The sequence below is a fragment of the Danio rerio genome, chromosome 19 (assembly GCF_049306965.1).
Source record: "Danio rerio strain Tuebingen ecotype United States chromosome 19, GRCz12tu, whole genome shotgun sequence".
Classification (NCBI taxonomy): domain Eukaryota; kingdom Metazoa; phylum Chordata; class Actinopteri; order Cypriniformes; family Danionidae; genus Danio; species Danio rerio.
The window spans coordinates 18,354,129-18,498,307 of NC_133194.1; the positions used below are offsets into that span (position 1 = coordinate 18,354,129).

At 36.1% G+C, this 144,179-nt stretch overlaps 3 protein-coding genes and 2 long non-coding RNA genes across 11 annotated transcripts; 2 read left to right on the forward strand and 3 right to left on the reverse strand.

The window, feature by feature from the left end:
• Positions 1–16,297: 16,297 nt before the first annotated feature.
• stmn1a (stathmin 1a) lies at positions 16,298–18,887 on the reverse strand. Of its 2 annotated transcripts, none has more exon segments than NM_001040375.1 (5): positions 16,298–16,777; positions 16,864–17,055; positions 17,206–17,378; positions 17,479–17,527; positions 18,855–18,887. In NM_001040375.1, coding segments are annotated over 4 exon segments (447 nt in total). In that variant the 5' UTR covers positions 17,495–17,527; positions 18,855–18,887; the 3' UTR covers positions 16,298–16,711.
• A 449-nt stretch (positions 18,888–19,336) lies between these two features.
• LOC110438143 (uncharacterized) lies at positions 19,337–66,879 on the reverse strand. 4 transcript variants are annotated; one of them, XR_012394989.1, is made up of 4 exons: positions 66,777–66,879; positions 46,469–46,625; positions 46,124–46,388; positions 19,337–19,385 (listed from the first exon to the last, which is right to left on the reverse strand). It is a non-coding gene; the product is annotated as an uncharacterized lncRNA (long non-coding RNA). The 4 variants fall into 4 exon arrangements; XR_012394988.1 differs by lacking the exon at positions 19,337–19,385 and adding an exon at positions 29,199–29,685; XR_012394987.1 differs by lacking the exons at positions 19,337–19,385; positions 46,124–46,388 and adding an exon at positions 28,786–29,685.
• LOC137488495 (uncharacterized) lies at positions 34,476–38,068 on the forward strand. Of its 2 annotated transcripts, none has more exons than XR_011007549.2 (5): positions 34,476–34,617; positions 35,168–35,356; positions 35,617–35,774; positions 36,288–36,383; positions 37,121–38,068. It is a non-coding gene; the product is annotated as an uncharacterized lncRNA (long non-coding RNA). The 2 variants fall into 2 exon arrangements; XR_012394985.1 differs by lacking the exon at positions 34,476–34,617 and adding an exon at positions 34,920–34,980.
• A 1,348-nt stretch (positions 66,880–68,227) lies between the features above and the next one.
• maneal (mannosidase endo-alpha like) lies at positions 68,228–85,564 on the forward strand. 2 transcript variants are annotated; one of them, XM_073930969.1, is made up of 4 exons: positions 68,228–69,342; positions 69,459–69,575; positions 79,885–79,961; positions 82,997–85,564. In XM_073930969.1, the coding sequence occupies exons 1-3, from the start codon at positions 68,838–68,840 to the stop codon at positions 79,935–79,937; spliced, it is 675 nt and encodes a 224-aa protein (XP_073787070.1). In that variant the 5' UTR covers positions 68,228–68,837; the 3' UTR covers positions 79,938–79,961; positions 82,997–85,564. The 2 variants fall into 2 exon arrangements, with proteins under 2 accessions (XP_073787070.1, NP_001038579.1); NM_001045114.1 differs by having other exon boundaries at positions 68,838–69,342; positions 69,459–69,568; positions 82,997–83,633.
• Positions 85,565–101,165: 15,601 nt separating this feature from the next.
• Positions 101,166–113,494, reverse strand: sf3a3 (splicing factor 3a, subunit 3). The gene is given in 17 exon segments (NM_001004289.1): positions 101,166–101,846; positions 102,001–102,056; positions 104,086–104,176; positions 108,591–108,701; positions 108,907–109,071; positions 109,283–109,352; positions 109,528–109,635; positions 109,766–109,833; positions 109,966–110,034; positions 110,854–110,992; positions 111,322–111,404; positions 111,499–111,590; positions 111,792–111,864; positions 111,944–112,049; positions 112,147–112,199; positions 112,538–112,585; positions 113,271–113,494. Coding segments are annotated over 17 exon segments (1,506 nt in total). The 5' UTR covers positions 113,367–113,494; the 3' UTR covers positions 101,166–101,768.
• Between the last annotated feature and the right edge of the window lie 30,685 nt (positions 113,495–144,179).

A 144,179-nucleotide genomic window follows, 5' to 3' on the forward strand; every position in this document is an offset into this window, starting at 1 on the left:
TGGAAAGTTTTTTTCGAGCGAACGCTGCGGGGCGGTGTGGCACCGCTCCTCTCCTCCTCTTCACGCTCGCCGGCTGATGGCTCGCCTCCATGTGGAGGGTTTTCCCGCTGCATCCAGTTTGTCCGCTTAGCTTACAGCGTTACATCGGTGGAGCGGAGGCCCGGAGGAGGAGGAGCTGGCCGCAGGAACGACCGGGATCGGGTCCAGGGAAGAGCGGTTCCAGAAATCAGGTAAGATGAAAAACAGATTCCAAAAAATAAGGGCGAGAACGTGGCGAGAAGACGAGGGCTTTTGCTTTTTTTTTTCTAGACCAATTTTGCAAACCGTCGCTTTGGTTTAGGAAAGGAGGAGGAAGAGGAGGGTTGGCCGCCTGGTCGATCGTTCAGTCGTTCAGCCAGTCAGTCCGACAAACAGTCGCTCCACAGCGGCCTCTGGCAGCTTTTCACACAAGAACAGCGCAGGCGCTTGAGACGCAAAAAAGCGCGAACAGCGACCTCTCGCAGATCCGTGAAAACAAAAACTGCTCGAATACGAAAACTAACATTTTATGTGTATTACTAATAAATTACTACTTATAAATGTAATATTAGGCTTTATCTATATATGTAATTATTCTTACCTTATAAGGAGCTAAGCCCCCTAAAATAAAAATCCGAAAATCGCCCCTGCCTTTACCTTGTTTCATGATATCAGGTTGCTGCCATTTATTGTGATGTGTCTGTTCACCAAAGTGAAAGATTTTCAATAAAACATTTCCCTGGTCTGATTAACCTGGTGTGAGTTTCCACAAAATTTATCTAGCCTTCAGACACTGGTCTTTACATTCCAGATCTTTTAACACTTTTTTTCAAAGCTGCATTTGTATATTGTTCAAAGCTCCAATTGATCTACACTTTACTTACAAATAGCTTATTTAATACTATTGATATTCTAAAATCTGTATAATAACCAAATTAAAAGATCTGTGACATTATTACACTTGAACCTCATATAGAAATAAAAAAAGCATCAGTGAATCAAATGTGTGGTGAGCTGAATGATTGTAGGCCCAGACTAAATTTTCCAATGTGTTTAATAAATGTCACTAAACAGTCACACTTCTCTGTATGTGCTGTTTTTCTGCTCTGACAGTGAAGTTTGTTGTAGACCACAGGTGTTCACATTGTCTCCAGACATCCTCTCATTTGCTGTGGCAGATTTACAGAAGCAGAACAGGGAGTACACTATACAAAGTGCATTTCTGCTGTCATTGTCCTCTGCAGGGCATTTACAGCTTGAGTCCATACCATAACCACTCATTTCGATGCCCACAGTGTCCCATGCTTTATGGTATTCTTCCAGAATTCACAACCAAACTAAATTGTTTGTTTTCGACACAGTCCCTTAGAGTTTATTTTCCATGTCCCCTAGAGGTAAGCAGTTAAGTTTAACAATTTTTGAATCTATTCTTAGCATAAATCATTGACTTAGACCATTAGCATGCAGTACTAAGACAAGAGACAATGAAAAGATGTTTTGTTTTGTTTTTTTTAAGATAATTTGTCTAAGAATTATATTGTCATTCCAGGGTAATATTCGTGGAATTTTGTCGACATACATAACCTGAAAAATGTCTTGTCACCAATCCAACTTTTAGGAACAATAAATAATAGCTTGACCTCTAGTTGATCATTTGGTATCTGAAGTGACTTATATGAAAGGCATCTAGATTATGCTTGTTTTACTAAAATAAAATAGGATCATGCCTTGATTTTTAATTATTTACTTAGGATAGTAAGTTCTAACTTTGCTAAGACAAAAGTCTTGTCATTTAACAGAAATAAAGTGCAGTACAAAATATAAAGTTACGATGCAGTGGAAAAAGAATTAATATTTTGTATGACCCCATGAGCTTGGAGGACTGCATCTGTACATCTCTGCAATGACTTAAATAACTTACAAATAAAGTCATCTGAAATTGTTCTTGCAAGACTCCCAGACTCCCAAGTTTCATTAGATTCATCTTCAATGCCTTCATCGTTTATCTTACCCCAAACACACTCAATAATGTTCATGTCTAGTGACTGGGCTGGTAAATCCGGGAGCACCTTGACCTTTTTTGATTTCAGGAACTTTGATGGAACATTGGAGGCTAAAGTATGAGAAGAAGCGCTATCCTGCGGAAGAATTTGCCCTCTCTTGTGGTTTATAATATATAGGGTAGCACAAATGTCTTGATTGATACCTCAGACTGTTGATGTTGCCATCTACTCTGCAGATATCTTGCACGCCCCATACTTAATGTAACCCCAAACCATAATTTTCCCTCCACCAACTTGACTGATTTCTATGACAATATTGGTTTCATGCAGGTTCCAAGAAGTCTTCTACAAATTTGTGATGATTGGAATGCAGTTCAAAAGACGATTCATTGAAAAAATCGACCTTCTGCCACTTTTCCAAATAATAAGTAGAAGACAAGTTATTATTTGTTGCACTTACAACTGGGATTGACGACAAGACTTTTGTCAGATAGTGTACTATCCCTGCACTATGCAGGGCACAATGATATTACCCAATGCATGAAAACTGACTGCTTGCACAGGAAGACCTTGAAACCATGGAGACATGAGAGTCACGCTGCCTATCATGATCCATCAGATAACACAACAGATTTAGTATGATTTGATGTATGCATATTTTGATGATCCATTCATAATAATCATTGCAAATAAAGAGGCATTTATTTTCATTCAGTATATCTATGCAGTAAGCAAAGTTGGGTAATACAACGAAAATGTTGCAACACTATGAACAATATAGCATTGTATAGGCTATATATTATTCTGTGTAACTGTACTCTGTGAGTGATGAAGCATACCATTAAAGTTGTCGGTCAGAGTTTTTCATTTCCTCTGCTCTGATGCTGAGAATTTTGCAACAAACTATTTAATGAAGCAATAAGCCTAACTATTGATAATTTGCATCATATACATATATTTTATATAAGAGAGAGTTGAGTTGGATTGATTGAAAGTCATCCCATATTTATACATAAAACAATATTAGAATCCCAAGTGTACAAGCCAAAATGTAGAAACAAGACAATAGCAATGAACCAATATGGAATCCAAATGTAATGCTGATAATTTAGTAGTAATAATTAAACTCTTTACTACATTGACTGGACTGCATCATTTTTATAGGGACTCTGGGGGTCCATCCAGGATTGAGAGGGTTTGCTTATATGCTTACATTTTTTATATTTACTTGCAGGCACAATAGGATTCAGTTATTTATACAGGCAGTACTGGAAACATTCTAGTAAGTCATTGTACTATGAGCAGGCAATAAGAATCAACTTGGCAGTAATGGTTGTCAGTCCCAAACACTGACTGAGTAAATGTACCATGTAATTTATTCAGAAAAAGGTCTGCTGGAGCCTGGTGCAGCTTGTCCTTCTTCATTTGTGATATTTGAAGCATTTGGGTCACACATAACCACAAAATTGATGGGGGAGCAATGAGCAACTTTCTAAAACTTTATATGCTCTACATGAATGAATAAATGAATGAATGGATTAATTATAACTGGTTTGAAGTACAAAACTCTCAGATTTATGCTATGAATTTTCAAATCCTTTTTTTAAATGGTGAAAGAATAAACTTGTTTATTTCTTTTACTACTTTGCAGCAGAGTAATAAGTTGATGTGACATGTTAGGGAAAATATAGAACAGTGGTTCTTAAACTGTTTAGATCAAGTACCACGTTTAAAATATGTGTAGGGTACCAGCCTAATTACCAACATTTTACCAGCGCAAACCCATTTCCAAATATGTTGTTGTTTATTTGTTATTGTTTTATTTTTTTGTTTAATTTCCCTTTTTCTATAATTATTGATAAACATTCTAATTATGTTGTAAAATATCTTTTGACAACCATAATTCTGGTTGTCAAATATGTGTAAGAACTTGTACTTTATCATTTAAACAGTTGATATACCACACTTTGAGAATCACTGATATGTACTTATATCCATGCAGTCACTGTTGAGGCTAACTGTTTAGAAACTTTATAGCTGGATGTTTACATTAACTACAGAAAATCTAGGTGTTGTTTGCTTGTGCAATAATTATTCTCATGGAAATAAGGTTAATCTATATTACCACCTGGGGATGACTCTAGAGCAGCACCACTTCAGATCCAAGACATGTGAATAGATGATGCCAACCATCCGAGGACTTTGAGGACGACACATACACTTACTACACAAATACACTTTATTCAACATGTATTCCTTTTGTGTTGCTTTTAAAACTATTATTGTGATAAGTGCTTTACGAATAAACTTGAAGTAAATTGAACACCCACTGTTTTACAAGTTTTTTTTTGGTCATTTTAATAACTTCTTTCATTTTAACCACCTACCATAAAAACTGCTAAACCTAAAAGGAACATCAGTAGTCATTTATGAGACTTGAATAAGTCATAACACTCTGTGATGAAATAAGTATATAATACTTATTAATGTTTACAACATCAAGCACAATAAAACACTGCAAGAAAAAAATCCAAATAAATCCAAATAAAAATTATATATATATATATATATATATATATATATATATATATATATATATATATATATATATATATATATATATATATATATATATTTAAAGTCAGAATTATTAGCCAACCTGAATTAGCCCCCCCACCCACCCACTCCCACACATTTCTATACATTTATAAACATAAACAGCTTAAAATGACATTGAAAGGCTTAACTAGGTTAATTAGTGTAATTAGGCAAATTGTATAATGATGGTTTGTTCTGTAGACTATCGAAAAAAAATATAGCTTAAAGGGGCTAATAATTTTGACCTTAAAATAGTTTTAAAAAAATTAAAAACTGATTTTATTCTAGCTGAAATAAAACAAATAAATATTTTTATTTTATTATATTTTGCTTTTAGATTGTCAAAGCAGCTCAACATAGAAGTTCTAGTAAGTTGAATCTGTGTCAGTCTAGTTTTTAGAGTTGAAGTCCAGTTTAGTTCATTTCAGTGTGGTTCAATTTTCACTGCTGAAAGTTCAAACACTAAAGAGCAAATCAATTAATGCCCAGCTCAACAAGTCCCAAACTAAACAAGCCAGTGGAGAGAAACAAATCTCACCAATTGACAAAAGTAAAGAAAAATAAACCATGACAGAAACCAGCGGGTATTCATGCTGGCCCACAGGATCAATGCAGAGTCTCGTCTGTCACTGGGGTCTTTCAGGAATCAGTCTCATGCTCTCAACTCCTTGATGACCCCCACAGCATCTGCTCTGGATACAGCCTGGTCCAGGATTATAGAAACCTCGGGATAAGAAAAAACAGACTAACATAAGCATAGATGCCACTCAAAGTATGATGTCTTTTAGAAAGTGCTCCAGTTTCCCTAATTAATGCAGAGTAACAATCCTTTAGAGGATTTGGATTTGAAAGACATCCATGTTTTAAGTGTATGCTAATGCAAAGATATGGTCTTTAATATAGTTGTAAACTGACAGCGTGTGTCTGCCTCCAAAACATTGCTAAGAAGGCTGTTCCAGACTTTAGGCGCCAGATATGAGAAAGACCTACCGCCTACAGTTGATTTTGATATCCTGGAAATAATCAATTGTCCAGAATAATTGAGCACAGTGGATTGGAGGGGCTGTAATAAAACAGGAGCTACATTAAATACTGGAGTTTTGTAGGTAATCAATAAAATTTCAATAATAATAATATATTTAACAGGGAGCCAATGCAATCAGTTGACCACTTGTTTTTGACCTAAAGTTGAATTTTTTTTATGCTAAAAATACCTGCATAATTTAAAAAAAAGGTTTTAAGAAAGGTTTTCAACCAAAGGACAACCGTTGTATCCTATACGTTTTGCATACATTAAGTTTGATCTGTTTCCTTAGAAAGTCAGGAAACTAAATGTTGTGAGTGTAGTGAGTGGTATAGAAAAAAAAATTTCTGCCATGTTTGAAATGAGTAACCCCTACTCTAAATAATGTAAGTAAATGTAAGGGGAAAACAAAGGTGTTTGTTCAAACAAGTCTCTGTGATCCTATCATCATCCCTGGCCAGATTTCTTAGTAACACTTTATTTTGATGGTCCATATGAAAATTAAACCATCTGCTTAATATCCGTTGATACTGCTCCTTCAACAGACATTTTCCTGACTATAAGAATCTTTGCAAGTACATGTCAACTTACACAAACCCTAACCCCAACCCCAAGATAGCAGTCTAATTATAATCTAATGAGAATTAGTTGCAATTTGACTTAAATTCAACAAATGGTCCATCAAAATAAAGTGTGACAGATAAACATCTCTACTCACCAGTCAAGATTTTATATCTACGAAACAGGACAGCAGAACTTCAAACTAATTTTGTGGGTGCATAATGAGTGCGGTAACTGCATGTAAAAGGAAACCTTTTTTTATTTATTTCTTTTAAATGCAAAACAATTTGTTAGTAGTTGACCTTCTTTAATTAAATGTTTTGCAATTTGCCATCTTTTACTTTGTTTATTTTTTATCACAATGCACATAGTTGCTTTCAAACTAAATATTTGTGTTACAACTAACAATTACTGTAGTTGTTGCTTTTTTAAATATTGCATAAAAATATTCTGTGCATGCTTTAAGCATCATGATAATTTTGTGGCCCTTAATGTACAAAAATGTATAATGAATAAAAGGAATTTATATACCAGTATACAAATCAGAATTAAATCTGATTTGAATTTAGTACTAGTACTGCCAACTATCTGTAAGAAAAAGATATAAGTAAATAAATGTATTTCACTGAGTAAAAAATACAATTGTGCTTTAAATTTTGTGTTATAAAAAGAATTACAACAATCCATGTGTAACGTCACTGACCACATTGTCATTTTTTAAATGTTTCACAGGGCATATGGATGGCAGAGGCAAAAGCATTTCTAAAGGATCTGGAGTGAAAACCTCGGTCTGTTTCATGCCTGTGGACTGATGTTGTGATTTGGAGTCTATATTGAAATTGCCCCATGTCAGATATGCATGAGAAATTTCAAAGTCCAGGGGCAAAGTGTGCAGAGCAGAGATGTATCATGTTGTAAATGACTGAGACAGAACATATCCGCCCACTGAGGCTGAATAGAAAGTGCCATGAAATTCAATATCCAAACAATCATGCACTCATGCTGTGGCCGTAAGAGACTGTTGAACTCACCTCCGGGAGCAGAGAAAGTGATTCCAATGCTGATGAACATTAGAGCAGAGGTTAGTTCTCCAGCTGCAGCCAACAAACATGAGCTTTCACCATCTGGCCTAACGGTTTTTGGTTCAGTAACCCTGTCTTCATAACCCTTTATGCACAATGCATTTTAATTCATTGGATGAAACTTTTACTGTAATTTCTGAGATAAAAATTTACTTTTTTTCTGAAGCATTTCAAATGTTTATTAGTCAGTTTCTAATAAAGATGTTTTTACTTATATAATGTGTGAATGTGAACCAAACATGTGATTTGTGGAGATACTTATTTATTTTTTATTCATTTTTTTTTTTTTTTGCAATGCAGAATTATAAGATTTTTGAAGATTTTTTGAACCTATATGTATTTAAGATCAACATCACTGGTTGTTGCATGTAGGGAAAAAACTATAACATGGATTTTAACATGGATTTATCATTCAGTCCACAAAATGATGTTTAACACACTACACTTGTGAAATCGTTTTTCATACTATAAAAAGTCATTCAAAGCAGTTTTTACTAAAACCTTTGGGGAACCAATTAAAAAAAAACTTTTGGTTGTTCCTGGCACATTTATTTTTAAACAATTTACCACAAGTGTATATGGCTCTTTCGGTGGTGGAAATGAGTAGGAGTACTAAAAAATAATCATCCTCAAGTAAAATTTCCTTGCCCAAAAATGAGCAAGCAGAGTTAAAGTATCTGTTTTAAATATTACCCAATAGACAAGTAAAAAGTAGCTCTTTTAAAAGTACTTAAAAGAAGTGAGTAGTGAGTATTACACTGTGAAAGGTTGATGCGTATTATGTGTAATTTGTGCATCTCTGTGTTTGTGTGCAAACACAACATTCTGTTGTGCATTTAGTTATAGCTTAGGGCCATTTCAGTCATCATCTGCCATCTTCTCATCAGTGACATGCAGTCTAAACAGTCTCTGGGTCATAGGGTGTAAAGTATCTTCTTGAAAAGTTTGGTGCATGTTTTAAGGTAGTTCATTATGATGCAATTTACTTTCTGTGTGCAAATTGATAAGACAGAAATCGCAGGAGTGATTTTTCTAATCCCCATAGACAGGAAAAAATAAATAAGTGACTGCAGGTTGAAGGAAAGTAGTGGAGTAAAAGTACTGATACTGCACTAAAAAATGTACTCAAGGGAAAGTAAAAGTACACATTTTAAAACTGCTTTAGTACAGTAATTTGAGTATTTGTAATTTGTTACTTTACACCACTAGGCTCTTTAGGTTGTTCATAAAAATGAACACACCTAGTTCACAGCAACCCATTTCTCTTTATGTCTCTTTTAGTGAAAACAACAGCATCACACTGACAAACACACCTCTTGCACATGAGATGATGATGATGATTAACCACTATAAACTAAAGTTGCATCTGATAACAGTAATTAAACAATACAAACAAGACACTCATTGGTATCTAACCAACAAATGCATATGTTAAACACAAGCTATTTATTTATTAACTATGAATTTAGCAAACAAAACAACAGAAAACAAACAAACTGCAAAGTTAAAGAATACAGAACAAAAGCACAAAGACAAGAATGACCATAATTACGTACCATAAAATATTGTGTTGGATATATGTGCATTATTTGTACTTTACTGTATACTGAAAAGTGATTCACTAAGAACTAGTATTCTGAACATAGCCTGGTTGTTTCTTTAGTTGACTTTCAGATCTCCGTTGTCTGCACACAGAAGACAGACCTGAATCATATGAGAATAACAGTAAATCACTCTTAGAATAGCTGCAATTCTGAGATTGCAAGTAAACATGCCGTCACCTCTGCTTGCTTTTTTTCCTTCTTCTTTCATCAGGGTCTGCACACACAAAGAGCTTGAGAGACAGAAGCTGAGAGAATGCAATACACACAGAATTCTGGGAAAATCAATTTCAGAGTTTGACATGGAAAGGACACATCCTGCAAAGCTGCTGTCTACACTCAAGCAGACTAAAGTCAGGCCTGTTTAAATATCAGTTCAAGCTTTTAGAAATTCTGAATTCTAGTAAAATTGGTCTATTTTAATCAGAACATGTCTGAATATTTAGGAAAGCAATCTGCAAAATAATACAATAATATCTCATTTGAAATAAGTTTTATGCTAATTAACATTCTATTGGTTTAAACTTGAGATGCTTTATCCACTGACCGAAACTGCATTTACACAACATTCAGTGACCCTTTAAAGGTCTCTAGTCCTTCAATATAAGCACCATTTCACTTTTTTTCAACCAACACTAGAGCAAGTAGAATTGCATTCAGCTGTCTAACTGATATGTAATCCATCAGTATATAATTAATGCTAGAGGATGTGACACCACCTTGCATGGCAGAGACAAATGGCAGAATCTGGGTGGAACGACTAAAAATAGCCAGGAGAAGAATTCATTAGTGCTAATCAAATCTCCTGTTTCCTTCAACGAATTTGTCCCAAGATTTTATATAGTCTAACAAATCAAATCAAATCACTTTTATTGTCACATCATCAGCAGCACGTGTGCTATATGATGAGTGAAAAGCTTAGGTGCCGGCTCCAGACAGAACAAAATACAGACAGTGCAAATAAAATGACAGTGCAAAATACAGACAGTGCAACATACTGTACACAGTACACATACAATGACAGTGCAAAATACAACAGCATACTCCCAAAAAATACAGGACCATGTAAAATTGACGGTGAATATAACAGGTGTTATATTTTTATTTATCTGTTTTTTTATGTGATAGTAGTAGTAGTAGTTTTATATTCATATTATAGCTTAACACTCAAACATGGGAATAATGAGTAACTGAAAAATACTATTGAATCAAAAAAATATATGATTGAATCAACTTTTTCTTTAAGATGAAAGCAATTATAAATGACATGAACCAACCTGGTGATCATTTTCTCTATAGCGTAAGTGAAAATATTTTAGAAACTTGCTTTATTTGAAGTAAAAAAAAAAAAAAAGAAAAATCAGGTTTTCACATGCTTATTGATGAATAAATCATCGTGTATAAAAAAACTAGCCAGTATTTGCATTATGCACTATTATGTATTTATGTAGATTTTATATGTCATTCATTCATTCGACAGTGCTAACAACTGAGCCACCATGCCACCCTTATCTATGTCATAAAAAATGTAACGACTAAATAAAAAGTCAAAATGTTATTAATAAAAATGATAAACTTTATTTTGTAAAGCGCCCTTAAAAGCAGCTTTTAAAACAAGACATTTAGCAAAAAATAATATAAAAAACATTGTATTGAACATCAGCAAAGAAATGTTAAAATACCCATATATTCAGAGAAACAGCCAATAAATTAGATTGTGTGGAGCTTAGTGTACGATTTGGATCTATGCATTTAATAATGATGATAAATTATATGGTAAAAAAAAACATGTACGGCAGCATGTCAAAATTTTACACAATGATTTCTTAAATCTTATTTTATGAAGGCTTTTATGGTTGTGATGACTATATTCTGAAAGCGTTAGCAAACATTAACAGCATGACTATGGAAGTATTTCTACAAAATGCAAACAATGGTGTGTTGCAGTTTTAAAGCACCTGGCAGAGCTCTCGCAGTAAATTTCTGGTTGAGTCCCACACTGAGACAGTGTGGGCTAAGAGTGGAGGAGCTGAACACAGTAGTTCGCAAGGGCTTACAAGGTCAACAGTGCTATACACACACATGCGCGCATCCACTTTCTATTCACAATCACACAGTCTCTTTCATAGAAGCTGCCGCCTACTTCTGTGGGCTTATTTAAAGTTTAGTATAATCCAAACAAAATGTATCAATGCTAGAGAACTATATAGACTGGCATTGTAAGTGTAGGTGGTTGCACAATGACCCAAATCAAACTTTTCTATGTTTTTTTTATTTATACACTGCACTTTACCCTGGGTTATCTTCAATTTGAAACCCAGTTTTTAACCCTGGGTAAGGCAAGAGTGTAATTTCAGAAGAGGATTAGAACCACTTTTTAATCTGCAATATAAAAAGCCTGCTCTTGAGCATTAACCCCCTGCAAGAAAGAACTGAGCCTATAATTAAAAAAAGATCACATACTAATTTATTTATGTTGACTATTCAAATATACAAAAAAAAATTATCCCATAACAATATACAGTGTGTAAAACCCCAAAAATTCTATATGTGTAATTCATTAAAATAAGCTGCCAATGTGGGGGGACAAGTGGATTAGATAGATCATAGATTAGATCTGCACAGTTTTGCTACCACCCTAATCAAACACAGCTGATGCAGCTAATCAAGGTGTTCAAGACTCTTTTAAACACTTGATTATTTGGATTAGCTGTGTTTGAATAAGGTTGGAGCAAAACTGTACAGAGCTGTGGGCCCTCCAGGAATTGAGTTTGAAACCTATGGATACGATTCATCTGGGTATTAAGTGATAAAACCCTTTATGTCATTCAGATCTCTTAATGTAGTATTATTAATTTGGGTATTAATAATAATAATTATTATTAATGTAGCATATTGTCACCTTAGAATTATAAAGTTCTGTTTCACATTTTTTTTTTTTTTTTTTGTCAAAATAGGGTTTTTACATATTCTTATTAAATGACAACTTTTAACTATTACAACCAATAATTAGATTATGGGATTTTTTTTTAAAGTTGTTTACAGTTTAGGACTCCTTATTTAAAAAACAAATGCTACACACATTTTAAAGCTTGAAAGCTCAATATCTCAAAATCATTAAGAAAGCAGATAGAACCTTATAATTCCAAGGTGATGATATTATTTGTTTTTTCACATGTAAAGTTGAAGTGAGAATTATTATAGTTAATAGTTAATAATTATTATTATTAAATATTTCCTAAATGATGTTTCACAGAGCAAGGAATTTTTCACAGTATGTCTGATATCTTTTTCTTCAGGAGAAAGTCTTAGTTGTTTTATTTCAGCTAGAATAAAAGCAGTTTTAAATCACCATTTTAAGGACAATAGTATTATCGCCTTAAAGCTATATTTTTTTCAATAGTCTACAGAATTAACCATTTTTATATAATAACTTGCCTAATTTCCCTAGCCTGCCTAGTTAAACGTATTAACCTAGTTAAGCCTCTAAATATCACTTTAAGCTGTATAGAAGTGTCTTGAAAAACATCTAGTCAAATATTATTTAATGTCATCATGGTAAAGATAAAATAAATCAGTTATTAGCAATAAGTTATTAAAATTATTGTGTTGAGAAATGTGTTGAAAAAAATCTCTCCGTTAAACAGAAATTGGGGAAAAAATAAGGGGGAGCTAATAATTGTGACTTCAACTGTATGTATGTATGTGTGTGCATATGCTTTCATTTGCTTGTTTGTTTGTTTTTTCAGCTCAGTCCCTTTATTAATCTGGAGTCGCCATAGCGGAATGAAACATTAACTTATCCGGTATATATTTTACACAGCTGCAACCCATCACAGGAAAACATCCAAACACATTTATTTACACACACTATGGACCATTTAGTTTACCCAAATCACCTACAGCAAGTCTTTGGACTTGTGGGGGAAACCGGAGCACCCGGAGGAAACCCACAGGAAAAAGGGGAGAACATGCAAACTCCATACAGAAACCATACAGAAAAACAGGCCAACTGACCAAGCCGAGGCTCGAACAAGTGACCTTTTTGCTGTGAGGCGAACATGCTACACTGTACCACTGTGCAGCCCTTGTTTTTTTATGTTTGTTGAAAAAAAAATGTTAATAAATAGAGCAGTTTAAATTATAGAGAGACCTTGGGGATTGTGGTAAAGCACAATAATTTGGTTTTTGTAATGACAAGTCAAAGTCACAACAAGTTGTAATATATTGTGGTATGACACATTTAATATATAAAGATATTTGATAATAAAAAATTTGATTTTTTATTGTTTATTTTGGTTTAATCTTTCATAAACTTCAACCAATCATGAAGCCATGTTGAAGCCATCTTCAACAATACACCTGTAACAAAACATAAAGTGGGGATGAAGGGATTTGGGAAGACATACAGTAGTAACATTGACTAATATTTAAATGATCAAATGCTGAAAATATACTAATACAATATATGAAAATAAGCATAAATACTAGGGATGCCACAATACTTGGTATAATATTGAACTGTTCGGTGCAACCTCCATGGTTCAATAAACATGGATAGTAGTTTGTCGATTTTGCATTAAAATGTAAAAACTGTATTTTGCGTTTGCCCCATTTCTTTAATTACTCTCTGAACTGCTATGTGCCTGTCAAAATTCATGTCCATGCACCGAAACACAGCTCTTTGGGAGTAAATGTCTGTCAGTGAGCAAGGAGACGATTTCACATGAAAATGAACTTAAGCCACATGTCAGCGCGTGGGATTCATGCAGGAGATCTGAGAAGTGTTATGACGTGCAAGTTAAGGCTTGCTTATCAACAGCAAGAATCAAATTTGACCAATAGTTATGCCTTGCAACATAAACATGATAAATTTTCATCTGTACTGCATCCCAATCATGCCAAAAAAACTAAAATAATGAATCACTCTTGACTGAATAGCTATATAGCTCAGTAATGATAAACCTTTGTTTATTTAATTTACACAGTGACGATTACATACAGAATGCAGTGTTATTTGATTATATTTTTCAATTTATGTACCAGAAAACTACTGTTAAGTACATGAAAACCTAAAAATAACGGCTTATTTTACTTTAGTATTATGTTTGCTATATTGCATTCATGTTGTATAGTACTTTGCTTGCATTTTTGTTTGACAGTTTGTTTTTTACTGAACATCTCATATACCGAACCATGTAAAAAAAATAACCTAAAACCAAACAGAAGTGTGAAAAGTGTTTTGTTGCAGCCCTAATAAATACCACACTTGTAGGGTTAGTGTGACCTGGACCATGCACTAGGCTCGTTTTCACGCTGCATGTCATTTTTTTGACACGTGACAAAATATGACACAAATATGCTAGAACTTAATGCAGGAAGAGAAAATGTGTGTTGTGGACAGTGGTTGCACTTCAGGCCCCAGGCCCTGCAGCACCTCTTCTCAATGACGCAGACCATGTGGAATAGTCATGATCTAACTTGTGCCATGATCACAGAGAACAAAGATGCACCCTTATAATGTATTATTAGTATTAATATTATGGGTATTTTTCATAATCTTCCAACCACCTCATTATTTTGTTTTATCATTTTTAACCTTAACTTCTATACTAGTTCAACACCCATACTAAATATCACTGACCACAAACTTCATTTATCACAAGTCTGTTCTTGTCATTAAATGTAATTAATGTCAACTTTAGTTGTTATTTCTTCATCATCATCATCATCTCCATTTGAGACATATAACAGCAACTTGACTTCTTTTTAAAGACTTGACAGTAGAATGTATAAGAATTGACCTTTACACATTGAAATCTGAAGGGATGTCAGCTTTTGGGAGGACCTCTGAAAGGTCTTCTGTCAGAGTAAACGGCAAAAAGGTAAATAGGCTGGAAAAAAGCCCAAACAAGACTAAAGTGACAGTCTGCTTTGATTATAACCTTTGGTTCAATTGCTCCAGGGTCTGTTCAAGACATTATTATGACTGCCTCCAAGCCAGAAGTGATAGCAGCTTTGACCTTAATCACCCAGCAACAGTATGGCCTTTGACCTCTGTGTTACGACACAGAATAAGAGAAATGTCATAAAATGTATTGGATGTTTTTTCTAATACTACCACACAGCAGTTTGATGCAAGAAATGGGAATTTATTTTAAAGATCATTTAAAAGGCTCAACAAGGCTCTAAATCGTGAAAATGTGCTGATAAACTCAACAGCCAAATGAACAGATCAGGAACTGTAGCGTTTTAGGCATTCTGCTGATATATTGGAATAGCTTGAGCAAAGCTCCCTCTAGTGGGTCAATCAGTTTGATTCATTTAATTTACAAGTCAAATTACGGTTGCACCATTTAATTTTTTTTTCTAAAATAACCTCAACATCAAAAAACATTAGCTATTTTCATATTTCCTTGAAGGTAGTACACATTTATGGTATAATAGATGTCCTTTGGGTCCATTTTAACCCACCAGCTATAAAACCATTTACACTCCAAACACCTAATGTCACATGCATGCAGACTTCACCCAAACACAGACAAAAATAAGAACCTGCTGCTTTACCTTTTATAAATAGCATCTTGTTAAAACTTTTTACACTTAAGCATTTACTTATAGAATATAAATATACTTTACTTTAATCAATGTTTAATATTCAAAACGTTTTTCCATGCAAAATAAAAGTTGTGGATTAAAATTATATTAAAAATGTCAAATTAAAGCTTTATTTTAGAGGTTTAGATATTTTTTGTATATAATTAACTTTCATTGTATCAAACCCTTTAGAGTTCCTGCCCCTACCATTATAGAACAGTTATTTAAAAACAAATCTTGGGAGGGTTACAACTGGTTAACCTACTTATTTTTCCTATGGAAATCCAAAGGTTAGATAATTTTTCGAAGGTTTATTATTTATCAAAACCTTTGCTTTCAACAAAAGAAACTTAAATGTTTGAAAATACTTGGGAGAACCCTCTTCAGTAGAACTATCCATTTTAAGTTCCAAAGTTAAATGCACATGTGAGGGAAGAGAAGGGAAAAAAAAGAAAAATCCCTACACTAGAGGGAGACACAATCCCAGCCATGCCTACTCGTGTCGATGGATACTTAATTTTAAAGAAATTAAAATAAAAACTCATCTACATCCTTGGAATAATACAAATTGCCAAAACGTTCTTTAAAAAAAATATATATATATATTTTTTAATGGTCTAAACTTGCTAATATTAACATGTGTGTGTGTGTGTGTGTGTGTATATATATATATATATATATATATATATATATATATATATATATATATATATATATATATATATATATATATATATATATATATATAAATAAAATATTGAAAGTGTATTGCCTTTTTTGTATAATTCAGAAATGAGTGAGTTTTGTAAGCGCTCATTTTACATTATTTTTTATTTTTGTACAGTAAAGTCGACAAGGTAATCTTTTCTTTTCTCAGTCTTGTACAAAGAACAGTCAAGTGCTTTCAAAGTACATAACCAAGCTCTTAACCTTAAAGCAAAAAGCTCAAGAAATGCAGACAGTAACAGGCATGTTAAGCACACAAGTCCCCACCAAGTCCAGAAGTTATGAATGTATCTGAAAAAGAGAATGCTAGTCCAAATAGCACAGATGTAGAAAAAAAATAATAAATCAAAGTTGTAAAACTAATGCTATATACACAAAACAAAAGCTGCATTGGTTTTTTGTTTTTTTTGACAAAAAAAAAAAAAGGCCCATGATGAAACCTTTTTAACGGAGAAAGACAAAAATATATCTTTGGAAAAAGGTGTACACAAAACAAAAGCTTCAGATTTCTTCACCATTGTGCTCTTTGGTTTCTTTGTTCTTTCGAACCTCTTCTATCTTCTTGTCCTAAAATTGAAGCAGAAAATGTTGTTTTAGAATTACATGTCATTTAAATGCAAAAACCAGCTTCAAAAATGCACAACTGCCTTCACCTTTTCTTTGAACTTCTCATTCATAGCTGCCATAATTGCTGTACGGTTTTCTTTGTTGGCCTCCATTTTCTGGTTCAGTTTCTCTTCTGCCATCTTGCTGAAGTTGTTGTTTTCTTCTAGAGCTTTCTGAAGCACCTCCTTTTCATGCTCACGCTTTTCTGCTAGGTGCTTCAGAACCTCTGCTTCATGAGACTGTGGGAAAAAAATGCTTTTATCTATGAGCATTAAAGCTACAAATGGAATGGCCAAAAAAACATTCCATTAATGGACTAAAAAAAAAAAATCACTAATTATTAACGTGTTAACGTATGCAGTACAAAAAAAATGAAAAGTGTATTGCACCTTGCGTCTCTCTTCTGCTGCTTCAAGTTTTTTCTGGATCTCCACCAAGGAAAGGTCCTTCTTCTTTGGAGGGGAGAGAAGGAACTCATTCTTGACATCTGAAGCAGGACTCCCAAGGATGACCTCAAATGCTTGTCCTGAAGCACGCTTGTCCAGCTCTTTAACCTGAATGTCTGAAAATAAGCTTTGCAATTAACTGGACATCTCCTTGCTCGTCCATTACAAGCAGATTAACATCCAGTCTATAATCATGAAAACATAAGAGGTTCTTACCACTTGTAGCAGCCATTGTTACAGAGAAATAAAAGCGGTCCAAGTATGCCTGAAAAAAAAAAACAAATCAGTCATTACTACATGCAATGTTGTTCATGTCTTGTTTACTGCTGCATCATACACAAAGCTGATCAACAACAAACATTTTAGACAGATGTACATGTATTCGTATAAAGGCTAATGGTAATTGCAGACTAGTTTCACATTTAAAAACATTTTATAACTTTTAAACAAAGAAAACAATGTCAAGTGTCTTAAAGAAACCACAGGATAATATAATCCACAATGTTATTAAAAGTCTTGTGCTAAAATGCAACTGTATCTATTATTATTTATTTATTTTACAAAAAAGAAATATAAGCATGGGAAAGACTTCCAACAAAATACTTCAGATACTATGTTTTGATATTTGCACTAAAAAACTAAATATTTAAACGCAATTCTGTTTTACGTTTGAACAACAAATTTAAAAAGAAATACTTTGTGAATTTTGGCGCGCGGTGGTTCGCAGCTTTATTTTCGCGGGGTAAACGAAAAAAAAAACTGGCGCGTATTCTACAAGCTCGCGCACACAGACACACACAAACACCTCCCTCCCCTGAAAACACCACCTGCACGGTAAAAACGGCAGACGTGGAAAAATAAGTTTATTTTTCCCGCTACACGAAGTATGCAATTGTAAACAGCCCCGATGTAGAATGAGCGACGATATTGAAATGCAAATCACGTATTTGTATATACGCATTACCACAAAAGCGCTTTCATTGCAGACAGAAAGGGAACAGATCCAAACAAAGACGGACAAGCAGCACCGCGTGCACAGCTCCGCCTTGTTTCATACTACAGCTCCATGTGCCACCACACACACACACACAAACATTATGCAACCAGAACTGTGCCATAACGTGCAAGTTAACGGGACTTCAATGCAGGATGCACAAACACGACGCACAGGGAACATTGTACTATTAACACAACGCAAAAAGTACATATTTAAACAACGCTTTAAAACATATTTAGATGTACTGGTTAACTTAGCTACAACTTCTATTTAAAAAAAGACTGTTTACAATATTTATCCTGCTTTAGCATTCCTCACGACGGTTAATTTGAAAGTTGCGACGAAGTTAACAATGTTAAAAGGCAAAATAACTTTTAAAAGACGTAGTGTCAGGAAAAACGTGATGCCTAGAATGAATAAAGACGCGCTGTTTAAGCTAACTTTATGCCATACAAACATTCCTCCTTTATCCTGTAACTTGCGTAGATTCTACCCCATAAAACTACATAACTGAACTTTAATAGTTATGCGATTAGTGCACAGATTAAAGCGTCCAATTTTAAGCACTACATAAAAACTAGACATGTACACTCACCCTTCAGAGAGATCCAGGCTTGGTAACAAAGCTCGCCTCGCGCCGTTTTCTCACCTCAATGCAAGTCAAGTTCGCGCATAAAAAGATCAAACTAATGTCGTCACCACATGTGACCACACGCCCATTGGCTGCGCTCACTGGCTTCCGGATATTGTAGTTCTGTGTCAACCAAAGGGTTCCAAGGGTATATAACAACGAAGCGGAAGAACAATTATTTACTGTCATTCTTTCAAATTATGATTTTCAGTAGGCGACATCAAAAAACCATTTCTTCCTAAACAAAATAGTATGTTCTTGATAAATCGTTTGGTCAGATTGATATAGCCTACACTGTTCTTGTTTTATTGAGGCTTTTACGTAACAAATAATGCAATGAATACATTATTAAATTAGACTATAAAGTTCCACGTTTTCTCTGTTGTCAGTTGAGGACGTAATACAGATGAATGCAAGCATGGTAGGCTTCATGAGATTTTTTTTACCTGCATCGGTGGGTGCTGATGCTGCACACACAAAGTACAATGCCAGAACCTGTAAAAATGTATATTGTGGAATGAGTTTGGCAGTATAGTAACTAAAAACTTAAAATAAAAAATGCTTGATTTTTAACTTTAAGATTTTAAAAAAATGCATTCAATGTTTGGTAAGCAAGTCTCTAACATCTACTAAAAGACTAATAAATAAATGATATAAAAAATTATTAAATAAATCATATAAATATTTGCATATTGGCCTACTTAAAATGACTGAAATTAATAAAAAACCTAATTTAAATATATTTGCGACGCAGTTGCGCATTAGGTAGTGCTGTCGTCTCACAGCAAGAAAGTTGCTGGTTCGAGCCTCTACGAGAGGGGTCTGGATGCAGACCTGATGCAGTGCAATCTGAGCTGCATCCAATGCTTTTTAATACACTCACCTAACCCCACTCCTAACCGTACCCGTCACAGTGACGTCACTCACTCCATCGAGTGCATTGTGTCTGACATTGCATCGCTGAGTGATACAATCTCAGCTTGCATCATAAAGGCTGCATCCAGACACTATTGGCCTCGGCTAGGTCAGTTGGCATTTCTGTGTGGAGTTCGCATGTGTCCCTGCTGTCACGTGGGTTTCCTCTAGGTGCGCCGGTTTCCCCCACAGTCCAAAGACATGTGGTACAGGTGAATTGGGTTGGCTAACTTGTTCGTTGTGTATGAATGTGAATGAGTGTATATGGTTGTTACCCAGAGATGGGTTGCAGCTGGAAAGGCATCCTCTGAATAGAAACATATGCTGGATAAGTTGCCGGTTCATTCTGCTGTGGTGACCCCGGATTAATAAAGGGATTAAGCCGAAAAGAAAATGAATGAATAAAATATATTTACTTAAGAAAATAATTTGACCCAATAGACTAAAAATTCTGAAGATTTTTGCATGTGCATTTCTGCATGTGGGCCTAGTGATAGCTTAATTTGAAATTACTCTTTGAATTGAGAATGCTATTTTTATTTCTTCATTTCACACCTTTTAGCTATGTTTTGTTAAAGTTCAGTGGGCATAGAGGATACCAAAAAAATGTACTTGTTGCTGAACTATTTAAAGTATTTTTCTAATGCAGTGAACATTATTTTAGATAATAGGTGATGACCAATAACAATGAATACATTTAAAATGCAAACTCGTATATGTTAATTCAACACAGTTCAATTAAACACTAATGAGCATTTATACAGTCTGTCACAGTCCTGTAGTTAAATATTATTTCAAAGGCATTTACATCTTTCTGGAAACAACTCCATAGTCAAATTGTAAGTGAAATATAATAAGCAGTTATGCCACAAAAAAGCAAAGTCTCTCATTTGAATTGTCTTTTGCAACATTAGTACAGTACAGTGTCCATGTGTGCATCCACGTGTTTTATTTTGCAACAATCCTTCTGCATGGAACACCTTTCAATTTCCCTTTTTTTTTTTTTTTTTTAATGTTGAACTTCAAAAATGACACTGCCTGCAGCGGTGTATTGGGATCAAATCACCAAACCTTACTTACAGTGATATGCAAAAAAAAAGAAAAAAAACAATTAACAGCATTTGCCCAGAAACAATGAAACGGAACATTTTGCCTTACTTATATGTATTTGTCCTTCTAAGAATATCCAGAAACCTCCCATTCTCAGTCAAAATCGGAAAATGATTGATTTGGTCACTCCAACTGAATGACTGACACGGACTCTGTCTCATTATATATCCATTGCTGACTTAAATTTGATTTCCTAAATTTTGTTCTAAAATGAGAATTTTTTTTCAGCCTCTTATGTTCATAATCAATTTTTTATTCACTTTAAAGGCAATGAAAAGAGCTTATTTGTCACTATAAAAGTAAAATTACAGAGCTTACACTCAAGAGTTCCAGAAAAATGCTAATTTTAAAAGAAAATCTCAAATAGCTTTTAGAGGTTTTTGCATCTAAACTCTTAATTTATATTTACTGGGACTTGGACTATCAAGCTATTTTGAGAACCATCACCACAATGTTATGTTGTTTAGATATGTTTGAAGAAGACTGAGATATAAAAAAATAAAAATAAAACATTGGCTATATTCTGTCACATCTGTGTCTTTTAGAAAGAAACCTTAAAATAGCTCCTGGTTATTCTTGAGCGCTTCACACTCTCTGACAGTTGTTATAAAACTTGGGAGAGAAGGATAAAAGCAGAACTGCATTGTAAAACAAATGTGAGGATAAATTTAGCCTATCCTGTTCCCGGGCACAGCATGCCAAAGCAAAGTTGAGTATTGTGTTACAGTATATCTATCTATGCAGCCAAAATTTAACGTAAAATCCCTTGATTTTGTTTCTGCTTTAGTTTTCATATCCAGCTGCAACCCACACAACAGGAACTAGGCTGGTTATTGATGGTGTAGCTCCAGACACTGTGGCAACAATGGAGACTAAGTAGAAGCTCACGGATACAGAGACGTACTGAAGCAGGAGTCAGGAGGGAGGACTTAGGGAAATAAAGAAACATACAGCAGAGTATCAGTAATAAACTGGCAAAACTAAAGTAAGCACATGTGAAACAGTGGTGGGATAACAGAAAATCAAGAACTTGCAAAAAACACACATGAAAAAATTACTATAAGAATTTATTGTAAATACTGTAGTGTTTTTAAACCATAGTTTATTAAAGTGTACTATACTGTGATAAACTGTAATAAATACATTAGTTTTCTCTACACTAAACTGGTGTATTACAGTAATTATTGTCTGGTTTCTGCATTGCATATCCTGTCTGTGTTGTCTGTTTAATGTTTCTATTTTTTCCATTTAATGTTTAAATTTTTTATGTTTAGTTTATTTTGTTTACTGGCTTCTTTTAGAAGTGTTATTTAGTTTCTTTATATTGATTTTGTTGATTTTTTCTAGTCATATCAGTAATTTAAGCAAGTCTTTTGCTAAATTTTGCATTTGGGTCCTCCTTCTAGATCTCACACCTGAACTTAGCAGAATGAGCATCGTCATACTTCCACTCACTAATGGTCAGGAGAGACTTGCCCATCAGGAGGTACTGACAGCACATTAGCAGTGGAGATGGGATGTTTGGACCTTTGCGCAGTCTTTCTGGACCATTGAAAGGGACTCGGCTATACGGATCAGGAGTAAAAGGACCTTTTCAATGACTGTTTAGATGACCCCCTCCCAAAGTGGGAGACTTTTAGGATCCAAATGTGGAATGCCAACTCGGTCTGAGTTAACAAGCAGAAACCTGTCCTTCCCTATTTCAAGTCAAGACCAAGTCCAATACTGAAGCCACTGGCTAAAAAGCAGGCTGTTCAGCAAGCAGCATCCAAGTCTGACCCCATGATCTGTGTCAGCTGCATTCAGATGAGATTCCCCTGAGCCAGTTAAGCCTGCTTCATTCACGTCCAAGATGATCAAGCCAGCTATTACCCACTCATTTTTAGCCAGATATGTCTTAGCCAATTCCACTTACTCCTGAATTTCCGGAATCAGCCACCATAAACCCTAAACTGTTACTACTGAGACAACTAAGTCTTTTGCCGCATAGTCTATTACCACTGTTCCTGTGTTCCAGTGTGCAAAGTATGTTCCTGTGTCTGAGTCGGAGGTGATTCCTGTCTCTTTGTCTGAATCAGCCCTAATGACTACAAATGTGGGTTTGTTTTAGAAACTTTAATCAATGTTTTGGTAAATTGCAACACAGAATATGTTTTAATTCTAGGGGAGCATTTCAATTGTACAAAGAGTTCTTTTGACCAAAATCATTTAGAACCCAATCACAAAGAAGGCTTATACAGCTGATACACTTTTATGATTTAACTTATTTACTGAGGAATTTGAATTTATATCAAAGGCAGTATACTTGGGTTCACACTTGATAATTTGCTATGCCTAGACAGGTTAGATTTTTTAGATACAGAAATCAACTTAATTTCTTTAAGAAGTGCTTTATTTGTCCTGTTGGATTCTTTGATCAAAGCTTAGTATAATGTTCTGTGACTATGGGCCAAAAAAAATGTACAGAAAGAGCTTCCAGTGTAGAATGCTGACAAATTGTGCCAAACTAAATGGACCTGTAGGTGTGGAATGATGCTCAGATTGGCTTTGGTATTCAAAAAGTTCTTAACTGGTAATATGGGGCTATATGTCATGATAAGGAAAAATTATATTCATGTAGACTATAAGATTATGCATTTATATATTTTTATACATTTAAAGATTTTCTTCTGTATCTACTGGGTTACAACAGAGGAGGGTTGCTGAAGAGTATCAAAGGGTTGGTTCAGTTACTGTAGCATTTCTGTTGCCCTGAATCAGGCTGACCATTTTTTTATGTTGCCCTAGACACTGCTACATGGTCCATGTAATCATCTGAGAAATGCTGATCTGATGTGAATCAATGTGGAAGTACGGATGGTGCTGAGCGGCCCCATACCAACTAAAAACAAGCCCTGTCTGAGTGGAACAAAACTAGTCAGGCAAGTAAAATGCTGGAGGGATCTATTCTAACCTCATAGACATGCACTGGCATGCACATGCACAGGTAAACCAAGTTCATTAATATCAAACTTACATGTAACCATGACCAGAAATATGCTTGAATTATAATCTAATAAACTATTGTCCATAATTTGTGTAATATATTACTTTAAATTGACATTTTGTGCTCAAAATAATTGCCCAGCCTCCAAGTGTGCAAGTCGGAAAACTCAATAGATGCTTCTGTTGTAGCTTACTGATGATCCCTTACTGGCTTCTTTTTTTTTTTTTTTTTTTCATTTTTGGCACACTTTGTTATTTCAGATCATCAAGCAAATTTGAATATAAGCCAAATAGAACATAAGTAAACGCATCATGTAGTTTTGATATAAAGGTTTTTATTAATAAAGTACAAAAAAAAAAAATTATACATATTACATGGTTTACGCTACATTCATTCTTCCATGGCGGGGCGCCACGCCAAAATTCATCTTGCCACGGCTACATTACAGCTTCTCATTCAAAACATTTATTTTTTTTAATAGGGGGTAATAATCGTACCAAAATGTATTAAAGGGTAAGTGTTTTTTAACAATGTGAACGTTTTTGTAACCATAGCAGTGCTGTGGGTCATTTGTTTAACCCTTTGACGTGGTGACGTGCTGACTGACAGGCTGACAGGTGCGTGACGCATGAGGCCAGCAAGCACGACGTATAGGCGTTTTACTTTACTTTAGGACGCATTAATGCTACTCTGTTGGTCTATTGTAAACATTCATAAATATTCCTAGCAAATTCCTAGCAAAAAGTGGTCGGCGTGACCCACGGCGCAAGCAACACGCGCAGCTGAGCATTTATACTTCTGCGCACTGTTTCTGTTGTTCTGCACTAATGCTTTTTGTCAGTGGGGTGTTAATGTTCTTCTGTCTCGAGTTTCTTTGCTGGTGTTTTGTTTTTTCTAAACGCTTCCTGAATGCAGGGCTGGACTGGGGCAAAAAATCAGCCCTGGCATTTTGGGCCAGAGCGGCCCACTAAATTCAATCAAAATGCTATCTCTCTATGCACGTCCAATATTTTCATCAACTCATATTCTATAAAACACAATAGCCATATATATGAAATAAATAAATAAATAAATACAAACTTTAATCTCAATTTAATTTCTGTATACTGTTCATAAAGATATTTGTTGAGTTCTAAAAAAAACACAATTCATTCATTTATTTTTCTTCGCATAAGTCCCTTATTTATCAGGGGTTGCCCCAGTAGAATGAACTGCCAACTATTCCAGCATGTTTTATGCAGCAGATGCCTTTCCAGCCACAACCCAATATTGGAAATCACCCATACACACTCATTCACACACACTCATACACTACAGCCAATTTAGCTTATTCAATACACTATTCACTCAGCCTATATTCAATAATAAACATATTAAAAACTGCCTGCTAATGCATGGGTAAATCTTCAAAGGGAACAGTGTACTTTATAACCTTATTTACCTCATCCTGTTTGCTGTTTCACTATCTAAACAATGAAAACATAATATAAGTCAAATTTGTTTCATTTTGATATTATGATTAACAGACACCAAACAGCCTCGTGTAGCTGCATATTTATATGAACATCATCTTCACTCTGCAAATTTATAACAAAACAGGGCTTAAATATAACTGTCTCCTTTCATTTCTATTGAAAAGAACGAACTTTACCCTGTCTCTTTTGCAGAATATCAGTTTTAATAACCAATAATGACCATTATAACAGTATAACATACATTAAATTTAAATGATAAAGGTAAGCAATCAGTCAATGTGCAGAATCAGTGTATGTGGTTACATAAATTAATATATTAGCTTATCTTTGCACTCAGCCTAAATGAAACGCCGATGTATTCCTGCGATTTCTCTGCGCCTCCCTTGGTTTCTTCTCCCTGACTCTCGACTATTTTGACAAATACACAAAGACGACCCACGCTCACACAGAGTCCAAAATAGGAGTTTGTGATTGCGTCATTGCAAGGTGTAGTGAGAGGGGTCTGGATGCAGACCTGGTGCAGTGCAATCTGGACTGCATCCAATGCTTTTTAATGGGATCACCTAACCCCACCCCTAACCCTACCCCTCACAGTGAAGCCACTCGCTCCATTTGAGTGGATTGTGTATGACATTGCATCGCTGAGTGATGCAATCTCAGCTTGCATCATAAAGGCTGCATCCAGATACTATTGGGTGTAGTTACATTTTTTTAAGAGGTGCATGTCAGCAACAGCCATGGCGTAGGGCTATGCATCAATGCGTAGGCTGCACCGTAGCATACGCATGCACTTGACGCAGACGTATAAATCGGCATATACTCGTTACATAAACGCACTAAATCGCACCCAGTAGCGTTTGTTTGAGAGGGCTCAAGAAGATCTGCGCGCTCTTGAAGTGGCTTATATTTGAGGGGGCGTTCAAGAAGTTTTTTGCCCGAGCAGAGGAGATCAGCGCGCAAGGACAGAGATTCACCTGCTCGTAGGCTATTACATAAATGCGATCCCGACTTCTAATACTGCACTCACAACATTTTTCATTGAAAAAATAACGCCACAGGTAGTTGGTAGATCTGTGTAAAAAAAAAAAAAGGCCTGCCGCCACAGCAGGAAAAAAATCCTAGAGGAAACACTGTATTAGCACATCGTTATTTATGTTCTAATACCATAAAGTGTTACCTTCAACTGTATCTCTTGATCTGGGTTTTGGCTTTGATAAGATCTGCTAGCTAGATGCTCCACTCCAGGGAATATGGTTTGCATATCTACTTTTGACCCGACAAGGGTGTTTGTGAAGCTTTTATTGTCTTGAATTTATAGTTGTTTGTTCTGAGTTGAGTATTTAAGGCATAGGTGCTAAAATTTCATTGGGACCTTGTAGCGAAGAGACCACTTTGCAGTGTTTCTCTTAGATTTTTGCATCAAGACTTACAGTATAAGCTGCAGCGTACTTCGTCCATCTCTAACTCTTAAATTTATCTTTGAGTTATTAATGTTGTACGTTTCTGAGTTGGCTTTTTTATTTTTTTAATCTGTAATTGGCATAATACACTTTCATCTGGAATTATGTTTTGACTCTTCTAAATTCTCCTGAAATTAGAAACTACGTAGCAGGAGACATGGAAGCACGAAGGCCTTTTAATTGTTTAATTACTGATTTTAGATAGTTGAATGGAAATGACTAAATTACCAATACTTTTAGTACTAGTGAGCAGGAGCCAACTAGACTAATTAGGTATTAGTTAACCCTGCAACCCCAGTTCAGAATGTTGAGATAGTGTCCAAGAGAATACACGCAAATCCCAGGGTGTAGAACTCTAAGCAGCGTTTGGTCCCTAATAAACATATAATTGAAGAGTATGAGATCTGATGTAAATCAAAAACTCTAAATTAATTTGAAATGATGAAACTGATTTGTTCTTACAATTAGAATGTCACATAACCAGCGATCGCTCTCCAGAGCAGGGAGCTATAGAGAGCAAGACCCGCTGGCAACGGGGCTTGCGACCCATTCTCCACAGCCAGCTCACAAGATGGCCGCTCCCAGTCAGCCAGCTCATAAGATGGCTTCCAGTCCCAAGTCTGTTCCTGCTCCTGATTACACACCCTTCTTAAGCCACTCATTGACCCATCCTGTTTGCCGAGTGTTGTTTGCTTTATAGTGACATTACAACGTGTTTCTCCCTGTCTTGTTTCTCCGTGTTAGATCCTAGCCTTGTTTACCTTTGTTCTCCTGTTTAGCCGCCTGCCTTTAGACCTATTGCCTGTATATACGACTACGATTCTGGACTGCCTGAACATACCCGTTTGCACCTGTTTGATCATTGCTTGCCTGACGCTGAATAAACCTGCATTTTGGATCTTACCTCCAGTTGTCTCTGTCACTCCACCCAGTCGTTACATAGAAATATAGTCGAAATTTGACAGCCAATTAAACTGGAGTCAGATTAAATTCGGAGCTAAAAAAACAAACCTAAATAAATTCAAATAAATAACAGAATTTATTTCAGGAGCACTAGGAAAAGCTTACACACATTTAAACTTTAGCCATGCTCTTAGTTTTGTCATTGGGGTTATTTATGGAGCCTTACAACATTATTACTCCTATTGACTGTTTACAGGATCACATGGTTGACTATTCTTTCTCTTCTGGGGTGTTGTACTCAAGGGACATTAGTGAAGTTAAAGTTAGTAAATGGAGAATGCTGTAAATCATACAGTAACTAGCATAATGAGTTTGAACTTGCATATACTGGTAAAATAGAGTGTATTGTGAAGAAATTACATGTAATAATGCAGCTTAGACAACATGCTTCTTCACCACCCCAAACCAGAAGTTCATCTTATGTTTGTATATATGTATTATTCATATTTGTTTGTCTAGAACTACAATTGGTGCTGGAAAAGCTTTGTCATTAGAGGAATAAATTAAAATTTAGCATGTTCAAACAGAAAATGAAAATAAATTTTACATTATATCTGTTTTTACCCTATTTTGACTTGATAAATGCAGCCTTGGTGAACAAGTCTGCACCACTTATGTTGCCAAAAAGTTGTGCAGGAGGTGGTCACCTCAATGGGATGTTTGTGTGTGTGTGTGTGTGTGTGTGTGTTTGTGTGTGTGTGTGTGTGTGTGTGTGTGTGTGTGTGTGTGTGTGTGTGTGTGTGTGTGTGTGTGTGTGTGTGTGTGCGTGCTTGCATGCGTGTGTGCGTGTGTTTATCCAAATCAGGACAAAAGATGAAGTCACTACTCATCATTAAAAGTAGCAGACTAAAACAAAGCAAAACATACTGTGTAGTGAAATCAAATTAAATTCTTCTAATTCAATATAATTTTTACTCTGTCCCATCAACTTGATCAAGAATGGTTTTATCTGTGATTGGCTCCCAGAGTTAGGGGCCCTGAATTACCCAAATCGGCCTCAGATTGAAGTTTGGTGGAGCAGACACAAGACAAAGGCACAAGATCGGCGAGGTGGAGTCATGGGATTAAACAGATCCCTCTCTGTCCCAGTCAGGTGGTCCTACCCACTCTGGGGATGCAGTGGGGAGATCTGGGTCAACGTGTTGGGGATTGTTCCTTTTTCCTATTTTTCCAAAGTCCGAGTGTCGGTTTTCTTTTGCTCCGAGCAAACTCTAGCACCAATCTATTAACACATCAGACACAGTTTTGAATAATTTGATATATTCAACTAACCCAACCAAGCCTTTGCATTCAGAAAATTAGAGCCTGACTTTATTCAGTTGTTGATGATTCCGTGTGCAGATGTATTTGGAAAAATAAAATCCCCTTGCCAGTGTGTAGAGGGAAGCCCCATACAATTAAATTTTCAATTCATCTTTATTATTATAGCGCTTTTACAATGAGGATTGTGTCAACACAGCTTTACATATAATAAATTGAAACTGCCAGTCCAGTTTTCAGAGTTTAAGTTCAGTTTAGTTCAGTTCAGTGAGGTTTAATTTTCACTGCGGAGAGTCCAAACCATGCAAGCCAGTGGCGAGAAACAAATTTCACCAATTGGTGAAAGTAAAGGAAAAAAAACTAGAGAAACCAGGCTCAGTTTTGCATGACCATTTCTCCAATAGCCAAACTTCTTGTGCAGAGCTGCAGTCTTGGTGTCGGAGGCTGGAGAAAGCTGGAAGTCCATCGTGGAGAAGCTACTGGCTGGTCAACAGGCTGGTCCTTCAGGTTCAATGTGAAGACTCATCTGTCACTGGGGTCTTACAGGACTCATTCTCATGCTCTCCACTCCTCCATGACCACCACAGCTGCTCAAGATACGGCCTGGTCCAGGATTATGGAAACCTCTGGAATAATAAAAAAGGACTAACATAAGCGCAGACGCTGTTCAAATTATAATTACATAATTATAAGTTACATTCAGAATAGATTTTAAAGTATTATTACTGGTCTATAAATCACTAAATGGCCTAGGACCTAAATACATCACAGATATGCTCACTGAATACAAACCTAACAGATCACTCAGATCATTAGGATCAAATAAACCAGAAGTTCCAAGAGTTCAGTCAAAGCAGGGTGAATCGGCTTTTAGCCACTATGCCCCTCGCTGCTGGAATCAGCTTCCAGAAATGATCAGATGTGCTCCAACATTAGGCACATTCAAATCAAGACTGAAAACACATCTGTTTAGCTGTGCCTTTACTGAATGAGCACTGTGCTGCGTCCGACAGATTGCACTATCATGTTTTACTCTTCTTCTTCATTCTTTTATATCACATTTTACCTGTTTTTATGTTTTGTTTTGTTTTGTTTTTACGCATTTTTATTATTTGTTTTTATTTTTATTTTACTTGTTTCTTTTATTCTTGTTTATGTAAAGCACTTTGAATTGCCATTGTGTATGAAATGTGCTATATAAATAAACTTGCCTTGCCTTGCCTATAATGTCTTTTGGGAAGTGTTCCCAGCTCCGCTTGCCCTAAATATTGCAGACTAACAATCCTTTAGAAGATTTGGATTTCAAAAGCAAGTGTGCTAATACACTTAATACACTATATCTATTAAACATAAATTGATTTGTTTTTAATGTTGTTGCATTTTATGTGCCAAACTGGATTGGTATAAATGGGATTTTGTTTTCAGTTCAATGCAGAGTCGGCGCCAGAACATAACTAACAGATGGGCACACAAAATCCAACTAGGGGGAACACAATCGGCAATCCTAATTTGCAAAAACGAGGCATAAAAAAACAATACAGTGCAAGTGCTGTACAACAACTGGTAGAGATTAGCTCATACTGTCAGCTCATTTCCCATAAATTGAACAAGAAATATCCAACAAAATTTTACCAACAAAACAGGTTGACTTTTATTGGTTGTAATAATGTAAGATTAGTCAAGAGTCACATTTAAGCGTGCATAATAAATGCATAACTAACCTTTTAAAAAACTCAAGGCAGCAATTACAACCATTAAACCTCCTCAAAACTACATCCTTCCATTAGGTCGTGCATTTTCAAGAAAGGACTCTCTAAGGCTTGTTGTACTAACTGGGCCTTCCGTTTGTGAAGCATTGAGCATCTGTGGTCACTAAAAACATTGCACAGAGAAGAGAAAGAATTCTCATATATATTTGAAAATTCCACCTTGGCTCCCTTATTCTCAATGTCTGAGTTTAATCCAGCAGCAGGTTTTTGTAAGATGTCAGATGGAATAGACAGTGTTGGCTAAGAAGTCAGAGTGATAGGAGTAGGCCTACATTCTGAATCTGAAGGCTGCCTTGCAGAAGCAGAACTGACGATTCTGCTTCTGCCATTTTCCAAAATCTATATTTTGCCATTTTCCAAAATCTATAAGATATATATATTTTATAGTTCATTTATAAAGAACATGTTGCTAGCATCAAGGCTTTACTTCATGTACACAAGCTAACAATGCATCCAATCAGTGAAATTGGTCTCTTTTCTTAAAAAAATAAACACACAGCGACTTTAGATTAAAATTTTTATTACATTAAAAATCATGGAGCATTTAATGCTTATTTCAATTATTCTTAATATATTTTAAATAAATAAAAATGTTAATAAAAACTGTGTTGAATGGGTTTTTGATGTCAAAGTGTTCAATTAGGAATTTTGCAGTGCCCTGAAAGCTAAGGTACATTGTTTAAGTTTTCCTAAAGCAAGAAACTAAAGGTCCTATATGCAGGCAACGCTCCAGATAAGTGTGTTCCCTCTGGAAGAAAGGGACACCATTCAAAGTTGATCTGTTTCTATAGTAACAAGTTACATAGCAACCTTTATTATGTCAACTTTCATAAGAGAATAATTTCACAGTTATGAAGAACATTGTGTAATGTTAACCTGTAATATCTGAGATGTGATTTGGGTGAAATGGGATTTTCTGTAACATTGTATCAACAGCTAGATGACATCCGAGCAAGATGACATCTGCATCACTGAACTTTCTAGTAACAGAAAATCCAATTTACAGATTAGACAGAAATTACAAACAAACAATAAGTAAATTATAAATGTATAATTCTGTATAAGTCTGAGTGTCTAGTATAGAAATAAACAGGGGGAGTTTCTTGATTAGTTGTTTTAGTGTTTTATTTTTTATTTTCAATACACACACCTTTACTACAAAAGAGAGTGTAAGCAATGCTTCAATGGGTGATTGTATCATTTATCCAATTAATCTATGGTTAATTATCAAATTACTGTTAACTCTGCAATTAAAGATGGTTTGTTCCACAATCATATTATATGCACAGACAAACAGGTCTTCAGCATTTGTGAGAAAGACGGAAGTCTTCATCTCGAGTAAATAGGGGAAATAACCATTAACTTCATAACATTGTAAGGATTTCATAGTTAAGACGCCCAAATACTTAGACATACAAACTGACCAATCAACAATTGACCACATAGCAAAGTCCACACAACAGTCCCTGATCTAATCAGTATCTGCCTTTGAAATCTGTATGGACCTTCTTGGGAACTTACATGAACACAGGAAGAACACACAAACTCCACAAGGAGATGCCACCCGAAAAAATATGGATAAGGCATTTACCCTCAGTTTGAATTGTTGTGGCACTTCTGCTGCTGTTTATGAAACTTAATGTAAGCAATTGTGCTTTATCTTGCCGTATTATGAAAGCTTTATGCAGCAAGACTGGCTTACAATAAGCCATAAGTGGGTCTGCTACATTTTCTAGTGATCTGCTGAGACTTTTCAGTGTTCACTTTGTTTATTTTGAATCGATACATACAAATATGTTCAACTGATGCACCTCTGATATTTGGCAAATTGCTCAATTAATTTAGACCTTTTAATGCCCATACAGGCCATAGTAGTTTGGTGTATGTTTGCTTGACTTATTTGACAGGATTTTTTGCAGATAAGTTTCATCAATTTACAAATAATAGTCAGTGAGTCATTTCATTTTTTATTCTATTCCATTTGAAAGGCCAAGTGCATAAACAAAAGCGAAAAACAGTGGCTTCGAAAATTATTTCGACATTTATTTTGAGGTTTGAAGTGATAAATGCAAAGAATATTAATAATGACAACAACAACTGAACCCTTTAAAAAATGAAATAGATTTTATTGTAAAAAAAAAAAGGGGGGGGGGTGTATATGCTTTGGTACAGCTAAGAAAAAAAGTAAACATGATAAAAAAAATTTATGTCTGTGGTTAAAAGATGACATTGATGACTTTTATAGGATCGAAATACATTGTAGTGCATCATTACTAAACACTGGGTAGAAAAGTTTACCTGAAAATATCAGTAAGTATGGCTTAGATGTATCTACTCCACACTGTAAAAACGCCAACTTTCAAAAAGTCCTCTGAACAAAGATTAATAAGTTAACTGAATTTAAATATTTTCATTTGAAATGCTGACAAATAATAGTTAGTTTGTTCAACAAATATGGTGCTTCAATGTGAAAAACTTAAAATATTTCGTTGAACTAATACAAAATTCTTAGTTTTGCGTTGATGCGTGCCCTTCTTGTTGGCGCATGCGCCTTATAAGCTTCTGGCGCATGCGCAATTTACTTCCATAGCTCACTGCAGGGGGTACCTGTCACGTGCGCGCGACAAAACGAACCATCTTTCTTTCTGCGGAGCTACGTGTCAATCGTTTTCATAATCGATTGTATATAATTGTATACATGTTTTTGTGCGATGTGCTACCCATCTGACTGCCCGATCTATTTTACCAGTGTATTAATGATGTGAGAGACCGTGATAGAGCGGTTAAGAGTAGTGGTGGGCAAAGCGAGGCTTCGTGAAACACTGAAACAGTCGAAACAAATGTGTCGAAGCTTCGAAACGTTTCGAAACCTCACTCTACAGTGACATTTAGTGGTCATTTTTTTTATATATATTGCACTGAAACAGCTTCAGCAAAGAACGATTGAACAAATTGAGGGATTAAACCCCACTTTGTGATAGTGGAATTCTTCAAGTAACATAGTACAGTGGTTAAGGTGTCAGACATCCATGCAGGAGTAGTAGGTTTCGAAGCCAGTCAGTAGCAGTTGTTTTAAAATGCTTTAATACCAGTTGGTAATGCTTTGCTCTTGTATCGTTTTGTTTCAACATTGGTCTGATATCCGAATAAACAATTTGTGAATAAATATGTCTTGTTTTTGTCTTAAAACAGGGTTGTTGCTAGATCAAAAACGGTGGCCTGAAGTTATCAAGAATTATTTATATTATTCATTAAATTTCCCATTTATTGTATTTTATTAATGTCTACCCAAACCCTAAACCCAACCATACTGTAAAAATATTTATTATTGTTTTACAGTGTTACAAAAATGATGCTAAATTGATGGCGTAACTGTAGCTGTATCCAATTTAGGCTACACAAAACAGAAACATGATTAAAATACATAAAACCATGATTTCGAAGTCGGGATTCGAACCCAAAACATCATGCTAAGCATAGAATCAATAAGCAAACCCACAGTGCTCTAAGCCATTTGAGACAGAGATAATTTGGAGACCTTGGCAGTCAAATTAGGATTCACCAGGTCTCGAAACGTTTCTAAGCTGATCGATGCTTTGAATCGCTTTAGTCACGTGACTAGGTGTTTCGAAACACTTTAGTCACGTGACTTGGGTGCTTCGGATCATGCTTCGGTGCAGTGATTCGAAACACTTGCGCTTCGGGATCTCGACACTGTGTCAAAACATCAGTTTCACGTCAGCCATCCCTAGTTAAGAGCAGGCCAACAACGTTTCTGCTAAATCATAGGTATGTATGTCTTTTTTTGTTGTCATCTAACGTTATATTATTTGATATGTTGGCTTTGATGTGCGCGTGTATCCTAATACGGAACTATTTGTTATAATTTAGCCGTGAGTTACTTGTTTCGTGCACTTGGTTTTGGCTATTTACATCAATAAAAGTTTAGAGTGAATGTATTTGAAACAAATAGCGATTTCAATCGAGTCATTTGCTTTAATAACTCACGATTAATACAATGAGTATCATATAACATACCAGATCAGGTATCCAAGTCAAATATAACATTATGTCCTGTTTATCTAGATTGCTGTCAGCATTGCGCACATCATAACCTTTTTTCCCTTCGAACCAGAGCCAGTGGAACAAACGGTGACGTGTTTAACTGTGTAATTTGTGTGAAAATCGTGTGATTTTCATGTAATTCATTGCTTGATTTGTTAGCTCGACTAAATGTCTATCATATTCAGACCAACTTGCTTTAACAGTCAGCTAGCTTTTATTTACATAAAAAATATAAAGGGCTAAATATATATTTTTCTTTCTTTTTGCTCAAAAGGACTGAAATATTGACAATGACATAATTCAATGCAAGATTTCCTTGAGGAGGTGAGACTTGTTATCATCAGTGAAATTTGACGGTCATTCACCAGCAGATGCAAGAAACCTTTTCTCTTTGCCCAAAAGAAGTTGTTGAGATTTAGCCAGGAAGAAATTAGAGAGAGATAACCTGGACTTTAAGGAAGAGGTAAGTCACTATATTGCAATTGCTTTGGTTTCATTCAAGGTAGTAATGATAATGCTAAAAATAACAAACAACATTATTATTATAGGTAATTCAAAATACATCTGTATTCAGCATTTGAACATTTAAATATTTACATTTACATATATATATATATATATATATATATATATATATATATATATATATATATATATATATATATATATATATATATATTATGTGTAAAAATTAATATGTATGTTTTTTTTTGTATATTGTAGATCTGCACAGAGTTTTCTCAGATCTGTAATGTAGATCTCCTGAGACAGTTAATCGAGTGACTTGATAAATATACAGCACCTCTCCTGAAACTCTACAGAAAAGAAGGGATTCAATGGGTCCAGAGATGGATACAACTTTAAACAAGATGGATGAGCAGGTACTCATTAAGATTTTTTTTTTTCTTATACACCCGTCTGATGTTTTTAACATGTGCAACATATTTTGTCCTGTCAAGAATTTCATGCTCAGGTAATACAGTCTAATAAAACGTAATTGCAACAATTTAATTGTCCAGCCCTTTTGCATTAATTTTAATTGTGTCAAGTTGTGTTTTGATTGTGAGATGGAAGTAAGATAAATAACAGATGTTTCACTTGTTTTGAGTGACCATTTCAAATGAATACATTCAAAGAGGAAAATAGAAAATAATAGCTGTAGTTTTTAACTCAAAGTAATTGTCACATGAAACTAAACATTTTTCTAAATTTGCCAACACAACCATTATCAAATTCCATTGTATGGAAACCACAAAATTCTTTTTTAAAAATAAAGCCATGTGTTTTTTCAACAGCATGAATAAAATACTATGCTCATTTAAATGTACTAAGTACATTTTTACTTACAAAACAATAAGATTGTAAAACACCCTTTGTAAATGACTTTCCTTTAGGTCACTGATATTGTCACCGATCGAGAAAGAGCAGCTCTTGAGGGATTGCCAATTTTTCTTCGTAAAAATTCTGCTTGCTTTCTCAAGATATGTCTGGTAAGTTACCCATTTTCATACCCTATTTTACATTTATTAGTCTGCTTGGTAACACTTTTAATAGCTGCACGCTATAAATAATTTATTTAGTATTAGCGAATAGTTAATTTATTTTCTGTTAAGCATAACTCTACATGAAGTGCTCAATGATTGTATTTTTTTTTAACTTTAATGATTCATTTGTATTACTAATTTAAGTATTGCATTATTTACAAACCAGTTATTTAAGAATAGTTGGTGTTTTTAAGATCATTCAGAATGCTTAAGTACATGATTAATAAACTATTCAAATTAACATTTAAATATCCTAATATTAAGGTATGTAATAATAGTTACTTTGTATGTTAGTATATGCTTTATGAGCTTAACTTCATCCAGTTGTGACCTAATCTAAAGTGAGGACTATTTATGCTTTATAAATCCCTTATGAATGACAATTAAAGGCTCAGTTATATTCTAAACAGGACAATAAACAACTTTCACAATTGAAACTGTATCAAATAAAAGTAAATCTTTGCAATTTTATGTAAAATAAAAGTTTAAAAAATTGCTAAATATTAAAAAGTTGTCAATATATTGTTCAATTATTATATATTATAGACTATTCAAAGTGTTACTGTTTGTATGTACGAAAGTATTACATGTTTTTATTTTCTTTGCATAATAGTAATAACATTAATAAGTAGTAATTAATATTACACATCAATTAATTTTCCCATTACTTAATCTCCTATAAGGACACGGACCCTGAAGACCACAGCACCAGAGATTAAAGGATTGGAATCTTCACTGTGGTGGAAGATGATAATGGCACTTCTGCATCCCTGCAATATGTGATGAACCTCGCTAAAATCTTGGAGGAGGCCATAGTACTTCAGGATATCACACATCTGCCTGCAGCCTTCGCTTACTTGTTCAGCCTCTTGTATAGACTGAATATGGAACACCCAAAAGAACTCAAACATACTTTTTAAGTGATTCAGCATGTTTTATGGAGGTTGGTGGCACATGATCTGCGAGAGTTCAGTTCATTCATTCATTCATTTTCTTTTCGGCTTAGTCCCTTTATTAATCTGGGGTCGCCACAGCGCAATGAACTTGTTTTACGCAGCGTATGCCCTTCCGGCTGCAACCCATCTCTGGAAAACATCCATACACACTTATTCACACATACACTACGGACAATTTTAGCCTACCCAATTCACCTGTGCCACACGTCTTTGGACTGTGGGGGAAACCGGAGAACCCAAAGGAAACCCACGTGAACGCAGGGAGAACATTCAAACTCCACACAGTAACGGCAACTGACCCGTGACCACTTCCTAATGTGCCACTGTTTCAATGTTTTGAGGTCTGTTTTTGGACTTTATGTACTTTGTTGACAAAAGTGCAGTACACTTTAAAGACTGTATGAATGGAGTGGCTTTTAGGGTTTACTCTGATTAGATGATTGTATATTCACCTGGTTTGAGTGTTTAGACACACTAATAGCTTGGTTTTAGTAAGGTTGCCAGTTATTTTATGTTGAGGCAGTGTACAATCTTTTCAAATCTGGAAACATTCAGTACTAGTTGTGTACAAACTAGCCCAATGCTGAACACGGCTAATGTCAAATGCTGATTTTGTATGCAAATGTTTTGGATTGTGATTTGAACACAGTTAAAAATAAAAAAAAGTGAATTGACTATTCTTGTGTATTTAATTTGAATCCTAAAAATTAATAGTAAATGCATAATGAATCAGTTTGTTTTATTTTGTTCAGTAAACTAAAAAAATCTTGTTGGGTAAACATAATCATTTTTGTTCAGTAAACAAAAGATCTTGTTGAATAAACGTGAAAATTTTTGTTCAGCAAACAAAAGATCTTGTTGAGTAAACATGATAATATTTGTTCAGCAAACAAAAATATCTTGTTGGGTGAACATGACATTTTTTGTTCAGCAAACAAAAATATCCTGTTGGTTGAACATGATGTTTTTTGTTCAGCAAACAAAAATGTCTTGTTGGGTTAACATGATATTTTTTGTTCAGCAAACAAAAATGTCTTGTTGAATGAACATGATATTTTTTGTTCAGCAAACAAAAATATCCTGTTGGTTGAACATGATATTTTTTGTTCAGCAAACAAAAATATCTTGTTGGGTGAACATGATACTTTTTGTTCAGAGAACTAAAGAATTCAACAAAATATTTTGAGTTCACTGGTCTTCAAACCCTGTTTGTTGAGTTAACTCAAAAAGCTATGTGTGATAGGTTGCCTAATTATTTTAAGTTTACTCAACTTTTTTTTTTTACAGTGCACTGATGATAATGTCTAAATAGGAAGAATGAGAAAAACAAACCATGCAATTTACATTTCAAAACTATGTTGGCACTTTTTCTACTACATCATTTAAAAGAACTCCTTTTGATTTTGGAGAAATTCACTAGCAAGAATACAAATAAACAACATGGTGTAATTGCATTTGTAATATAATCAATATAAACATGTCAAATATTGAATCTCCCAAATGTTTAAATAAATGCACTCATTCTGACTAGTATTGTACTATGCATAAATCTCATTGTTAAAACTCCTTCTTCCATTATAATGTTTCATATCAATTTCGCTCATTCCAGTGAGCACACATTTGTTCTTTAAGCCAGCCGGCTGAGGTCATGTCTGTGGTATTTGATGCCGTTGTCTCTATATTGGCACGTCTAATGTGTTGTTAATAGCTGTGAACAGACGTCCTGTCTCGAGCTGCTTACTGGTAGAGGTGACATTGAAGACTGTGTTTTAGACGTGATGCATATTGTGTTAGCAACAGCAGTGAAATGCCAGTTCCACCAACATAGACCAATTTCACACTATAAATAAATACATATTCCTTAAAATTCTTTCAACATCTATGTTAGAGTTAACTTGCCTCTTTCACATGTCTAATAGCTGATTATTACACTTCATAGCTGCAATATTTTATATGAAAAGAAACGGTGTATCTGAAAACATGTAAAGTTATTAATGCAACAGGACAGTGCAGCAGTAAATGTATGCAACAGCAAAAGTGCACAGATCTTACACAGAAGATTTTTTTAAAGTGATTGTTCATAAGTTAACATTTGAAAAAATCTATTTTGTCTTGCCTCCAATTTCTTTAAAGAGTACTAATACTGGTCAGGGAGTTTAATTAATAAAAATGTACATGATCCTTGCAATAAGCTGACTCTTAAGAGAATAAAGGCAATAATAATGTAGGGATGTAACAATATTGTAAATACCGTCATAGTAATTTTTTTCAATATTACCGTAGGCGCATGACTCAATAAAACTATATTTCTGAGAAAAGTTTGCTTAGGCGAATGAAGCGAACGGGAGGTAACTACAATTCCCATCAGCCTAGGCGTGGCCATCATCCTTTGCGGTCTGTTGTCACTACAGGTCCAGTAATGCGGAAATGGAGTGTGTTGCTAGTAGCGGGGAAGAAAAAGAGCTGGAAATGATCGAACCTAAAGCGGGTTTTAAATGGATGTGTGGAAGCATTTCGGTTTCTTTCTAAAAAGATACGAAAAAGGAGAAAAGGTGACAGACAAAGAAAAAAACAATATGCAGGCACTGCCAGACTGTGGTGAAATATATGTCGGGGAATACGACTAAAAACAGTCATGGGGACTGCAGAACACAGCACACTTGTTAGATTGATGCAGACATTGACTTGTACCGCAAAGAGACCTCTATCTCACTCATGGCTTGTCCTCTCAAGTGGTGGAAAGACAATGCACAATGTTACTCACTGCTGTTAACCTTGGCTAAATCATATCTCTCTGTCCCAGAAACCTCAGTCCAAAATGAGAAGGGTTCTTTTTCTGTTGCAGGGGATATGCCCAGAGATCCCAGCTTTTACCAGATTATAGTTACATGATAATTTTTCATAAAAAACCCATCTCTATCTAAGTGAGTGAGTGATTAAATGTTGAATGTGATGAGTTTTCAACAATACTAAATTGAAACTTTATTTTTTTATATAGTTTAATAGTTTTTTGTTATTAAAATTGAAAAATTGAAGTTCCTGTTTCGAAACTTACAGATAGATGGCTAATTTGTATGTCATTGATATGTTCAGTGCTAAGGTAAATAAACACTTTTGGCACTTTTTTCGAGTCTTTTCATTAGTTCTGTTTTTCCTGTAAATTATTCAATAAATACCGTACCGTGCCATTCATACCGAGGTATTATCGTACCGTGAAATTCTGATACTGTTACATCCCTATAATAATGTTTTATAAATTTTGAAGCATAACATTATGTGCTGTGTGTATATGTGTATCTTATTCATTGTTACTAAAATTCAATTTAACATTTACAAAAGTCTGACATCATTATTGTAAATGAACACATATATGTGTGCCAGAGGTGTGGACTCGAGTCATGTGACTTGGACTCGAGTCAGACTCGAGTCATGAATTTGATGACTTCAGACTCGACTTGACAAAATAGGAAAAGACTTGCAACTCGACTTGGACTTGAACATAAATGACTTGGACTTTCACTTGGACTTGCGCCTATTGACTTGTAAAGACTTGCTACTTTCTATAAAAAGCCCAAAGATAAAAAGTATGTTGACACGGAGCGCTCTATCTCTGCGTGTGTGAGACAGAGAGCATGCACGCATACTTTCGACCACTATCGCTTTGTGGCGCACTTCAGTGTTTTTGCACCAGCGGGAAATTTGAAGATGCCATTTTCATTCTGACTCGGAGAGTGAAATAAACACATCCGCGATCTGCTTCTTTTGTTTTATTCAGCGGATTTACAACATCTGTCAAAGGTAAGAGACTTTACTACTCGCAATGTGTTTCTGTTGTGCAAAAGCATTGTTTTACTGTTGTGTATAAGTAAATGAACTTCAGTTTTTTTTAAACCAAATTTACCCTCTCGTGATTTATTTCACATAATTATGAACGAACATGGCTGTAATTTATGTTTTTGCACTTGGTCGTTTGTGTCAATGGGTCAATTATGTTTTATTTTTGTGTTTTGCCCATCCTCTGACAGTATTTTCTAACTATTTAATTAGTAGTAACATTAATTACATGCCATATAATAACTAGATATATATTATTTATTTTTAAAGCTCTTAAAACTGTGAAAAAAGTGTTTTGTTATTTTTTGGTGACATTTTGCAATAAGTTTTTTTTAGTTAATCTATGTACTAACATGAACTAATAATGAACTATACTTATAAACCTTTATTAATTATAGTTTAACATTTACTATTGCATTATTACAATTTTAAGGTATGCTTGTTAACATTAATGTTAATGCACTGTGATTTAACAAGAGTAACCAATAATTTTATTTCCATTAATTAATGAATACTGTAATGAACTGTAACTGTACTGCACTGCATTGTTTGTTCACATTAGTACATACATAAACTTAATTAATTAATACAACCTTATTGTAAAGTGTTACCTTTTTCATATTTTGGATTGATACTATTAATTTTATTTAGTATTTAAAACCTTAAAAGTATTTGTATTATTGTTGATGTTATGCCTCTTAGCAATATTTTAGTCCGCTATATGGTTTTTAATAAAATTTGTATTGTGAGATTGTAATGTAATGCATCTATATTGTTGAATTTCTGTTTGTTTGTTTTTCTGTATTTCCCCCTCTATATTTAAGGCTTATCTACTATTTTTAAAGTACTTAAAACCAACCATCTAATAAAAAATACAATTAACAATCACATTTTGTTTCATGAGTGTCTTTGTTCCTGTTTTGTAGGACTCTTATTTTAACAGATTTCATTTGGAAACACTTGACTGATCATTCAATTAAAGTTTTACCTTTATTATTCCATCACTCAATGAGATCATTTAATTGTGAGTTGAATTACTCCATTTGTAATTGTTTTTAAATAAACTAAAAACGAAGACTTGTTTTATTCAGTTTGTTGAATGTGAACTTCTCTACTTTACATATTAAAAGATATTTAAAACCACTATGAATGTATTTAAACTAATATTTAAATTTATATACCTGTTTCATTGTGGGTATTTCTATTTTAATTTATTTAGCACTTTGCTATTTATTTATATTTATTTAGCCACATTGGCTATTCAAACATGAAAACAAGTTTTAGATAATTCGTGGCTCTAATAAATTGTTAAACATTACAATATCCCTGCAGAAAAATCCAGCTTAAACCAGCCTATAGGCTAAGCTGGTTTTAGCTGGTTGACCAGGCTGGTTTTAGAGGGGTTTTGGTAATTTCCAGGCTGGTTTCCAGCCATTTCCAGCCTGGTCTTAGCTGGTCAGGCTGGAAACTGACCAGCAAAATCCAGCTAAAACCAGCTTGACCAGCCTGGTTTAAGCTGGACATAGCTGGTTTTGGCTGGGCTCCCAGCCTGGCTAGGCTGGTCAAGCTGGTTTTAGCTGGTCATCTCCCAGCCTGACCAGCTAAGACCAGGCTGGATATGGCTGGAAACCAGCCTGGAAATGGCCAAAACCCCTCTAAAACCAGCCTGGTCGACCAGCTAAAACCAGCCAACCAGCCTAGGCTGGTTCAAGCTGTTTTTTTCAGTAGGAATTTTTGACAAAATAGTCTAAAATGATAGTTTGCAAGTGCCTAAGTGGGATTCGAACCCCGTTCTTTATGAAAAGAAAAAAAAATCTGATTGGCTCTGACATTACTTTCACCAGTGGGCAGGTACTTCAATCTGATTGGCTGGTCTCTCGCACGCGTATTCAGTCTCACTGCATTTGCTTGACTTTTGTCCACACTGGTGCCTCAAACCTTTCCTGCTTTTGCTCTCCAGAGATCCTCCTGGTAAATTGATTATTCCAGAATGTTGATATGGTTTATATATTGCTATACTATTTAGTAACAATACATGAAAAACTATGAGGTTAAGGTAAATGCTATAATAAATACTAGTGTTTTTGAGAGTTAGGTATACTGCCTATGTTTTAGCCTAGTATTATTTACAAGTTGTTAATGAATGCTTCAGCATACTGTAGTATTAAGAATAGTGAACTGATAAAATAAAATACAGAGTGTAGTTTTTCTACAGTAAAGTGTGGTGAATCGTAGTATAATATACCGTATATTGTAAAAAAACTACAGCACTGGGTAATTTGTTTATATTACACTTGTGTTACCATAGCAACTATAATATGACCCCAACAGATTTATTGAAGTACTTTACTATAGTATTGTTCAAAACACTGTCCATGTCAATAGATCAGGGGCCCTGTGGAACAGCTTTTCCTCAAAATGAAGAGAATGACATGGAAAATGTCCTCCACAATCTCATCAATAATGTGGAAGACAGCAGAGACGTGTTCACTTTATTTTAGTTGCCATGATAAAATGGGATTGATAGTGAGATTTATTTAAAGAGTGAATAGTACAGTAGGCTATAATACCTAATCAAGTTTTTCCTTATTTTTATTACAGTTACATTTCTGCTTGCGTTAGTTATATTTTTGTTTAAAAAATTATGTTTATGTTTTTTTATTTGATTAGTATGGTGCACCTTTTGGATGTTTAATAAATGTTTGTAAAACAAAATGCATTCTTTACATCCAATATCTATTCTCTGTGTTCTTAAGTGTTTGTAACTGGAAATATCTCATCATATAAAATACAGCCAAAATGTTATGGTTTATTAGATAAAAAATGTAATATGTAAGTCTATTTTAGTATTTTGGTTATTGTTAATAAATAGTGCCTCAATATAAATCATATCAAAAAGCACGAAAGGAAGAGGAAACACAAGACACAAATTCTGTATATAATCTCTGAGAGCACGCAGGAAAATGTGTGTGTGAGCAGTGCATATTTGAGAGCGAGAAAACTTGCGCGTGAGCAGCGTATATTTGAGAGCTCGCAAGCAGTTTTGTCCACAGAGGAAATCGGTGCAGGAGCATCACACAAGGTAGAGAGCAAAGTTCTTCATTGTTATGTGAAGAAAACAACGTTATTGTTTTTATGAAGTAGCCTACTTGAGAATATGTGCCACAATTTTACATTGCTGCTAGACAGATTTGCATCTCCATCTCTTCAGCACACACAAGATTCAATTGACAAAATACCAAGTTCACTCAATTTTACTTTGCAGCATACAGGAGTTGTTGGTCTACTGCTGCCTCATTGAGGTTGTTTATGTAGTTTTAGTTAATCACAAGTTGATCACCGAAGACATGACATAGCACAACTAAACTTAATGAACTAGACAGCAGTAGACCTGCAATGTGTGATGTGAGGCAAAATGGACTCTATTGTGGTGGAACTCGTTCTTGTGTAATTTGCTGTGGAGACGAGACGCAGCACTGTTTAGCACTTTTCAGAAAATTACATTTGTATTTTTATATATCTGAGCAATGTTCTTTAATAAAAAAAAGGTTTGTTTTATAAATACAGATCTTACAACCATACATAATCTGTTTACATTTTGTTTTTCTGTTAAAAAGACTCGAAAATCAAACTGTAGGACTTTGGACTTGACTTGAGACTTGTTGCCTTTGACATGGGACTTGACTCGGGACTTGCCTGTCTTGACTCGGGACTTGACTCGGGACTTGAGGGCAATGAATTGAGACTTACTTGTGACTTGCCAAACAATGACTTGGTCCCACCTCTGATGTGTGCCTGCCTGGTCATGTGTAAAAAAAAAGAATGCTTTATGATTTGTCTATACCACAAATTTAATGTAAATTGTTGTATGTACTGAGGCCAATCAGACCAGTGTCCAGGGACCCTGACTAGTTCTGAACTTCAAGAGTGAGCAATCCAGTAAATACACGAAAAAAAAAAGATTTCTGCAAAACTGTTGCAAGCAATTTATATAGGTTAAAAGTAAACAAATTTAAATGAATATTGTTCAACTTATTTTGTTGGTAACACTTTATTTTGATGGGTTATTTGAGTATTAACTGTGCTTAATATCTGTCAATACTGCTCCTTTAATCTTTGAATCTTTTTTCAGAGTAGATATCATGAATAAAGTGTACAAAAATGTAAAAAAGTATATTAATAAATCTATAATAGTATAATATTATGTAATAGAATAATAATAAATTATTTAAAATAATTATATTTAGCTTAAAGCTTAAGTTTATTTTTGTAATTTGTATTGCTGTATTTTCATTGGTGTGGTTTCTTAACTTGAACTTATGTTGTTTAAGTTATTCTGCAAGAAAATATTTATATATTTTAGCTTCATCATAGTTAACATAATTATTTGTAATTAATTAGTAACAATACTGGCGGTTTCTAAGCCACTTTCTTGTGTTTCTTGTCACTTAGGGCCCTGATAGATGTACAAACAGGAGAGCAGCCCCTATGAGCAAAATCAGGCCAAAATAATTTAACGACAGTAACACTGCTCCATAATTAGTAGATGTGGACATTTTTTTTTCAGTTTAATATGCTCTGTTCAGTTTGAAAACTGTATATTGAATATTGTCTTAATTGAAAGTAATGCCATCACAGCCTATTTATCTTTCATGCTGTAAAGTTGATTTACATCAATCTACAGCATAAAGTGCTAAAAAAAATTAAACAATTTCAATGCTACCTACAAATTTTGATCAAATATATAAACACATTGCTATTTTGTGTATGTGTGCATATTACATATTCTGTTCAATTATGCTCTTAGCAGCATGTGCATGACCAGGATATTGCTATGTTTCAAATCATTTCTTACATAATTAGGCCAGGTGAACGAGGTAATCTGAAACATCTCACCTCACCTCGTCTCATCAACAACAAACAAAAGCAATGAGTCTGAATCCTCTATTAATGTCAACAGGCACAGAGTCATAGTCTGTGCCGAAAATGAATTGTTATTCTGCAGCACAGACATCTTATCAGCCGAGTACTTCCTTCTAATAGTACAGGTGTTGACTGGAGGATGAGAAAATTAGTTATTAGGATCACTGTTTCTTCTCTAAACTCTCTGAAGGGATTGGTGTTTCCTGTGATGCGGGAGACTGAGCTCCTTCAGGACCATCTTCAGAAAAAGAACAATGTGCCAGGTTAATGTGCAGAAGACCAAATTTGTCTGTAAGCATAAAAGTAAAAGAGTCTGACCTGTGAGGGAGAGTTCAGCTAGTGTGAGGGGCAGGTCAGATGGATTGACACCAGCTGGAGAGCCCAAAATGTTAGGAAGAGCATTACGTCGACCTGACCGGCCTGAGGATGCAAAGTCTAACGCCGACTCCACCTCCGTCATCTCACCACAGCCATTCTTTTCAATCGAAAACAAAATCAAGAGCAGCTTTCAACAAACTGAATCAATTATTCATTCATTTATTCATTCATTTAAGTCATTTATTTTCTTTTTAGCTTAGTCCCTTTAATAATCAATGGTCGATTTAAATTCACATTTATAATTCTTATTATTCAGGCATATACTAATAGCTATTTTGTATGTTAATAAATTCTTTATCAACTCAACTTCATTCAGTTTTGTCACCTTATCTAAAGTGAGGACTATTTATGCTTCAGAAATCCTTTATTAATTAAAGGCTTAGTTATATTCCAAACAGGAAAAAGAAAATATGACTTTCTTCATTTTTATTTGTTTAAAGAGACACAAATGAAACTGTATCAAATAAAAAAAATAAATCTTTGCAACCATCTAAAATAGAATTACTGTACTGTTTAGGCATTGTATATTATATTCATTCATTTATTCATTTTCTTTTCGGCTTAGTCCATTTATTAATCCAGGATCACCACAGCGGAATGAACCACCAACTTATCCAGCAGGTTGCTACGCAGCGGATGCCCTTCCAGCCGCAACCCATCTTTGGGAAACATCCACACACACTCATACACTACAGACAATTTAGCCTACCCAATTCACCTATACCGCATGTCTTTGAAATGTGGGGGAAACCGGAGCACTCGGAGGAAACCCAAGCAAACGAAGGGAGAATATGCAAACTCCACACAGAAATGCCAACTGACCCAGCTGAGTCTCGAACCAGCGACCTTCTTGCTGTGAGGCGAAAACATCCTATTATATTGTTTTATCCAATTTGATGTTATATTTTTAATATAATGATGTTATATTATTCGGCAATGTTTAAACTTCACAGGAATTTTATTTTTTATTTTTTAGATAGGATTGCAAAGATAATGTTCATCAGATACTGAGCCTTTAATTGTCATTAATAGAGGATTTATAAAGCATAAATAGTCCTATCTTTAGATTAGGTCACAAAACTAGATGAAGTTAGTTTATAAAGTATTTTATATATATATATATATATATATATATATATATATATATATATATATATATATATATATATATATATATATATATATATATATATATAACATACATTAGTATATGCCTAAATAATAATATATATAAACGTTGATTTCAATAGTTTATATATCATTTAGAACTCATTCTGAATGATCTTAAAAACCTCCAACTACTCTTAAATAGAATTGGTTTGTAAATAATGCAATACTCAATTTAGTAATGAAAAATCAACCAGTCACAAAGTATGAAAAAACAATTATTAAGCACATTATAAATGTGGTTGTATGTCAAGAATACAGTATTTATAGCTGCAGTTATAAACTACTTACTAATGTTTATTAATGTAGAGTTAATGCTTAACAAATAATGAATTCACTAGATGCTAATGCTTATTAAATGTTTCATAGTGTGTAATTATAAAGTGTTACCGTTTTTTTTTTTTTTTTTCAATCTATTTCTGTGGAGAATTTTGTAAAACATCTGTGGTCTGAGTATCATAACTAAAAACTTAATATATGAAATAAAAAAATACCTTTTGACTTTTGATTTAATATTTATTTTAATGCAAATCCAGATTCACTTATTTGGTAAACAAAGCAAGTCTCTTGTGTTCTATATCTAGTAAAATATCACTTTACAAACTATTGTAAATAACTCATAGATGTTTTCATATTAGTCAATAATGTTACTGAAATTAACTGAAAAAAAAACTGAAGAAGTTTACAAGGTAAAATGTGCTTAATTAATGTATTTTCCTACTTGTTAATGATTTTCTTTTTACTTTACTTTTTACTTTACTTTCTTTATTGTCCACAAGTGGAATTTTATCTTTGGCTTCACCACACAACCACTTCAGCGTTCATGTGACACACATCACAGAAAAAAACAAGCAACTCAAATACATTTATTGTTTTCACATATATCACATAAAAAAAAATCTATTTAAAACCCTATACATACTTAGAACCCAGTGTTTAAAATTCTAATGGCACTCGGCACAAAGGACATTTGATACATATTTTTCTTTACTTGAGGTTGCCTAAAATGTCTTTTTGATGGCAAGAGCTGAAATTTTATATTTAAGGGATAGCACAATATTAAATAATGACTTGTGCTTTCCGTTTAATACTCATTGATTGAATTTAATTTGGTTGTCTTTGTGCTTTATCAACAATTGCACTTTCCTTAATTGGCAACAGTCCATACTATGCTGTCATGTAAAAACTCACAACACTTCTAACCAAGTACTTGCATACCATATCCAAAACATCTTGACTCACACCAAATTGGTGTAACCTCCTAATGAGATACAATCTCTGCATTGCTTTTTTAATGCTCTCTGCATTTGCAGTAAATGTTAATCTACTATCAATAAGTGTTCCTAAATTTTTAAAACATCAAACTGTCTCTATTTCATGTCCCTCAAGGACCAGAGGTTTTAACCCTTGACTAAGGACTAGTTTATTTCTGCTAATTATTATCTCCTTGGTTTTTATTAAAATTGATTTCCACCGAACTCCTTTTACACCAATTTTGAAGCTAATTTATATAAATATAGTACAAGGTATCTCCTTCTGTTCCTATAGTCAACCGGCCTACAAGTGCCATATCATCTGCATATTTAAATAACTTAAAACCTTAATCCTGGATCTTAAGTTCATTTGTGTAAAGAGAAAAAAATAAGGATTACAAAATGCTTCCTTGTGTAACTCCTGTATTTACAATTAGACACCATTTTGTTAACAACTACTCTTTGAGGACGATTTAAAAGGAAATCTTTAATCCACCAAATAAGATCACCATTCACTCCTAAATCAAGTAATCTTTGCAGGAGAATATCTGTCCGAACTGAATTAAAAGCTAAGCTAAAATCTATAAATAAAATCCAAACATAATTTGTTGTCTGTTGGATATGTTCAGCAGTAAAATCTCACAAACTTATTACAGCATCGTCGGTGCCCCTCTTTCTTAAACTGAAGGGGGTCCAAATTGTTGACCACTTTGTTCCAGATGTGCTTTGATAATACTCTCATTTTTTTTCTTGTTCTGAATTTAGTTTTGCATTAATTACAAAACTTTTATTTAAGAATAGTTGGTGTTTTTAAATTCTCTTAATATATTGTTTTTCAGCAAATTACCTCAATTGTAAAAAAAGATGGGAGGCACAAGATGAAGAGGCAATCCAAAGGTACGTAGCAGGAGAGCTTCGTAAGTAATGCTTATATAGGGTGAGGGTAGGTGTAGTGATTGTGTTTTTGTTCAACCCAGGCTCATTCTGAAAACGTACCCCATATACATTTCTGTAGAGCGCCAAATACGTCCCAGGAGCTAATTTTTTGCAGTTTTTGTTTTCACAAATCCACCAGAGACAGCTGTTAGCTGACTGATTGACTTACTGAATGACTGACTGAGCGATCGACTGACCTACCCTCCTCCTTTCTTGAACACAACAGACAGTTTTAAATAGCAATCCAGAAAAAGAAAAGTCCTCGCCTGATTTTTACCACGTTTTCAGATTTTACTACATTCTCACCCTGTTATTTACTTGTTTATTAATTATTTAATTTATTTTATTATTATTATTATTATTATTTTTAGCTGCTTTATGGAACCATTCTTCGCCAGACACAAACCTCAACATCTGGTCAACTCCTCTCTGAATCTCAAGTCCGCCGACATACATGGCGAGCCAACTAGACAGACTGGTAACAGTGGGAAAGGCATCTATATGGAGGTGAGTGGTCAGCTGGTAAGCGCAAAAAGGAACTGTGTCATACCGCCATGTAGCGTTTGCTTTAAAAAATTTGGGAAATATTTAAATAAAAAGAATGTAGCGTTTGTTTTAAAAACTAAATGCAGCCATACGTACTTCTGGCTTCACAATTTGCCATCTCCAGAAATGTATATAGGGGTACGTTTTCAGAATGAGCCTATGTTGAGTTGGTTGGTTAAATGATTGGTCATTGAAGGTTGCTGTCTCTCTATATTTCTGCTAGAAAAATATATCCAGTGGTGTGAAAAAAAGTGTTTGAACCTTACTGATTTATTTTTTTGCATGTTCATCACACTTTAATGTTTTAGATGATCAAACAAATTTCAATATTAGTCAAGTAAACATTTCATGCAGTTTTTAATATTAAGGGTAAACAAAATACAACACACATACTTTAATACATACAGACAGAAATCACTGTGCTGTTGTTTCTATGGTAAAATAAACTTTTCTATGGAAAAACAAACTTTGCTAAACAAACATGCAACTTTTTAATATATATTTTTTGCAATAAATTAAAATTATTATTATTTTTTTAAATGGTGTTTTTTAGATTGCTTGCTTGTTCTGTTTGGAGCTTCATGCTTTAGTTGCACAATGTCACGGTTGCAGGTTTGTGCGCTTCTCCGGAGTGTATGTTTGATCACGTGGGTTTGTTTTGTTTTGGTTGTCCATGTGGATTTGTTAGGATCACGTGTTATGACGACACCCAGTTGGTCTGATTAGTTCGCCAGCTGAAGCTCATCATGGTGCCTATATCTGTGCAACGCTTTTGTGTGTCTGTGTCAGTTCGTTACCATCACTTATGTTTGTGCTGTCTGTGCTCAGGCCCTGAGGAGTTTGTCTGGATCTGGTTTCCCCGTTCTGTTCCTGTCCTGTGTTCTACGTTCATCTTGCCTGGCACTAATTGTTTTATTGTCAGATTATAATAAACATTGACACTTGCATTTGGATCCTCTCTGACTCTCATTCAAAACGTTACAGAACGAACTGACCTGTTCATGGATCCAGCGAGTGTTTCCCAGATCTCCGAGTTCGTCTCTCATAGCAACGCTCGGATTGATCGACAGGATGAGGCCCTGGCCACCACGGCTCAGGCGATCCAGGCCCTGGTTGGCCAAGTTTCATTGCTCACATCCCAGGTCCAACAACTGGTTACCCGTGCTGCACAGGCTGATACGGCACCAGCCCCCGAGACTGCACCGACCCCGGAAGTGTTACCAGCGCCTGCGGTCCTTGGTCGCTCTGTTGAGCCGCGTCTTCCACCTCCGACCAGCTACTCTGGAGAGCCTCTCTTGTGCCGATCCTTCTTGTCTAAGTGTTCCCTTTACATCTCACTGCAGCCGTCATTATTTTCCTCCGAGCAATCAAAGGTGGCGTTCGTCATCACCCTCCTTTCGGGCAAGGCGGCTCAGTGGGGAACAACAGCTTGGGAACAAAAGTTACCATGCTGCTCTACGTTTGACCTGTTCTCAAAAGAACTTAAGAAGGTCTTTGATCGAGCCGCTTCCGGGAGAGAGGCCGCCCGAGTCCTCGCTGAACTCCGCCAGGGGAATCGGAGCGTGGCGGAGTACTCGATTGAGTTCCGAACACTAGCCGCTGAATGCGGCTGGAACGCGGAGGCACAATGGGACATGTTTCTGCACGGATTGTCTGATCGTCTGCAAGATGCGATCTATTCCTTAGATCTTCCAAAGACTCTGGACGAGTTGGTGGATTTGGCCATCCGTGTGGACACCAGACTGTTTCGGCGTGAGACTCGCCTGCAGCAGAGCAGGTATTCGGATTCCGTCCCTGACTTTCCGGCATTGGCTGCGACACCGGAAGTGGTAAGCGCTGACCCGGAACCCATGCAGTTAGGGAGATCCCGCTTGTCCGTGCAAGAAAAGCGCCGACGGAGAACGAAGGGACTCTGCCTCTACTGCGGAGGGGCGGGTCATCGGGTGGCTTCCTGTACCGTAAAAGACAACACCCATCAGTAGGTAAGAGGTTACTGATGGGTGAAATTAATTTGGACAAATCCTCTACGACTGTCACTTTACTGCCCGTCACTGTATCATGGGGTTCCGGAAGTCATGACACCCATGCCCTCGTCGATTCCGGGGCGGAGGGAAATTTCATTGACTCCAGTTTCGCTTTCAGTTCTAAACTTCCGGTTATAGCTCTGTCACAACCCATTGCAGTACGCGCCCTTAGTGGGCTTTCCCTTCCCACCATCACTCACTCCACCAAACCCATAAAACTTAACACGTCTGGAAATCATGTTGAACACATTTCATTTTTTTTAACAGACTGTTCCAACTCACCGGTGGTTTTAGGACATCCATGGTTAATTCTTCATAAACCTCACATTAACTGGGGTCTTAATGAGTGAGAAATGTCATGAGTCTTGTCTTTCGTCTGCTCGTTCTGCTGTTTCTTGTTCTGTGTTTCAGGAGGAGCGCATGGACCTGTCAAACGTGCCCAGTGAGTACCTCGACCTGAAGAGAGTGTTTAGTAAGTCTCGAGCTGCTTCTCTGCCTCCTCATCGTCCCTATGACTGTGCAATAGACTTATTGCCAGGTACCTCTCCGCCTAAAGGCAAGTTATACTCTCTTTCTATTCCTGAGAGGGAGGCCATGGAGAAATATATTTCTGATTCTCTAGCGGCCAAGATCATACGGCCCTCTTCTTCACCGGCGGGGGCGGGGTTCTTTTTCGTGAAAAAGAAGGATGGGTCTCTTAGACCTTGCATAGACTATCGAGGGCTGAACAGCATCACGGTGAAGAATACGTATCCTTTGCCGCTGATGTCTTCAGCGTTCGAGCGTCTGCAAGGGGCTTCGTTTTTCACGAAATTAGATCTCCGCAACGCATATCATTTGGTTCGCATGAAGCAGGGTCATGAGTGGAAAACTGCGTTTTTAACCCCCAGGGGGCATTTTGAATATTGTGTTCTTCATTTTGGGCTTTCTAATGCTCCTGCAGTTTTCCAAGCACTCGTAAATGACGTGTTGCGAGACATGATAGATCAGTTTATTTATGTCTACCTGGATGACATTCTGATTTTTTCTCGTTCTCTCCAGGAACATGTGCAGCACGTCAGGCGAGTGCTTCAGCGGCTGCTAGAAAATGGGCTTTTTGTCAAGGCGGAGAAATGCGTGTTCCATGCACAGTCTGTTCCCTTTCTAGGACACATTGTGTCAGTCGAGGGGGTGCGCATGGACCCAGAGAAAGTTCAGGCTGTGGTGAATTGGCCAATCCCCGAGTCTCGTAAGGCCCTGCAGAGATTTCTGGGCTTCGCTAATTTTTACCGGCGTTTTATTCGCAATTTCAGCCAGCTCGCCGCCCCTCTGACGTCCTTAACCTCCGCCAAGACGCCCTTCAGGTGGTCGAGTGCAGCACAGGTTGCATTCACTAATCTAAAGAGCCGCTTTGTTTCAGCTCCCATTCTGGTGACACCTGATCCCTCCCGGCAGTTTGTGGTGGAGGTTGACGCGTCAGAGGTGGGGGTGGGCGCGATCCTGTCCCAGCGCGCAGCCTCGGATGACAGAATTCATCCGTGCGCGTTTTTCTCACACCGATTATCTCCCGCAGAACGAAATTACGACATTGGTAATAGGGAGTTGTTGGCTGTCAAACTCGCTTTGGAGGAGTGGCGTCATTGGTTGGAGGGTTCGGGGGTTCCCTTTATCGTTTGGACCGATCATAAGAACCTCGAATACATCAGGTCCGCCAAACGACTTAACTCCAGGCAGGCTCGGTGGGCATTATTTTTCGGACGTTTTGACTTTACCATCTCATATTGACCGGGTTCTAAAAACATAAAACCCGACGCGTTATCCCGTCTTTTTGATTCTTCCGAGCGCAATACGCCTCTTGAGCCCATCGTTCCCCAGAGGATTTGTATTTCTGCAGTAACATGGGAGATCGAGAGCAGGGTCCGCACAGCCCTGGATGGGGTAACGCCCCCGGTTGGATGCCCACCCAGTCGTTTGTTTGTGCCTGAGGAGATTCGGTCTGACGTCATTCGGTGGGGACATTCCTCCAAAGTGGCTTGTCATCCTGGGGTGAGTCGTACCTTATTTTTGGTTAAACAGCGATTTTGGTGGCCAGCTATGGCACGGGACATACGCGAGTTTGTTTTGGCCTGTTCCGTTTGTGCTGTTTCTAAGACTTCTAATCGCCCCCCTGCTGGACTCCTTCAGCCGCTGTCAGTGCCTTCGAGACCCTGGTCGCACATTTCGCTAGATTTCGTCACTGGTCTCCCGCCATCTGGTGGCAATACGGCTGTTTTGACCGTTGTGGACCGGTTCTCGAAGGCTACTCATTTCATTCCTCTGCCTAAATTACCCTCAGCCAGAGAGACAGCGGAGGCTGTCATTAATCACGTCTTTCGCATTCATGGCCTCCCGACGGACGTGGTTTCTGACAGGGGACCCCAGTTTGTCTCTAAATTTTGGAGAGAATTCTGTCATTTATTTGGAGCCACTGTAAGTCTTTCTTCTGGTTTACATCCTCAGAATAATGGACAAACAGAGAGGGCCAATCAAGATCTCGAGCGCATGTTACGTTGTTTGGTTTCCCAAAATCCCTCCTCTTGGAGTCAGCAGCTCCCATGGGTGGAGTACGCACACAATTCATTACCAGTGTCGGCTACGGGCCTCTCTCCGTTTCAGTGTAGTTTAGGATACCAGCCACCAGCTTTTCCCAGTCTGGAATCCGAAATCGCGGTCCCCTCTGCCCACGCCTTTGTCCAGAGGTGCCGACGCACTTGGAGCAGAGCCAGACAGACCCTCCTCCAAGTGGGTGCGCGCACCAAGGCTAAAGCCGATCGCCACCGGTCGAAGCCTCCCGTTTACGTCGTCGGTCAAAAAGTGTGGCTTTCAACTAAGAATATTCCTTTGCGTTCCGTATGTAATAAACTTGCACCTAAATTTATTGGCCCATTCACTGTCATCAAGATCATTAGTCCGGTGGCAGTCCGCCTCAAACTTCCTCCAGCGTACAGGAGAATACATCCCGTGTTTCATGTTTCCAAATTAAAGCCCGTTTTTCATACGGCCATTAACCCGCCCTCACCGGTTCCCCCCCCCGCCGCGTCTCGTAGATGGGGAGACCGTTTATTCGGTTAAGCGCATTCTGGACTCGAGACGGAGGGGACGAGGATTTCAGTACTTGGTGGACTGGGAAGGTTATGGTGCGGAGGAGAGGAGTTGGGTCCCTGCAAAAGACATATTGGATCACTCTCTTATCGATGATTACAATCGCCAGGTAAGCTCTTCTGGGAGCACCAGGAGGTGCTCGTAGGAGAGGAGGTAATGTCACGGTTGCAGGTTTGTGCACTTCTCCGGAGTGTATGTTTGATCATGTGGGTTTGTTTTGTTTTGGTTGTCCATGTGGATTTGTTAGGATCACGTGTTATGACGACACCCAGTTGGTCTGATTAGTTCGCCAGCTGAAGCTCATCATGGTGCCTATATCTGTGCAACGCTTTTGTGTGTCTGTGTCAGTTCGTTACCATCACTTATGTTTGTGCTGTCTGTGCTCAGGCCCTGAGGAGTTTGTCTGGATCTGGTTTCCCCGTTCTGTTCCTGTCCTGTGTTCTACGTTCATCTTGCCTGGCACTAATTGTTTTATTGTCAGATTATAATAAACATTGACACTTGCATTTGGATCCTCTCTGACTCTCATTCGAAACATTACACACGGATGCTCACAAGTCCCTAATAAATTCTTCTAATGAAAGCAAAACAGTTTTTAAACAGGATGAAAATGAGTATGTTGACAACATGCTTGTGGTAGCAAGCCAAGAGATTGTTAAAACTCTGGTTCATGTAGTTTAATTTATTGTATTTTTGTATTATTATTATTATTATTATTATTTATTATCATTGGCTGTATGTATAATCTTATAAAGAACTAAAATAATTGGTCGCATTCAATTTTGATATTCTACCTATAGATAGTCTGCTTACCAAGTCATGATCACCAGTGATCTATGGTGTTTTGGATCGCTGGAAAAACACTCACAAGCGCTAACGAACTACAAATCTGCCATTTCATGGACTACAACTCTATACATGCACTCCACTTACACACACATGTTCTAGATCCTGACTGAGTGCATATCGACAGCTGATGCTGCTCAAGAACTGATTAAACACACATACAGTTGAAGTCAGAATTATTAGCCCCCTCAGATTTTTTTTCTTTTTATTTAAATATTTCCTAAATTATGTTTGACAGAGCAAAGAAACTTTTACATTATGTCTGATAATATATTTTTTTTCTGGAGAAAGTCTTATTTGTTTTATTTCAGCTAGAATAAAAGCAGTTTTAAATTTTTTAAAACTCATTTTAAGATTAAGATTATTAGCTTCTTTAAGCTATATATATTTTTTCTACTGTCTACAGAACAAAACCATCATTATACAATACAAACATAAAATAAATCAGTTATTAGAAATGAGCTATTAAAACTATTATGTTAAGAAATGTGTTACAAAAATCTTTCACCGTTAAACAGAAATTGGAGAAAAAATAAACAAGGGGGCTAATAATTCAGGGGGGCTAATAATTCTGATGTCATCTGTATCTAATGTTCTAGTAACATTACATTATGTTTCCTTTTCTTGCTTTACCGTGTTTTTTAATCCTTGCCTTGTTTATTTGTTTAATCCTGTTTTCTGCCTGCCTCTGACCATCTTCCAGCCTATTGACTACGATTCTGGATTGCCTGTGTACATCTTTTTGCCCCTGTGTTGACTATTGCTGGCCTAACCTCGCTAAAAAACCTGCATGTGGATCCTCACCTCTGTTGTCAGTGTCACATCCCTGGTTGCATACCATAAGTTAATTTACAAGTTCATTGCTAATTTCTGTATTCTGGGTAGTATCTGTAGATAATTCCTTTTTATGTTTTAGACCAGGGGTGTCAAACTCAATTCCTGGAGGGCCAAAGCCCTGCACAGTTTAATTCCAACCCTGCTCCAACACACTTATCTGTAGGTTTCAAACAAGCATGAAGGACTCAATTAGTTTGATCAGGTGTGTTTAATTAGGGTTGGAACTAAACTGTGCAGAGCTGCGGCCCTTTTGGAACTGAGTTTGACACCTGTGTTTTAGACAATCATAACATCTACAACTTGTAAACATCTGGTAAACTTGTGTTTAATTAAAATGTACCAAATTGGGTATAGATGTTCAATAGTTTATTATTAGACATGCAACAAATTCTCTATTCTCTAATTTTCAATAATTTTATACAATTAGGAGCATTCAGATGCCTAAAAGTAGCAACACAATATAATTTCAAAATAACTTTAACCATACAATGTGGGTACGTAAAGTATTCAGATCCCCTTAAATGTTTCACTTTTTGTTTTATTGCAGCCATTTGCTAAAGTTTTTTATCGTTAATGTGCACACAGCACCCCATATTGACAGAAAAGCACAAAATTGTTGACATTTTTATTAAAAAATAAAAACTGAAATATTACATGGTCCTAAGTGTTCAGACATTTTGCTGTGACACACATATATTTAACTCGGGTGCCGTCCATTTCTTTTGATCATCCTTGAGATGGTTCTACATCTTCATTTGAGTCCAGCTGTTTGATTATAGTGACTGGACTTAATTAGGAAAGCCAGACACCTGAGTCTGTCTATATGAGACCTTACAGCCCACAATGCATATCAGAGCAAATGAGAATCATGAGGTCAAAGGAACTGCCTGCAGCTCGGAACAGAATAGTGGCAAGGTACAGATCTGGCCAGGGTTTCAAAAATGTTCTGTTGCACTTAAGGTTCCATGGAGCACAGTGGCCTCCATAAACCTTAAATGGAAGTCATTTGGGACAACCAGAACCCTTCTTAGAGCTGGCCATCAGGCCAAACTTAGCTAATGGTGGGGAAGAGCCTTGGTGAGAGAGGTAAAGAAGAACAAGGACAGGAAAACTGGTTGCAATCAAGGGAAAGATAAATGTGGCAGAGTACATCCTGGATGAAAACCTTGCCCAAAGTGTTTAGGACATTAGATTGGGCAGAAGGTTTACCTTCCAACAAAACAATGACCACATGAGCACACAATGCACACAGCTAAAATAATGAAGGAGTGGCTTCACAACAGTGACTGTTCTTGAATGGCCCAGCCAGAGCCCTGACAAAAACCCAATTGAGCATCATCTGGAGAGACCTAAACATAGCTGCTCAGTGCCCACCAATGTTTACCATCCAACCTGATTGGACTGGAGAGGATCTGCCACAAGAAATGGCAGAGGATTCCCAAATTAAGTTGTGAAATATTTTGTTGCATCTTTCCCAATAGACTAATGGCTGTATTAGATCAAAAGGGTGCTTCTACTAAATACTAAGCAAAGGGTCTGAATACTTAGGATCATGTGCTGAAGCCCATAATATCATGACCCCACACCCCTACCCCCACATCAACTATTAAAATAAAGTGTTCCCAGTTAGCTTATAATGCATCTAAACTATATTACCATTGTTTGTAAAGGAGTTTGTTGCAAAAAATAAAAAATAAATATTGTTGAATTACTATCATTGTTGTGCAGTCACATACAGCCACTTGTCGATTTGACCAGCCATCTTCTGCACATTTAAGATACTGCACTATATACCGTTTAGGTTTACTTTCGGTTTCCTGCAATGTACGCTATCAGGAGTAACACACATGCAGATTATTTCTATGGCTGATTTAAATACGTTAAAACCTTTGAAATAAATGTCCGTAAGTGCACTATTTTTACTAAAGCTCTTTGTTTGTAAATACTTGAGGGTCATTAATAGTTTTACAAAAAAGAAAGATATTAAAAAGAACAATTAAGAGTAAAGTCAGTAAAGTTACCAAAACAGTTTCTGCTGTTCTTATCGGGAGTACGCTATCTGCTAAACATCTGCTTACGCAACAATTGGTTAGGACCGAATAATAATTATGATTGTACCTAATATTTGTGATAATTATAACTAATATTGGCAAGTTGTTTATATTTTGGTTATATTGATATAATAAATATTATTGTTTGAAATTCTTATGCCGTGTGGTCTCCTTTTAATGTTTCATTCTTGAGCTGTGTGAAACAAATTTCAACAACTAACAATAATTTTAAAAAAAAAACATCTTGTTTAATACAATCGGTATATAACTAACAGCATAGCATCTACATTGTCTAATCCAAATACAAAACTAATCCAAATATAAAAAACTGCTAGTGTATGCTTGCATATGTGTTTGAGAAAGCATGCATGTCATCAGTGATAAGAAGCATATTTAGAGAGATATAACACAAAGTTGCCCACAATAAGCATATAATTTAACAGATTTAACACAGCCTAACTTATTAATGCTTCAACCCCAAGACATTACAGAGGTTATTTTAAAGTACTTTAATGACTGGCCATCTATTTGTAGGATATTAGAACATGTAAACGTGTCTCTTCCCCTTGTTCTGCTTCCATGACAACTGCTTCAGTATCATCCTTATGTGAGCAAATGTAACACACCAAAACATACTAATCATCCATTTACACAAAAACTTTAAAATGCATACAAGAAAAATACATACATGAATAAGCTGAATCAATAAATACACTTGTGCTTAAGGTTTTTAAGGCGTTGGTGTTTCTGTTTTTAATTCAGTTCATAGTCAGTTAGAAAAGCAGGTGTGGAAATGTAAAAAGTGCGAAAGGATTAGACATCTCTCTGTTATTATTATTATTTTTTTATTTCATTACATCCTCTTCTAAAAAATTGTCTTTTTTAAGTCTTCTGAAGGATCCAATAGTATCTGGCTACAGACGTGTCCATGCACTCTCAGACATGCACTCTTAGGCAGACACACTCAATAGAGCAAGTGGTGTCACTGTGAGGGGTAGGCTTAGGGGGGGTATGGGTGTAAAGCTAATAGTGTCTACGTGTGCATGTACAGTCTGACCTCTCTCAAAGGATCAGAGTCTAGTTTTTACACGCTGTCTTTTTAATTTTCTGACAGATTTTTTATGAAACTGCTTACTAAAACCTATTTGTATACACATTCACATTAACACAATCACAGATCCCCCTAAAAGTTTGAATGCTGAGACTTGTTTTGACCACCATTTTCAATCATTTCCAGGGGCAGTCAAAACACATTCAGCCAAGTTGCTTTCATTGTGTAAAAGCTAAAACACACTTGTTGCACATCCACAATGTTTTCATGGTGATGTTTTAGTTCCATGCCATCAGGAAGGATGGACCACATCTAACAGAAGTAACTGTGAACGCAATAGGAAGCTGATATCTGCTAACCCAAACTGTATGCAAAAAACATTAAAGGACCGATGCTCAGCTCACTGTAGAATTAAATATGCACCTCAACTTTCCTGTTAAAAACTGTTCACTTGAAGCTCCACAGATTCATTAAACAATGACGGGCTGCTATAGCTATAGCTAACTTTTGGTCACTCGTGTCAAATGTCGGTTTAGGCAAACATCTATAGGCTGTGGACAATGTGAAACATGTATTGTTCTCTGATGAGTCCACTTTTACAGTCTTTACCATATTAATGAATTATTGTGGTCTAAAACCAGGCATTTCAGTTTCATTGTCCAACCACTGTATTTTTCATTTCATCTAGACCAGGGGTGTCAAACTCAATTCCTGGAGGGCCGAAGCCCTGCACAGTTTAGTTCCAACCCTTCTCCAACACACTTACCTGTAGGTTTCAAACAAGCCTGAAGGACTCAATTAGTTTGATCAGGTGTGTTTAATTAGGGTTGGAACTAAACTGTGCAGAGCTGCGGCCCTTTTGGAACTGAGTTTGACACCTGTGATCTAGATGGTCAAACACTAGCTCCACAAATCTCACACTCGCCTATAGAGAATGTCTCGACGTGGATTAAAGATCATCACCAGCAGCTCAATCTAGCTAAAACAAAACATTTTGTCCTCCGTGCAATTTCAAATATCTTTATGATCCAATAAAACTCATCTACAATTACAGTATGCTACACAATTCATGTGGGAATCAGGGTGATCTTTGGGGACCATTTGTCCTTCAATGATCACATTGCAAAATAGCATGACCATCCTGCTTTGCACTTTAACTTTCTCAACATTAGAGAGATAAGCCCCTTTCTTATCAAGCAAATTGGCAGAACTTCTGGTCTAAATACTTGTCATTTCTATTCTGAACTATACAGCAATACTTTCCTGGCTTCCATCATCATCTGTGAAAGCTCGTCAAACGACCAAGAATGCTGCAGCTGTTCTGGTCTTGAATGAGCCCAAACTCCCTTCGTATTTCAGCACTGGCTACAAGTTAAAGCTTGCATCAAACACAAAATTCCAATGCTTACATACAGAACTGCCAAAGGCTTTGCTCCACTGCAGTGTGTGTATTGTGTGTAAACTACACATTATGTGTATTATTCCATGTATGTCCACAAAAATACATATCCTCCAGAAAGCTTCAGATTCACAGCTGTGATGCCTTTATAGTGATGCTCCACAAGATGGCATTCTACTATTCAGAGTGTCTATAGGAGAGAAGGCAAGTGAGAAATGCAGTGTTGACACTAGAATTCTGTGTTAAGTGCATGTGAGTTACCATTTCATCAGTTATTAAAAAGTTCGTAGTTACATTTTTGCTGTTTGCTACATGACAGCATAAAATCTGCCTCATTACATGCAGAGTACACAGGTTGAGTAGGGCACCAACTCCAAGCAGGCACTGTTACGATTGATCGAGCGGATGGAGACAAAAAGTGTCACAAAAGCTGCTGGTGAAAGTGAAGAGTGATTTATTGTACACAAAATAAAGACAAAAATCCAGCAAAAAGGAGAAAATGACAAAATAACTATAAAAAAATAATAATAAATTAATGCAAGTAAATCAATATGCATACAAATCTCAAAATACAACACAACAAATAACCAATACAAATTTAAACAACAAAACTGTGATTTTTATTCACTGACCAGGGGGTTGTGACCCTGATAATGTCATGCAAAAATGGCTGCTCCTAAGTGAAGGCGGGAAAAAACTGTATAATTGGCTTTGTCTGAACATTAAACAGGTTTGGTGCTGAGAAATGGAAACTGGTAAGTGTATGTAAACTTTCTATGTTTGGTTAATAAATGATGTTTAAAAGAAAATGTGTCTGTGGTTAATTCAGTGTGAATGGGAAGATGATATGGGCTTGACATAAAAGTGAAATTTTTACATAATCAAAATGCTAATCTTTATAAAAAACAAAAACAAATTAACATTACACAAACACACATGCACAATACAGATCACACTACATAGATGATAAGATGATGTGTGTTTATTGGTCACAGTGTCTCCTGCCCCCCCCCCCCCCCCCCCAAGCCCCCCCCACCTTTACATTTGCCTCTTTCCCATGTTGTTGAAAATTACACAAACTCCGTTATTATTATTAACTTGTGCAATATTTTACAGTTCTGTTTACACACCAGCTACATACACATGCACTGCACAATTATTTCACTGTATGTATTATTTAATATTATATAGTTGTTATATCATATCATATGATTATATATTATATAGTTTGCTGCAGTTATCGTTGTTTATTGTTTTGCCTACTTCAATGTTTCTTATTGCAGCTGTTGAGGGCTGCCAAGTCAACTTAATGTTGTTGTTTTAATTTTGCAATGACATTAAAGTCTCTTTAGTCTTTACATCAGTGGATCATCAGTTTTTTTTTTGTTTTTTTTTACATTACTATATGAAATGACAAAACTGACTAATATTCTGTGATTTTTGTAAGATCAATAATATAAAATGAGTCAAATTACTGTAAACCACAAACTATTTTTATTGCATGATTTTTTATTCAAAAATACACTCATTAATTCTTAAAAACCACAAACCATAGATTATTGTACAAGATAAGTTAAATCCACATTTTGGTTGTTAAGATACAATAGAAAGAGATATTGGTTAACATATAGGTTCAATGCTGAAATTTGTCACAAAAGAAGATGAGGTGGAATGATCAGCAATGCTCCAGAGGCACCAGCAGCTGCACAGGTACAGACACAAGATGCAGCATGTAGGAATGTCAACCTCTAGAGGTACAGAGAGGGTTTTATTCCTTTCCTTTTGTAAATGTTTTAAATTGGGAATGCTTCTGCAGAACACATGTCAGAGTTTGTTTTTTTTATAATTATTTTGATATTAATATTAACTATGATTTTGTAATGTAAATATTTAAAAGTTTAAGTATAATTTTGACTGTTTATATGCATATTTATGTATATAAATAAATAAATAAATAAATAAATAAATAAATAAATAAATAAATAAATACATGTTTATACATATGTTTGTGTGTTTTCGTTCCTCTTCGGGGGCACCACAGTAAAATTTCGCATAGGTCACAATTTGACCTGCAGCTGTCTTGATTTACTGTTCCTCGCTGGTGGAATGTTCCCAATACCACATAGACTGCTTGCAATGTTCAAAAGACACCTAAAACTCATATTTTTGTTAGTATCTAACTTAATGAAATGAAATCAATAAATATATATATATAAAAAGTGTCTGTTAATTACGGTGGCCAATAGATCTTTAACGTGCTGTAATTTAAGAATATACATGCAATTACAAAAATGCCAGCAAATTAAGAAAAGATCATCTATTTGACATCACATGTGCTGCAAATCCTCAGTGCAAACACATGCTGCATTTTCATACAACACAATTAATTAATAAAATACACTGGTTTTTCTCACATCGCAAACAGTTTACAAATATGCGCTGCATTTTCTCACAACACTTTCAAAAACATCAAAACACAATGAAAATATTTAAAGTGAACCCATCATACTATTGCCACCATATAACTAGTGAATAAAGATGAATGTGATGTAATGTGTATTTACATAACACAATTATCATGTATACACCCAAAGTGCTTCACAATCATGAGGGGGGTCTCTTCACAACACCACCAGTGTGCAGCATCAACTTGGATGATGCGACAGAAACCACAGCACAGCGGCACCAGTGCAGCACACAGACCACAGGTTGAGCACCCCTCTAATATACCACTTCCAACAGCAATCTAGTTTTGGTCTCCCATCCAGGTACTGACCAGGCTCAGCCATGCTTAGCTTCATTGAGTAACTAGTCTTGGGCTGCAGGGCAATATGGCTGTGGCTCAATACTACTAAATTACTTAAAAAGTACTCTGAAAATGCAGTATATTATTTCAATGATAGGTATACTCTTTTTTACAAATATTCTGAGGTTATTGCTTTTAGCTCATAATTGTGTCTAATTAACAATAATCTAATTGTGTAATCTAAATGAAATGGTGTGTAATGTGTTTAATTTCATTAACTCATTTTATGTGTCACTGTTAAATTCTAAAATGTCACTGGCATTAGATTAGTACTTTGTTCAGCTTTTGATATTGATATCAGCCAGGAAATAAATGGATCAATAGCACAAATCTTGTTTAATATGCAAAAAGGGACCCTTAAACCTGGGTGGCAAACAGCCCCTTTGTCTCTCTAGAAACATCCTTTACTCTTGACGGCGTAACTAAAGGAGAGTGGAATTTCTATTTGTGTGGCACTGTGCACAATGCAAAAGCTTAACAGTGTAAAAGTGAAAACATATCATTTGTTTTCTTGCATGTATTCAATAATGTGTTTTTGTGGGTTTAATTCACTGTGGTTATGAAATGCTAGGTTAAATATGCTAGGTTAAGTACATGAAACACTATTAAATAAAAAAATAAATAAATAAAAAAACATCACATGAAAAAAACAGAAAGAATTACTTAGATTAAGTACGATTTTCCACTCTTTTTATTTCTTTGGTGCAATTTCATTTAATAATTTTAGTGACATTATAGCCTTGATAGATATATAGTATATTTGTCAAAACAATAGTATATTTTTTCTAAACAATAAAATTAACTGTTAAAAAAAATATATATATATATATATATATATATATATATATATATATATATATATATATATATATATATATATATATATATATATATATATATATATATATATATATATATATATATATATCATGGACTAATACAGACGTATGTACAGGAAACAAGCTGTTCTCTCTAAGACAGACTGAAGGAGATGATGTGAGACTGCAAGATGATTAAATTACTTGTCAAGGTCAAAACAAAAAGGCAGTAAATACAGATCAACCTAAGAATCCCACAAAGCAAGGAAAAGCGTGGGCTGACTGTGCTGAATTACCCAGAATACCACACTGAGAGATCTTACACAACAACCACATGTTGCTGAGAATCAAAAATTAGGAAATGCATGTTTATGCATCCCTTGCTCTTCTCCACTGCACAGCATAATAGCTGCATGTCCTAGAACACTAGGTGGGGGGTAAAGAGACAAGGCTGAACGCATACATGATGAGACTCTTATTCTGCTCTACAGTGACTCATTTGGTCGAAGAGATCATTCCAGAAAGAGAACAGCAGTTCAGAGAAGAAGCTTGTCTCATCGCTTTATGATAATGATGAGGTGCTATCTGATTTTACTGGACACTGGGGGAAGTATTTAAAGGGCCCTACTGTTGTAAACTTATTGACATTCTGCAGTACAATTTACATCATATGAAGATTAATGTCATTGGGCAAGTATTCACAAATAAGGAAGCCTTATTTAAGTTTTTACAAGTATGTTAAAGCAAAATATTTTGATTTAGACAGTAAAATAGTTAATGTACAATGCTGTTTATTTAAAGGGATATTTTACACAAAATGAAAATTCACTCACTATTTGTTTAACTTCAACTCCAAACCTTTATGAGAACACAAAAGAAGGTATTGTGAAAAATGCTAGAAGAAAAAAAACACGTTTGTGACACATGAAGGCTGAGTAAACAATGATAGAAAAGGATAATGATGACTGTTTTTTCCCTGAAATACAACTTAAAGTAAAGATAGCATGTACTTGACATAAAGACATACAAAATAGCAAGAACCAGATGAAATATAATTTTGTGTTCATATATTAATATTAACATACATGCACACAAATTGTAAAATAACTTTGGTTTATTGTTTTTGTTATATATATAAACATATATTATAGCATTTTTCTCATAACTTATACAACTTTACAACATCTTAATAATGTTTAAAGTATATTTCTATTGAGATTAATTTCACATGAACTTTAACAAAACAGTACAGTCAAAGTAAAAATACTTCAAAAACTGTTTTAAGAAACTATTGTTTAAAATTCTAAATCGCAACATCATGGTTGTTCATGTTCAATCCAATAAAAAACATGTATAATATTAACTATAATATTCTAGATAAAAGCATCACTTACCAATAATAGGTACCCCTACAGCAAGATGGTTTTCATTTCTGTATGTATCATGTTTGTTTTGAACAGAACAGGTGTGAATGAGGGCATCTTCACTGTGTGTGTGGCAAGCAGGCTGTTGAACAGTTCACAGAGAGTATGGAAACAGACTGTACCATCCTTGGCACACTGAAGGGGAGGACAGATTCACATCAGACTAATTTATTATGTTCCATGCTCCACTTTTATTAAATAACATTTTAATTTGAACAGAATTCCACTCAAGTGTTCAAGCAAAAATGTGCTTTATTTTCTATTTATTGCCTTAAAATTAAACTGTTTAAATACCTAAATGTGTATAAAGTTAAAATCTACAGTACCGGTCTTATTTATTTATTAATTCATTTATTCAACACTACATTAGTTGAGTCTACTCAGTAATTGTCATGAAATAATTGTAGAAATGTATTCTTCTGAATTTGACATATTCACTCGTTCATAAGGCATATTTCTGTAATTTCCTTAAACTTTTACGAATTTTTAGAAGTGTATAAAAAGTTTAATCAAAATAAACCAATATAAAGTTATAACAATCATTCAGGAACGTATGAAGAGTTTAGATAGTTTAGTTTTAGTTGCTTAAAACTCTAAATAACGTTTGATAATTTTTTCTAAAATTTGCATTTTTGTCTCTTGTGTTTGTGCTCATAAATTTTACTTTTATGGTGATTAAAAAGTTATTTTCATTGCCTTTAAAGTGAAATAATTAAACATAGGCTAAACATAGGCTAAGGCTGAGAAAATGCTAATTTTAGGAGAAAATTTCTGATGGCATTTAGAGGTTTTTGCATCTGAACTCTTCATATATTTGCGCTGAAGACGTGCTACCATCGTGGAACACACGAGAGACAAACAGAATTCGCTGAAAAACAGACGTGTATTGCTTTGTTTTCCGCTAGATGTCATTGCAGTGCGCTAAATGTTATCATTAAACGTTTTAAATAATATAAATAATTTGACTGTTGTTTTTGAGAACCTCTTGGAAAAAATAACTGCTGAAACGGTTGATGAGTTCGAATCAGTTGTATATTTGAAATACGATCGGAACAAAAATAATTTTGCACACCTAATCTATTATCTGTGAATTTAAATTTATAAGACAAGATTAATAATTAAATATTAAAGAGAGAAAGAAAAAATAATAATAAACAACATATTTTCCTACTCATATCAATAAAATAACAACTATGATAGTAGATGACCAACATCTTTACCAAAGTGTAATGGAATATTTACATTATGCTACTTACTGGTATGCTAACTGAAATGCATATTGCATATATTTTTAAGCGAATAGTATGCACATTGAGTCTGTGCTATTTAGTATACAGTAAGCATCACGCCATTGCGAACACAGCCAGTGTGCCTGCGCGAGCATGCGTGCATGGTGACAAACCCACAAGACTCCACCTTCCAGTAACAAGAGATGATTTATCATGAGCACACTGGCGACAGAGGCTAGGAAATCAGCCGATGCTTTCACATAGCCGGTGCATATGATGTGGAAAGTGTTTTGTACTGCGGAGAGGGATTGAGGAAAGGTTCACGCGTATGTATCACAACAGGAGAGGGAAACCAGCCTTCAGTTTTGCGAGTGGGAAGCAGCACAAAGTAAACGATGGAGACTGATGTATTGATGCTTGTGATAAAGGCATGAGTGCTTGGATATCTGCGTCGGATTCAAACGGGCGTGTGCGACTTATCAAAGCATATGCTTGTGCATTGTTAATTTGTTAATATCTACTGCTCAGTTGTGAATATACATTGATAAATAATGTGGAATGATGGGAATCAGTTTAATGTCCTCATCGGATGTAGTTATTTTTCAGAATCTTCTTAATTTGCTAATGTATGAAAAAATAATGGGTTCTTAGCAGAGACCAATAAGCAACCAATCCAGAGTGTCAAACGCTAAGTCTTATAGGGGGCGAAATGGAACACAAGAAATTCACAAGCCACTTTTGGAGGCCTCGACCGTTTTAACCTCTATTTGGACTGCTTTTTCCAGGACCAGGGACAGCGGCCATGAACAGGTTACGCAGAAAAGCGTGCGTGGCTTTGTTATTGTTCACTCTGTTCATTTTTGGCACTATGATGGGCCTAAGAACACTTAAGCCCACTGATGGTTTCTCAGATCTTGCACCAGGAATGGAGCTGATGCCTTTGGTTGGAGAGCGAATGGAACAGAGACCCAATCATTTAATAGAATCAGCAGGTCAAAATGGTGGTTTGCACAGTGACACCAAGATCGTGTTCTCCAACTCTGGTCCTGATCACAGCATATTCTATGACATTCACATATTCTATTATTTATGGTATGGCTCACCACAGATGGACAGTAGTTATATACACTGGGACCACGTATTGGTACCACACTGGGACCCCAAAATAGCAGCCAGTCACCCTAAAGGAAGACACAATCCTCCGGATGACATTGCGTCCAGTTATTATCCTGAACTTGGACCCTACAGCTCCAGAGATCCAGAAGTCATTGAATCTCACATGGCACAAATCGAAGCTGCAGCTGCAGGTTTTTTTAGTCAAAATACAATTTGAAGAGTTCTGCTTTAGTGATGATGATGATGATAGTTCATCCTTAAAATTCAAGGTTTAAAATGAAGAATGTATTTACACTTCTGATGCCAGGTGTGGTGGTCTTGTCCTGGTACCCACCTGGTGTGGCAGATGAACATGGCAAACCCTCAGAGGATCTAGTGCCTGCTGTAATGGATGCTGCCCATAAACACAGTATCAAGGTAACTGGTGAGAGAACTTATCTCCTCTTACAAAAACTATTTTTATTGTTATTATATATATATATATATATATATATATATATATATATATATATATATATATATATATATATATATATATATATATATATATATATATATAGTTGAAGTCAGAATTATTAGCCCCCTGAATTATTTGCCACCCTGTTTCATTTTTTTCCCCAATTTCTGTTTATTGGAGAGAAGATTTTTTTTCAACACATTTCTGAACATAATAGTTTAATAACTTATTTCTAATAACTGATTTATTTTATCTTTGCCATGATGACGGTAAATAATATTTTACAAGATCTTTTTCAAGACACTTCTCTACAACTTAAAGTGACATTTAAAGGCTTAACTAAATTAATATGGTTAACTAGGCAGGTCAGGGTAATTAGGCAAATTATTGTATAACGATGGTTTGTTCTGTGGACAATCGAGAAAAAAATTAGCTTAAAGGGACTAATAATTTTGCCCCTAAAAGGTTTTTTTAAAAATTAAAAACTGTTTTTATTCTAGCCGAAACAAAACAAATAAAGCTTTCTCCAGAAGAAAAAATATTATCAGACATACTGTGAAGATTTCCTTGCTCTGTTTAACATCGTTTAGAAAATATTTAAAAAAGAAAAAAAAATTCAAAGGGGGGCTAATAATTCTGACTCAAATATATATATATATATATATATATATATATATATATATATATATATATATATATATATATATATATATATATATATATATATATATATATATATATACTGCTGGAAATAAAAGTGCAAAACATGTACATTTAGGTATAAACAGTTTGACAATGGGGCAGTGCCCTTAAATGGTCTTCATTGGCCATATCTACCCCTAACAGATGCAGCACCATAGATCAATTTCAAACCACTTTAACAACACATTCACATAAAAGACCCCATTTAGTAATTTAACAACACATTGTTTTCCATATGTTCACAGTTGTCTGATTTCAGTTGATTGTCACCTAACATGCAAGCAAAGAGATACAGGTTACATATCTTTGTAAGTGTTTTATATACAGACTGTTTTGGTAATGGAGTTCTTAGTGTTCTCCCTGTGTTTGCGTGGGTTTCCTATGGGTGCTCGGTTACCCCCGAAATCCAAAGACATGTAGTGTAGATGAATTGGGTAAACTAAATTAGATGTAGTGTATGAGTGCACGTGTGAATGAGAGAGTGTATGGGTGTTTCTCAGTACTATGTTTTAGATGAAAGAGCATCTGCTGCGTAAAACATATGCTGGAATAGTTGGCGGTTCATTCCCATGATAAATAAGGGACTAAGCCGAAGGGAAATTAATTAATGTTTTGGTAAATGTAAACACTTTTAAAGGCTTTCAGTTTTTCAAACATGACATTTTTTGTAAAAATGGAATTCATGCAAATGTGAATTTGAATATTTTAAAGCATATTACAGACCTAAACCACAGCATTTGTGAGGATTGAGTTTGTAAGAAGCAGATCTTGAACTATGAACTGAGCTGGACAAAAATAAAGTTAACTGCTCATTAAATAGCTATGTGCAGATTCTTTAAAGGAACAAAGCCTAATTGTAATCCCCCTAAGAAAGGGGTGTCCAAACTCAGTCCTGGAGGGCCGGTGTCCTGCATAGTTTAGCTCCAACTTCTTCCAACTCACCAGCCTGGAAGTTTCAAGTATACCTGGAAAGAGCTTAATTAGCTGGTTCAGGTGTGTTTAATTGGGGTTGGAACTAAAATATGCAGTTTGGTCACCCCTTTCCTAAGATAACTGCTGTTGGTAATGCAATGATATGTGCGCTTGTGTTGTTCTTAAAATACATTTTTTCAAGAATGTAGGCATCTTAATTCCATAATTTGGTAAAAAAAGAAAAATAAAAGAAAAATAAAAGAATCCTAGGATAGTCAATGTGGACCAGACCTTTTTGTATATGTGCATTCATCAAATTGTGGATGTTTTCAGTCCAAGAAAAAAGTAGACTGTTTTGGATCATTTTTTTGGTGAACAGTATATACATGTATAACACAGCAAAGGATCAAAAGATCTGAAGGTAGAATCATCCCTTCAGATTTATAGCCTGAGTTTTATGTTATGCCACAAAATATGTGCTTATTATAAATATTAGTGACTCAGGGAACTGAACATCTTTTATTTGTTTGTTGCTATAACTAAAAGGTTTGTGCCTATGATCAATCACTGTTACTATAGATGTGTTTACCATTTTTATTGGATGAGTTGAGCTCAGTCTTTTTGTTCATCATGTTTGATTATCCCTTGTTGTCGAGAGAAGCAAGTCTGTACCACCTTGCTTGCAATAATACAGTTAGTGTATGCTTTGCTCAGTCATTTTGAAGGTAATTCTTTTCAAATGTGGTGTTTGTATAAGTCAGGTTTACATTCAGTGGAAGTCCATGAATTCTGTATTTGTTCACATGCTCTGTTTAGGGTAAACAAAGCATGGCCTTCTGTAGCACAGATGTCGTTTTAAGTCTTAACAAAAAATAAGGGGCAGCATTTTAAAAAAGCAAATTGGGTTGTAACTAGCAAACAATTTATAAATTTATTTATTTATTTGTTAGTTTATTTGGCAGGGACAGTGTACATTAGCATTTCTGCAAATGTACCAGAATTAGCCAGAAGGCTATTTTTCATCTGTTGTCCCTAAACAACGTAAAAGAAAACAATACAAGTATTATACAATCAATCAAACATAGTTAAGAATTACTAAAATATATAGTTATGTAGATGTTAATAACAAATTAATATATACAAAATAAACTTAAACACCAACTTTTTGTAATAGAGATAAAACATAGTTGAAACACATTTAAACAACAAATCATTAAGATGGTAGGTACAAATGGAAACATGCTAGTTTCATTCTAATAGGAATGATGACATGTCTGATTCTCTATAAACCAGATTAAATGTTTTTTGAACATATTAAAGGCGGTTAACAACAATAGCAGTTGTTTGTACACATTCATAAATGTTTCTAGTTGCATTGCAAAGGCTGCTTGGCCAGTGGAGTATAATCAAGCAAATGTCTTTACTTCTTGTGATTTACAAGATTTACATTGCTGGGCACTCTGGCTTTATGTTAAATATGATATGTTAAATATGATAATGTTTATCAGCAGATGTAAGCATCTTAATGACAAATTACCACAGTTCAAATACAGTTATTTTCAACAAAAAAGATCCATGATTTGGCTAGATTAGCTTTATAAAAATGACCTTCCTTCTCACAACCAAACACTCATGGAGTTTCTTTAAACGATCATGATATAACTGATATAACTGATCAAGTTTGAAAACCCACTAAAAGACCATTACAGTTACAAAAACTTAGATTATTAAAATGATTAAAAATTTTCATGTTCAGTTGTGCATCAGTAATTGTTTTCATGCCTATAAATATATAAATAATTAATATAGATGGCAGCACTGTTTAGTCCTTTTAACACTATCTTCCATGTGAAGCAGTAAAAGTCCCATTGGAATAAGGTAAAAAAGCAAAACTGCCCGTCAAATGGACTGCTTCATTTCTCTGGTACGAATAGCTCTAGTCTTTATTTGGCAGAATTAATTGCTTTTGTTTATTGCCAGTCTTACCAGTGTAATTTCACACTTTAGCATGGCTGCTGGATCTACAGTATGTGTATGAAGCAATTAAGCAGTTGTTCATTTGTTTTACTTTTGACTTTGACTTTTTGGTGTAGAAAATACTACTTTTTCACCTTTTCTTATTCTTATTTAATTACAAAATAGACATTTTCCATATGATAATATTAATGCCTGGATTATGACCACCCTGTAAAGCATTATTTTCCAACATATCTTCTTAATTTTATATTGTTATTTTACCAAAATGTTAAATCGAAACCTTCAACAAACATGATTGAGGCTGAGATTAGGGTGATGCTGCAAACAGTAAACCAGGGGTGTCCACACTCTGTCCTAGAGGGCCAGTGTCCTGTATAGTTTAGCTACAACCCTAATCAAACACACCTAAACAAGCTAATCAAGCACTTACTAGGTATACTGGAAACTTCCTGGCCGGTGTGTTGAAGCAAGTTGGAGCTAAAGTCAGCAGGACACCGGCCCTCCAGGACCGACTTTTGACACCCCTGCAGTAAACTGTCAATAATGGTGGCAGTGTAGGTGAGACTATGGAGTTGTCTGGTTGATTGTTAAATGTGAATGTTGGCAAAAGAAAGGGAAAAAACACTGAACCTGGGAGCACCTTAATGGTACAGTTGAAGAAGCCTGCCCTCTATAAAACCTTAATGAATCTGTTCACACTATGCATGTCTGCAGTTGATCCTTTGGGTAAACTGTATGTCAGCTAGTTTGTTGATTAATTTGTGTACTGTTTGTGTTCTTCTTTCTTGGTTTTGAGAAAGATTTTCTGTGCAATCTAGTATATATTTTAATTTGAGTCTGGTTGAGTGGATTGACGTCACTCCAGAGCCTAGACAATAACCGCTATATCTTATAACTCCTCAAGGCCATGGTTCATTCTGTACAGAAACATTCAGCCATTCAAATGACACAGGATTTATCAGTAGTTTTGTCTCTGGGTTGATTTCTTTCCAACCATCAATCAGTCTTTTTTCTGAAGGATGAATAGTAAATTTGCATTTCATGTTTAAAACATGTTTCTTAAAGATACATTTTCAGCTAAGATGGCAGTGCATAAGAGATTACAACAGGGAATTGAAACTTCTGATTTGCATAATGTGTCAGAACAAATTCACAATTCAGCAGATCATGTTCTTTGTCATATATCAGGTATAACACAAAGTAAAGCAGAGACAGACTTTGTTCAGATAGGTAGCACTGTCTGACTTTTCATCTTCTCACTTTTCTGTTTATGCAGATATGTGAAGTAGAAAAGTGCTTTTACTAGTTGTTGAATACACCCATGATCAGTCACTAAAGAAACAGTGGGATGTTGAAACTCATGAACGTTTTAGTGGAACAGATGTACAATACTTGTTCATGAGTCTGATGTCAAACTGTCCATGATAGACTTAGCTGTGTCGCCGAAAAGCAGGTTGTCATGGAAACAGTTCATAAAGACCTTCCGGATTGGCGGTGTGGAAAAATGGTGGGTGTTTGTGCTTGGCTTTTCTTCTTCAAGGGCCTCAGGGTTCTGTAGTGCAATCAGCCATGTACATGTCGCTGTCACTAAAGTGGATATCTAGTCTCTCTCCTGTAGAATTCATGACTGTTTCTCAAGTTACCATGCTTCTCAGACTATGAGAAGGTCGTCTGTCAGCAACTTTTCAAAGGTGTTGCTGAAGTATTTAAAAATATGTTCAGTATTTCTGATTTGTATGCACTTCATTATTTATTTTACCAACTGCATAACTGACATTATTCATTTAGCAGACATTTTATTCAAAGTAACACAAACATTTAAGGAGACTACAATGGATATGCATGTATCAAATGTCCTTAACAGATCATGTCATTGGTTAATGACATTGTTATGTTAACTGAACTTACCAACCAGAGAATCTGAGCCAACTAGTAGCATTTGTTGATGCATGTATTATCTGCATGCAATAGTGGCTTCCCATATTTTCATTAGTCTCTGCAGAGAATGTGTACGTTTAATAATATGTTCTAATAATATGTTTTAATAATATTTCATGTGTTACGTTTCACACACATTAGAAAGCAGGAGTGTCCTCATAGGAGTGTTGTATTATAAATATTTTCAATCCCTATTATTAGAAAAGTTTGCCATAGTGAAACTAGAGGAACACAGTCATCATTAATGTAGTGAACTACAGCTATGGTTTGCAGTGAATGGGAGTAATAGAGTATATGCACAGCTAGTGTTTTTCCCCTACCAATAAACTTACAGTGAAAGGTGACTTTTTTTAATTTTATACAGTTCCTTGTACAGCATTTATGTTGTAATGTAATTCAAATATAATCAGTTAAATAGACTTAAACATTCATTTAGTTGTTCAAGTGTAAAACAATAAAAAAAAAAAAGTTCACATACATACACCATCAAGATCAGCAGGCTAGAGCAGAAACTTCATTGAAAATACTGAAGTAAATTTTTTTTTCATATTTTAATGACAAGGTGCGGAAAAATAGAATTTAATTTAGTGGCTCTTATACATTCCCACTTTGCATCGTATATCAATCAGGGTATAAAGATAATTTATTTTTGAAGAAAACAAACATTAAACGTGCAATTTTGTAACAGCATAAAGTTCACCGGAAACACTTTAACTTGGATACTGTAAATAAAAAGTCCATCTGCATATACCCTATTAATGTATTTTATTATTGTTGCTGTAACACATTAATATAATGCATTACTATTTACTGTGTCAACAGCAGAATTTCTGGCTATTAGAAATCTTGTCAGTAAAATTCAAAAATTATGCTAAAAGCTAACAATGTGCTTCATATAAAGTACAGGGTAGGGTTGCACCAGCTGTTCATAAGTTATTCCTTAAACTTAAACTGGCTTATTGACTACTAGCTTAGTTTGTAACTAAATTTGTACTTTAGTTGCAACACATTTTCAAGGCAGAATGTATTATGTCGTAAGCTCTAGGTAAGGTATTGTGTAACTGCATTGTATTACATAATATCCAATATGAAGCTTTCTTGTTATTATAAGGGAAAATGGCTTGAAAATGCTAATTTAATGAACATGTTATCAAAATTAAAAGATTAAACTTTAAACTATTTGAATAGCCTACACATGAAAAAAAAATGAAAAGTTAATGAAGAAATTCTCATTTTAAATTGTGGATAAACCAACGCAAAACTCTTCTTGAACAAAAATGTAACTCATTGTACAAATCTAAAAAAAAAGAGATTTAGCTGGACATTAAAAACAAGGCTGTGAGCAGTGGGAGAAGAAGAAGGTGAAAACTTGTAGTTCTTTATTATCAATCATGACCTCATCTAGCTGCCATATCTTTTTTTATATTTAGTCATTGGTAGAGACTTACATAAATATGTTAGTGTAGGAATGGGTTTAGCCACAGCAAACTGTAGTTCTGCCGAATTACTAAAACGTTATCAGTGTTGATGGTAAAAACCTGTACATTTCAAGTCAAACCATTCCTCTGCAATCTTATTCCAAAAAAACAGAAATAAGGGCAGTATTAATAGGTTAAAATGTGGGAGAGCGTTGATATTATGTAGTTGTATTGTATTGCAATATGGGGCAATTAAATGTTGATGTTAAATCAAAAGTAATTCACAAATACTTGATAATTAAATGATTAAATGATAATAACTTGCTATGGTCACAACTGAATTAGTTGTAGAATAACTGTATAAAATGATAAATATTAAATGATAAAAAAACATATGATAATAATTGTACCCAGCTTAAGTGTAAAATTAAAGTTACCAGAGGTAGAAGCAGAGACAAAGGGAGGGAGAGACTAAGAGAGCAAGTAGAAGATAGACTCCAGAAGAGGAGAGGAGCAGAGCAGGAGAGCGCAGACCAGGAAAAGATAGGTTAGGAAAAGAGCAGACAAGGAAAAAACAGGCCAGGAAAAGACAACGTTTACCAGCTATTTTGTCTCTTTCTTGACCATGTGACCAAACCCCAAATGCTGAGACATTCAAACTGACCAATCAACATGTGACCAGGCCCTGATCTTATCAGTATCTGCCTTTGGAGTCAGTATGGACCATCTTGGGTGAAAGACATGTTTTTGTTCCATATAAACATATGCATATGATAATTTAGACTCTTAAATTAGTGTGTTCTTTAGCATAATACTATATTTGTTTATGCAATGGTGCTACACAAAAATATTTAGTAGTGCCTGTGCTAGCATTCTGTTTTGCCAACAGCAACGTAAAAGAGTGTTATGTAAATGTAGGCCAGCAATGACAAAGCAGTGCACATTTATTTGAGCCGAAAAACCTTTCAAATTTGACAGCTGTTTGTGATGAAACTCTGCTTCATGTCACCAGGTGTGCAAAATTAGCAATTGATAACATTTCCAGTTTTTACAGAAACACATTCAATTTCAGTCACTTCTCCTCTGGATTAAGTGTGGTCACACAGCATTACCGTACAGCATTCAGTTATAGTTTTAGTCTGAATATGCTTGGAAATATGGGTCATTATCCAGAAACATCCTTTATATGCATTTTTCACTAATTAGCATTACCTTTATATGTTTTTTTTTTCTTTCATGGGTGCTGTTATGACATTTGCATTATTATCCCCTGTCTCAGTGTGACTGTTGCTGTATAAATGATTGCTGATAAATGTTTCTACTATAATGATGAAGCTAAAAATGCACAATTTTTGACAGCAGCCTAAATTACTTGCATGTAGATTTATTGTGTTAGTTTGGGAGATTTCATAAAGGATAACAGATATTTCCTAAAAAACCATGCATATGTTTACATGTTCAGCATATGTCATCTGTTTTGCTTTTGTTCTGTGTTGTAGGCTGTGTTTTAGCAGTTGTGTATATGTTTAGCTTACTTGTTAAAAATCCTTGTAATTATTGCTGTTTTATTTGTCTATAGGCATTATTATAGTGGCCTCAAGGTCTGTAGTTTTTTGTAACTTGCCCAACATCAGTAGTTTATATGCTAAGATACTTGCACAAGCTTGACAAAACTGACATCCTACATCCAAAAATTTTATATAAACACCAGCAAAAAGCCTAGTCCAACCGATTGAAAAGATGGCACTTGTGTTTGTTTTGCATCAAATATAATGCCATTCCCGCATTTCTATGTTTTTCTTGTGTGATTATCATTATCATATGTATTGGTTTATAACAGGGATATGGTCAAATGCTTTACGTTTAAAAACAGCTTATGATTGTTTTATATTTTATTAACTATATTAATACAACCCCAAATCATAAAAGTTTGGACAGTATGGAAAACGCAAATAAAAAAGAAAGAAGTTATTTTTAAATTTACTTTGACTTGTATTTTTATTGCAGACAATACAAAAGCACATTATTAAAAAGGTTCCTCGTGATTTTTTTAAATAAACATGTAATCCAATTTTGAGCATTATTAAAACCATCACAGAAGTGCAAGTTACCTTTGCCATGGGCACTGACACAACCTCATGGCATGTCAGACCCTGGTTTTTGGACTGGTTGCTGGTGTAACAGGGTTATAATGATTCTCTCCACTTGCCCACATTAAAAGACTATTGGGAAGGTAAGGGTTAACATTTGTTTATTGTTTTACATGTAGAGTGCCCCCTCTGTTACCTTAAAAAGAAAATTCATTGTGGTGTGTATGAAGAAGAAGCGAGTGCACAAGGGCTGGTTGAATAGATCTGCGCTCATTTTTTTTTTGTTCTTGCTGTTTTCACAGACAATAAATCACTAAAAGATATCAAAGGGAATATTTATTTACACAATGTAGAAGAGACGCAAAAGATATTGGTCTGGATATTTTTTCCCTTGGTTTGGAGCACATGGCATCCATTTCTCCCAAAAATACCTGAAACACTGATTCATCTGACCACAGTACATGTTTCCGTTTTGTGATGGTCCGTCACAGATGCCTCTGAGCTCAGTATAGAACAGTTTGAACTGACATTTGTGGATGTAACTGGAATTGATGTAGTACTTGACAGAGGTTTGCCAAAGTAGTTCTGAGCCCATGTTGTAAGCTCATTCAACTCATAGATGAATAATAATTCTTGATACAGTGTTATTGTTCAGCTTAGGCTTGCACTCTTGTCCTTGACGCACTGAAATTCTTTTAGATTCCTTGTATCTTTTAATTGTTATACACTGAGGAAGGTGAAATATCCAAATGTCTTCCTGTCTTTCTTTGAGGAACATATTTTTTAAACATTTCAATAATTTTGTCACATATTTGTTGGCAAACTGGCAATCCTCAGTCCATCTTTTCTCCTAAAGTATTAGATCTTTCTTTGATGCTGCTTTTGTACCAAATCATAATTACAATCACCTGTTGACATCACCTTTTTCAAATCGCATCATTATTTAACAAATTTGCCTAGCCATTACTAGCCATAAACTGCTCTCGTCTCAACTTTTCTTGAAATATGTTGCAGGTATGAATGGCTGGAAAGGATGTATATTTACAATTGAAATGAAGTTGACCAGACAAATTATAAAATAGTTTGTGTTCATAATAACTGCCTTGAAATACAAGTCAAAGCTAATTTGGAAATCACTTTTTGCTTTTATTTTTGCATTTTTCATACTGTAGCAACTTTTTTTGATTTGGTGTTGCAGATTTTATATTTTATTAACTATATACATATATATATTTACAGGTTGCGTTTCACCTGCAGCCCTACAAAGGCCGGACAGATATCAGTGTGCATGACAACATCAAATACATCATTGACACGTAAGATTCACCTCATCAATACCAAACCTCAATACAACCTGTCCCTTTTCCAACACTAAAGATCAGAGAGTCTCCTGTCTGCTTACCTGAAGGTCTAGCTCTTCCTCATTTTGATAAGCTGGCTTGCTTTGAACTCAGGAGAAGCTGGTGAAATTCAATCCAGTCAGGAGAACAGAAAAAGAGAGTGGTGTTTTAAAAATAGAGGTCTTTTCTGTTATTAATCATTCATGAAACAGAACGTATAACATGACCTGATGCTATTGCAGCTCACCCACTCAGGTTTAGTAGATGGTAACAATGGCTGCAGTCTGTAAAACACTAAAGCATCATAAGTGTCTACTGACTGTAATATTTTGCAGTATTGATTGATTATGAACATATTGCAAATATATTTATCATTGAATTGTTCCTCATTAGCAACAGAAATTATTGTAAAACTGAGATAATCATAGAGTAGATTTACTATAAACAGTCCATGCTATCAGGTAATATGGACAGCTTTACTGGCATGTGATCTGTAATGCTCATGTTCAAAACTAAAATCAACAAAAATCTCTCAGCATACACTTCATTATTACTATTATGTATATAACTTTGGATTTGAAAATCTAATCAGTAAATCTATAAATTAACTTTAAGTTTAAAGAGTTTAACTAATACACTCTGCTATAGTTCATCCTAGTGTCTTTTATTTTATTTATTTATTTTTCTCTCTCTAATGGAACATGGCAGAAAACTACTACTAGAATGTCTTGAGATGATTTAAACATTGCTTAAAAAAGAAATGTTTGCTAAAGTGATTTCTAAACACTTATGTGACCTGAAGTAATTTAGCTGACGAGAAAACTCAGCTGTGCAAACTAATTTTTCATTGTAATGATTCTTTACTATATTCTGATCAATTAATGCAGCTTTGTTCCTTATGTTTGTACTTATTTGATCAATCATGAATAGATAAACAAATATTTTTATAATTATTTCAAATTATAATGCATCCTTAGTGTATGTACACCACCCATCAATTTGGGATCAAAACCATTTTTTATGTTCTGCTCACAGAATCTAATACAGTCTAGCCAGAAAGTATTCATAGCGCTTCAGTTTTTCCAGTTTTTTATGTTCCATTCTAAAATGAATTAAATTAATTTATTTCCTCAAAATTCTACACACAATACCCCATAATGACAATGTGAAAAAAGATTTTTTGAAATTGTTGCAAATTTATTAAAAATAAAAATCTATGAAAAATGAAAAATCACATGTTCATAAGTATTCGCAGCCTTTGCTCAATACTTTGTTGATTCACCTTTGACAGCAATTACAGCCTTAAGTCTTTTTGAATATCAGGCCACAAGCTTAGCACACCTGTGTTTGGGAATTTTTGCCCATTTCTCTTTGCAGTACCTCTCAAGCTCTACAGATTAGATGAGAATCAACGGTGTATAGCCATTTTCAGATTTCCCCAGAGAAATCTGAATTCCCCAGAGGCTCTGGCTGGGCCACTCAAAGACATTCACCGAGTTGTTGTGAAACCACTTCATTGATATTTTGTCAGTGTGCTTTGGGTCATTGCCCTGCTGGAAAATGAACCGTCACCCTAGCCTGAGGTCAAGAGCACTCTGAAGCAGTTTTTCATTCAGTATGTCTCTGTATATTGTTGCATTAATTTTTCCCTCTATCCTAACTAGTCTTCCAAGTCCTGCTTCAGAAAAACATCCCCACAACATGATGCTGCCACCACAATGCTTCACTGAAGGGATGGTATTTGCGTGTTGATGAGCTGTGCCTGGTTTTTTTCCAAACGTATTGCCTTGCATTTACTCCAGAGAGTTCAAATTTAATCTCATCAGACCACAGAATTTGGTTTCTTATGGTCTGAGAATCCTTCAGATGCCTTTTGGCAAATTCCAGGCAGGGAGTGGCTTCCGTCTGGCCACTCTACAATACAGGCCTGATTGATGAATTGCTGCACAGATGGTTGTTCATCTGTAAGGTTCTCCTCTCTTCACAGAAGAATGCTAGAGCTCAGACAGCGTGACCATCAGGTTATTGATTACCTCCCTGACTAAGGCCCTTCTCCCCCGATCACTCAGCTTAGATGGCCGGCCAGCAAGAGTACTGGTGGTTCCAAACATCTTCCACTTATGGATGATGGAGGACACTGTGCTCATTGGAACTTTCAGAGCAGTAGAATTTTTTCTGTAACCTTCCCCAGCCTAGTGCCTCAAGACAATCATGCCTCGGAGGTCTACCGACAATGTTTTTGTCTTCATGCTTGGTTTGTGCTTTGACATGCACTATCAACCCTGGGGCCTTATATAGACATGTGTATACCTTATTAAATCCTGTCCAATCAACTGAATTTACCACAGGTGAACTCCAGTTAAGCTACTGAAACATCTCAAGAATGATCAGTGGAAACCTGAGCTCAATATAGAGCTTCGCTGCAAAGGCTGTGAATACTTATGTTCATGTGATTTTTAATTTAATTTTTAATAATTTTAATTTAAAAAAATAATTATATATATATATATATATATATATATATATATATATATATATATATATATATATATATATATATATATATATATATATATATATATATATATATATATATAAATATTTTTTTTTTTTGAGGAATAAATAAATTTAATAAGGCTGTAACATAAATAAATAGATTTATGTAAATAAGTAAATTTGGAATAAGGCTGTAACATAAAAAATGTGGAAAAAGTAAAGTGCTATGAATACTTTCCCAATGCATTGTATATTACATAACATATTAGTTTTTGATCTACATTCAGTAAGAAAATAGATATTTCGGTATAAATGTTTCAGGGTTTCACACTTTCCACTGTATTATTAGAGTTTTTACATTTATCAAATAAATGCAGTGTTGGTTAATAGAATCTGCTTACACTTTTACAAATCTGACTGATACCTAACATTTGACTGTTAGTGTACATTCTTTACATATGTTTAAAAAATAATTTGAGTGTAAATAAACACATCACTATTGCAATCTTTTTCAGATATGGGACACATGGTGCTTTCTACAGGTTTAAGTCCAGCACTGGGAAGATCCTTCCACTCTTTTATGTATACGACTCATACCTTACCCCACCTGAGACCTGGGCTGAGCTGCTAACCATCAGAGGCTCTCACAGTCTCCGAGGAACTCCTTATGATGGCATCTTCATTGCCCTCATTGTGGAAGAGCGTCACAAGCAAGACATACTGGCTGGCGGTTTTGATGGCATGTACACCTACTTTGCTTCTAATGGCTTTTCCTTTGGATCCTCCCACCAGAACTGGAAAGCAATCAAGGCTTTCTGTGACAAGAACAACTTGTTGTTTGTGCCCAGTGCTGGACCTGGCTATATGGATACCGCTGTCCGGCCATGGAACAACCATAATACACGCAACAGAGTGAATGGACGATATTATGAGACCTCTTTGCAGGCGGCAATGTCAGTAAGGCCTGATATCATCACAATAACTTCTTTTAATGAGTGGCATGAAGGAACTCAGATTGAGAGGGCTGTTCCTAAAAAGACTGTGGCCCGTCTGTATTTGGACTACAAACCCCATCAACCAGACCACTACCTGGAACTCACCAAGAAGTGGGCGGAGCATTTCAGTAAAGAGAAAGAGCAGTGGCTTATGTGATTGGACATCACACCTTCCTACTGTTAACTATGTTTCCTTTCACATTTTAATCTGCCAAATTAAAAAAATAGGTGAAAAAGACAAGATGTGCAGGAAAAAAATATGGTGGAGATTTTTTACACACAGGAACATGTGAGTAACCCATTTATCAGATGAATTCCTTAACGTGCAACAAAAACGCTAACTTCTTACATTATAACTTCTTATAAAATTTGTTGTGATGACTAACCGGTGAAAAAATCCCAGTGCACATCATATAAAATATTGTTTTTCTGAAATGCAAATTTTATTTTCTTGAACACAGGGAATGGAATGGATGCTTTGTTTACAATGTATTTATTTAATATTTAATTTCACTCGTGTTACATTTAAAACTTTGGGTGGAAGCATAAACATTGTTCAGTTATGCATTGAGACTGTTTGCACAACACCTTTTTTCAAAGGCAGCTAATTTACAATCTTATTTTTCTCACTTTTCGCTGTTTTTCTTGCAGAGATTTCAATTCAACTTTACCCAAAAATTTCAATTCTGGGTCCCACTTTGTTGTTATGTGGTCTTAACTAATATGTACCTACACTGAAATTAATAATTTTCTACAATGTACTTATTGTATAAATACATGTTTTTACATTGTACTTATGATTGATTAAATACCTGGATGTAATTAATTTATGTAATTTTTTGTAATGTTGACCATCAGTTACACCTTAAACCTACCCATATAAACCTAACCTGTCCCTAACCTCATCGTATACCACATCAAGAGCACCAGAAATGCATTATGAAAACAGTAGGTACATTGTATTAATATTGATGTAAGTGCATAGTAGTTAAGGTCACCTTATAAGGAGGGACCCAATTCTGTGATCATTTTCTCACCCGCTTGACATTACAAATCTGATTGCAGGTTATTTATTTTGTGGAACGCAAAAGGAGATTTTGGTCAGACTTTACTTTGATGGTCCATTTGTTGAATTAAAGCTCCATTGCAACTAATTCTCATTAGATTATAAGAAGATTGTTAGATTGGAGTTGGGGTTAGGGTTTGTGTTAGTTGACATGCACTTGCAAAGTTTTTATAGTCAGTTAAATGTCTGTTGAAAGAGCAGTATCGACATATATTAAGCTGACAGTCTACTAATACTCAAATGGACCATTAAAATAAAGTGTTGTCGAGATTGTTATTATTATAATAGTTATTTATTCATTTATTTTAAAGGATGGTTTACTTTTTTACCCTACACACTTTATATGTTTAATGAATAAACATTAATTTATGTACAGTACATGTCAAATATGGAGCATCATAACCAGTCCAAGAATCCAAATGGGAATGAGAAAATGACTTCAAACCCTGGATAAATTATCCTGATGGTTCATGTTAGAATGTAAGTGAATGCAAATAAGATTTCAGAGCTGCAAACTTTCAGTGAATATCTTTAAACTCCATGCTAACATTTTGCGTAGCATGAATTATTTATTTATATTTTGATTCCTTTGGCAGCACCTATCCTCGTTCCTTATAATTATATAGATAAGAATAGAATAAAGTTTGCGCAGTTTCTCCTTTTGTATTCCACAGAAAAAAAGAAAAGAAAAGCATATAGTTTTCAGATATAGCTACTCCTTTAACGTTATAGACATTCAATCTGTGAATCTGACCTCTTGCTAGCATTGACAATGCAGCCTCCATATTTTTAAACTGTACCTTACTATTAATGTGGTTTGGATGCAATATAAAATGTTGGTTGTGGAGATGGTTTGTTTGGATATTGGCTGGGTCTGTTTTGTTCTGTAAATGCTAAATATGCATATTGTAATTTACGGTAAATATTAAATGACTAAACAACTTTTTTGTCATAAGGCTGTAATACGGACATTAACAGACTGAACAAAATGGATTTCTGTAAAAAATAAATAGTAAAATAAACATTCTTGTGCAATGTGTGTTTTACTAAGAACATAAGATGTGATTCGGGCAGCGCGGTGGCGCAGTGAGTAGAGTTGTCGCCTCAATAAAAGAAGGTCGTTGGTTCGAGCTTCAACTCAAATCAGTTGACATTTCTGTGTGGAGTTTGTGGGGTTTCCTCTGTGTGCTCTGGTTTCCCCCCCCAAGTCCAAAGACATGTGCTATAAGTGAATTGGGTAAGCTAAATTGTCTGTAGTGTATGTGTTTGAATAAGAGTGTTTCCCCGTAATGGGTTGCAGCTGGAAGGGCATCCGCTCTGTGAAAAAGCATGTGCTGAATAAGATGGCGTTTCATTCGCTGTGGTAACCACTGATTAATAAAGGGACTAAGCTGAGAAGAAAATTAATGAATGAATTAATAAAACGTGATTTTGACCATCTTTTTTGAGGGGCAGTACCATATCAGCATTGTAGAATGTTACAGATGAACTAACGTTTTGTTAAGTTTTGTTGCTTGTTTGAGTTTTGTTAAGCTAGCTTTAATATTGTAGCATGCACAACAATTATAGGACAGTGTTGTCAAGTATAATGAATGATTTTTAGTGTAGCGATCACAACATGAATGCCAGCCCCTCACAAAGCAACATTCAAAGCATAAATGCACTTCAACAGAAGTGTTGCATAACCAATATACAAACTGCACTGCACATAACTCAATCAGCACTGTGCTAAAATTGCCCCAGAGGAAAATACTCACTTTTTTAAAAAGGCTTATGGAAAAAAATAAAGTTAAGCCAGAAATGTTTTATATACTGACATAAAGTGTTTGTTCAAATGTAAATAAAAGCTGAGAATTGTTATTTTTTCCCTAAACTATTAGCTTTCCTGTGATTTTTTTTTTTTTTGTCAAATATTTCCCAAATTATGTTTAACAAAGCAAGAATTTTTTCACAATATTTTCTAAAATATTTTTTTCTTCCTGAGAAAATCTTATTTGTTTTATTTTGGCTATAATAAAAGTAGTTTTAATTTTTTAAGGTCAATATTATTAGCCCCATTAAGCAATTTTTTTTCCGATTGTCTACAGAACAAACCGTCATTATACAACAATTATATTGCCTAATTACCCTAGTTAACCTAGTTAAGCCTTTAAATTGCACTTTGAGCTGAATACTAGTATTTTGCAAAATAAATAAAATATGACGTAAATAAAATATGACGTAGTCATCATGATAGAAATTGGGGATAAAGGGGCCTAATAATTCAGGAGAGCTAATAATTCTGACTTCAAGTATATTCAGTGTTGAATTAAGTTAATTAATTTTCAGGTTGCTTAAACCTTTTAAACCCTTGAATCCTAAACGTAACTCTAATATTAACAGAATGAATAATCAGTAAATGGAACCATTAATGAGAATTATGTAAAACAAAAATACTTTGAAAGCATTATGTATTTATTTATTTTGATGTTAATAACCAGAGGCACTTGTTTGTAGTTCTATAGTTTCTGGCCCATTTGCACTGATCATTCAGGACAGTGGAATGACATGGTTAGTTGACTGCATCCCACATCATTTCTTTCCTGCTCATATAACCAACGTACACCATGCACATAAAAATGTCAAACCTAATCTGATTGTGAGGAGTATTTTTTTCCTCGGGTGACAAGCCTGTTCTCACAGACTTCCATCAACAATTGGAAGTCAGACAACTACAGCTACAAAATCAGGTCAGGAAATATAAAATGGCATTTGACACAAAGAGAGAACACTTATTATGCAAGTGGCTTGAGGTGTTTTGTAATATAGTAAGAACTTAATAAAAGAAGGGGAACAAAAAGACTTTGATGTAAATTATTTGCAGTCAAACATAATATTATTTATATTTGCTGGGTGATTTATAGCTTCGGACTTGACTGTGTGTGTATGTGTGTGTGTGTGTGTGGGTGTATGTATATATATATATATATACATAAAATGTATATATATATTTATATATATATATATATATATATATATATATATATATATATATATATATATATATATATATATATATATATATATATATATAAATTTGCCCTTGAAATCTTATATCACAATACTGTCCCTTATTAGTGATGGTTAAGTTTCATGTGCAAGAAAGTACATCTCCAGGATAAACTAATATGCACTTAAGTGTTTAAGCTGAAATGATGAACATGATTAAAACCATAATAGATAAACACTTTTATCAGGATTACAATGATTAGAAAATTTGTCAATTTTGTTTATTTCATTTGTAACCCCAACTTAAGCGTTTTGAAAACAAAAATAAGCACAAACACCGGAGAATATCCAATTTCAATATATTGTAAATTCAACAGCTTGGCAGAGTAAAGTCCATGTGTACGTTATAGTGGTGAGGGGGCGTGGCCGAGAGCCGTGGGAACGGAATGAGGCTGCCGCGTAAATGGATGCACCTGTGCTGTGCACCGGCCTCGGATCCCACAGAAGGAGCTCTGGACTGTAAGAGGAGGAACGATGGCAGAGGAAGCCGAGAGAGGACCGGGCCAGGAAATATTGTTTTACGTTTGCTTTCAGTTTAAGGGCAGTCTCCGTGAGGAGCTGACTTCCGTTTGTTTTGGTTTAGACGGCAGTCTCCATGAGGAGCTGTTATTAATAAATTAATAAATAATTTAAACCTGCGTCGGTTCTCTGCCTCCTTCTTCCCGGCGGCCAAAGGGCCGTGAACTTTATTGCAGTTTCTTTTTTTTCTTTTTTTTTTTCAGGTTTAAATTATTTATTAATAACTAAACCAAAACAAACGGACGGCAGCTCCTCACAGAGACTGCCGTTAAACTGAAAGCAAAAGTAAAACAATATGCCCAGGCCCGGTCCTCTCTCGGCTTCCTCTACCATCATTCCTCCTCTTATAGTCCAAAGCTCCTTCCGTGGGATCCGAGGCCGGTGTGCAGCACAGGTGCATCCACGTACGTGGCGGCCTCATTCCATTTCCACGGCTCTAGGCCATGCCCCCTCGCCACAGTTATGTTGTGGTTTTTGCTGTTCCCTAATTAATCAAGCTCAGTCTGGAGGTTATAAATATCAGAAGAATAGTCTAAAGCTAAGATGTCCACCAGCAGACCTCCCGAAAAATATGAAGACCTCCCCAGCACAATTAATGTGCCTGAAATTTTCTGTACCCTTTGTGGTTGATATGCTGCTTAGAGTGAGAAAGTGCCCAACGGGCTGTGAACAGTGAGAGAGCACCTCGACAGGCTGGGTAAAGTGAGAGAGCACCTCAATGAGCATAGAAGAATGAGAGATCACCCAGACGGGCTGAGGTAAACAGGAGAAAGACACCCAATGGACTGAGGTGAAAGAGCGCCCTAGTGGGCTCATGTGAGTGCGCCCTGACAAGCAAAAGTAAGCAGGAGAGAGAGCCCCAATTGGCTGAGGAGAGAGAGCACCTCGACAAGCTTAGAAGAGTGTCTTGACAGGTTGAGGAGAACAGAAAAGGGATCCCTGACCGGCTGAGGAGAGCATTAATGAGATCCCCAACAGGCTTAGAAAGAGCATCTCGATGGGCTGAGATGAGGTGAGGGAGAACCCCAACAGACTGAGGTGAGCAGGAGAGAGCACCCAGATGGACTGGGGTGAACAAAAGTTAGATTGTGCCTCAGAAGGCTGAGGTGAGCAAGAGAGAGAGCACGTCAATGGCCTGAGGTGAGAGTGTGCCCCAACAGGTTGAGCTGAAAGAGAAGAGTTGAGCAGGAGAAACAGCATCCCGATGAGGTGAGGTGAGAGAGCAGCCTAACAGACTGAGGTGAGCAGTAGAGAGCACCCTGATGGGCTGAGTGAACAAGAGAGAGATTGTGCCTCCGAAGGCTGAGGTAAGCGAGAGAGCTAAGGCAGCCTTCATGGTGAGAAGAAACAAAACCCCGGCAGTCTGTCAACGAAAGCCCGACAGATGAAACCCCAGTGAGACATTGCAAGATTACGAGGCGAGATAGAGCCCCAGTGGACTGTTAGGTGGGAAAAAAACCCCAGTGAGTTTACATCATATAAATCCCATGAAATTTACAGATTGTTGGGATTTACTACAGTTCATGTCTAGTTGGTTGGAAAATTTCTTTGGAGTAGACTAATTTATCCTAATTCAGGGGATGAAAATTTAGCTGTTGCTACCTGAGGCAGTGTCTACCCCAAAAATAAAATGAATTTAAGATACCAATAGGCCAAAATAGGCCAAGTAACACAAAGTGCTACAAGTTCCAACTGGACCAACACCAGTAGCTGCAAGGATAAAATATAGGATGATCATTGTCACAGTGTAGAATCAAAGACACTGTGACTGACAAACACACGTCACATTGCCATCATACATAAAATACATACTTATAAACATGGATCTTTGTTGTGTTAACTGTTTTGTGCATGTGTGTGTGTTTGTGTAATGTGTATAGGTTGTTTTATTGTCAAGATTAGCATTGTGTTGATGTAAAAATCTCACTTTCATGTCAAACAATAGCCCATATCATCTTCCCATTCACACTGAAATAACCACAGACACATTTTCTTTTAAACATCATTTATTAACCAACCATAGAAAGATTACATACACTTACCAGTTTCTATTTCTCAGCACCAAACCTTGTTTAATATTAACATAAATATTGTTGGCAAACCAACGAATAGGTGCATTACTGCCACCTACTGATCTGGAGTGTGGATTTTGCATAATTGAATTAGAAAAAAAAACACTTATTTATAAATTAAACAACTATATAATAATAATAATAATAATAATAATAAATTAAAAAACTAAATTCTATGCATTGTTCCTATATTTCCCAAACATTTCATTAACATTTCTTGAATTCTTGATTGTCTAAGCCCTTAATTTGTCTTAATTTCCTTGCAAGACTTTCAAAGAAATTACCTCACTCACCTTCCAGCTACCCTAGTTTTTGTATTAACTGAAACCTCTCTCTTTCATAAGTAGGGCATTCTAAAATTATATGATTAACTGTTTTTAACTCTCCGCATTTATCACACTTCCCTGATTCATGCTTTCTCTTTTTCATACAGGCTGTAATTTAATGATGTATGACCAATCTTTAGTCTTGTAATGATGACATCTTTCTTTCTATATCCGTATATTTTTCTCTCATTTCCAACAAATTCCTGAATCTGGTATAGATTTCTTCCTTTAGTTTCCAACTGTTGCCATTTCCTATATATTTCATCTGCAATCATTCTTTTAAATTCTGTTTTACTTAAGGCTAATTTAATTTCTATTTGCAAATTATTTAAAGCTTTTTTGCTAGCAAACCAGCTTCCTCATTCCCATCTACACTCACATGTACCGGCAGCCAGAGAAATGAAACCATTATTCTTAACTGTCTAAGTATGAATAAACTTTGTAAAATTTCAAATACTAAATCTTGTCTAGCTTCAGATTTGGTACTTTGAAAGGTATTTATTGCAGCCATTGAGTACTGCTTGTTCTGGTTGAACTTCTTCAATCCATTGTAGTGCTATAATAATGGTTTTAGTTCTTCCACCCTTTGGCTCCTTCGACCCATCTGTAAAAATCTGTAATACAGAATAATAATGTTGTTGCAAATATTCTTGAGCTATTAAATTAGTTCTATTAATAATTATCTCCTTGTTTTGAATTCTTTCGTGAATTTGCAGATCTACTAATGGCATAGGAAACAACTATGGGGGAATTGTTGGTATAACAACAGAGGGAGCAATTTCCAAATCTTTCCATTCTAAACTGTTTTTTCTTTTCTTACTACCCAACCAAAACTATTCACATCTTTTTACTCATACTCCCAGCAATCCTTTAAAAGACGTTTAACTGGATGTATTTCAAGATGTCATTTAAATCCTATCCAATATCTCATTCTCAGCTGTGACATTGAATGTTCTAATGGCATCTCCCCCATTTTAACTTAATGATGCCACTGGAAAAGATCTGAAAGCACCACAACATATTCTCAGAGCTTGATTTTGTATGACATCCATCTTTTTAAGCAATGTTTTATTAGTAAACTTTAAACCATACACCCGTAATCAATATTTGACCTTATCACAGCATTATAAATTGTTTTTAATGCTATGCTACTGGCTCTCCACTCAACTCCAGCCAAACACCTTAAAACATTTTTTCATTTTTTACATTTTTAAATTATTTGTTTTAGCCGAGTTCCATAAATTTTGATGTTTAACACTGGATTGCTTTTCTTTTTCGAAAAGCATATTACTTGCGTTTTTGCAACAGAAAACCGAAAACCCCATTTATAAGCCCAACTCTCAACTTAATTCACTAATATTTGCATTTTGTTTTCTACAAATGTAACATTTCTTCCCCTTTTCCATAACACACCATCATCCGTATATAATGATTTTCCTATTTCTGATTCAATATTTTGAAAGATGTCGTTTATTATTAGGTTGAACAGAATTGGGCTACTCACACGTCTCTGAGGTGTACCATTCTCAATTGAAAGAATCTTAGAGAGTGCAATCCGTACTCTTACTTGAATCGTTCCACCAAATAAAAAACTCCACAACAAATCATAGGCTTTTTCCACATCGAAAAACATTCCCACAAGTACCTCTTTCCCAATTTGAGCCTTTCGAATTTCATTTACAAACACAAGATTGAGTCCATTGTTTTTCTCCTTTTTCTGAATCCACTTTGACATGCTGAAAAAATCTTTCTACTTTCTATCACAAAAACTAATCTACCCATAACCATCCGTTCCATAATTTTGCATAAATTTGATGTCAATCTGCTGGCAAACTTCCTTTCACCCAAATTTTGTTAAACAAAATCAAAATGGTATTCAAAGATACATCTGACAGGTGTTTAATCATCTCATAACATATGTCATCTTTTCCTGGAGAGGTATGTTTAACCCCTGATAGAGCTCTTTTTAACTCATATCATGAATCTAACACACTTCCTGATGTATTCTTCTTTTCATAAATGTGAGATTTTTCCCTTATTTTCTGTTCGTAGATTTTTCTCATATCATATAAATATGAAATATTTATTACTATGAATTTTTGCAAATGATTCCACCAACATTTCTGCTTTATTATTGTTATTAACTTCTATTTTTCCATTATTAACTAAAACTGGAATGTTATTTTTTTTTTAATTCCTCCCATCGTTCTGATCATATTCCAAACTTCATTAATTTCAATTTCTTCCCCTATTCTATTACAGAATTCTCTCCAGTAAAGTCTTTTTGCTCTTCTTATTTCTCTCCTAACTATTGCCTGAGCTTTCTTACAATTAATAAAATCATTGAACAATACAGATCTCCTGGCTTTCTTAATTGCTTTATTTCTCTCCCTAACTGCATTACTACATTCTTTATTCTACTAAGGAACTGCTTTTTTATTGTTTACATTTTTCATTTTGCCATTCACTTTCACTACTGTATTTCTTAATACTTCACTTATTTTCTCACTTAACTCTTTTATACTATCATTGTCACTGACCATTTCCAACATTTTATCATGACACACATCTTTAAAAAGTTCCCAGTTAGCATCATTAAATTTCCATCTAAAATTCTCTCTATCGATGTATTGATGATTTCCACTCCAATTTTACACCTTATTGGATAGTGATCGCTTCCCAAGGTACTGTGATTATGTATTTTCCACTCACATTTCCTAGATAATTCTCCTGTCACAAGGGTAATATCTAAACAGATTCACGTCCATGAGACAAATCAACTCTTGTGTAACACCCGTTATTCATACATGATTGTCCCCAATCTAACATTTCTTCCACAATCAGTCCATTACTGTCTGATTTATCACTCCCCCATAAAGTATTATGGGCATTGAAATCACCACACCATACTACTTTCTGACTAATTTTACCTCTTATGACTTCTAATTTCTCTTTACATAATTTTTCACATGGATTGTAAAAATTAATGACCTTAATACTACAACACCCTTCCCAAACATCTATTGAAACCACCTCCTGATCCACCATCACCTCAACATTCCTATACCTTACACCTTGATTTAAAAAAGTAGCAACTCCTCCTCCATTACCTTGTTTTCTATCCTTCCGAATAACCATATATCCATGTAGAGCAAAATCTAATTGTTGTTTAAGCCATGTTTTTTAAACACATGTAATATCTGGTTCATTTTCTAAATTGGAAATTACTTTTTTAAATTCTTGCCCATTAGCTATTAAGCTTGTCTCATTCCACTGTAATATTAACAACACTATTAAGAGCCACCACATACTTACTGAGAGGACAAAATCTGCATCTTTAATTTCTCATTTATCAAATCCACTGAGATACCCTCAATCTCTAGATACTTTTCTGCTGCTTTAACTATTATTCTGATTCTCTCAATCCGACTTTCAGTCTGTGCTGAACAGTTAACTACTTCATCCATAAAAGTAATAAATGCAACATTGCTCTTGATCTCAAATTTCTCTTTTTTAATTTCTTTATCCATTTCTGACTTCTGTTGAATTTTTGCTTTTGTCATTTCCCCACTCTTTCCAACTTTTTTAAGGCCTCTGACTATGACATTCCTTCTTGAATTCTAAAATTTTGTACTTGAGCCACATGCTTCCTGACTTTGCATCCTCCATATCCTGCACTGTGCTCTCCTCCACAGTTACAACATTTGGGACTAACTCCTTGACCACATTTACCATACTCATGCTCTCCTCCGCATTTAGCACATTTCTGCTTCCCTTTGCATACTGCTGCCACATGTCCAAACTTTTGGCATGTATAACATCTTAAAGGAGGAGGTACATAAAGCCTCACAGAATAACTCATAAATCCCAAATATACTTTACTTTGCAGTTTGTCTTCATTAAAGTGAATCATGACGGAAAGACTATCTCCCCTTTCACCATTTCTGGTGCATTTAAGTCTTTTCACATCAATAGCCAAGGCACCAGTAAGGCCTCTTTTGATCTTTTTGACTGTAACATCGGTAGGGATGCCAGTGAATAATCCTTTAACCCATTTCTTTGCTTCTTGTACAGTACAAGTCACTTTTTGCCCCATGATTGATTTAATTTTTACAGCCTTTTTGTTGTCTGCAATCCTTACATTATTTTAGCAGCCTGCTGTCTCTCAACTTTTTAACACTTTCTACCAATCCTATCTCTTCCTTGATTGTTTTAGACATCTTCAGCGTATTAATGAAGCTAAAGGAAGCAGAATCGAGTTTCATTACTACCTTAAATTCCATCTTTCCTTCTTCTTGTCAAATGCATTTCATTCTCACTATCAGTCTCAGATGTATTACTCCAGCTTCTGTTTCTTTTCTGATTTTTCACCATAATCCATTCATTTTTCGAATTTCCCCATTCATCCGAGTCTGACATTTCTTTTTCCATTTCTATGTAATCTAAGCTACCTCCTACCATGCACTCTCCAATCACAGATCAGCTGTTGCCAAAAAACCCTAAACCTGTTCACATTTCAAACAAAGACATTTATACAGTCTTTTCCTGCCTTCACTGCAGTGCTGCCATTTTGGATGACATCATAAGGGTCACGACCCCCTGGTCAGTGATTAAAAATCACTGTTTTGTTGTTTATATTTGTATTAGTTATTTGTTGTGTTGTATTTTGAGTTTTGTATGCATATTCATTTACTTGCATTAGTTTATACTTTTGTCTACATGTTAACCTACAACCCGTAAAATGGTTTAACCCATGGGCAGGGCCAATAATATAAAATGGCCCCAGACCTTCACTCTGGGTGGGTAGTTGTATGAGAAGGTTGTATTGTGTGAGAGATTGGTTAACAGATTTTGTTCAGGTCATAGCTTTGATTTAGCTAAACAATATATCCTGTAAAATAATTTGTAAATATTGTATAGTTTAATTTTATTTATTGTTATTTTGTCACTTCTTTTGCTGGATTTTTTTAATTTAATTTTTATTTATTTAACTTTGTGTAAAATAAATCACTCTTCACTTTCACCAGCGGCTTCTGTGACATTTTTTGCCTCTATCCGCCCAGTCAATCGTAACAATCATTACATGAAATTACAATTTAGGTCTGAAATTTAAAATAGATCCAGAGAGACTTGCATGTTAGGATGACCATGTGCATATCAGCTTAAGTGATTGTAACTGCACATAAGCTATGATTATGGAAGGAATCAAAGGCCTACTAAATGTTCATGTATGACATGATAATCATGGTCACTATATGTCTGTATTAGGCCAATGCATTATAATAAAAGGCCAACTTATCCAGCATATGTTTTATGCAGCAGATGCCCTTCCAGCTGCAACCCATCACTGGGAAACATCCACACACTCATTCACACACATAGCCTGCACTAAGGACAATTTAGCTTACCCAGTTCACCTGTACCACATGTTTTTGGACTTGTGGGGGAAACCTAAGCACCCAGAAGAAACCCACACGAATACGGGGAGAACATGCAAACTCCACACAGAAACGCCAACTGACCCAGCCAGGGCTCGAACCAGCGACCTATTTCCTATGAGGTGACTGTGCTACCCACTGCGCCAGTGTGACTGGAAGAGTGTTTGGCAATAGCTAGAATAGCTGGCGGTTTATTCCACTGTGGTGATCCCTGATAAGGGACTAAGCCTAAGGAAAATGAATGAATGTTAATTTATTACATTAACGCCAAGCATCTGTGGTCTCCCAGTTGTTTACATGATGCACATTTTAGCATTAAGTGATTTATTATGACAAAAAATGCCTTCAACTTGTTTTATTTTCTTTCACCAGGTAATAAAATTGGACAAACTTGCTGATTAATAATCAAATAATTTTCCATGCAAAGTATTTGGGGCGTTTAAAAGTTGATCTGTGACATTCTACTGAACCTTCAATTTAAGATGCCCTTAAACTGAGCTTGATGATCTGGCAGTCAGTTTCTCTATTTCAGGACTGTCTACTTGACATTGCCCTTCAGCTGCATTTGTGGAGCTGGATTTCACCGCTGGTGTCGTTTGCTTTCTTTGGACTTTATTGGGTTTGACCCTGTACTCGGCTCTTGACTTTGAGTCTGCCGTTGGACAGGATCTCGTCTCCTTCTCTCTCGACCCCAGTCTGTCTGACTCTTTTCTCGGTTGCTGTTTCAGATGTTACCTGTTGACTCCTTTCTGACACCCGGGTTTCAGACTGCTTTCTCTCTCCAGTCTTTAGCTACAGCTCATAATCATTACTGACAGTGATTTTTAATAAATGAATATCTCCCATTTCACTGTTCCTGGGTTCTTCTTTTGGATTCATGATCATTTTATTTGTAGTATTTTAGTAGAAGCCATTTTTTTAAAGAATTTAGGCTCTTATGAGTCAGCGTTGAACTATGGAGCTGAATAATGACACTGTTGTCTGTAGAGCTGCTAAAAGCTAAATGGAATCATATTAACCAATTGTATCGTTATTCAGCTGAACATAACCAAAACTGAAGTGATTTTAAGAGAATAATGAAATAGTTGTCTTTTTTTTTTTTTTTAGAGTTGCTTATTGTTGAAAACCTTTACCATAACCGAGGAACTTTGCAATATTTCCGAAAGGGGTCTGGTTTCAGACTTGGTGCAGTTGCAAGCTGAACTATGCAATGATTTTTAATGCACACAACCCCACTCCTCACTTGTGGCCTCACTAGCTCAGTTGAGTGCATTGTGTCTGACACTGGAAATCTGAGATATGCAGTCCCAGATTGCAAATCAAAGTCTGCATCGAGGTACTATTGATATTTCCAGTTATTAAAATGAACATTGACCTAACTTAATATAAAAATAATGACACAACTGACTTCTGATTTTTCCTTTTTATCTTTTGCTCACTAAAGCTGCAAAAATAGACCTGTGATCTGCTAGCATAATCATATGACTGAAAAAAAAAAGTAATTATTCTTACATTTCAAACACTGTTTGTTTATCCCATCTGATATGAACAATGAACAAACTGTGCTGTTCATCATGTATGACCTGAAAATGTGCCTGTGAATTCAAAGTGAAAAAAGGTAAAAACATTTTAGTGTGCAGTGTGTACACTTAAAAAAAAATCATAGACTTGCATAACAATTAACGTGATTTCAAATGTAAGTGATCAAAGCTCTTAGTAATTATTGATGATGCTAGGTCTGCAGGGCCACCAACAGAGACAAATCTGTTCATTAATAAAGTAAACAAAGCTGATTACTGTTAAATGCAGTATACAAATATTTTAGAGCTTAATGTAACTTGCGCTGCTCCTCCTTAATGATTCTTGAGCTTTTTGTTGATAGCCATTGCTATATACAGAAATGTTAAATCTAAAAGCCCCTAACTGGATATTTCAGCTTTAAAAATAGAAATTCAGGTGTATTAATAGCAAAACCATATTCTTAAATATTTTGATGTTTATCAAAGGGGAAATAAATGCCAAACATAAAATAAATATTATTATTAGTAGTATTAATACTATTAGTGTTATTGCTTTAAGAACTATTTAGTAATGCTCAAAAAATAAAAATAAAACATACAGATTAATATTTTAACAATAAAATAAATGATATACTTTCCCATCCGTTCCGTTCCTGTACTTTTTACTTTTTAAGCAACTTTGTATTTTTTTCTCACTAGTTTCTGTATAAGACTGACATCTAGTGGGCATTTTAAAAAGATGAAGAAGAAGCTGAAATTACTGCGTTAAATGTAGAGAAATGGATGAAGCCATTAAAGCTGAAACAGTTCGTCAAGATCTTCGGAAGGTTCCTTAATTGTTGTTTAAAATATGATTTTGTTGTTATAAGCTTTAGATTAGAAAAGTTATCTGACAAGTAATCAGAAAGGGTCTCATCATATTAAAAGTTCTAAGAATAGATCTTCAGAATGTTACTGTTAAAAACTATAGTGGAAACTATAAAAAACATTTAAAAAATGTACAGTAAACTACCTTTTTTCATTAATGCACAGCGTTTATACACATTAATGTTTTCATTGTACCTTTCTTACACAGATAAAGATTCTCCAGTATCTGGATGAAGACTTAGATTTGCAAGATGAGACTGCATATCTCAGATTGCAATGTGAGACAATGCACTCAATGGAGGTAGTGACGTCACTGAGAGGAGTAGGGTTTAGGGTCTGCATTAAAAGCATAGCATGCAGCTGCAATCAGTCTGCATTAAGTGTAACTGATAGTGAGAAAGTCAGATAACGTGAACCAATGGTCACCACAATCTGCTTTTGACAAGCCGATGATAAATAGAATGATGATAAACACCATGGCACGACACTAATGTAATGCAATAAACGTTGTTTATCAACAATAGATGTAACAAAAACTGTAATGTACATAACTGATGAGAAAAAAAAAAAAAGAGCAATAGTAATGTCAAAAAACCAAAACATAAAAAGTGGTGTGTTGTGTAGGGAATTGTGGGAACGTAAATTACAGTTATGAACCACATATATTAAAAAACCGTACTGTTAAACAGATAAGAGTAAAATTCTACCTTTAAAATAATGGCTATTTTTACAGTGTGTATTAATTACAGACATGGTATCAACGGGAAAAGATTAGAGCCTACCATTGTCCTCAATGTAGACAAACCTTTACTCCAATCCTACTGTAGGTAAAAAAATAAAAAAATACACCTAACTAAAGGCTGATGTTCTGGCTGAACCTGGTAATGTGACATTATTGTGACATCTGTACTGGAAGAAAACACAAGGCTGTCAAGTCTTGTCTAGGATCTTATTGTCAAACTCATTTCGATCAGGATCAGGAGTTTTGCTCAGGAACTGCAGCAGAAGCTATGGTGAAACATGAATGCAACACTGAAACAAGGCAGTCTGAGGTAAAACAGAAGGTCTGACTCTGAGATCAGGAAAATGCTACAGCAAGTCAAAATTCAATCGAGCGAGACAAAAATATCCAACAGGAGTAACTGTGGATGCAAAAGAAAGCTGTCTGAAAGGGATGTCAGGGTGCTAATCAAAATAAAAATAGAGCCAACTTACTGCAGAATTAATTATGCACATCAACTCCTGTTTCCACCAAAACTCAGGATATTAGGGTCAAACATAGCCGGGCTGCTATGGCCAAACCTTTGGTCACCAGTGCCAAAACTTGGGCTGTGGAAAATGTGTAATGTTCTCTGAGGAGTCCACCTTCACTGTTCCAAAGAAGTGTACCACCAACCCTACCCACACTAGTCAATGAGTGATGGTTTAGGCTGCAATAGCATGGCATTCCCTAGACCCTTGTGCTAGATGGGCACATCATTGCCAAAAACAACCGAATGATTCAGAAGGACCATGTGCACCCTATGGTTCAAGTATTGTATCCTGAAGGCGATGCCATGTCTCTGGATGATAATGCAGCAATACACACAGCAAGACAGGTGACAGAGTATTTTGATGAACATGAAAGTAAAGCTGAACATCTATGGCCTGCAAAGCCACCAGATCTAAATATTATTGAGCCACTTTGTGGTGTTGTCAGATGAGTGAGGTGGGAAACGCTTTCCTCCACCACCATTACATAGTGATTGGCAAACTAAATAATTGGCCATTTTGAAAAGCAAAGCTTTTACTGCAGTATTAAGTTCACTAAAATGCTTAAAGTAGGCTACTGAGAGAGTCATATTACAAATCAAAATTACTTACTAAATTCACTACACAAGAATCTATAATGAGATATTCCTCAACTAAAATGTCTTACATCAACGTTTAAATATCAAAAGGGCACCTATAATGCAAAATCATCTCTTAGAAGCTGTTTAGACAGAACTGTGTGTAGTGTGTCCACTGTCACATTGAAGTGACGTAAACAAGTCTCTGCCAGCGATTTTGAGGCCTACGCAACATGACGTAGGAGTGCACTATGCAATTCTTAATTGATATAATCATCACAGCTGCAGGGTGTCAGTAAATGTGCATTTCTGTGAGACTCATTGTTTCAGAAAAACTTGAATAAACTTCACCACAAATACATCAAAAAAAAAAAAAAAACTTATTTGGTATTTTTGACTAATGAGCTGTATTTCAACTCAGTCTGTTATAGACTGCTGTTCCTCTTTAACGCAGTAAAAGCAGACACGCATTCTGAAATATGAAATAGTGGGCGGAGAGAACCAATTCAATTGTATTTGAAGTCACAGGCTGCAAAAAATAGTTATTATCCTCAGACACCAAAATTGGCCTCTACTGCATTCTATAACAAATAATTTGATGGGTATTTTAGGCTGAAACTTTACAGGCAAGTTCTGGTGGCAACAAAGGCTTATCTTGCATCTCGTAAAAGGGGTAAAATAGATGCCCTTTAACTGATTTTTTTATGATAACATTCTGAAGTTATCACCAACCCAATTTGTGCAGCATCATGTCATCATTATGAATCGTAGGTTCATGCAAGTAGGAAAAATAAAATATAGCTGCAACAAAACTTAGGGGAAAATTTAAGAGGCATGAATACATGTACGAGTACAGTGACTTGTTTACTGAATTAAGTGAAGTCCAACGACTTCAATAATTGATACAATTGTACAGCAGGTTTAGGAAAACATCTTGACTGTTTTAAATAAAAAAATTAAAAATATTTTCCATGAACACACTCTCCATTTACTAAAATTTATTGAATAACGAAAGTATCTGTCTAATGTATAAGATCCCAAAAGAAAATGTGACATAACAATAACAACGTACAAACAGATTAAAAAGATAAATCACATTTCACACAAACTAGAGGAACAAATCTTTGAATGTTAGAGTGATGCAGAAATGACATCACAACCCAAATTAATAATTCAATAGGTTCTTACAAGATCACCAGTCAATAAAAAGGCCTGTGGTACACAATTCAACAATATTTTAACGTTCTGTTCTACAATGCAAACTACTCAAACCCATGACCAAACTTTCAAGTTACTTTTTAGAAACATATTCCTTTGTAAAAGATACAAAACCGTGTTAAGATTCACCTTTTTGATATGAGTGTGTCTAATTCACAACGCAGAGCAAAACGCTAAAGTATTATCACATTATGCTTACCACAGATATTACTTGATAAACTGAATTCTAGAAACCTGTTAGGGTTAGGGTTAGGGTTAGGGTTAGGGTTAGCTAATTACTCTTCCAGGTTTTATTGCTATTTCTGCACCGCTCTATTCACTATGACTGAAAGAAACATGTGCTTTAGTATTTACATTGCGCAAATTTCATGTGTATGTTGTTAAGGACTCTACAGCAGTCCCTGTCGTTTCAAATCCTCATAAGTCTTCTTGTTGACAACATTTCCACTGGAGTCTTCATACTCCTCCTGCAAGGGCAAGAAATAATAAACAGAAATATCAAGATATTGGATATTTGAGATCAAGATCAAATCATCGATAAAAACACAATAGAAGCTTCAGCCAGAGAAGAGCTTTTGCAAGACACCTTTACAAAACAAAAGGTGTTTTAGAATCACCCACCTCTGTGTCAGGCTGCCATCGCTCCAATGCTTTCTGTGACTTCAGTTTTGACCACACTATTGCAGAGAAACAAACAATTAAATATAAATAACCATCCAGATGGGTCTCTAATGTTACATGTAGAAATACTGACCAATCATGAAATGATGACAATGCATTATTAACTGACATTGTTTTTTATTCACATTTTGTTTTGACTTCTTATTGGGTTGAGTGATTTGTCTGTGAAATTACAATGTGTATATGTACTATTGCGAATGAGTTTTAAAAATTACTTTACAAGCAAGATAAATAAAAATGACACAGCTCACTGCACCCATATTCAATGATCCATCCTCATTTCCACTTTATACTTCATCTTTTTATGCATTTGACATTCTATTTAAATAAATCTATTAATTTAGGTTTATGACGTCCTTACATCTTAGCAATAGCAAATAAACGTTTTTCTGCTTGATTTATACCAGACTATTTTTTCATTCTTTTGAAAAAGAAAAATATCTAACTTAGATGTGACAGTTATCTGTTTTTAGAAAATCTAGAGCATATAGTCTGCTCTCTGAGAAGTAAATGACAATATATCATCTACTGATTCATCAACTACCCAATATAATAATAATATACCACAGATTCAGCCTGTGATAAAGCAAATAAACATTTTGCTCGCATAACTTTTTTCTAGTTTTTAGGGAAAAAATTAATACATTTTGTAAAAATGTAATATCAGTATAGAACTGGCCAATTTGCTAAAAGAAAAAATCTGAAACAGCCATGGAAAAACACGATTAGGGCTTTGCTGCATTTTCCTATTGTAACTATTGTAAACATGGAAAATTGCCTATTGAAAACAGATATTGTTAGACATCATCCTTTAAGTTCCTGGGGACCCACATCTCAAAAGACCTTTCCTGGACCACTAACACCTCCAGCCTGATCAAGAAGGCTCACCAGCGCCTATTCTTCTTAAGGCAACTGAAGAAGAACCAGCTTTCATCAGCCGTCTTGGTGAACTTCTACCGCTGCACAATTGAGAGCATCTTGACAAACTGTGTCACAGTCTGGTATGGAAGCTGCTCTGTTGCTGAGCGTAAGGCACTGCAGCGGGTGGTGAAAACTGCCCAACGCATCACAGGGACCACACTGCCAGCCATAGAGGACATCCAGAAGAAACACTGTTTGCGCCGAGCACGCAGTATTCTGAAGGACACCTTTCACCCCGCTCACAGACAGTTTTCTCTCCTGCCCTCCGGCAGGCGCTTCAGGCTCCCCCGGACAAAAACCAGCAGACTGAGGAACAGCTTTTTCCCCAGAGCTGTCTCCCTCCGGAACTCTGCCCCACACTGACTCTTTTGCCCCCCCCCCCCCCCCCCCCCCCCCAATACATCCCCACTCTCCTCTAACTTAAACTCCTCACAATAACTGCACTGTTTAACATTTGCACATTCACTGCACCACATTGAACTGTTTACTTATTGAACTGTGCATACCCACTGCATATGGGCATTTGTAATTATGTACACACCCACTATACATATACACTTGTAATCATGCTTATTTATCTGCATTCTACTGATTATTAATAGCAACCTGTACATATATTCATATATTGTTACATATACACTTGTAATCATGTTTATCTATCCCTGTACATATATTCATATATTGTAACATATACACTTGTAATCATGTTTATCTCTCTGCACACAACTGATTATTGATAGCAACCTGCACATATATTCATATATTGTAAATCTGTTCATAGCTTATCCAACCTGTATATAATGTTGATAGTACATCCATCTGTAAATATCACCATAGTTTTCTATAACTGCACTTTATAACTTATTCCTGTATCCTGCACTTGCTGCTATTGCACTGCTGGTTACACCTAAACTGCATTTCGTTGCATTGTACTTGTACATGTGTAATGACAATAAGGTTGAATCTAATCTAATCATCTAATCTAATAAATTCTCTAAGAGAACAGTTAAGTCATATTATCTAAACAGAGCATTAATTTCTCTACTACATAAAAGCACATTCCTACACACAAACACAAATATTTTATGATCTAGTAGTACTCACGGGATACTGCATCCTCAATTTGGGTGACATTGGCAAAGTGGGCTGTATTAGGAATGCCCAAACAGCGCATGCCATGAGCATGACGCCACTCCTGAAACAGGGAAAAAGAGACAAATTGACACACAGACCTTCTGTATTCTCTTATTTTTGGTTTCCTGTCACGCATTTTTATAAAACATTTAGAAAATGAGAGTATAAGCACAGATTCTCCACATAATCTAAAACTTGAAAATACTTGTCTATGATATCATACCTTTGCACAACATAGGCCTGTCACAATAATCAATATATTGACGTATCGCACAACATGTTAAAGAATCTAACTAAGAATCTGAGAATTCTTGTAGCAAACTTATGCATGTTGTTTCAAGAAAACAATTATGCATTTGTGTGGTTTTATTTTCACTTGTTTATATTAATTTATTCTTCTTTTAATTATTTTACTTAATCATATGATCATTCGTCATGTATAATTATCATTGTTATTTTATTGTTTATTAGTTAATGATTATTACTGTAATTTGTAATAATTGCAATTATTATGTCATTTTATTACGTTTTTATATTTTATTGCTACCATTTCATTTTTCCATGTCGTTATAATCTTATGACTGTGTGGATTCAAGCAACACATGTTTTACGAATAAACATTTTAAGGTCTGTATTGACACTGGACATTGTAAAGCAGTAATTTTCTATTGTTGTGCTCTTTTTTTATCAACTGTACTTTGTCTCCTATCTAGCTTTTTCAAGAGATTGTTAATTCAGTTGAATACAGGTTAACAAGTTTGGGTATTGAGCGGCTCCACTTGCTTGTTCTAGCCATATTTTAGCTAAAAGTTATATTATTATGCATTTTTAAAAGTGTACTTGCATTATGATGCTGTTATAGTGTCAAAATGGTCTTAAAAATCATAGTATTTCTTTATATATATATATATATATATATATATATATTGTACTAGCAAAAAAAAAGATATCTTGACAGAGCTAGTGCACTAGTACAACAAACTACAAGCTACAATATACAGAAAAAAAAATTACAATAAATTTTATATTTTTATTTTGCTATCAGCAGCCAACAACTGTTCGGTTACGAGCACAAAGACATACTCAATAATGTGGATGTGTAATATTTTGAAAAATGTTGGAAACTTGTCACCACTGACTTTCACAGTGCACAAAAAAAACAAAGTCAATGTTTACAGGTTTTCAGCATTTTTTTTTTACAATCTCTTCTTTTGTGCTTAATTAAAAAAAAAATACTCTGGAACAAGGCAAGGGAGTGGAAATGGAGGCTGTAAAATAGAATTAAAGCCTCCTTTCATTTTCAGTAAAAATACCCTCTCTTTTGCTGAATATTTTTGAGTTTTAATAATCAATAATGGCCATTATAAAAGTATAATGTACAATAACTTTGTACATCATAGGAAATAAAGGCAAGCAATCAGTCAATATACAGAATGTATGTAGTTACATAAATTTAGTGCTGTCAATTGATTTAAAAAAAATTAACTAATTAATTGCACTTAACCTATTAGATTCTAAGTGGACTGCAAAAAAAATGCCAAAATACATTACATTACAGATATGGAAAAAAATAAATAAATAAATAAATAATAATAATAATAAAGTATTGAATACTAACAATTGTACTTATTGCAGGGCTGGACTGGGACAAAATAATCGGCCCTGGCGTTTGAACATGACAAAAGCTGCCTGCTGTTAAAGATAAACAATAAAAGCAATGTATCAGAGACCCTAAAAATATTTTTTTTTTAACTTAACAATGAAACATCAAACATAGCTAAAAGATTTTACACTGCCAATCAAATGAACTTAAACAATTAGAAAATGCAACAAATATTTGTTTGGGCAGAACTACAAAAGTTAATGTAAAAAAAAGTTGCCTTAGTTGCACACTAATTTGGTCATGTATAAATCATTATAACCATATTGTATAAATATTATTTTCACTATAAGCCTACATCATGCTGACGATCAAAAACACAATGTCCCGCTGCAGAGTGCAGAATGCAGATATGAAAAGGCAAATGCAGGCCGCTTTTGCTCTCTCGCGCGCGCGTAAGAAACAGACGTGACTCTCGACTATTTTAATAAATACACACCTACTTTACACAGAGCCCAACATGGAAGTTTGTGATTGGCTCAGCCCAATGTCAATATAGAAAAGAACCAATGGGCTGCAGATTGTCACATGGCCGCTCTGTCCAGAAAAGAAACATTTTACTTTCAGAGCGTGACAGCTCACAGGAGTGTGACAGCTCGTCAATCACTTAGGGAAAAAACATGACAGTCTGCTAAGTGTTTTATGGGCCGATCAGATCATAAGATGAGTTATATATCACATTCAACAAATATAGTGAGATTGGATCAAGAGGTAGATCCTTGAAGAACAGTCCGACGAGCACAGCTCTCATCTGGGTAAATATGCTGCAGTGCAGCACATGCCAGTGTGTGTGTGTGTTAGGGTTGTAACGGTATGAATTTTTCACGGTATGATAATCGTCTAAAACAATACCACGGTTTGACGGTTTCGCGGTATACGGTATGTTACAAAATAATAGAACAGTGAAGCAAATTTGACTTTTTCCAAATAATATATTTTTAGTTACTATAAACAACACCACTTACAATGAACAAATAAAAATAAGAAAATAATAAATAATGTGTCAAAGTCCAAATAAAGTCCAAATAAACATGGTGCAAATCCTCAGTAAAAAATAGATATAAATATTTACTATACTATAAATAGTTACATAACGAAACTAGATTCAATATGGAACATCCCTAGATTTTATGTGCCAGCAAGGATATGGTTGTCTATGGATATGGATATGGTTGTCTGCAATGCAGACAAACAGCTGCATCTTCATTTGCGTCAAGAGCAGCAGTTCGTCTTTGCTGTGTCACTGTTTTGTCATGTTTCTGTGCTGCTGTGCATGCAAAAGTACTTAGTATGAGAATTATTTCATGCAAAACTTTTTTTTTGCGTTTTATTTAGCCGCGCATAAATGTATGCCTTTCTCTCATTCCGTGTTGTTCAAAAAGCTTGGTCCACAAACAAAAGCGAAACCTATGCTTATTGGTTGTGATATAGCGAGTTTGAACCAATCTGGGCATGGAAGAGGGACAATGCATCAATGTATCATGTCTGATTTGTCCGGAGACACAGTGACAAGCGTTTCTTTGTCAAATCAGCGTTGTCAAATGTTGATGACGTAACCGCACTGATTCCGGAGCCTCTGAAAGTCCACAGCACTGGAAAGCTGAGATTCTCTTCTTTATGCCAATCTTTGAATTGTATGAATCGGATCAGCGGATCAAAAGTTATTAAACATTTAAGAGCATTACTTATTTTTAGCCGCGGGCGGCTGTCTCGGTCTTTAAGGGTTAAAACCGTTGATATGCAATTGTTCATGGTATGATAATCGTGCACGTTCAAATCGTGTTAAACCGTCATACCGGTATATTGTTACAACCCTAGTGTGTGTATGGTCACGTGATGTGCGTTTTCAGTGGCTTGGTGTAGACAGAGTTGTTCAGAAACGCTGGGTAAAATGCTGGTGTGGACGTGGATCGTTTTTATTCTAAAACACCATTTTAAAACTAAAATGCACTAGTGCAGTGGTTCTCAAACTTTTTTCATCAAGTACCACCTTGGAAAAAAATGTCTCTCCAAGTACCACCAAAATGAGCAGTATTAAAATACAGTATCTTAGTAGGCCCAGTAAAGCAGCTACACCTTTGCACAGTTTAAAAAAAAAAACAGGGCAGATTACCTCAGAAATATAGGCTATATGTCATATATGGCATAATATATACATCATTTTAGATCAATTTTTAAATGTGTGTAGCATGTAGATGACATATGTCATTCCTTCGCGTACCACTATAAGGAAGCCTGTGTACCACTAGTGGTACACAAACCACAGTTTGAGAACCATTGCACTAGTGTAAACGGGGCCTAAATATGTTAACCTAGACCTATAATGATGTGCTGATTTTGGCTTTGCAGTGGCAAGTGTGTATCATTTTCCTTAAGTGTGTGTGCTCAAAAGAATGACCAGTTAGCGGTTTATATTTGACCTGCGTGTCTAAACTAACATTCTTTTGACAATATGAATACGTGTTGTGAGTGTAACTGTACCACTGAATAATAATTGATGTGAATTTATGTTGTACAGTATCTATATTGAGACAGAATTGCCAGAATAGCAACATTTAAAATGAGCACTGCAGTATGATACCATAATATATCTTTAAAAGCAGACAATTTCATCATCCACAATCAAAAATAGTCATATCATACACCCCTTCTACAAAGCATTTTAGGTAGCATTGACTAATTATTTTTATTAGTTTATCCCTGCATTGAAGTTAATAAAGTGAGTAAAATCACCATCGTTACTAAAAAGTAGAGCCAAATGAAACACCAGAATAAATACATCCACCATCGTAGAGCATTTTTCTTGAAAACTTACCGCAAAGTGTCTCTGAAAGGCTTTAGGTCCTCTGTATGTGTAATTCCCACAGATCTCACAGTTGTAATTAATGTTCAGACCATGCAACTTGTAGAGCCAGTATGGAATCGGCTAAAGACAACAAACAAAAGGCAAGGTTATATGTAATATCTGTGATACAGAAGGATTTTTTTTACATGTAATAACAAACATTATAAACATTTATCAAGGACTAATCTTAATGAATACTACAGTCCCTTATGTGTTAGATTGCATACGTTTAGGCCACTTTAGATCATCTGCACTTGAAATTATGCTGTAATAAAATCATTTGTACCTTTCCATCCCATCCAAGTGGTAAGTTTTTGGGGTTGTATATGATCTCATTATCTTCATCTTCACTCTCGCTCTCACTGGGCTGCTCTTCATCCTCTTCATCACGTTCCTCACCTGTACGTGCCTGCTTCCTCTGTACGTTCTCATGGGTCAGCTGCCTTTGCTCCTACAAGGCACAAAACAAAACAGCTTTAAGAATTTGCACAACAGAGGTATCATCTATAGTCTGTAGCAGATGTCACTGCACCAAAATTAGGAATTACCACAGAAGAACATTAAAAACACTGAAATAAAACAAACAAAAACAAGTAATTATTTCTAATATAACAAAGTTTCTCCACAAAATCTACTAAAAGCAAAAGCAGAAAACTTCTCACCCCCAAGATCTCCACATATTCATAAATCTGAGCTTCAAGAAAAGCTGACTCCTTGTTGCGTTCTGAGTCTCTGCAGACACAAAACAAAATATTGAAGTTACATTTAACAAGCAAAAAATACTTCCAGAGCTGCAAACGCAACGAAAAAAAAACAAATATATATTTTGTAAATTGGCGACTCTTTTCTACACTATTAAATCAGATCACAGAGTATTATTCATTTTCACAAACACGGACACACTTACTTCTTTGGTCCCTTGGCTTTTGGGTTTTTGGCAAACAGAGAGGGATCTAGAGACTCCAGAGATTTGCCTTTGGTGCTGAACAGACGCTGAGCCCTCTCTTCTAGTGTACTACAACGAAAAAACACTAATCTCATAACTAGCACCAGACATAACATACAGACTCAGGAAACAGGACATTTTTTTGTAATTTATTAAAATGTAAAACTAAACAGAGTATGGACAGTATATTTCTGCTCACCCTCCACATTTCAGGCCTAAAGCCATAAGAGCAGACTTCAACCTATCCAGACCCAGAGACGCCAGCTCCTATAAAAATAAAACATATTACTAATCATGCAACATTCTATTAACAGAGACATTAACAAACAATAATAAATAGTGAACAATAGTAAATAAAACAAAGTCACAATATTAATAGACAACAACAGAGAAACTGACCTCCCAGGAAGAGAATGCAGAAAGATCCAAATGAGCTCCAGCATGAGTCAGTGCGCTACTTGTCTCTTTCTGCAATAAACACATTCAGAAAACAACATTTAGATACACAAAAAAATTAAGGTAATACAGCAGAACAAATCATTTTAACATCTTATTAGATTGTACATTATTGATCAACCCTAGGGTTAACATGTAGTAGTATGGTAGGATGCCTCATGTGAAAGTATATTCTGCTATACAGCGGCGGCAAAAAAAAAAAAAAAATTTCTTAACTTAAAATAGTGTTATACTAGAGTCAGCTGCAGTGCTTCAGCGTTTCTTCACCATTTTCAGCAAATGTCCATCAGTCTAGTCTATTAAATTTGACAGCTTGTATATAAAAGAGTATATACATTTTATGCCATTCACAAGACTTATTTAACACAATTTGTCATTTTGACCGTGAACAAAATTGCCATTTTTAACATATACTAATATAAACTTGATTTTTGAGGGTGAGATTTGGTATTCCGATTTTTTTTATGTCTGCTAGTTCTTCTTTAGATGAATACAGTAGAACACAATGTTGTTGTTAAATTTCTGTAATTCATCTGCTTTAACATCTCAACAATTATTAGATGATTTGTCTTTGCAGGCTAGTTTTTACAACATGTCAAAAGCAAAAAAAAAAAAAAAAACTAATCAAAACATGCTTCACAGATCTGTACTTGGGAATGATATTCCTCTCTTTTGGTGGTTAATCACAAGTACAAATGAAGCATGGTGCTCCAACGTTGATCTATCAGTACATCAAATCTATCTGCCCTCTTATTATTAAAGTCAGGGATGTTCCGAAAAACCTGATTACATTATGAATGCAGATGTAAGCATATAGGCATACAAACCCACCGGCCAGCCTGGAAACATTCCAGTCTCCCACTTCTTCTCAAACTCTGCCAAAATCTTTCCATACAGCTCATTCTGATCCAGCAAAGGCTTGACGCGATCTGTGTATTCCTGCAGGTACTCCAACAACATCTCCAGGTACCTGCCAAAAAAAAGAGCCATGAGATCAAAGCTTAGCTATATGCCAACTTAAAACAGCAACGAGCACAGGTCTGATCCACAATTTTGTCATTAGTTGAATAGGATTATTAATATTTGATTTTCAAATTATAGGCATAGTTATAAGCAGAAGAACAAATACACATTTTTTTTCACATGTTGTTTTTCTGGGAAGTCTAACAAGATGTACATTTTTGGTAGTGATTTAGATCCTTTCTGATTAATTATAAACACTAAGTCATATTGCAATTTCAAAATTATTTTAAAGCTTAATTTAGACTTGTGTGATTTAAAAAATATACTTTCACCAACTTCTTATATTCAGCATTCTTCCTGTCTTTAGAAATGTCAAAGAGCTGATCGAATGTTGACAGATAGGTAACATACTCCAGTTTCTAAAAAAAAGAACAAGATACAGAAGCACAAAAGGTTTACTTTCATTTGGTTTACTTCTTTAGAGATAATCAATTCAAAGATGTCAGGCTGTACCTCTACTCCTTTTAGATTAATATATTTTAGGTAGCAGTCATGGAGATCCAGGTATCGCCCATAACCCTCTTCATCAGTGAACTCCACCAAGTCTATAATCACATAAAGAACACTCAAGTGTCATTCAATCCATGAATGAAAACATTAACAATTTTAGATTCAACACCAACAGACAAAAGAGTTTTTGTTAAATGCTTTAACTGTATAAACAGAAAGGATTCTGACATGCCCTCAATATTTGAACTGTTGATCATAAATGTGTTCCTCAGAGTGGACTCTTTATTCTCACTTACTTTGTGCCTCCTCGCTAGGGTTGTCTTTGGCTTTCATGAGCTCCTCAAACTCCACTGACATGGGCACACAGATCTGAAATTGACACAACAAAGACTGAGTATTTCGAATGACAAAACAGAAATGACAGTAAAAGACAAATCCCTTTGTCTACCTCATTAGGATGCTTTCTGTGAAATTCCTTGATTAGCTTGAGTCGATTGTAGAATTCTGCAAACTCGTTTGGTCCTGATATTGCATTCAGCTCATCCTTCCTCATACTGATCAGACCCAATCAATCAATCAATCAATCAATCAATCAATAAATAATGCTGATATATTTTAATAAAGACTCAAATATCATCAAGACTGCCTTACCCATCTTTGTCTTCATACAAGTCTCTGAGGTTTACACTCACTTCCATGTATCTCTGTATGAATTAACACAAATGTGACAAAGTTTTCTTTACAAAACATTTTAATTGCATTTTAGAGAATTGTTTTTAGTTAATCTGTAGTTTGTTTATTTGTTTTGTCTTGTCAGCAACTAAGACTATGTTGATAGCAACATTTCAAAAGTTGCACTAATAAAAACAAATGTAATAACTGAATGTTAATAACTGATTGGTTACACTACAACAAGGACATCTCAAAATAGTGCAAGCGTTTATAATTGTCAAAAAAAAACTTTTTGCTAAATAAACAAGTAGTGCTTTATAGGAAACCAAAGACATTAATGAACAAATGAAACGGAACAAAGGAAACTTACATCCAGCATGGCTCTCACTCTGTGATCTGAGTTGATCTGGTCTCTCAGCTGTTGAAAAAGTAAACGTTAAATAGACAAATAGCAGTGATTACAACCAAACTTTGAATGAGCAGAGTGTACAAAGAAAATATACAGCAGTTATAATTCCAATGCGAATAAAACATATTTCAAGGCAAGCTATGTTAAAAAAGTGAATGTTCCTTATTTTGTATAACTGTTACGTTAAATAATTACAGCAATAAAACCTAGTTATTAATGGAAATACTGTATTTCACTGTGAAACTCGTGCCGTGAAAAAGAACATTAACGTTAGTTCACGCAAATGACTTGATGTAAACTTAACGACGTCACGCTTAAAAGTAAACTGTCAAAATTAATAAAAATAAAAGATATCAAATAAAATTAGTCAATCGTCAGATATACAAATCATCCAAATAATTTGAACAATAAAGCTTTAAAATAATACAGCCTTTATAGTAAGAAACAAACTAGGAAATCTGGTTTAATACACATCTGTAACGCTACCAATCTACATTAACGTTAGTAAAAAAGAGGACTATAGCGGACTATGAAACCAACAATGCAACGTAAATAAATTCGTCGATTATAAAAATATTTTCCCATCTTAACTATTACTTTTTAACAAAGTTCGTATTGAGTTAAATATACTAGGTTTGTATGTGCATTATGGGTAATGCTGTTATAGCGTTAGCATCGTTTTAACTCAAGTTACCGTTGTTTTTTTCGTCAGCATCTCCTTTGTTTTAGCGTCCATGAGCCTCTCTTTCTCCTCATGGTATCGACGTTGTTGCTCTAAAATCGTTTCCATTGTGTTTTATTACCTTAAGATACGTTGATTATTCAAACAATGTTTAGTTTAACCTGCATACGCGCGTGTAACGCACAGGAAACCGGTTCCGCGTTTATTTAACTCGGATGGAAACAAGAACGCGCGATTAAAAGTTCCGACATTACATTTCTGTCTCTTCTGGTCTCATATTAGTGGTAGAATAAATACTACAATTTCAAGATGCTAATGTCCGCTTTGTTACCGAATATATGAAACATTGCTAATATCTATTACGTTTTATAACAATATAAATCGATATGATTTTTTCCTGATTTTCTGACGTCCAGTCGAATATGCATTCAACAAACCATAATTTGTAGTTTGTTTGAATTAATAAATATCTTCACATTTTTTACATTTTATCAGATTTGGTGTAGCCTACATTAGTGTGTAAATTTGGTGGAATAATTTTTGTAAGCCTATATTTGCCAGAACATATATACGTTGGGGAATTTGTGGAGACAAAAAATGAGCCTTTTAATTGCTCTAACTTTTATGGACTTCCTTAAACATCAACTTACACATTGATTTATTTGAATATTTTTCAAAAATAATTATATCTAAATTTGTATACAATTGGTACTTATGACAGCAGTTTACAAAAGACTTATAATAGGCATAACTTGTGTTTTAAGTTTCTAAATGCATAACCTGACATTTTTAACTTTTACATGTGAAAGTTGTTAAAAACGTTAAAAGTACGCCTATCATAAGCTTTTTAATAGAATTTTATTTTATTAAATATTTTTTTATAGTTTTTCTTAATTGCTTAAATACATTTCTTGAAGCAATGCCTAATATTACAAAAACAGTAAGCGCAAATCCATCTGCAATCCAGCTGAATTTTCCAAATACACATTTCACGCAATTGACCGTATTCTCACGCTCCTGAGATGAAGAGCATCTGACAGTCAGGGCTAATGATGAAACTTCTGCTCAGAAAATGATCTGAGGACAGCGGCGATGTTTACTAGCGAGCTAAATGCTGCATTGTGTAACTCAATGGTAGAAACGCCACTGTTATACTTCATATGTGCTGAACTATCTCTCTGAAATCACGCAAAGACTCAAAGTGCGTAAGAGCATGATACGACGTAAATACTAGTTAGCGCCCATAGCTATATACATATGTCGCCTACCCTGGTGTTGTCTATTGGAAGGAATGCGTCAATAGAGCTGCCATTTTAGTACAGGGTAACGCTCCTTTGAAATGAACGCTCCTTTGAAATGAACGCCATCTAGCGGTCACAAGCGGACTAAATATTATGACAATTTGATCAAGTTCTTTTATAAATATATATAACTTGACATTACTTTTTTTCTCACCACCACACTGGTCTTTTTTACAAGATAAAATTTTGTTGTTGGAAACTATTTTATATACTTAAATTTGACTTTTGCATGCTAAAAGTACTCGAGTAAGAGACGTTTTACTTGATTTGGGTCATTAAAAAAACCCTATGATGTATATAGCCTATACCTGTTGTAGTCAACCTAAAACCTACAGTAGGTTGACATAAAACCAAAACAACACCCATTCTTGTCTTAGGACATTTTATTTGGCAAATTTTAAAATAACAGTAAGTTTATGACATGTTAAATATATTGTATAATTTGCTGGTTTTAAACATACAGAATAATAATAATAATAAATATAGTTATGAAACAACCATAACACCAAATGTTGACTAATGAAGGTACATTTATAACAACTATTTATTTGTTAGACTACAGTATTGTCAAATCATGATGCATACAAATGCATTCAACAGACTTATATGACAGTGCATTGCTGTAGAGAACAAATAAAACACGAGACAGGTGTTTAGAAGGAGTATAGTTTATTTAGTTTGACATGCAAACTTATCTAAACAAGACACACTTTCAGAAAACAGCCCGGAAACATTATAATGCGCGCGCTCGTGAATATTACCGTTGACTGTAGGCCTGTTAATAGATCCAACACCATCATCAAATTTGCAGATGACACCACAGTGATTGGTCTAATCAGCAACAATGATGAGACTGCCTACAGGGAGGAGATACAGCATCTGGCCACTTAGTGCACCGACAATAATCTGCTCCTTAACACCAAAAAGACCAAGGAGCTCATTGTGGACTTAAGAAAGGGACGAACAGGCTCACATGATCCCATCCACATCAATGGGATGGCCGTTGAGCCTGTCTCATCCTTTAAGTTCCTGGGGACCCACATCTCAAAGGACCTTTCCTGGACCACCAACACCTCCAGCCTGATCAAGAAGGCTCACCAGCGCCTATTCTTCTTAAGGCAACTGAAGAAGAACCAGCTTTCATCAGCCGTCTTAGTGAACTTCTACCGCTGCACAATAGAGAGCATCTTGACAAACTGTGTCACAGTCTGGTATGGAAGCTGCTCTGTTGCTGAGTGTAAGGCACTGCAGCGGGTGGTGAAAACTGCCCAACGCATCACAGGGACCACACTGCCAGCCATAGAGGACATCCAGAAGAAACACTGTTTGCGTCGAGCACGCAGTATTCTGAAGGACACCTTTCACCCCGCTCACAGACAGTTTTCTCTCCTGCCCTCCGGCAGGCGCTTCAGGCTCCCCCGGACAAAAACCAGCAGACTGAGAAACAGCTTTTTCCCCAGAGCTGTCTCCCTCCTGAACTCTGCCCCACACTGACTCTTTTGCCCCCCACTGACTCTTTTGCCCCCCCCCCCCCCCCCAATACACCCCCCACTCTCCTCTAACTTAAACTCCTCGCAATAACTGCACTGTTTAACATTTGCACATTTAAAATTTGCACATTCACTGCACCACATTGAACTGTTTACTTATTGAACTGTGCATACCCACGGCATATGGGCATTTGTAATTATGTACACCCCCACTATACATATACACTTGTAATCATGCTTATTTATCTGCATACTACTGATTATTAATAGCAACCTGTACATATATTCATATATTGTTACATATACACTTGTAATCATGTTTATCTATCCCTGTACATATATTCATATATTGTAACATATACACTTGTAATCATGTTTATCTATCTGCACACTACTGATTATTGATAGCAACCTGCACATATATTCATATATTGTAAATCTGTTCATAGCTTATCCAACCTGTATATAATGTTGATAGTACATCCATCTGTAAATATCACCATAGTTTTCTATAACTGCACTTTATAACTTATTCCTGTATCCTGCACTTGCTGCTATTGCACTGCTGGTTAGACCTAAACTGCATTTCGTTGCATTGTACTTGTACATGTGTAATGACAATAAAGTTGAATCTAATCTAATCTAATCTAATAACCCGCGGTTGTCTCCAACTGTTGTCTTCAATAGTTCTTCTTTGCTCAACAACTCAGCTGAAAAACAAAGCAAAACATTACAACAGTCAGTCATAGAGCAAAGAGCATAGAATTACCAAGAGGCGACACTACAATTTGGAAAACAATAACGCGCTTTTTGAATAAATTAAACAAAAACAAAGCAGCTGCTTTCCATCGCGACAGCAATGATGAGCGATCGCTATCAATTCAAAATGGCGGAATCCGGGTCTGTTGCTCTCTGTCATTCTAAGCTCTTTGCATAAATTTAAATCATAAGTTACCATGGTTTCTATTTCAAACTATAGTAAACTAAAGTTTGAAACTATAGTTTAAAATAGAAGATGAGTGGGCCTCGCTACTCCCACCCACCATAACCCTCGCAGCGAGGTCCCACTACCGGCCCCCCGTGTTTCCCCGAGGGTCCTCGGGGGTTGTTTGCTCCCTGCCTAGGGTTCAAAGGCCGCCTCGCCCCAGGGAGTGCACGAGAAGACCGGGCGCCAGGCCGTGCCAGTATTCACTGGATGTTGCTCGGTGGCACATTTCCAGCAACAAACACGTAATGTTCTTCGCGATATTGCGTTTATGTACGCAAACCGCAAGGAACTACAGCACAGACGGGCCCGGGTGAAGCTTCAGAAAAGTCCTGAAAAGTTCCTATCCGGATCAGATTGATCCAATTCGATGTTGCTTTGAAAAACTGGCTCCGGATAGGAACTTTTCAAGATCACTAAATCTGGATTACCAGTGCTCAAACAGGATAGGAAATCACAATGTAGAACTATAGATATGTAAAGAGCGACAAGTAGAATAGCCAGCGTGGGGCCAATATAACTTTTATTTTTATTTGAAATGAAAACTAAAAAATTTTAATAATTATTAAAACAATAATAATAATAAATAATAAAAACAAGAAAAACCCCACCACATCCTCTTTCAGCAGTCCACTCATCTGAGACCTACAACACTACATTGAGGATATTTATAATAAGTTTCAAATATAGATGTAAATAAAAAAAGACTTAATGTCAAAAACTCCACAATAATTTCAGACTTCCTTATCTGATGTAGAGAGACCAGCTTGTCTGAGCGTAGCCTTTAGGAGACGAATCTCTAGTCATTGGCCTTGGTTTGCTGCAATTTGGTTAGAGTCAGTTGTTTCTCTGCCAGACGAAGCTGTGCTTCTGCCCTTTCAGTCTCTTTTTGCAATTGTTGAAAGTGATTTCAAAAATCAGCGATTGCCATTCTTTGCAAAAAAATTTTTGTTATTCTGTAATCATTGCATGCATCACTAACAAATATTCTAAAAAGAAAAATATTTTCCATTGTGATGAATATATATATATATATATATATATATATATATATATATATATATATATATATATATATATATATATATATATATATATATATATATATCAATTAGTGACAGAATAAAATTGATTGTTTTTGGTCAGTTTTGACAGCTGTTGGGGGATTATTTTATGAGGCCAAACTCTTTTTATTTTGCTGTAGGCCTATACTGAAAGGCTGAATACATTAAAGCCTATACTCACTATAGCCTGACAGATGAACAAATAAAATTAAAACCTTATAAATAAATAGTATATCTCGTAAGATACTGCATGATCCAAAAATAGTATTATTTAATACATTTTTTAAGTTTTCATTACATTTTGGACATGAAATCCACGCTTAATCCACCCTTCTGATGGGATCAGTTTAATCCAGGTTTTTTGCATCAAAGTGATCCAGATCCTACAAAAAAGGTCTGAAAAACCCAAACTAAAGGTTTGATCCGGATCAAAACCAAGATTGGATTACGTGATCTAATCCGATTAGGTAATCAGTTTTTTCTTTTGAAAAACCCATTTTCAAGATTTGATCCAATCCCCTATCCAAAATCCTAGTGGATTACTTTTGAAAAACCGGGCACTGGGGTCAGGACAGGTATCTGATGTTACTGTATATAATATAAAAGTGATCATACATGAAACACCTGAGATCAGGACAGGTATCTGATGTTACTGTATATAAAAGTGATCATACATGAAACCCCTGGGATCAAGACAGGTATCTTAAGTTATATCAGTAGTAATGTAATCTGAGAGGTATCTTAAGTTAATTTGTTTAATATAACATACACTGACTTCACATGAAACACCTGCGATCAGGACAGCTATTTTATACTGCATATAAAAGGTATCTGAAACAAACGGCTGATCCGTGACCTATGCAAATTCACAGATAGACGTAGTAGCGATGACGTAGTAGCGGTTACGCTGTACTGAAACCCCTGGACGGCGAGTTGCCGTCTGCTGTGGACAAAAATATATTAAATATATTCAATATATATTTTTTACATTTTTGGTGCTGTATAATATTCTGAGATGCAGTAGAATGTGGAGACAGATGAATATAATTGGATATATGCCGAGCTAGTGTTGTTCCCATACTTATAAACTTCCAGTGACCGGTAATTGTAATTTTTTTTCCACTTTATACGGTTCCTTTTACAGCATCCATGTTGTAATGTAATTAAAATACATTCAGCTAAATAAACTTTGGCGTTTGTTTAGTTGTTCAAGCGTAAAACGAGACAAAAGGCCTTTTACTCGCACTCGGCCGTCAGAATCGGCAGGCTAGCGCAGAAGCTCCATTGAATACACTGGGGTAAAATAAATGCTCATATTATAAAGACATGGCGGGAAAAAATGTAATTTAATGCAGTGCTTCTTGTACAATCTGAGACCCACTTTATATCGGATATCACTCAGCCAGTGGAGATAGCTGATTTTTAAAGAAAACAGACCTTAAACGTGCTGATTTTTCCTTTGGCATTCAGTTTGCCGGAAGCACTTAACCCAGGTTACTGGCAAATTAAAAGTCCTATTAGCATGCTTCAGCATGTACCCTAAAATCCCAGGATGTTTTTCGAAAAAGAGTACGGGTTTAACCCCAGCATCCTGGCCAAATTTACCCACTGGCCTCTGTCCCTCATGGCCTCCCAAACCTCCCCATATCATAATTGGCTTTATCACTCTGTCTTCTCTCTCTTATTTCCAAACTTCTATATTTCCCCAAAAATTTTATATCCATAAAAGTGAATTTTCAAAGAAACACCCTTACCTTTTTATTTTCAGAAAAGACTTTGAAATTTATGTGAACTCTTTAAAAGACTCTAACAATTACACTGGATGTAAAACGCTTTCTTGGTGTAAATCATTTAAACTTGTTTAATTTGCTGGAATTCTATTTATGTAACCCTCTTTGTCTCTTTGTTAATATTATATCTTTGTAATGTTCTTTCTTGCATTAAAAAAAAAAAAGTAGATGAGGAGATTCCCCTTATGTGTAAAGCGCTTTGAGTGCCAAGAAAAGCGCTATATAACCCTAGTAGCAAAGAATTCTGGCCCAGATTTGGCATTAAGCTGGGACAGCAGGCATTCATCCGGCACTGGCATACAGCATGTGGGCCAACCATGGCCCGGGTTTGGCAGTGGTGGCACCGTCTATAATGCGGCACACAAGATTTGGGCCAGATGTAAAACGTAGTATTTGGCCCAGATTTAAAAAATTGATTGTGGGCCACGTGAGTTTGGCCAGTCTTGACCCACATTTAAAATACATTAAAATAATTTTTGATTAAATAAATCAATTCTACCAATCAGGTCACTGAGAAAAAACAAGGCCCATAGTGTGCCTAAAGCGCAATGCTTCATGGGTTTATCAATTTCATTGCAATCGTGACACACCAACCTTACTGGCCCAGTTATGAGTTATTAACTTGGCTGAGACTTGGCCCAGATATGGTCTGTGTTTGGCCCTTGTCTAGAAGCCAGATTTGGTCCAGTCATGTACCGTAATTCACTGCGGCATGTGGGCCAAGCAAAACCTGATTGTGTGGGCCAGAGCTGGGCCAGAGAAATTTTGCTATGTGGGAAATGTAAGGAATTATTATTGTTATTATAAAGCACTGTTCTACCATCATGATATAGCCAGACTAAAATGAAAATCGCATTATTTCGATTAGTTTACACTACAGCAAACACTCCACTCACTGACAAACAGCCCCTTTCATAAAGATTTATTCCACAGGTCTGTCATAATCAGGCAAATATACATTAACATACAGAATATCGGCCTCCTCTGATGCGCCACACATTAAATAATGCAATAGTTCAAGACACACGTTTGCTTTTTTTCTCTACTTAAAAGAACGATAACAATACATCATAACAAGAGCAACAACAACAATAATAATTCATATCAAAAAGATAAGCCAAGTCGTCTTTTCTAAAATTCAATATATAGCGACTCTTTTAAGGTGCACCACATAATCGGCAGGTGACTTGTTAAAGAAACTCAACAAATGTTGCACCATGACACACAGTGAAATAGACAGAGACTTTTTGCAAACGTTGTATATGTATATAAGTGTCTCTTTAAGGTCGTCTTCTGGCACTTTCTCCAGAGCGCGTCCGACTTGGCTGTGTTTCTAAAGTTAAAGCAGTCTGTTTTTGTTGATTTGGCACACGTCAGGGTGGAAGCAGTGGTAGAGTAAGGCTTCTCTTCTTCTGTTTATATCCAGAAGACTCTGATATCTCTCATCTCTCACAGCACCTCTGCAGAAAAACAGCAGAAACCCACATGGAAAGATTATTTATTGAACTATTAAAAGCTTGACAACAACATCTATGACTGGTATTATGAAACTGAAAATAGAGACGTTTTGCAGAATGCCAAGGCTGCCTAAAGTCAACAAACTCTTTCATGCATGGAAATTAGCTTGGAGACTCTCTTAATCATCCTTTATACATTATTTTCAACATTTTATTTTAGGTTCAGTTTAGTTCAGTTCAGTGTAATGTTATTGTCACTGCTGAAAGACGAAACACTGAAAAGCAACTCCACTGGTGACCAGATTTGATCCATATATGATCTAACATACAGTTGAAACCAGAAGTTTACATACACTCTAAAAAAAGGAACATAACTATTTTAAAAAATGTCTGATGGTAAATCATACTAAATGTTTACTATTTTAAGTCCGTTAGGATTACCTAAATGATTTACATTTGCTAAATGCCAGAATAATGAGATAATTTTTTGGAGAATTTTTTATTAATTTCTAGACAGTCAAAAGTTTACACACATTTCCTTGGTATTTTTTTTTGCTTTGCTTTTAAACTGTATAACTTTGGTCAGATGTTTTGGGTATCCTTCCACAGGCTTCTCACAACAGTTTGAATGAATTTAGGCCCATTCCACCAGACAGAATTGGTGTAACTGAGTCAGATTTGTAGGCTGTCTTGCTCGCACAAGCTTTCTCAACTTTGCCCTTAAATTTTCAATAGGATTGATGTCAGGGTTTTGTGATGGCCACTCCAAAACATTCACTGTGTTATCCTTTAAGCACATTTGAACTAATTTGGCAGTATGCTTAGTGTCATGGTCTGTTTGGAAGACCCATTTGTGGCCAAGTTTTAATTTCCTGGCTGATGTCTTGAGATGTTGCTTCAGTATTTCTACATAATGTTCTTTCTTCATGATGCCATCTATGCTGTGAAATGGACCTCCTGCAGAAAAACAGCCCCACAACATGAACATGTGCTTGTAAGCTTTCCCCTTTGTGCTCCAAATGTAACACTGGTCATTATGGCCGAACAGTTCAATCTTAGTTCCATCAGACCACAGGACATGTCTCCAGAAATTATTATTTTTCCCAGTGTAGTTTAGCAAATTGTAATCTGGCTTTGTTGTTGATTCTGGCTTGTCACACAAGGAAGCAGTGTGTTTGAGGTTTCCTTAAATACTATTCTACAGTTGTGCCTCCAATTAACTCAAATGTTGTTGATTAGCCCAGTGGTTCCCAACCTGGGGTCCGCTTAGAGTTCACAAGGGGGAAACGGGAGAGGATAAGTGTTGAGGTAGAAAAAGGCTTAAAAATGCTCCACTAATATATATGTATTTTTAAGTACTAAAAAACTAAAAAACAAAAACATATGCTTAAAATTCCAACAAAATAGTAAAAAAATATCTTATATAAATAATTATTTAAATTGTGCTCACACGCGTAACAAGCTTGTCAACGTGTCATAAAGGCAAATCAAAACAAAAATGGCAGAGAAACGTAAATGCAGTGATTCTTCAGAGGCAAAGAAAAAGATTAGACAGTATGACAAAACCTGCCTAAATTTTGGTTTCATTGAAGGCCAAGACACGTTTCGTCCAGAAAGTGTCATTTGTGGTGAAAAACTGGCAAATGACAGCATGAAACCAAGCAAAATGAAAAGACACCAGGAAACGAAGCATCCAGAGACAATAAGTAAAGATCAGGAATTCTTCGAGAGAAAAAAAGAGATGGCTCTGTCAAAAAGATCGACAGACATCAAAAAAGCATTCGAAAGAGCAGGTAGTGATTTACAGAAGGCCACTAAAGCTTTGTTTGACTGTTCGCTGTTGATTGCCAAGGCAAAAAAGCCGCATAATATTGGAGAGGAGCTAATCAAACCCGCCTGCATTAAAATAGTGGAGGAAATGTGTGGTCCGCAAGCAGCTGAAAAAGTTAAAACTGTCCCTCTTTCTAACAACACTGTAAAAGACAGGATTGATAAAATGGCAGAAAACTGCAAAAATCAGTTGCACGTAAAACTTAGAGAAGTCCAGTTTGCTATACAGCTGGATGAAACGACCACAGTGGCGGGAGAGTCTGTGCTTATCGTGTATGTACAGTATGTTGACGGAGAGGAGTTGAAACGGGACATACTCATGTCTACCAATTTACCCACAACAACTACAGGTCAAGATATTTTTATGGCTGTCTGTTGAGTTTTATGTTCTCATTAATCCTATAAATTTATGTTTTGTTATGTATTTTGTTTATTTATTTCTTAGATTATACTACTTACTGCTGTATGCCAAAAATGCGCAAGAGTTCATTGTGCGCAAGTGTAAACAAACAGGACTTTTATTTTGACTCCGGTTGTGAATGTTGAACTTACCTCCGAGTACTTTTATGTGATTTCCTTCCTCTTCGCGGCACTGATGTTTTGCCGGTGCGTTGTAGTGAAAGCGAGCAAATAAATATTATTAAGAAGTTGAATCTGGATTGTTCTTTCATGGATGGATGACAACAACATATTGCACATAGAGATGACAGATAGAAATGAAAACTCTACAGGTTATGGGCCCAGGCACGCCAGTGCTACAGGAGGAAGATGGCAGAGGCTAGTTTTCGACGGAGACGAAAACAACTACGAACTATAGGAAGTAAAATTTCTTGGACATTTGAGAATAATGGGTTTAAAAGAAACCATACTATCTACCGGGGATATAGACGAGAAGACAAACGAGGAGTGCTACGCTGAATTAATTCAATTTCTCGATGATAAAAGTTTGTCACTGGTGATGCGGGAGGCGACTGATGATGGCAGGAAAGCTCTGCAAATACTTCGAAATCACTACGCTAGTCAAGGTAAACCTAGAATTATCGCCCTATACACTGAACTAACTTCGTTAAAGAAGGAATCTGACGAGACATTAACAGACTACATTATCCGAGCTGAGAAAGCGGTGACTTCGCTAAGAAACGCAAAAGAAGTAATAAGTGACGGTCTGATAATAGCTATGATCCTAAAGGGACTACCATATTCCTACAAACCTTTCGCTATTCATACTACACAGAGTAGTGAAGAGTTGACTTTTATCCAGTTCAAAAGCAAACTAAGAAGCTATGAAGAGACAGAAAAATTTGATGATAAACCCAAATCTGACAATGTGATGAAAGTGCACATAGCATCCGTGACCTGCTACGGATGTGGAAATCGTGGTCATATAGCGCGCGATTGCCGCCAAAAAGGTGTACCAAAGTGGTGCAACTACCATAGAAGTTCAACACACAGTGATGAGACATGCCGCCGGAGAAAAGATGGTCACAAAGATGAAGCAAAACAGGCTGCAGACAAACAAGAGGAGCATGAGAAAGAACAAACATTTGTGTTCAAAGTCAGTCAAACATTTCTTCCAGACAATATTACACAAAATGGACTAATGGTAGACTGTGGAGCAACATCCCACATCTTAACAGAGAAGAATAATTTCACGACATTTGACAAGAGCTTCGACCCAAAATCACACTATATGGAGCTAGCGGATGGAGCCAGGATGAACAATGTTGCATTGATGCGGGGCGATGCAGAGGTGGTACTACTGGACGTAGAAGGGAAATGCGTCAGGATCACTCTAAATATGGCCTTGTTCATACCATCATACCCACAGAGCATCATCTCCGTTCAAGCTGCTACAACAGATGGGGCCAAGGTGATCTTCCAAGAAGGACAGAATGAACTGATAAGCAAAGATGGAGCTGGGTTCCGCATAGAAGAGCACGAGAGACTATCTGAAAACGGTAAATAACAACAAACAATGTGTTGATGTATCGGTTACTGATATGATATCCAAGGACAAAGTGAGTCTAACTTGTGATGTTAAAACATGGCATGAGATCATGGGACATTGTAATGTTAGTGATGTGTTGAAACTACCTGAAGTGGTTGAGGGTATGAAAATCACAGGAAATACCAAATTAGACTGTAATGTTTGTACTGAGGGGAAGTTTATCAACAACAGAAATAGGAAAACTGACACAAAAGCTGGTGAGGCCCTAGAGTTGGTACACACTGACTTAGCAGGTCCCATTGAACCAACTTCTCAAGATGGATATAAGTATGCAGTTTCATTCACAGATGATTTTTCAGGGGCAGTGTCTGTTTACTTCCTTGAGAACAAGAGTGACACTAGCGACAGAGAAGTTCCTTGCAGACAGTGCACCATACGGTAGAGTCAAATGCATAAGATCAGACAATGGTACAGAATAAACAAGCGTTGCATTTCAATCACTCTTACGAAAAAAGGGTATAAGGCATGATACGTCTTCCCCTACTCTCCGCATGAAAAAGGTACAGCTGAGAGACAATGGCGAACCATCTTTGAAATGGGAAGGTGTCTGCTAATAGAGAAGGGATTACCAAATGTTCTGTGGCCTTATGCTGTCCAAACTGCAACTCACATCCAAAACAGATGTTATAATGACAGATTTAAGAATACTCCATACTTTATGTTGACAGGAAGAAAGCCAGACCTTTCTAAAATGTGGGTTTTTGGATCAGAATGCTATGCGTACAAACATAATCATAAGAAATTGGATCCTAGATGTGAGAAGGGAATATTTGTGGGGTACAGTAAAAATAGCCCAGCTTATCTGGTATACAATCCACAGACAGAAAAGGTGTCAAAACATAGATTGGTGAAATTCATTAGGAAAAGCAGTGCTGAACAACAGACACAAACCGATGAGGAATACTTAGAAATACAATACAGAGATAGGACACAGGATAGTGGGAACATTGGTGATACCCCAAAAAGTGAGGAAAACACAGAGAACAGGGTCCTAGATGAGAACATGGAGAGTATTGATACAGACAATACAGAGGTGTCAGAACATGATGGAACTACAGATAAAGTAGACACAGAAGACAACAAAGACAGTACAGATCCAACTGTCACGGCTAGCCAAAAACATTACCACTCAAATAGAGAAAAGAGAGCCCCAAAGTATTTACAAGATTATCTGACATACTCCAAAGATGACGAAACCAATGTGAGTTGATTATTGTTACAGGGCAGTGTGTGGAGTCCCCCAAACCTATAAAGAGGCCCTTATGTCACCTGAGGCTCCCGGATGGGAGCATGCTATGAAAGAAGAGATGGACTCACTTAAAGAAAATGACACATTTGAATTGACAACTCTACCAGAGGGCAGAAAGACAGTAAGGGGAAGATGGGTATATGCCCTTAAAGAAAATGCAGAAACAGGAAAAATCTTCAAAGCTAGGTATGTTGCAAAGGGATACAGCCAAACTGAAGGCATAGATTACCATGAGACATTTGCTCCTACAGCAAATCTCACCTCGGTACGGGCATTAATGCAGATAGCTTCTCAGAACAATTTCTCAGTTCATCAGATGGATGTCAAAACAGCATACTTACATGCTCCTATAGAGGAAGACATATACTTAGAACAACCAGAGGGTTTTGAAGAAACATCTGACATAGGAGATAAGTTAGTATGCAAATTAAAAAAATCCCTATATGGCCTAAAGCAGTCTGGAAGAAACTGGTACAAACTTTTAAATGATCATTTGGAACAAAACAACTTTGAGAGAAACCAGTCTGATTACTGTGTGTATAGAAAACAAATTGAAAATGAGACAATCATAGTGATCATCTGGGTAGATGATTTGATAATTGCAGCAAGCAGTGACAATCAGCTCAACAGTTTTAAAGAAATAATGAAGTCCAAATTTAACATGAAGGATTTAGGGAAAATATCTTATTTTTTGGGGATTCAGTTTGAACAAAAAGAAGGAACAATTAAAATGAATCAGAAAAGGTACATCCTCAAAATGCTTGAAAGGTTTGGAATGTCAAACTGTAAACCAAAAGCTACCCCAAGTGAGTTAAAAGTTGAGTGTAATATAAATGAGGAAGAAAACAACAACGAAATTGAGAACCCCAAAGAATATCGTGAACTTGTTGGAAGCTTGATCTATGCAATGACCTGTACCAGACCAGACATTAGCTGGATAGTCAGTAAACTATCACAAACCCTTGCAAAGCCTAAAACACATGACTTAGTAGCAGCTAAACATGTTCTGAGATACCTAAAAGGTACAGCTGACTACGAGTTGTGTTACAAGAAAACAGACAAGACTTTAAGTCTCATAGCATTCAGTGATTCTGACTGGGCATCTTCTGTAGAAGATAGGCGTAGCACTTAAGGATACTGTTTCAGCCTGACAGAACAATGCCCTGCTATTTCATGGAAGTCTAAGAAACAGCCGACAGTGGCACTGTCGACCTGCGAAGCTGAATACGTTGGTCTAGCAAACACTACTCAAGAAAGCATGTACCTAACTCAACTGCTAAATGACATGGACAGTAGTGTTTACACTTGCACTACAGTGTATGGTAATAATCAAGGGGCCATTGCACTGAGTAGAAATCCAGTGAATAGATCTAGGTCCAAACACATTGATGTGAAATATCACTTTATTCGTGATGCTGTCAGTAAGGGAAAAATACATATTGTGTATTGCCCAACAGAAGACATGGTGGCAGATATTTTGACAAAATCTGTTTCAAAGATCAAAATTCTAAAGTTCAAAGGATTTCTGTTTGGGAATTAAATTTTTGTGATGACATTCTACATGGCTTAAGATGATGAGAACAAGTGGGGGTGTTGAGTTTTATGTTCTCATTAATCCTATAAATTTATGTTTTGTTATGTATTTTGTTTATTTATTTCTTAGATTATACTACTTACTGCTGTATGCCAAAAATGCGCAAGAGTTCATTGTGCGCAAGTGTAAACAAACAGGACTTTTATTTTGACTCCGGTTGTGAATGTTGAACTTACTTCCGAGTACTTTTATGTGATTTCCTTCCTCTTCGCGGCACTGATGTTTTGCCGGTGCGTTGTAGTGAAAGCGAGCAAATAAATATTATAAAGAAGTTGAATCTGAATTGTTCTTTCATGGATGGATGACAACAACATATTGCACATAGAGATGACAGATAGAAATGAAAACTCTACACTGTCGATTCTTACCTCACATCCTACAATCTGCCCTATGCAAATCTCGTCGCTTGCTGCACGGATGGTGCTGCCGCGATGATGGGTAGAAATAAGGGGTTTAACAGCCGTTTGAGCACGCACTGTCAGAGCACGCACTGTGTCATCTTCCACTGTATGATCCATCGCCAAGCACTCGCCAGTAAAAAACTGTCCAGAGACCTTAGTGACACACTGGCAATAGTTGTAAAAGTCGTAAACTTCATTAAAGCTCGTCCTACCAACCAGAGATTATTTGCGCAACTGTGTGAGGATGAAGCGCACCAAACTCTCCTGCTACACATGGAGTGCTCGTGCGCTTTCTACAACTGCGAGATAAAATTTTGGAATTTCTGCAAAGTCAAAACTACACACAGTTGGAACAGCTGTCAGATGTGTTCTGGATTAAAACGGCATACCTTGCTGACATATTCACTTTTTATAATGAGACCAACAAAAGACTGCAGGGCTCGGAGTCAACTATCTTACAATGCAAAGAAGCAATCGATGCTTTTATGCGCAAACTGAAGTACAGAGCTGGAAAAATGTCACAGGGGCATTTACAACTCTTCCCACTGCTGCTTCGATACTCTGGCGATACCATGGGCGCATCTTTGCGCACGGAGTTTTGCCATCACATGACATCACTACAGGTGGAATTAAAGTCCCGTTTCGCGGATGTTTGAGAAATTATCCAAGGATCTGTGGGTTATGGATCCCTTTACATCCAGACTTGAAGATGTGGAATACCTTGGCTGTGAAGATGAGCTCGCTGAACTTCAAGCTGATTCACTATCAAAAAAGTACTTCCAGCAGAATGGATTCAAAAGACTTTGGATAGTAAGGGGACCTGTTGTCACACCTAAACTTGCAAACTATGCAATTACAAAAATAATTCTTCCTTTCAATACCACCTACCTCTCTGAGACAGCCTTCAGTACTCTTGTGGCTATAAAAAACAAAGTCCCGCAACAGACTGGAGGTGCACAGCGATTTTAGACTGGCTATCACTGGCACTACACCTGACATTCCATCACTAGTCAAAGGCATGCAAGCCCAAGGTGGACATTAGCTTTGTGTTAGCCTTGTAAAAACCATAATAAAATTGACAGTACATCTGTACTAACTTGAAAGTAAAAGCACAGTTATTGTAATGTTCATGTTTATTATAACATTCAGTGTTATACATAAAGTGTATGTTCATAAACAGATGGAATAAAAAACATTTATTTCTTTAAAAATGTAAATTCCTGTGTATTCATGTAAAAATTTAATTAAACTTAATTTTAATAAATGTAAAAATAATTAATTAATATTTTCTAAACATATATATTAATAATACACAAACACACACATACAGTGTGTGTGTGTATATATATATATGGGGGCCCAAGGAAAAAGGTTGGGAACCACTGGATTAGCCAATCAGAAACTTCCAAAAGCTTGACACCATCATCTGAGCTTTTTCATAGCATAATAATCTTACTGTATGTAAACTTGACTTTCAAGAAAAGTTATAACAATTTCTCAAAAATATCTATTCTGCTATTAAGCAGAACAGAAACTTATTAAACTAATTAAAATAAGTTTAGTCTCATTAACATCTGACTTCTTTCAAAAAATAATTATGTGCCTCTTTATAAAGTGTATGTAAACGTTTCAACTGTACGCAATCTAACAAAATCTGATTCTACCTGCCACATGTTGAGATTTTATAGGCCCCGCCTTCATCATGAACGGTTCTCCTCCCTCGAAGGCCATGATTGGGTCAGCAGGTTGACTCTGTCCACTGTCCCTCAAAGTCTGCTGCGTCTCCATTGGAGGACAGTCCATTCTGATGCTTAGTGGGTGGAACTCCGTTAATGACCTGTGCTGCATCCCAGGACACAGAGCTGAGGAAGAGACACAAGCGGGAAAATAAGCAAAACATATTTCATGCAACTTCATTTCAATTTCAATTCATGCAGCGTCTCGATTACTTCATTGGTGATTGGTTTGTCGCACCACTATGAAGAGCTTCTGACGGCTTTTTCAGCATTACTGCAAGACGAGAGAAAAACAACATTGATTTTTCTTTTATTTGAACCCTACTTACATGATATTAATAAAAGAGTGTTTTTTTATATTTACAGTACTATAAATATTTTTTTACCGCTGTCAGTGACTCTGCCATTCACTTGAGTTGGAGTTTTAACATCTTTCTGCAAAGAAATGACTAAACCAGGTTAATTTTCTTTCATTGAGTGTGTTTAAGATGAATTTAGGCTTAATGAAAGACACACACATCTCACCTGTGCTCCTGCGTCACTCTTACGAGTCCTCTTCATGATTTCTTCCAGACGCTAAAAATGTAAACACAAGCGTTAAACCAACAGTACTGAACTAAAATCTCAAATACAATTGAAGACAACATTTTGAGCCCTCCTGTGAATTTTTAATCATTTAAAAATATTTCCCAAGTGCTATATTTAACAATTTTAAAAAAAATTCTTTCATTCATTTTCCTTCAATTTAGTCCCTTTATTTATCAGAGGTTACCACAACAGAATGAACCGCCAACTTATCCAGCATATGTTTTACACAGTGGATGCCCTTCCAGCTGCAAAGCAGTACTGGGAAACATCCATAGACACTCATTCACACACACTAAGAACATGCAAACTCCACACAGAAATGCCAACTGACCCAGCCGGGACTCCAACCAGCGACCTTCTTTCTTTTAGGCGACAGTGCTAACCACTGAGCCACTGTAATGCCAGATTAGAGGTCTGCATTCCCGTGGCTGTACCAGATTTCGTGCGGCGTGGGAAAAAATTTCCGAATAAAGCATGGGAGCAGTCAGTAACTGGTGTAATTTAAACGGGAGCGGGCGGTCTAACAATATCGCTCCCGAGCGAGCGAGCACGCGTATGTGAGTGTGTGTGAATGAGAGAGCGTGATGCTGTGTTTAGCTTGATTGGTGGACTTTTATTTTACCTTCTTTCTTTCCAAGCGTTCTAGCTCCTCCTTCTGGAAGTGTTTCTCTCGTTCGATCCTCTGTTTCTCTGCTTCTTCTCGGGCTTTGGATTCAGCCTCTTCTCACTGCCAAAGACACATAAAATCACATCATACATTCATTTATTAAACATCTCTAAAATACCTAAAAGTGTCACATATGGGACCCCACGTTTGGCTGGTTAGTGTGGTCCAACAATGTTGTTTGACCATGTCCAGTCAGCTGATATGGGCCAGTAGGGGCCTTACGAGCAGTAAATGTCACTCAGAATGCTGTTATCATCCATTCACATTGTTAATCAGCTGTACTAATAGAGAAGACTCCAGATCTGTTTTTACATTACTGTGACGGTTAAGGTAGGTATTATTAAAATATAATTATTGGGAAATTTAATAAATAATATAAATAATTCTCGTTAACTTCCGGCTGTAGCCTTTTGTGATCTATAGCTGATTAACCATGTGGATGGATGATAACAGCCTTCTGAGCCTACCAGTAAGTGCAGAAGGCACCTAATAGCCTGTATCTATTAGCTGATAACCACTGATAACGTCCATTCAATCGATAACATTCGAATCTGCTGGTCCAGTCTAATGTGAGAAAAATTATGACATCTCACAGTTATGAAAGCAATATCCGTGTTATTGACAGAAATGAAAACTATTATTAAAATATAAGTACTAGATGAAATATTACCTGTTAAAAGTGACAACTAAAAAAAAGATTATACAAAATAAAAATAAATGTAAATTTATTCATTTATTCATAAATTTATATATATATATATATATATATATATATATATATATATAAACATATATATATATATATATATATATATATATATATATATATATATATATATATATATATATATATATATATATATATATATATGTTTGCTATGTTATTTAATTATAAAACTAATTATAAAAACTAAATAAAGCTATATAGAAATATTGAAAGAATTTATAATATGTGTAATTATATTATATAAATGTATATTCATAGAATTTATATTTATAAAAATAAACCGAAAAAACATTCCAATTTTACAAATCACAATTAAAAATAATAATTTAATTTAATATTTAAACATTAAATATGTTCTGGGTCTTGCCTGATTTGTCCCTGGCATGCATCTACTGATATGTTTAGGCAGGCTTCTTCTATGGCCAGGAAATGAACATGGACACAAAGTTCTGTCACAAACCTTCCACTGCCATGCAAAATAAACTCCTCTGTCAGGTTCAGAAAGGGAGAGTATGCAGGCAGAAAAATGTTAGAAAACTTTGGGTTATTGGTAAACCAGTCACAAGCAGAGCAGTGCAATGGAAGCTGACGTTATTCCAAGGCTGTGATGTTATGTGAGGCTGCTCTGACTGTGCTGGTTCTCTGTTGTCCAAATAGAACATATGCGTAACACATGTGGAACATATTTTTGACCATCAAGAAATACAAGGAGGAGAATTTTGTTACTTTAATGGCATGGCAGTGAAGTAGCCCTCCTAGGCGGATGGCTGCGCACATAGTCCCTTTCCCTCCATGCTGACCAGGGACATTTACAATAGCCCGCCAATTCTGTTCCTTCTCTTCTTTTACCTTTGGTCAAGTTAAAACCTGCTTCATCTACATAAATTTCATGTGGAACAGGCCGTCCTTCAATCCGCAACACATATAAACTGTTTTTCATGATGTTAGACTAGGGACTGAAGTAAATAACATTTATATAGTGACAGTTTTGTGTATTATGGAAGAAGAAGAACAATGCATAAAAGAAAAAACTGCCAAAAAGAGAATAATTTATTACATATAAAAATTAAAGATATAGAGAAATTAGTAATATTAAATAAGAATAATATAGATAACAACAAATAACACAAAAGATAAATTATATACAATTTATAATAACAAAATAATTCAAAAACAGTAAACCCTGCAGGGGAAGAGGACACAAGTAGCGCTGCAAGAAAGGAAACCAAAAAAAAAAAAAAAACACTAACTCAATATAATCCTTTGACCTAACTTAAAACAAAATAATCGAAAGCAAATCTTCGATTTTTACCCGCTCTAACTTACCTACTCTAAACTTAACCAAATCAAAAAATACAAAGCCAGCGCTCACTCCTAAACCTGGTATGTCTATACACAAATTTATTAGGTGATGTAAGGATGTAGGTCACGTGACATCTACCTCTCCAAATGCCGCTGGGGAAAAAAAAAAGAATTTCAGCAAAATCTCAAATTAATAATAAAAAAGAATATTAATGAAAAGGACAAGATTGCAAGAACTTTTGACAAAGCAATAATAAGTACAAAAAAAAAGCAGATTAAAACAAAGAACAAAACAGGAATGCAAAAACCTCTGTTCAGCGTCCCACTCTTCGCCTTTTTAAAACCCTGGAAACCACTCAGATTGGCCGCAGAGGCCACCACTTTTGCCCTAACCCTAACCCACTAACCCTAACCCTAACCCAATTATATATATTTCTTACCGCTACCACTTTCCTTTGGCCCTTGAAACAAAGTCTGAAGAAAAAGGGCTTCAAATTGTACCCATATGAAATGAGACTCCACTATAACACCTGCTCATGTTATCATATTTCATCATGATCTCTTACTACATATGAGATCGACTGCTGTAGTTATTCCAGTTGTGTTATTTTTTGGTATTTATCTTTAGGAAATCACAGAAAGAAACAATATCATGTTACCGTAACATACAATGTAGCAATAAGCTCATAACTGTACTGGGTATAGCTAAAGAAAATTGGGAAAGCCTTAACCTATTCACATGAACACAAAATAAGGGGTAAGTGGAAAGGTTAAGGGGTAGAATTGGGATTGGGCATAAATCACTACCCTGATTCACAGTTCAAGATGGCACAAATGACCAACCCAGACTGTGTTGAAATGCCAGTTTCAACTGCTATGCTGTTATAAAACATGATACGTTGTACAAACTCAAAACTCATACCTGAACATATTGTACTTGTTGGTTTTTCACTCTGTCAAGGCCGTATGTCTGTTTCATTCAGAATTGGTTCTTTTGGAGGATGCGATTAATTGTGGAGAGGTTGATGGCATTTATCCCTCGAAAATGATGATCACCTCCTTTTCCACACTGGTTTCTTTGATCCTTCTTCTGTTTCTGTTTCTTCTTCTTCTTCATCTTCTCCTCCACTCTTTGTCCCTTCTATCCACCCATCATCGTTTCTGATTGGTGTTCGATCAATTTGATCTAATGTTTCCACTTGGTTAATTGTGTGCTAACTGAGCTCAAACTGTGCTGACTTAAGTTAACATTATTGAATGCTTGTGCTTTCATTTCACCAAATATAATTTGTGTGTCAAAGCAGGAGATTGTGTTTAAGGTTTAGAGAAATGGGGGGGAGGGGGGGCTTTTTCAAAAATGACATTATAATTTTGAAATATTAGTTCAAAATATATAGTGTTTTAGCAATCAAGAAAAAATGTAACATCTACTTTAAGAGGGAAGAAAGGGAAAGAAAAAAATATGTTTGTGAGTTTTTGAGAGGCAGGTGGAAGGGTTGATCTCCAAGACTAATCTTGATGGGTTTAGGAGAGGTCACGCAAGTGTCAACATGTATTTGTGACTCCCTGTTCACATTAATGGTTTGTGTGTGTGTGTGTGTGTGTGTGTGTGTGTGTGTGTGTGTATTCCGCTATTCACCTGTTTGTGTATTCGCATTCAGCTGCCAATCAGCAGCCCAGCATAAAGGGAAAAGCTTTTTACTAGATGCATTAGATTTGAGGAAGGACAGAAGATGAACTGCCGTTTTCACAGCCCATAAATTTACCATTTTAAACATTTAAACAAATTTAGGCAAAATGCCACACACTGTTGACTATTTTTGCATTCTTATAGTATTGTACATGTCTTTGATTCTTAAAAAAAATATTTGGTGACTAAACAAAGTTTACCAATTATAAGATTAAGATATACCTCAAAAATTTAAGCTGGTAAGAATGTGAATTTCACATCTGTGAAAAACAGATATTGGAAAAACATTAATTTTGTTTTCGGCTTAATTCCTTCAGGGGTTGCCACAGCGGAACGAACCGCCAACTTATCCAGCATTTGTTTTACCCAGCGAATGCAATCCAACACTGGGAAATACCTATACACTCCCACATTTACACACATAAACTACAGACAATTTAGCTTATTCAATTCACCTATACTGCATGTCTTTGGACTGTGGAGGAAAACTGAAGCACCTGGAGGAAACCCACGCTCCACACAGAAATGCCAACTGACCCAGCCAGGGCTCAAACCTTCTTGCTGTGAGGTGATTGTGCTACCCACTGTGCCACTGTGCTGCCCGGTTGGAGAAACATTATAAGAATTTTTTTTCTTTTGTTTTTAAATGATCACATGATTCCCAACAACCTGTGGTTGTTTGCGTTATTATAAAAGGATGTGTTTAACATAAGCTAATTTTCCAAACAATTAAAGTGTGCAAGTCACAGTGTAATCAGTGAAGCATTTTATAAACAGTCCTTTTATCAGCTGGTCTGATTTATTACTAAAGAAAGGTATACATCCTTTGGGACTTAATTGTCAGTTTGCAGCAAATTAAAATTCTTTTGTAGTTTATGTAAAGGTTTTTGTGTATGGAGTCTTGCTGTAAGCATCAATAATCTCTCTGACATCTCTGTCTTTGTGAACAAACACTGTTATTCCTCTGATTTGATATTGGAAATAATTAGAACATGACATTTAGCTTGTCATCTGGTCTATGTAATAAGTTTTCAAGTATAAAACTAAATAAAGCGATTAGTTGGAAAAAAAATTCTGTGTTAAAAGCCTGTCAACCTATTGTGTCAATTTTCCTTTTGCTGTAATGATGCTGTCACCTTGATTGAGTGTAACTAATTAAATGTGACAATGGTGCTTGAAGAGACACATGGTGGACGCAGTAGATGGCTCCTTTCCTTTACACACCAGTTTTATTAAATTACCATATTCAGTCTTAACAATCCAGCTCACATATCGATATGAGTTCCCCATCTGTGGAAAGAAAACAATGCTGTGTCCCATGGGGATGTGGTTGGCCAAGCTCTTTTTTTCTCTGTCTGTCTTTCTCCATTTTTTGTCTAATTTGAATGCTTGATTCTTTTTGGTCAAACTCTGCACTGAATATTAACCTAGTAGCAAATAATTCTGGCCCAGATTTGGCATAAATCAGGCACAGCAGACATTCATCTGGCACTGGCATACAGCATATGGGCCAAACATGGCTCGGGTTTGGCAAAGGTGGCACCGTCTTTAAGGCGGCACACAAGATTTGGGCCAGATGTAAATTGTAGTATTTGGCACAGATTTTAAAAATTTTATAAGTGGGCCATGTGAGTTTGGCCAGTCTTGACCCACATTTAAAATACATTACAACAATTTTTTATTAAAGAAAAAAATTCTACCAATCAGGTCACTTTGAGAAAAAGCATGCCCATAGTGTTGAGAAGTATTTAACTAAGTTGTCAGTTTAAAGGTGATGATCACTGTGGTGCATCGATTAGAATGCATGAGACGAGGTAATTAAATAATGTTGCTTTAATCCACACTGGTGAATAGAGATGTGGTTTTTACAAAAAAGGAATAATAATAAACAATATTAAATCAAAGTTACATTTGTAATACAACATTAAACATAGTACAGTTGGATCAAAATATTATACAGGTAAGTAGTTAGGTGCAAATGGATAATTGTATTAAGATACTGACAGCAGCATAATATGAAGTCCAAATTGCTGCTAACTGGGTGTTTATGACACAAACTGTGTCACATGTTGCATGAAATATAGACAAAGGCTGAAATAATCATACATACTGACTAACATAATATAAACAGGTTGAAATCGAACAATATACACACAGCTGGTAACTTATTAACTTCAATAACGACGTAAGTATCAAATTAGCGGCAGCTAATTATTGCTGCGTCATTTAAAATCACGGCGATCACAGAACATCGAATTAATGCTAGTAAACAGCTAAAAAACTCTTCTAACATACTCCTTAAGTCTCAGTAAACATACAGTACGTGAACATTTATGTACTCACGGTTTAAAACACGCACAAATCCACCAAACAACGCTGATTAGCAACACACAACTTCTCTGCCCGTGGCTTCACTCCGACTGCATTGTTCTCTCGTGTGCTCGCGTGCACGTCTATGTAAGGCACATAGGAAAAGTAGTCCAATAGCGACCTCTACAGGACAGGTTGGTGTAATGCTTCATAACAGCCGCCCCCAAATTTGTTGCACAAATTTGCAGTCGCTCCAGCAACACTTTTCTCTAATCATCTAGCCACCCCATTAGAAGGAGATTTGGGGTTACTGGGTCTGGGTCAGCCACATCAGAAGAGATGTAACCTAATGGCTTGGAATTCAAGATTCCTTCAATTTCAATCAAGATGGTGTTAAGCATCTCTTCTGTCACAGACTGAGCACCCTTTCCCAAGAACCTCCAAAGTGCGGTGCACTAGGGGGGTTAAATATTAACTTGATCTGATGCTCTGCCAGGAGCGTTTGAAGGGAAGGGTGCATGTCTTTGAAGGAATCACTGAGTTCTCGCTCACCTCCTTTGAAATTAGTCCCTTGGTCAGACAGTACTTCGGCAGGCTTGCCTCTGCGAGAAATAAACCTTCTTAAGGACATCAGGAATGAATCTGTGTCGAGACTGGTAAAGAATTCGATGTGCACTTCCCTTGTTGTCAAACATTTAAATAGGATCCCCCATCTCTTTTCATTACGGCGGCCTATTTTTACAAGAAAGGGCCAAAGCAGTCCATTCCAGTTGAAAAGAAGGGGGGACTGTGGAGGCGCAGGCGTGCAGAAGGCAAGTCTGCCATTCGAGGAACCACTGGCTGAGCCCTCCATTTTTGACATTCCAAACAGCCACGTTGCGCCTTTCGAACTGCCTCGCGGCCACGCAGTATCCAGTACTTGCGTCTTAACTCCCCAAACAGTCTTTCCGAGCCAGGGTGCTTTAGTTTACTGTCAACATGTCTGATGAGCATCTTAGTCACTGGGTGCTTTGTATCTAATACAACTGGATGAGCAGTTTCTAGTTTCAACTGGTTGCATCTGCGTAGTCTGCCACCAACGCGAATGATGTTCATCTCTTCATCGAGGTCAGGTGCTAACATAGCTAGGCGACTTGATGGTGGCACTGGTTTACCAGCAGTAAGAGACTGAGTCTCTTTCGGGAAACTCTCTTTCTGGGCAGCTCTGAAAATCTCTAATTCTGCCATCTGGTAAGTTTCTGCAGTAGGGCCTGGAGAGTCAGATGGGGCCGCCCCATGTAGATGCTGTGCAGTTGCTTTCAACAAGTCATTAAAGCAGTAAAAATCTTTGGGGTCAGGATAACCAGGGTTAAGGGTGTTTGTAACAATATTTAAGCAGGAAGCAGGTTTATGTAACTCTTCTGAATCTTCCTCTTTGGGGCCGACTGGGATATTAGGCCAGTATTTGGGTGAAAGCCACAGAAAGGGAGGTCCCTTGACCCATCGATTCTCACCTGTCAGTTCCAACAGAGTTTTCCCCCTTGTGATGTCATCAGCTGGGTTATTTAGAGAGTCAACATAGTGCCAGTTTGTGCTATCAGTTAGATCCTGAATCTCGGCGACTCTTGTCCCAACAAATACCTTGAACCGACAGGAATCAGAGTGAATCCAAGTAAGGACTGTGGTTGAGTCGGTCCATAGTGTGATTCGATCAATGTTTAGGGTCAGTTCTCTTTGTAGCAGATGTGCAAGTTGGGCGCCAGTGAGGGCGGCACACAGCTCCAGCCTTGGCACTGATAGCTGCTTCTTAGGAGCTACTCGTGATCTTGAAGTAATGAAGGCTACTTCTACTTGACCATGTGGATCTTCAGTGCGCAGGTATCCAACACACCCATAAGCCCGCTCTGACGCATCACAGAAGATATGCACTTCTCTTGTACAACTGGGGTGGTCTAGGTGAGGTTTTGTGTAACATCGGGGCAAGCTCAGTTTCTCCAGATGAGGCAGTTCACTCTCCCATGCTAACCAAGCTTCCAGTATGTCACTAGGGAGTAATGGATCATCCCATTCTCTCTGTTTATTCCATAACATCTGCACAAGGATTTTGGCTCTTGTGGTGAATGGAATTATGAGTCCAATTGGGTCATATTGGCTGGCCAACACTCTGTAAATGTTCCTCATAGTTGTGGGGCTTGCTTCCCTCAAGTGGGATTTGTATATTAGTGTGTCAGATTTACACCTCCAACGTAGTCCCAAGGCAGGTTCCTGCGGGTCCATTTGGCTCTGATTAAGCCATTGCTCACTATCCTGGGAGAGAATTGCTGGAGGAAGGTGTCTTATGACCTCTGTGACATTGCTTGTCCATTGCCTTAACTCAAAACCGCCACCATTAAGTAGTTCTCTCAATTTGTTAACCAATGCTTTGGCTTTTTCTGGTGAAGGGAAGCTTTGGAGCCAATTGTCCACTTAAAAGTGCCTCTCAACTGCGTCACGAACCTCATCACCTTCCTGACTGTGGTCAGTAATGTGCCTTTGAAATGCATATGTGGCACAGCATGGGGAACAGGTTGTCCCAAAGGGCAGGACCTGCCATTCATACACGCTAGGTGGGCTGTCTTTGCTCAGGTCACGCCATAGAAACCGTAAGAGGGGTCTGTCCTCAGGGAGGAGTCGCACCTGATGGAACATTCCTTTTATGTCGCTGCTGATTGCTGTGGTATGTTCCCTGAATCTCAACAAGACACCCAATAATGAAGAGCTCAGATTGGGGCCAGGCAGCAGCAGTTCGTTCAGATTATGTCCTTGATGTGTAAAGGAACAGTTGAACACAATTCTAGCTATCTCATTGTGGGTCACCATGTGATGTGGTATGAACCATGACTCACTAGAGGACTCCCATACGTCTAGGCTTACTCTTTCAACATATCCTGAGTTTTCAAGTTTTAGAATTTCTGCATTGTACGCTGTGGCGCGATCTGGGTCGGCATGGTTGGCATGGACTACACTCTTAGCAAGGGTGTGGCATATCTCTGTACTCCATCTACGTTCACTCTAACAGTCTTGGTCTGCAGGAGATCCATAGCTGCCTGATCCTGCCGAGATCTTGTAACTAGCTTCTCATTTCTGTACGGCAAGACATCAAGCTTCCAAAGATTTTCCACATGATTATGCAGCTCGGCTGATGGCGAGAGTGTGGATGTGAACAAGCAGGACTGGGATCCATTCTGTAATGGTAAGTACTTAGTAAGGCCTTAAAGTGTCCAGCCAAGTCTTGTCTTAACAGCAGCTGGTCCCCCTGGAGGTCCCAATCTTACAGGTTGAATTGGAGTTATCAGATGTGGGAAATCTGAACCAATGAGAAGAAGAGGTTTGGCACCTTTTATGTCTGGTAGGGGCAACTTTCGAAGGTATCTATTTTTACACTGCAGTCGTTCAATCGGGTATGTGTGTTCTGCTAGACCTAGCTGATCAGCAGTGAAGGCCCTTATTATCTTATAGACTCTCTCAGGTTGGCTGGCGGGTGAGATAGTGAAGGAAACAGATGAGCCCGGAGGTCTTGTCGTACCGTTCTAAGGGTAAGGCTCTCAGATTGACCTTGTAATTTCAGCTTTTGTGCTGCTTCTTGAAGGAGAATGGTTCGTTCTGATCCATCATCTAAGACAGCATATGTTTCCAGTGTATGACTGCCATTACACAGGAGCACTTTACTGACTTTAAGGAGGACTTGACTGCACCCAGCTTTCCTATCAAGATACAGGATATCAGTGGAAGAGTTAACCAGTCCGCAAGTCGTTTCATCCCTGTGTTTCTCCTCCTTACACAGTTCTCCTGGTTGGGTATTTATTTCGTGAAGCGCAGTCAGACGCTTGCCTTTACAGTTACTGCATTGTGCTCTCAGACGACACTTGGCTGCTTGGTCACCTCGACCGCATCTCCAGCAACGCCGGTTGTTTATGACCCATTGCTTCTGCTGCTGTCTGGTGAGCTGAGAAAAGTTAGAACAATCATCTAGATTGTGCAGGTTATTACAGCAGTAAGGACAGTATACTCTGACCTTTTCAGGCCAATGTGAAGGGGACTTTGTTGTAGAAGGTGCTTCAGTCAAGGTAGTTTGTGTAGAGCCTAATAAAACATTCATTGACTTGCTTCATGTTTTATCATCTCTCTTTGGCTCTCTTTGCCTTTTAGCAGCCTCTCTGCCAGTCTCTATGCGGTCAAGCATATCACCACCTTCTTGGATCCGCAGCTCATCCTCCAACCACTCTGAGAAGTCCATAAGGGAGGGAACTCCTTTCCTTTGGGGGTGAAAATATCGCCTAAAGTTGGTCCTAAACTCCTGTGGTAATTTGCTGCTTAGCCTGGCCACGTGTGACCCACACTGAAGTTCAACACGTCCTTCCTGCTCAAGTTGTTCAAGCATTCCGACCAGAGCTCTAACCCTCAGTGCGAATTTACGAAATCCCACAGAGTCTCCTGATCGGATAGTTGGCCCATCCATTAGCTCTGCAATTCTCCTCAGCGCCAGTTGGTGGGGTTGCCCATAGTGCTGAATGAGTGAGGCCATTGTATCTGAGTAGGGGAACAACGAGTTACTATACGAGTCAACTATTAGAAGTGGCTCTTCAAATTTGAGATGGTCGACCAGAATTTGGTATTTGAATCTCTCTGTAGCGTCAGGTGGGAGAATGTTCTCCAGGGATATCCGTAGCCTAGCAAACTCTCTGGGATCATCACAAGTGAAGTCGGGAAAGGAAGGTTTGGGACCCCTATATGATCTCTCTTGTCTACGGGGTTGTAAATCAGTAAATTTATAGTCTCTTGGTGGGGGCAATGGGGGAGCTGCTGTATTTCTATAGTCTGACCAAGACTCTGACTCATCTGGGTCATCGTTTGGCTGGTAATAATTTGGTGTAGATGGGGGAGATGACCGTTTTAGTTCTAGTTTATGAATTCGCTCTTTCAGCTCTTCCATAAAATCTGAGATATCTGGATTGGGCTGTTTAGGCCGTTCATGTAATGTCACAGGGGGAGGGGGTGGTGGCCATTCCTCTTCAGTTTCCTCAATAGTGGACTGCTGATCATTTTGACAATATTAAATCAAAGTTACATTTGTAATACAACATTAAACATAGTACAGTTGGATCAAAATATTATACAGGTAAGTACCCTAGTAGCAAAGAATTCTGGCCCAGATTTGGCAAAAAGCTGGCACAGCAGGCATTCATCCGGCACTGGCATACAGCATGTGGGCCAACATGGCCCGGGTTTGGCAGAGGTGGCACCGTTTTTAAGGGGGCACACAAGATTTGGGCCAGATGTAAAAGGTAGTATTTGGCCCAGATTTAAAAATTTTATAAGTGGGCCATGTGAGTTTGGCCAGTCTTGACCCACATTTAAAATACACTAAAATCATTTTTGAGTAAAGAAAAAAAAATCTACCAATCAGGTCACTTTGAGAAAAAGCGTGCCCATAGTGTGCCTAAAGCGCATCACTCCATGGGTTTATCAATTTCATTGCAATCGTGACACACCAACCTATCTGGCCCAGTTTAGGCCCAGTTATGAGTTATTAACTTGGCTGAGACTTTGCCCAGATATGGTCAGTGTTTAGCCCTTATCTGGAAGCCAGATTTGGTCCAGTCATGTACCGTAATTCACTGCGGCATGTGAGCCAAGCAAATCCTGATTGTGTGGGCCAGAGAAATTTTGCTATATGGGTATATTATGCTGAAATGTGTACATGTATAAACGATGATTGTGTCTCTGATTTCAGTGTCTCTGAGGCCTATATTTTGTTTTGTTTTTTGCCTTTAAACTGATCAAAAGCAAGGAAACACTTCAGCAAATGTATGTATATTTGGCTTATTTAAAAGATGGATGGATGGATGGATGATGGATGGATTTGAAATAGACAGTTAGACAGACAGGCAGACAGATACAGATCTTTTTAGATTTTTGAATGGCATCTGCATTTATGTTAGTGTTTTTTATTATTCCCAAGGTTTCCATAATCCTGGGCCAGGCCGTATTCTGAGCAGCTGCTGTGGTGAACATGAAGGAGTGGAAAGAATGAGACATCCTGTAAGACCCCAGTGACAAACAAGTTTTTGCATTGATCCAGATGGGTCAGCCTGTACACCAGCTGGCTACCTTTCCGACCAGAAGCTTCTCCACGATGGGCGTCTAGCTTTCTCCAGCCTCCGGCGCCTAGACTGCAGATCTGCACAGGAAGTTTGGCCATAGGAAAAATGGTCGTGCCCAACTGAGCCTGGTTTCTCTCAAGTTTTTTTTTTTTCTCCGTTCACTTTTGCCAATTGGTGAAGTTTATTGATGAATTTGCTCTAAAGTGTTTGGACTTTCAGCAGTGAACATTACAGTTTTTCTCAGTGGCTTTGGTGCATTTCTCACAACACTATTACTATTTGCACAACAGTAAATATATTTCTCAAAAAAATTAGTACAAACTGCAAAACCTAGTTGATAACCTGCTAAAGTCCGTCTCTTGCTCAAAATGGATAGTTTATTCCTCAAAAGCAAGTATTTATGTCAATGAAAGTGTCAGTGTCATCAGGGTGAAAAGTCCTGACACCATTGTTTATGAACAAGATAGTCAAATGGCTTTGTCTTGACTTGTCCTGAAAATGCTTAAGACAGCACTATATTATTTGCACAGCCATTTAAAACCTACAGTAAATTTAGACATCATTGCATTTAGTGTGGTATCTGAGTACAAGACGCTGAATATGTATGTTT

Coding starts and splice junctions, on each gene's coding strand:
- maneal (NM_001045114.1), top strand. CDS start 68,838: ATGAACAGGTTACGCAGAAAAGCGTGCGTGGCTTTGTTATTGTTCACT. Junction 69,343..69,458: donor AATCGAAGCTGCAGCTGCAG/GTTTTTTTAGTC, acceptor TTCTGATGCCAG/GTGTGGTGGTCTTGTCCTGG. Junction 79,962..82,996: donor ATCAAATACATCATTGACAC/GTAAGATTCACC, acceptor AATCTTTTTCAG/ATATGGGACACATGGTGCTT.
- stmn1a (XM_021468136.3), bottom strand. Junction 17,056..17,205: donor CAGCAGAAGAGAGACGCAAG/GTGCAATACACT, acceptor TTTTTCCCACAG/TCTCATGAAGCAGAGGTTCT. Junction 16,778..16,863: donor ATGAGAAGTTCAAAGAAAAG/GTGAAGGCAGTT, acceptor CTTCAATTTTAG/GACAAGAAGATAGAAGAGGT.